The sequence below is a fragment of the Mytilus californianus genome, unplaced genomic scaffold (genome assembly GCF_021869535.1).
Source record: "Mytilus californianus isolate M0D057914Y unplaced genomic scaffold, xbMytCali1.0.p SCAF_10, whole genome shotgun sequence".
NCBI classification, from domain to species: domain Eukaryota; kingdom Metazoa; phylum Mollusca; class Bivalvia; order Mytilida; family Mytilidae; genus Mytilus; species Mytilus californianus.
In genome coordinates, this window is record NW_026262582.1 from 49,093,701 (window position 1) to 49,210,635 (window position 116,935).

The following is a 116,935-nucleotide window of genomic DNA, read 5'->3' on the forward strand; positions in this document are numbered from 1 at the left end:
ACCAACTCTTCAGAAAATCATTTCATTGGCAAACACTCCATACTTCTTATTTTCATGTTGAAAGAATAAAATATCCCATACACTCTGGCTTGAAGTTTTTTTTGTGCCAAGTGTCATGAAAAGCTACATAAATGTAGATATTATGAAACACTTATTTGTGTGCTTTGAAGCAAAAAAGTAACTCACCAAGCAAGTCCATAAAGTACAAGATATTAAGACATGTCAAATTCTTGATTCATGGAAAGACCAAAACAACAAGTAAAACAGTTTTACTTCCTCATGGATCCAATTGTAAAGTGGTGGGTTATGGTTAGTGGTATGTAAATGAGTATAGAGCAAATGCTTAGAAAGCACATAATGCTCAATTTAAAACATATTGTATCATTTGATTAAATTGCCATTTCCACAAAAAACCTGTCCTAGGAATTTTCTTTTAAAGTTTTTCTCACTAAATTTTCTCTTTTATTAGTATAAAATTGGTCTTGCATCATCCAAAAATGCAGGAAAATACGATTTTGATTAACAAATTTCTGGAAATATTAAATTTGCTATATATTTCTACTGATATAAGTTGCATACATTAAATAAAAATCCATGTAGTTCATCATATTTCATTTGCCAGGAAAATTGATAAAAATCAGTTAAATTGCTTGCTCATTTACATACCATTTAACATTTACACAGTAACAAAATAAAATATTTAAAAAAACTATGGTGACCTTACTTAAATTTTTATTTATAAAGTATATTTAATATGTTATAACTAATCACAATATACATTGAAAAACTAATTATCTGTTACAAATACACAGATGATAAAACTTTTTATTCCATTTTTTTCTTATCAATAATATTTTTGTTTCAAACAACTAAATTTCAAGTTCTTAGTATGCAAAAATATTATTCAACTTTATAACTGAAGTGAAAAAAAATTATAGGCAATTATTCTTCTTTCCTTGATCATCCTCAACCTCCAATTATATTCATCTTCTCAATGATTACCCGATATATTTTGTGGGTGGGGGTCAATCTACAAAAAAACAAAACCAAAAAACTTTTAATATCTTTAAGTCTTGCATACAACAAAAACAGTGGACTTAATTTTATTCTAAAAGGGGAACACCTGCGATCACCCCCCGTTTTTGATGTTGTGTTTTGTGTAATTTTGTTTGTCTGTTTGTCTTTTTCAGCCCTGATGTTGTCAGTTTATTTTTGACTTATGAGTTTGAATGTCCCTTAGGTATCTTTGGCCTCTTTTACCAATTCAATTAGATCTTTGAATATTGTTGTTATGGCATAAATATTAATTTTGTTATCAGTAAATTAAAACCTGACTAAATAGTATTGTTATACACATATCCACTTTCATGGTACCACAATATGTCGATACCTATATTTTGGCATTGCAGAAGGTCATGTTTTTCTCTGACTGTTAATGACGTCTTTACACTAAATCCATTGGATGTTGGATGTGTACTGATTGATATTTTAGTCTTAGATCTTAGATGTTGTTCATATATATGTTAATCATCTTTTTACCTGTATAAGAATGAGTTTTAGTGGATCAATTCAGTCAATCGAATGATTTACCCTTGTTTCACTTTCAATGTTGACATTCTTTTCCTTTTAATAACTGAACACACCTAATTCATGCCTAACCCATCTTTAGCTAAGGGGTTAAATTGAAGGTCACATGAATACGGATTCAATGAGGTTGAATGATGTTTCTTAGCTTATATTGACAAAATTGAAGCAAACTGGCTGCTTAAAGCAAATTATTACTTCACTATTTCACTTTCACATGTTTCATTAATGATTGAACAAAAAAAAATCAGATTTCATTTTTTTTTATATCTCGTAGCTAATGTGTTTAAGACATAAAAGTCTTATTTCATTTAATATATATACTTTCCAAACATTGGGCCATAATCATTATTTATCTGCACAGTTTCTATTTGTGTTTATTTTATTTTAATTTTAGGTTAACAAAATGTCTCTGACTCCAGTGAAAACTTTGAAACGTTGCATCTTCTGCCTCCAGTCATACCATAAATTATTCCCATTTTTTGGAAAAAAGATCGATGATAGCAAATTCATTCATGAATTGGTTAATGCAAATTGCTGTCTTCCAGGAAACTGGCAAGAGTCCTTGAAAGGCAAAAATGCAGCAATGTGTAAAAGTTGCTTCAACAAATTTGCAAACTTCTCAACTTTCATATCTGTTGCGAAAGAGAACTTATCAGAGATGTTAGTGCGTGATTTAGATGGAACAACTTTCAAGAGACTACATTCTGCACCTACCTCCCCATCTTCATTAGCTGATGATGATACAACAACACCTACATCACCAGTTCCATTAAAATGTGAAAATTTAGGAACAAAAAGTCTCAAAAGAAGGAAACTCATATTTAGTTCTCCAACAGCATCGGTTAATTTCTGTTCAACAGAACACAGCTATTCTACAATGCATAAACCAGGTAACCTGTACGGGTACATACTGAAATATAAAAGTGATAATTACATCTTTATCTTTAGCTTCATATATATTCTTACAGGAAGTATTGGATCTTTTTTATTTATAATTATTAATAAAAGGAGACGTGCGGTATACACCAATAAGACAGCAACCCAAAAATAAAAATTCATCAAAAGACAAATCATGTATATGTCAAAATGGATTGAAAGATTGAGTACATTAATAACAATAATCTTTCAATTGCTGTTTTTTCTCAGAAAGAGGGTGATGATATAAACAAACAAGATAATTAGTATGCCTTTTTGATAATTAGTTTTTCCTTTATTGCTATCAGTTCTCGTTGGTTCATATTTGTAGATCTTGTAATGATGATCATTTTTACTATGCCTAGCTACACTTAATGTGGACTTACTTGAAGATCTTATTTTTCCAACAAATGTTTATACATTTTCTATCTATCTGTAATGATTTCGGCAAAAAATTTAAAAGATTGGGCTTATAAATTGTAAATAAATTTGTCAATCTAGATGCATTTCATAGATATCAAAATGTAACCTCACATAAATTTCAAATCATATTTTACTTGAAGAATTACCTACAAAACCAGAAACCATGATTATCAACAAAACTGAAAGAAAAGAAAAAAATGATTGAAAAAATGGAAGAAGTCAGCAAAGACAAATCCATGCAAGGTCTCCTTGAACAACTAAAAGCAGTTAATCCAGACAGTATTTTATCAAAATCCAGACCTTTGAGTGAACTGCAACAACCAGACAAAGACCTCATGATGGACATGCTTGAAAAATTAGCAGAAAAGTATAAACAAAAGTGCACACGCTGAAATGTCTCGCCTTCTTTACTAATCATTGATATTATGTTGATAGTCCTAAATATAAAGCTTTCTTACAACTGTCACATAAACTTAACATTAACCAAGAAAAATAAACATTGACCAATGAACCATGAAAATGAGGTCAAGGTCAGATGAACCATGCCAGGCAGGCATATGCAGCTAACAATTCTTCCATACAACAAATATAGTTGACCTATTGCTTATAGTTTAAGAAAAACAGACCAACACACAAAAACTTAACACTGAGCAATGAACTGTGAAAATGAGGTCAAGGTCAAATAAAAACTGCACGACTGACATAAAGATCATAAAATATTTCCATACACCAAATATAGTTGACCTATTGCATATAGTATTAGAAAAAAAGACCAAAACTCAAAGTCTTAACTTTGACCACTGAACCATGAAAATGAGGTCAAGGTCAAATGACACCTACCAGCTAGACATGTACACCTTACAATCATTCCATACACCAAATATAGTTGACCTATTGCTTAAAATGTAAGAAAAACAGACCAAAACACAAAAACGTAACATAAGCAATGAACCATGAAAATAAGGTCAAATAAAACCTGCCAGACTGACTTGTACATCATTAAATATTTCCATACACCAAATATAGTTGACCTACTGCATACAGTATTAGGAAAACAGACCAAAACACAAAACTTAAAATTTAGCAACGAACCTTGAAAATGAGGTCAAGGTCAAATAAAACATGCCAGACTGACATGTTCATCGGAAAATATTTCCATACACCAAATATAGTTGACCTACTGCATACAGTATTAGAAAAACAAACCAAAACACAAAAACTTAACATTGAGCAATGAACTGTGAAAATGAGGTCAAGGTCAAATAAAACTTGCCAGACTGACATGAACATCGTACAATATTTCCATACACCAAATACAGTTGACCTATTGCATACAGTATAAGAAAAACAGACCAAAACACAAAAACTAAACTATGACCACTGAACCATGAAAATGAGGTCAAGGTCAGATGACACCTGCCAGTTGGACATGTACCCCTTACTATCATTACATACACCAAATATAGTAGACCTATTGCTTATAGTATCTCAGATATGGACTTGACCACGAAAACTTAACCTTGTTCACTAATCCATGAAATGAGGTCGAGGTCAAGTGAAAACTATCTGACGGGCATGAGGACCTTGCAAGGTACGCACATACCAAATATAGTGATCCTATTACTTATAATAAGAGAGAATTTAACATTCCAAAAAATCTGAACTTTTTTTTCAAGTAGTCGCTGAACCATGAAAATGAGGTCAAGGACATTGGACATGTGACTGACGGAAACTTCGTAACATGAGGCATCTATATACATAGTATGAAGCATCCAGGTCTTCCACCTTCTAAAATATAAAGCTTTTAAGAAATTAGCTAACGCCGCCGCCACCGCCGGATCACTATCCCTATGTCGAGCTTTCTGCGACAAAAGTCGCAGGGTCGACAAAAAAACTTCCATGTATTACAATTATACATAGCTTATATTTTTGATTATTTCATAGAAACAGTTCCTTATTACAGCTCTTATCTAAGCAGTTGCTGAAAATTGTTCTACAAAAATCCTGAGAACTTTTTAATTTCAAAGACATTACTTTTCAATGTCCACTTTTAGTATTGTGCACTTAGTTGTATATGTTATGATGGGCGTATGGGATATGTTATGGAAAGACAGTGGCAACCAAAACCAAATAAAATTTATGAAAAATAAATGGAGAATGTGTGGGACACATCTGATGCCCCAGCTTGCAGATTACGTTATAAATGGGCAAAAGAACAATTTTCAAGTAATTTGGTCAAAGGTCAAAGTCTGGTGTCAACTGGCCTATATTTTTTAAGCAGACATCTGATGCAAAGTAATGGCGCAATACACAAAAGCCCTGTGTACAATATGAACTACATGTAGCACATAACTTAAAGCAATACTTCATCTATTCACAGAGCACCGATTTTGTTTAAAGTACTAGTAGCTGCAACTGGAAAAATTTCGTCCTCAGTTTTAGCTCCAATATCTGCTGTATATGGTATATTGATGTTCCAAAGAAACCATATGTTGTCCGCATGGCAAAGATGCATTTCTGCTGTCTGCTTGAGAGGTCAGCTGGAAGATTCGGTAATAAATACAATTTAAAATAATTAAAACTTAGCATTTCTCTTCAGCCCAACAAGAAAGGTTACAATTGTATAAAGCAAGGACTAGATAAATATTTTTACCTTTTTAAACATTCTAATTGTGAATTCTTGTGTTAAATGTTACCATGCTTGTACTCTTGCTATTAAATGTGAAAATGCATCAAAGTGAATATAAATAGTAACACCTCTAATTCAGGTTTCATAAAGATTAGTAAGTTTCACATAAACCGATAAATTTTTCGGTTAAGATTACTTTTCACCTGCAACTCAAGAAATACAAGAAATCAACCCAATGCATCTTCCATTTGCCTGTAACATAGTATCTTTTGCTTTTTAGGCTTTAGCAAAAATTTCTCAATTTGGGCTTGCACTTTCTCCTACTTCAAAGCTGAGATTGCAGGACGAAGCAGCAACAGCAAGCACGAAATTAATTGTGAACATGCTGTCTTGTAATCCTTTGGCTAAAATAACAGGAGATAATTTAGATGTCTACATCAAAAGAGATATTATTACATCCACGACCAAGAACAAAGATCTACATCTGTTTGCCTCCAATATAATGTTACCAAGAATTGCAAACACTTCTATTTCCAATGAAAAACCAAGTAATCTACCACATATTTCTGCAAAAGATTTAGAAATAACTAGTCAACAAAGAGTTCACCTCGTAAACTCATATAAAGTAAGGGTTGTATTCTATTATGAAATTTTTGTTTACAGTGTCAAAATTTAAATAATTTAACTTCTTCTTTGATTTGTATTATTTTGAAACATAAATTCAACAATAAATGTGGATTGTGTCCATGCATGGACACAGATGATGCCCCCGCTTGCATATCATATAAAGATATAAAGGGACATAACTGAAGAACAGTAAAAGTGACTCTACCTAAATTTGTACTTGATCTGAGTTAATAAGCATTGTGTATAAGTCTCATAACATTCGGTTGAGGTAAACTAAACTTAGAGAACGGTAACAAATAATTCAGCAATTTTTATGTTTATAAAGGGGCATAACTCAAGAACAGTAAAAGTGACACCACCCATTTCTAACTAGATCTGTATTAAGTGGTTATTAGAATTGTGTATAAGTTTTATAACATTTGGTTGAGACAAACTAAAGTTAGAGAACGGAAACCAACTTTGGGACGTACGTACAGACGGACAAGGGTAAAACTTAATGCCCCCTCCGCTACAGCGGGGGCATAAAAAATAATGCTTTATAATTTTACCAGCTGGAATCAATAAATAAACGTGTACTACGTTACAGCAGTTGTATCCTGAACATTTATATACTAGTATACTTGCAACATTATCTTCATCTAAAGTTTTCTAAACTGAAATATGATATTCATAATAAAGTGTGGGATGTATTGAAATTTGGAGATCTCTAAACTGTTATATTATCTTCAATTGTTTTCAAGTATTGTGCAACAGCATTACCTTTCCTATATTCATTTTCTTCGGTTATTTACTATTCTCAACTTTTCAAAAACATTCCTTTTTTTTTCTTCTTGCAAAAGATCTTGCACAGGCACATTTATCATCACAAAACCCCGAGAGACAACAGCTGAACTATTTTATGGCAAACTGAAAATAAAACAAAATTAACATGGTCAACAGCTAATTCATGTAAATGTTTCAATTTTATTTGAAATAGATATTACTTTATGCTTGTTTCAAGCATATTATAAAAAAAAAAACTCTCTCCAATTTTAGGCAATCATTGCCAATATTTTTGCCAAAAATATTGATGGCTGTGGATGGATGAATGATGTTATGCAGATAAAACATAAATATCAAAACTACATGTCAAGAAAAAGCTAGACAGCTCAATTGCCTATCATAGATGCAAATGAATCCAAGCACGAAGACTGTCTAAAGATTATGGATCACTATGAAACAGTCCTCACACAACAGTACAGTGAGGCTCATGGTATTGACAATAATGTTACCATTAATATCCAAATATTCTAATAGTTTTCTTTCAATTTTTAAACAAAGCCATGTTCTTATTATAAATAAAACATTTGGTGCACATGCCCGAGGCCACAATTAAATTAATATGACCAATGGATTACAGTATCTGAGAATCAGAACAAAACACAATAAAATGCTCCTCTGAGCACAGCTTGATACGACCGCAGAGGTCGAACCCTGAACAGTTGGGGCAAGTATGGACAGAACATTCAAGCTTGATACAGCTCTGAATTTGGATGGTGATTAAATATTTGACACAGCATAGGTTTCTGACATAGAATGAATGTGGTCTAAGAACTTAAATTTTTTTAATTTACCTATTATGGTCCAATATCCAAAATCTAAATACATGGTTACATTCAGCATATCAAAGAATCCAAAGAATTCAATTTTTGATGAAATCAAACAAAGTTTAATTTTGGACCCTTTTGTCCTCAATGTGGACCAATTTGATAACAGAGCCCAAAAATCAAAAATCTAAATACATGGTTAGATTCAGCATACCGAAAGAACCCATTTGTTCAATTTTGGTTGAAATCAAACAGAGTTTAATTTGGACCCCAATTTGGACCAACATGAAAACTGGGCCCATAATCAAAAATCTAAATACATGTTTAGATTCAGCATATCAAAGAACCCCAAGAATTCAATTTTTGTTAAAATCAAACTAAGTTAAATTTTGGACCCTTTGGACCTTAATGAAACCAATTTAAAAAACGTGACCCAATATCAAAAATCTAAATACACGGTTAGATTTGGCATATCAAAGAACCCCAATAATTCAATTTTTAATGTAATCAAACAAAGTTTAATTTTTTACCCTTTTGAGCTCAATATGAACCAATTTGATAGCGTGGCCCACAAATAAAAAATCTAAATACATGGTTAGATTCAGCATATCAAAGAACCCCATATATTCAATTTTTGTTGAAATCAAACAAAGTTTAATTTTTGACCCCAATTTTGACCATCTTGAAAACTGGGCCCAAAATCAAAAATCTAAATACATGTTTAGATTCAGCAAAAAAAGAACCCCAAGAATTCAATTTTTGTTAAAATCAAACTACCGGTAAGTTTAATTTTGGACCGAAAAAAAATCCCCCCCCCCCCCAATTTTTAGAACCCCCTTATGATTCATCACCCCCAATCTCCATCCCAGCCTTCCCTTTGTGGTATGGTACCTTGCAGTACAATTTCAGAGAGATCCATACACTTGAACACAAGTTATTGTCTGGAAACTAGAAAAATGCTTGTTTTTTCCCCCTTTTTTGCCCCCAATTCCTAAAAACTTTAGGGCAATTACCCCCAAACTCAACCCCAGCTTTCCCGTTGTGATATGGAACCTTGTAGTACAATTTCAAAAAGATCCATAGACTTACACACAAGTTATTGTCCTGAAAAATGCTTGTTTTTTGCCCCTTTTTGGCCCCTAATTCCTAAAATTTTGTGGCAATTACACCTAAAATCAATCCCAGCCTTCCCTTTGTGGTATGGTACCTTGCAGTACAATTTCAGAGAGATCCATACACTTGAACACAAGTTAGTGTCTGGAAACTAAAAAAATGCTTATTTTTGGCCCCTTATTCCTAATCGTTTTGAGCAATTACCCCCAAACTCAATTCCAGCTTTCACTTTGTGATATGGAACCTTGTAGTACAATTTCAGAAAGATCCATACACTTACACACAAATTATTGTCATGAAACTAGAAAAAAGCTTGTTTTTTGCCCCTTTTTTGGCCCCTAATTCCTAAAATTTTGAGGCAATTACCCCCAAAATCAATCCCACTATTCCCTTTGTGATATGGAACCTTGTGGTACAATGTCAGAGAGATCCATACACTAACATACAAGTTATTGTCTGGAAGTTACAAAAAATGCTTATTTTTCGCCCCTTTTTCCTTAGCTGTTGGTACCATAACCCCAAAATCAATCCGAACCTTCCTTTTGTGGTATTGAACCTTATGGTAAAATTTCATAGAGATCCATTCACTTAAACTAAAGTTATTGTGCGAAAACCAATGTGACGACGACGACGCCAAACCAATAAATTTTTGCGGTCGTATAAAAACTTAATATTGACCGCGGAACCAAAAGGTAAAGGTCATACAAAACCTGCAATGACATTTACATGTTTCAATAAATTGACACAGTTGGTTGCTTGCATAATCCTATAGCTTCCAAAATTGAAAATTCTGGATTCCAATAATCGTACATGTTAAAAAAAAAAGTGAGTGCAGAGCTTTTAATACAGAAGGCATGTAAAAGTATCAGCTACCAAAAAATAAACCAATAAATTACTACTGCAGTGTTAAATGTCATTATCATGGTGATTGAATGAATTCTTTTACCCTGTATGACTAACTAGTTCTATTGCTAGTGTACAACTCCATACTTTGTGCTGTTTGAGACAGATGAATTCAATTAAATTTTTAAATAGCCAAAGAGTTGAAATCTTACCTTTATATGTCCAGTATGATGTCTTTACTTTTGTTTTATACATCTTCTGAAAATATACTAGTCTTATAAAAAAAGCTTTAATTCATATTATGTTAAATTCCCTTTGAATTTTTTTGTCATAAATTAGGCTGTTAGTTTTTTCAATTGAATTGTTTCATATTTTTTATGTCGGAGCCTTTCATAGCCACCTATACAGTATGGGTTTTCTCATTGTCAAAGGTTGTACTGTTGCCTATAATTGCTTGCCATCCACTTCATTTGAACTTCGATGGATAGTTGTTTCCTTGGCAATCATACCACATCTCTTGATTTTTATATATCAATGCCACATTGATGCTTTGTATGGGACATCATTGCTTTAAATTTTTGAGTATTCTGTCCTGTCCTGAATCTTCAGTATTAGTCAGTAGGATAACAAGGAAAATGCACAAGCTACCAATAAACTTTTCTTAAAATGAACAAAACAGAATTTTACATTACAAATTTTTGCAGGTTCAGATGAAAAGTTGAGACAGTTCAAGGTAGTAACAGGAGGAGATCAATTGACTAGGAGTCGGCTTAATGAGTCAAAAGCCTTAAGAAGCTTGTCTCCAAATTATAAGAAGCGCTTTGATGATGTTGATCCGATTGTTGTTGAACTCTGGCATGTAAAGCAAGATTTGCTTGAGGTATTATCCAGTAACCAAATAGAAAAAAAATATTATCAATACTACATGCAGCAATGCTAAAATTCAAATGCTACTTAAAACTTGGTCAAATCTTTTTAAATTTCAAGTCAGTAAATGCAATAGTAGAAACTAGATATCATTGAGATGGGAGCCATCTCTGAGGGCCCCGCTGTGAATAATGTGTGGTAAAAAATTTGTATCATTATCATTGGACATGGGGTTGTCAACTGAAACCAAAGTTTTTGACCTTGACCTTTGACATAGGAAGTTGTACATAAATTATGACACACCCTCTGGTGTTGGTTTATGTACATGTCAAGTATAAATTTTGAAATCATAACGGTTCTCAAGATATAGAGTGGACACAATCTTTACCATAGGACATGGGGTTGTCAACTAAAACCAAAGTTTTTGACCTAGGAAGTTGTACATACATTATGACACACCCTCTGGTGTTCGTTAATATACATGTCAAGTATAAACTTTGAAATCATAACGGTTCTCTAGATATCTAGAGAAGACACATTTTGTTATGGGCGGACGGACAGAGTGATCACTATACATGCTATAGGGCATCTGCCATTCAGCGGGGCCCTAATTAAAGTGGCATACTTAAACTCAAAGAACCTTGACTGAAGGTGCAGGGCCAAATAATTTCTGTGCAAATGAGAATAAACAATGCTTTATATACAACTACATACCAAATAAATGTGACTTACTATTAATGCACTTGGTCTTTTTAAGATTGTATTTTCAAAATCAATGAACTGTGATGAAGAGATGGGACTATATCATCTTAAGGAAATGTGCCATACAAATGCCATTACAACTGCATACTAAATATCAATGACCTACAAGTATGGGTTCCAATATCATTTATCCAATCACACATAAACTAAAGAAATGTTTCAAAGTCAATAGAACATGACTGAGTGGCCAGAGGCAAATAATTGCTATAAAAATGTGTTGTGCAAATGCTCATTAAACTGCATACCAAATATTTTTGACCTACCACAAGTGGTTACATTGAAAAAGTTAAAACTATCAAGGGAAGGCATTTGAAAAATAGGGTTATCATTTTTAAAGCCAATTCATGAATTTCTCTTTCATTTAACTCACTCGTTACTCAATATTCACCCATAAAATGAGTTCATTACAGACTTTCCTGGGTCCATGTTCATTATTATAGAACAGACCAAACAAAATAAAACTTTTATATTTTTCTTTTATTTAAACTTCAGAAATTCTACAAAGCCATGTTTGATACAGGAAATGTCAGAACAGCGGGCAGTTTAGCCTATTTCAAATCCAAACTGCAAAGAACAGATGTGTCAGGGAAAGTAAAATGTCACTTCAAATCCCACATGGCTTTTCTGTCATTAATTGGTGAAGCCGTTATCACAGAACAAGGCAGACAATTTTTGAGCGATTTAGAAGTTGAAGTAGAGGATAATGATGACAAATTTGAAGCTTTAAATGAAATTTTAGATTTGTTTGTTTCAAAATTTAATTATGTACCTTCTATTAATGATAATGCTTTGTTATGCCAAGAAAAAGATGAAATGTTTAACTATTTTAATAATTTGGCCCAGTGGTTTTTACACATAGAGGTACTGAACAAAACAGCTAAGGATGGTGACATAACCAGTATTATACCTAATTTGTTAATATCTTTGCCTTTTTTTTGATCATCATTCTACTTTAAGTAAATATCTGGTTGAATGTATTAATTACATTATTCATGTAGAGTATTCACTGTCACCACTCATGAAACTGTGTGTTCTTGAAGGATCTTTTGTGAATGTTAAAGGGGGAAGGTCAAACAATGTAGAAAGTGATCTACTTCAAGAACACGCAGTTAGAAATCAGAAGGCATTAATAAAACAGCTTGGTGCTAATAAGACACAAAAGGCAATAGAAAGAGCATCTGCAGCTGCTGGAGCCATTGCTGCTATCAATGACAACATTGCCATGTCTTTAGAAATTACACCAAAGTCATCAAGGCATACAAAAACAATTTCTCTAGGAGAAAGGCAGGTTGTGTTTGATGTCTTGGAAGACTTGAAACCTTTCAAGTTCACACCAGGAAGGAAGTTCGAAGGATTTGGAAAGCTTGGAGAAAATGTTTTTGCATGCATTGATGGCAATAAAATGAAAGTTGACCTTGACATTATTGTCAATCGGCTTCTTTCGGGCCATGTAAACATTGGCAATGATGACAATGACAGCAGCATTGACTCCGACAGTGATGATGATGAATTGCCTGACTTGTAATTGTTTTATATTTTTAACTATATTAATTCATACTCACTCTTTATCCCGAATCTTTTATGAACTTTTATCGTTTAATACCTGATAAAACTTAAGAATTCTTCATATAATATCAGTGATATATATATATTAACTTCCGGGTACATAGTGTTATCATATTATGCTAATTATGCCTTTTGTTGCCTAATTTTTCATCTCATCCGAACCATCTGTGCTTCATTCCTATTAAGCTTGGTAAAATTTGAGAGCATATTGAAATGGGAATATTCAGAGATTTGTAACAGGTTCTTGATGTCATCATTTTTTTCCAACTTTATCACATGTAGGTCTCCTAATCATCAATCCTGTTATGTTTCCAATCATTTAGCTGTGTGCCAGAAGTTTCAGAGAACATTTTAGAAATGTTACCACTCACAATTAAAATGACCCAAAAAGCTTAAAATGAATTGTATGGACACATTATCTATTGTTGAAAACTCCATGTGACATTTTCTTTTTTAAATAAGGAGATGTCATGTGGTATGATACCCAATGAGACACCTTTCAAAAAGAGTTCACATTATGTGGATCCAAACCATTAAATTAATTGGAAATGACTCATCAAATTGGCATGAAGCACAAAAAACAACTGACATATAAGACAAAGGACACAAAGGACCATGTAATATTTTAAGATTAAATAAGAAACACTTATCACAATATCCAGAGTTTATTTATGTGTCAATCCTTCAAACCTAATCACAAATTGTAGTAAGTAATATTGGCAAGTAAATATTCTAATTTGACTTGTATAATCTATTACCTTGTAAATAACAGTTTCTTTTTCAAAGTAAAAAACTGGCATTTATAAATCAAAATTTCTTTAATTACTATTTTTCAGCAGGTTAATTTTTGATTCAGACATTGTTATTAGGGGCACTGGACGTTTGCGCTTTTTTACATGTTACACGATAGGACATTTGCGCTTTAAATTTTGATACACGGGTATCAAGTTAACCGAACATTTGCACTTTTTACCTATAGTCGTCTTCCTGGAATTTTAATGAGTTGTAATCATTACGTAAATAAATTTAAATTATATTTGTGGTTAGTTAGTTCACATTGACACAGTCTTAAACATAAGAGCTATATAAAGTTATTGACTAGTAAAGGAAAAAAAATGCATATGTCACGATGGATTCTTATCATTGAACAACAGTTGGTTAATTACAGTAAAATTCGTTACATTGATGAACAGGGACCTAAATCAAGATTTGAGAAAGAGAAACTAGAATATTTTTTGGAAACGTGGGCTAAATACCAGTCAAGACAGATTACAAGAGCTATATTCATTCATACCCTAAGCTTCAGATTTCAAGCGAAAACTGACCTGTGATGACTATATGTGTCTTTATGTCTTTAGAATATTTACTTTTAACTATATATAACTATATTCAAATTGATGTGCTCTGAAATTACTTTTAAACAAGAATGTGCAATGAAATGACTATCAAATTTTAACCTTAATGAAAACTATGACTTTAACTGTGCCAGGTCAAACCTACCGGTCCTAAGCACGGATAAAATAGGAGGGATGTCATAAGCAAATATTGTAAAAGCGCAAATGTCCTATATAAAAACCTTAAATGTCCTATAAATTGAAGCGCAAACGTCCTGCACAGATTATTAGATATGAAATATGGAAAATCCAACCCAACATACTTTTTTTTTTTTTCAAATAAAGTTACTTTACATTTTTCCAATTCAAGCTTAGATGTACTGTCAAGGTTAAAATACACTTTTTAAACAATGTTACAGAATAAACTTAATTCTAGTACTGTAACAGGTAAAATCAGGTCATATTTTTCTCTTTGTTTTTACCTGTCCAACAACATCTCTATAATTATGAGTCTAGTGGACTGATTTAAAATTCAATTAAGTGCAAAATCCATGGAAAATGAAATTGTCATTTGTTGGTTCTATTCAAAATATGATCTTCAAGGGAAGGTCTTTTTTTTATTTAACATGTTTAACAATGTTTAAGTAGAGTTAATGTTAAAATTATCATGATGAATGAACATTTTTGGTTTTAACAAAATTCTTGATTTTTTTACTTCTGAAGAATTTAAAAATGTCAAAAATATTACTTTGATTGAAATTTGTACAAATGAAATGTGAAAAACAGCATATAAAATTTAATACCCATTTGCTGAGAGCTGTAGTAATGACTATGAATGTACTGATGAAAATATAAAAACACTTCAAAAATAAAAATAATCTACAATTATTTTCAAAGAAAGTTATGATAAATATTGATTGCAAGTTTTACTGAAATGTTCCTGTATTTTTTCGTTAAAATTGCAACTGATCCTTATTTTAATTCCTATTCTTTATATAAAAAAGACTTGAATAAGTTGCATCCCACTGTTGCAAGTATAATATAATATCATGTATGTCATTGAAAAATTTATACTGGTTATTTTCTCCAACAATATGCAAGGTCAAAAACATAAATACATGTATAATGATTATTGATACAAGACATTTTAAATTATTATAAATTTAAGCTTGCTATTTTACAAATCTCACAAGCACAGGTTTTCTTACAAAAGCTGCAACATGCACAACCCAGTAATGAATCAGACTTAAAATAACCAAATACAGATAGTAAATTTTCTATAAGACAAGACTCAGAATTGCAGTAAGAAATTATGTCATCTGAAATTCCAGGCAAATTTTTGGCAATATCTCTTTTATTGTAGTACAAGATAGCTTCAGAAGCCTGTCCTCGCCTTCCTGCTCTACCAATTTCTTGGAGATACTGGGAAAGAGATCTAGGGGGACTGGCATGAATCACTCTTGTAATACATGTAGGATCAAATCCCATCCCCTTAACAGAAGTGGTTAAAATTAACCTTATACGGGGATTTTCTGTATTTAGATCCTTTAATGTAGCCTGTATGACTTCATCATCCTGATTTGCAAAAATTGCAGAATAACAGGATTCAGTAATTTTGTTTTCTCCAAACAGTGACTTTAAAAAAAGAAGGGCACAACTCATGTAGAACATGGGGATAAAAAATAATGTAACAGGATAACTGGTGGGATTTTTCTGCAATTCTATACATTCTGTTTTAAAAATATTTTCATAAACACTTATAACATCCTTTGACACAATTTTTTCTTTTTTCTGAAGAAAAATGTTTTCTTTATCAGGAGAAATACATATAATGGTAGTGTTTTTAAATCCCAGTTTTTTAGGTAAGTTCTTTACCTGTATTTTGGTCATGGTTCCACTCATGCCAACAAACTTGGCCTTGGTAAAGATGGCTGGCAATTCTGACAGTTTCTTGTAATCTGGTCTAAATTCTGTATGCCTATAATTTAAGATGTGACAAGGTTAATAATAATTCATAGTGAAAAAAATCAACTAAATATTTAAGATATGATTTATGTCTTATTGGTTTCAATACACTATAAACATTTTATATTTATAACTTTCAAGACATGTCCTTTTATAATTATTATGTATAAATTTCATGACATATGTTCTTATCATCACTTCATATTTTTATGACATGTGTAATTATCATCAGTTTCTAATTTTGTGACATATGTAATTATCATATGTTAGTATTAAAGACACAATTTAGCAACAACACTTTGTTTTTTGCAACAAATTTAATTATGATTGTATTTCATGACACATTTTAGCATCATCAATTAGATCCTGATAAGATTCTTTTTTCTACAATGCATTATTTTGATTTGTATATTTTTTATTTTGTTTTGATTTGAATTATTACTACATGTACCTCTTGAACAGTTCTACCTCTAATCATGTTTGTAATAATACATTTAACTACTTGACTGTAAATTAACTATGTGTAAATATCTGTGTTTGATTGTATTGTAATTTGTATGTGAGTGCCTCAGGGAAGATTAGTTTGTTGTATAAACCAGCTATGTTTACCCTCTTTAAGGTGGTACCTAACACTACAGGGAGATAACTCTGTAAAAATCAGCTAAACGTTTTAATTACGTTGTATTGTTAAGGAAATATCAACTTCTCAATGATCAAAATTAGTGTTTGTCAAACTGCTATATAACCAACGAAATTTTTCTGATAAAGTGGTTGGTTCAAATTATTTGAAATTTTTATATTTTTGTCAAAGGGTCAAAGTAAACATTTTGTCAAAATTTTATGAAAATTAAACAAGCCAAATTAATATTAGTCAAGGTGTTGGGTACCACTTTAAATAAAGAATTTATTATAATTAGTAGTATTAGTAGTAGTATGTTTGTGACATATGTATTTAACATCAGTTTGTATTTCATGACATTTTTTGTGTCTCATCAGTTAGCATTTCATTGCAAAAATGGTTTTATTTACTGTTAAATATCACATGAAAATGGTATATATTTGAATTTACCCATGAATATAGATTAATTTACTTCCTTAAAAAATTGTCATTTGACCAACTATTAAACATTGAATTTTTTTTCTGTAAATCAATAGTATGATGGCTTAAGTTTACAAACAAGAATTGTTTAAAAATTACTGTGACAATAGATTTCTTTTTTTCTGTAACTTTTACTATGATAAATTGTTAGCAGAGCTCGAGAAGCAAGACAATCCAATCTTTTTTTCTATATCACATACATGTAGATACCAGAGTTACACTGGAGCACTGAAGAGTCCAATTTATGAAATGAAATGTGTAATTCTATAAAAAAAAAACAAAAACATGTGAAGTAAATCAAATGTATACCATGAAATTTGTATTGTTATATTGAAAAATCATTAGTAAATCAGAAAATAAATTTACCTTTTTTATTTAAAAAAAAACCAGATGAATGGGTAACAAAGCATTATCATTTTTTTTTGTGAATATAGAAATAGAATGTGAATGAATTTAACCATGACCAATTGTATGCATATTGTATTTGGTAAAGACCCTGTGTGATGAAGAAATGGACTACAAGTAATGTTTAAATGTGTTGTTTGTTGGGTTGCTGTCTCATTAAATATATCCATGTCTTTATATAAAGTTACAGTAAAATGTAAAATGGATTTAAGGCTCACCACATTTGGACTTTTGAATAAAAGAGTCAACAACCAGATCCTGCAGATATAATGCAAGAAGTAGTTACCTTGGATATTTTACTTCTAGTTTTTGATGTCAAGAGAAAAATTATAATTTGAAATGTTGTTGTAGCATTCATCTACTTGTTGCACCATTTACTGAACAAAGAAGAAATTAATGAAAACATTTTAGAACACTGAAAAATTGCAAAGTAATTTCTTCAATTATGCTATGATTTATGAGCATTATAAAATGTGTTCAGATTCAAAAGATAACATTAACTTTATTCATATTACTTCTTACATCTAATGAAGTCATTTTGAAATTAGAATACAAAGTGTGGTGAACCCTGTCCAAATGTACATCACTACATACATGTATATTCCATATACTGGTTATGTAAGTTATGAATATTTCTCAGTATTCATTTCAATAATATTAATGTTACCAATGATAAATATCTTAAGCTATGATTTAAGACTTATTCTTAAAAAAAATCTGTCATTTTTCACTTCCATGGGTCAGGAACATCTGCTTTTGGAATAACCAAAATATTTCTGAAAATAACTAAGAACATCTAATTAAAAAAAAACATGCCAATAGTTCAAATACATGTTTGTTATGTTGTTTTTTTTGGCATGTTTGAAACCACAAACACAGTACAATGTACATGTATTTATAAGAACTGTTCAACATAATTATTTGAATATTAACTTCAGTAGAAATTCTAGTGGTTACTTTAGATGAAATTCTCAAATAAACAGAACTTTTCAAAAGATATGCCATTCAATTTTAAAAGCATACCATAGTGAAAAGTAACAGTTCATAGAGGTCTTTTAACCATTCATTTAATACCGAAAAAAGAAACTGCTTTGACAACAAGTTATAGCAAATAATATGAAAATGAAGCTTTGAATGATACATGTACTGATTTTTTACAAAAGGAATATAGGTTATGAAGATATCATGTACATAAAAACCCCAACCATTCCTTTTTAGATATTGTAAAAGACCATAATTAGAAAAACATTTATATGAAACCCAAATCATACACTATCTTAACAAAAAACAAATATGTGTATAATGAATTTGTTATGAACTAAAATATTAAGTTTATTCTCCTTTTAAATAGGGTAAAATAAAAATCAAAGAATACAAAAAAGCAAACATTTTCATATTAATGTAACGAAACAACAAAACCTGTATACTGAAGTGCTCACCACTTATCAAAGACATGGCATTCATCAATAAATACTGCTTTGACAATCGACGTAAACTCAGATGAAAGTAACAGGGTTTGTCCAATACTGTTAGAAAACAATGATTCAGGATGGCAGAAGACAATTTTAAATGCACCATCAATGATCTGTTGTATTCCACAACTGCACTTGTCAGTAGCATGTGAATTTCAGGTGATGCTTCCAGTCATGCCTATTTTACAAGCAGGTATAGATCTAAAAAATAAACATAGAAAAAAAGAATGATACATTTATACATGTACATTGTACTGCAGTTCTTAGATCAACTGCCAGTCAGATTGGTCCAACTTTTAATGTAGAAATGATATAAACCATAATTTGGTTTCATCTTCCAATGTGCATGACATATTCTACTTCCAAGACAGTAAGATTTTTTAACAGGATAATCCACGTCATGCAACAGAAATATATTTTTACCTTTTTGCCTTTGTTCACATATACCTACACAAATGAAGGTTAAGTATAAGAATGAGCAAGTAATTGACTCAATACATTAAACATGTTACAAGGACCACAAAATGTAAATGTGCCTTGTCCAAGTCAGGAACCTAATCAGTGGTTTTCGTTTGTTTTATTTCAATACCTTCTTTAGTCCTCTATGAATGGTGACAACAATCTTTGACAGGCTTTGTTAAATTTACAATGATATTCAAAATTTTGTTAATCATTTACAGCTACATGTAGTCGACTGTAAAAGACCTGATATGCATGTTGACCTTTCAGTCAGGGGTACTACTTGTACAAGTAATCTTTATTTACTTGAAGAAGTAAAAAAATATACTTATATAAGTTAATTATAATGTCTGAATAATCTCCCCTTAATTTTCTTAAAAATTCACTTGTATGAGTAAATTTTTTTTACAATCCCACAAAAATTCTCAAGTTTTGAGATGTAAAAACATGCCTTTAATGATTTTTCCCAAGTTAGCTCATAATTTTGTATTAGAGTTCAATGTTTCATCTCATTAATTCAACAAAGAAACTGATTGCGCAAAGATCTTAAGTATTTGCGCAAGGCCTTCAAAAATTGCCCCTTGAGCAGTGTTCTGAAGATAACAGACAAATGAGATTTTCATTGTCCATGAAATTACACTAAATTAATAAGTAAAGACATCTGCAAAGGACAATGAAGGACAGACAATTTAAAATTCTATTAGAGAAAAGAAGTCCTAAGAATTCAAGAAAAGAAAATAAGATGACTTTTTTACTTATGTAAGTAAAAAAATCTGAATGTCTAAGGGACATAACTAAGCCAAAAAATTATTTACCTATACCAATAAATAAAATACACTTTTATAAGTATCCTACACATTTACTTATATAAGTATATTTATATTTACTTCTTCAAGTAAATAAAAATTACTTGTGCAAGTAGTACCCCTGACAAAAAAAAATGAAGAATTTCAAAACAAAGAAGTCTAGAGCATGACTTATAACTTGAATGACAATCATTGGGTAAATACAATAAGCACAATAAGTTAATTAGTTTTTATGAGTTTGCTGTCAACTTATTTCAAATATGTTTAGAACATAGATATCCTTTAGTTGTTAATTTCTGTGTCATTTGGTCTCTTGAGGAGAGTTGTCTCATTGGCAATCATACAACATCTTCTTATTTCTATATTATCATTCATAGAACATGACCTAATATAATACCATTGCCTAATCATTTTGTTTTTGTGGTCTCCACAAAGACTTTCATATAAATTGGTTGCATGATAATAGTTGTTTTTCACTTATTCTGTTGATTCGATTGATACCGTTTGATTTTGGACTTTTCTCCCTCTTTGAATTGACCTTGGTGTTGGTATTTTTGTTATACTTTTTTGCTTAATAAATGATAATCAGAATTTTTAACCTAGTGTCAGGACTAAATGAAGATAATAGGAACTTTTTACATCCAGTCCAAAATGGCATGTATATTAAAATTAATCTGTTTACGTTACACTATATTAAATGAAAAAACATATTTCGTGACAGTTCTGGCCTTTTTGATAATTTTATTGGAAATAATCCTTATCAAACCTTCTTTCTTCTGTTCTTAATAAAATAAAAACAAGATAAAAATTATACTAAGAAATGAGAAAAATGGCACAATATAAGGATGTGTGAATTTTACTTACTGATGTACATGAGCCAAAACTTTCTAATGCATCCCACGCTGCTGTGTCATTAAAAACTGAAAAATAGTAAATTGAAGTGGTACATAACACTACAGGGAGATAACTCTGTAAAAATCAGCTGAACGTTTTAAACATGTTCTATTGTTAAGGAAATATTAAGCTTCTCAATGATCAAAATTAGTGTTTGTCAAACTGCTATATATCCAATGAAATTTTTCCGATAAAGTGTGTGGTTCAAGTTTTTTGAAATTTTTATATTTTTGTCTAAGGGTCAAAGTAAATATTTTGTCCAAATTTTATGAAAATTAAACGAGCCAAATTAATTAATTAAATTTACAGCTGTTCACTTCTCAACATTTAAATCAAAATCTCTTTTTAAGATATTATGTTTTGGCAAAAAATGTCATATTAATTACACTTAATTGGTCATGACATAACAGTGAATTTCTCATGATTTCTTTTTTTGGGGGGAGTAAACAAGTTTTGGAGTCACTAATAGTACACCCTACCATCAGAAGCAGGTTTAAACTGGTCTTCATCAATACTAAGTCCCAGGTTTAGTAGTCCACTATCTTGTTTTCTGAAAAATAGGTATTATAGTAATTATTAAAAGTAAAAAGTTATCTGGTACCCTAAACCACTCTGTCACAGTAATGTGAGAAAAAAATAGACCAGATACCAGAATGAGTGACTAATCAATGTAATTTCAGAATTTATGAAGCTGTGCAAAGAACAATGTTTTATTCTTTACTAGTTGAATCTTAAAATTCATTTATTACCTTTGTTTATTATCAATTGCGAGAGTAACATATGAATTTATAAGTATCCAATACAATATTATATACAACTATATACTTCTACATGACTAAAATTGCAATGTCATATTTAAAATCCCTAAAAAGAATTCTGAGATTTTTTGAGAAATGTATTTTTCTTTTTACCTCTGATCATGAAATAGTAAGCAGATGAAAAATAAAGAAAACCACCACTTTGGCCTAACTCTTGAAAAAAACAAACCCTTATAAGATAATTATTGTCCTTTGCTATCATTAAGCTAAGGATCTGTCCAAAAAGAAGACTTTTAAAATTTACTTCTTAAGTATACGTATAAAACTTAAATTGCCTAAATATAACTCCCTTTACAAATTAAAAAAATATACACATACAATTGAAAGAAAAAGTTTAGATCTTTGAGCTTCTGTTGTGAGTTTAGATATCAAACTGATATTCTCTGCACTTTTAATAGTGGTATTAATTAGCCATAATAGAGTTTTGTTGGGATTAAATTGGTTTCTAACTTCTACAAGTAAATTTTATATAGTAAAAAGAAGTTACCAGAGATCAAATGAGGTACATGGAAGCAATTACAGGTCAGGCCTTCAACATTGAGAAAAATCCATACTGCATAACATGCTTTAACAGGCCCCAACATGACAAAATGTAAAAGACTTCAAACAAGAAAACCCATCACCTGATTTATGTACATGTACAAAACAAAAAACCAAAACCAAATGGTCCTTTTAAAAAATTCATAGGCCTGTTAAAACATATTCAACCAATTTGAATTGCTTAAATTCTGTTTCACAAAATTATTAATGTTCCTAACAAATATTTGTACATTTGATTTTTATATACTGTGGAATCATTACTGTTATTTTTTATGATACCAATTATTGTTGATTTCATGGGTATAGGTTAACAACAAATTTAAATATTCAAACAAAGTACAAATTTACTATAGGTTTATATGCAGATTTTGGGAAAAACAAGAAATCAAATTGCCACAAAACCACAGTTTTCTCTCAATCCACAAAAATAGGTATCCACAAAAAAATAAATGAATCCACAGTCTTCTTAAACACATATAATGAATCCACGTACAGTATTCTAAAACTCCTAGCTATTTTCTTACCCTGATGATTCTGTAGCACCTCTTTTTGAAGTGATGTTTACAGCTGGATATTGTGGCGAAAATGGATTATTGTTTGAAAAGGCATCTTCCCCAATTGTCTGTTTTATACTGTCCTGTATTTTGACCTCATCATTTTTTGGTGAACTGGGTACTTTAGATTGAGTTGCAAATGGGTCAATGTCATCTAGATTGTGTTTTGGTGAATTCACAATTTTAGATTTTACTGCAAATGGGTTCTCCTCTGAGCTTGTTGTAGGTGAATTAGGAACCTTTGACTTAGTTGCATATGGATCAATTTTTGAGCTTATAGCTGGTGAATTTGAAACTTTTAATTTTGTGGCAAATGGGTCCTCCTCTGTGCTAACTGTTGGTGAGTTAGGAACTTTAGATTTACTCGCAAATGGATTTTCTTCAAAGCTAATTGCTGTTGAATTTGGAACCATTGATTTACTTGTAAAAGGGTCATCGTCTGAATTTCTTAGTGGTGAATTTGAAACTGTTGCTTTTGTTACAAATGAATCTTCCTCTGTGCTTAGTGTTGGGGAGCTAGGAACTTTTGATTTTGTTGCAAATGGATCATCTTCTGAGCTTACTGCAGGTGAATTTGGAACCTTCGACTTAGTTGTAAATGGGTCATCTTCTGAGCTTATAACTGTTGGTGAATTTAAAACTGTTGTTTGTTTTTGTACCAAATGGATCTATCTCTGTGCTTACTTCCGGTGAATTTGGAACTTTTGTTTTTGTAGCAAATGGATCTTCCTCTGTTGTTACTGCTGGTGAATTTGGAACTTTTGTTTTTGTAGCAAATGCATCTTCCTCTGTGCTTACTGCTGGTGAATTTGGAACTTTTGATTTAGTTGAAAATGGGTCATCTTCTGAATTTTTAAGTGGTGAAGAAATTATAGTTGGTGAATTTGGAACCATTGATTTAGTTGCAAATGGATTTTCTTCAGAATCTATTGCTGGTGAACCTGGAACCTTAGATTTTGTTTCAAAAGGTTTTTCATCTGATTTGATTCCGGGTGAATTTGCAACCTTTGTTTTTGTAGCAAATGGATCCTGGGAACTTTGTGCTGGTGATTTGGGTACCTCAGATTTCATTTCAGATGTATTTTTTGAATCACCATCAGATTTTGGTGAGTTTGGGACCTTTGACGTTGTAGCCATGGGATCTTGTGTTCTATCCAATGTTGGTGAATTTGCTACTGTTGACCTTGTGGTAAAAGGATCAGCAGCCACAGCCGGTGAATTAGCTATTGTTGACCTTGTGGCAAAAGGATCAGCATCCACAGCCGGTGAATTTGCCACTGTTGACCTTGTGGCAAAAGGATCAGCATCCACAGCCGATGAATTTGCCATTGTTGATTTTGAGGCAAAAGGATCAGCACACACAGCTGGTGAATTTGCTACTGTTGACCTTGTGACAAAAGGATCAGCATCCACAGCTGGTGAATTTGCTACTGTTGACCTTGTGACAAAAGGATCAGCAGCCACAGCCCCTGAATTTGCTACTGTTGACTTTGTTGCAAAAGAATCAGCATCCACAGCTGGTGAATTTGCTACCTTAGTTTTGGTGGCAAATGGATTTATCTCTTCATCAATGGACGGTTGGTTTTCTGTACTTTTCAACAATGGAGTTTTTATGATTTTTGGTTCTGATAAAACGAGTCAGCTGGTAATTTTAAAGGTGAGTTGAGAAAATTAGAATTGGTAGTTGATTCAACTGATCCAATATCTGCTTTTAAAGCTGCAAATGGGTTTTCTTTCACAATTGTTGATTCAGAAGTAACGCTTGTTGTGTTCACCTGTGGTGAATTAGCTAATTGTTTTGTTGTCGCAAACGGATCTTTTATACTTTCAAGATCTATGTCATGGGATTGTTTATTTTCTATAATTTCTGGTGAAATATCATCAATTTCATTTTTGCACTTATTTTCAATCACCTTTAAATGTTTGTCCTCTGTCTGTTTGCTTTCATCAACAGTTACATCCCCTTCTCCCAAATGTTTATTTTCAATAACAGTTGTGTCCCCTTCTTCACATGGCACGTTTTCTGAGAGAGTGATATCAGCAATGTCTTCTAATTTTATATCAAGGAGTTCAATGTTTTCTAACAGCTTTTCACTATCACTCTCTGCCTTATTGTCCTCAGGAGCCACTTTTTCTATTTTTTGTGAAGAGGGAGAACTCGACAAGCCCCCTTTGGCTTTAAATGGATCAATAGTGTCCAAATTGTCCAAATCTACTGAATATCCCACAGACTTAGCTGGGATGATTGGAGAACTAGGGGTTTCCTTTTCAACTTTCTGCACATTTTCAAGACCTTGAGAAGATAAATTGTCAGCTTTTGTTTTACAGTCATTACCACTGTCCTGTGTCTCTTCTGAAACCATTGGTAATGAAGTTGCTGTGACTGATATTTCTTGACCATTATTGTCTTTCACAGGATCCTCCTCATTGCTGCCCCTGTTGCTGTAAAGAGATAACACTTTTTGTTGTATTTTAAATAACAACGTACAGAATATCGAAAAATAACACTGTCATTGGCCTACACAGTGCTTGTAAGTTTAAACTAATATGTATAAGGGCTATTCCATTAAAATATATGTGGGAGGGTAGGAAGGGACTTTCAAATCATCCCTACAACCAAGAACCATTTTTTTTAGATAATTTTGCATAAAGGTAATAGATGCATACTGAAAAAAGACCCATGACCCACATTCAATAATTAAACTTCCCTTCCTACCCTCCCACATACATTTTAATGATATAGGCCTAACCTACAATATATGTAGCACTGTAAATTGTATGTATCAATTCCTGAAATCACAATAATTAATCTTGCAAGTATGTGCATTTTTCCCAAATCACAATAATAAATGAATGCAAAATTTCTGAATTTATAGCATGTTATTCATTTTGTGTTGTTTTATAGCAATGCACTGCTCAATATGTATTTATAATCTTTACATTTCTTTCGTCTGTTTAAGGTTATCTTGATCACTTGATTATTATTCCTTAAATAAAGGGATGAAAGAGATTACAATGATATTTTCCAAATAATATACATTTCCAATGCACATAACTCCTGTTGATGGATCTACACTGATATTGGAACTTGTCAAAGACATTGCTGATATTAACAATTGATATAAATTTATTTATCCTGATTTAGAGTAATTTCTCGCAATTTGATTGGCTGATATTGTCCTAATAAATTTCAATGCATTTTTTTATTAATTCAATTCGAATTATCTCCCTTATACCATTGACTTAATAAAAAAAAATATCTTAATATTTTTCATTTTTCACAGTTTTAGATTAAATATCTATATATATTTGGTTGATATTGTCCAAATAATTAATATTTTAAATACTATTTTGATACTATTTTAAAAAAAATATCTGAATAAGTGGTTTGATAACAAAATCAGGATAAATTGGTTACACAGTGTGCAATTGTCCTAATACAGAATTTATCAGGTCAATAAAATTCATATCAGATTTTGGCTTCGCCTCACCCGATGCCGATATGAATTTTATTGACCCGATAAATTCACGTATTAGGACAATTGCGCACTGTGTAACTAATAGTATATGATTCCCATAATTTCAAGGAAAACTGATGTAAACTTTAAAGTATTGAAAGGGAAGAGATACTGATTCACATTCAGTGAATTTATCTAGATAAAGCAAATAAACAATGTATGTCTGAATCAAATTTCAAATAGTTTAAAAATCCATGCAATTAAGACATCAATGTTTTCAAATTAAAGATTCATAAAGTGCTTCATAAAAAAAATACCAAAATCTTGATCCCTTTCATTACATGCATAAATACCTACATGTTGTGATGTTACACTATTGTTTCAGATAAGGGTGAAGGTTTGGTATCATTAAAACGTTTAAACCCGCTACAATTGTTTGCACCTGTCCTAAGTCAGGAATCTGATGTTCAGTAGTTGTCGTTTGTTGATGTGGTTCATAAGTGTTTCTCGTTTTTTATGTAGAATAGACCGTTGGTTTTCCCGTTTGAATGGTTTTACACTAGTAATTTTTGGGGCCCTTTATAGCTTGCTGTTCGGTGTGAGCCAAGGCTCCATGTTGAAGACCGTACTTTGACCTATAATGGTTTACTTTTATAAATTTTGACTTGGATGGAGAGTTGTCTCATTGGCACTCATACCACATCTTCTTATATCTAATTACACACTTATTCAATTACCTATCTAAACACTGGTAAATAAGGTCATGTAAAATAGCTTGAGCATTCTTAGTATTTTCTTCATGATCACACTTTAATACAACTGTCGTTCTTTCTGCCCAATTTTCTTAATCATCTAATTCTTTAATTTGTTCGTACCTTGTTGGTGTCACTTTGTGTGCAGTCTGTGGGGTCTGAAATTTTACCTGAAAAGAAATAAGTATGAAAATTAAAACTTCAATTGAAAAACCCATGAAATGTACAAGAAATTCATTCCTTTTTAATTTATAGCTCTTCAACGTTTTTGGTCCTTATACATCCTTGGCATTCAAATATTTGGCTTTGAGCGTTCCTGATGAAGGTAAATCCAGGAAAGCGCTTCGGACGCATGAAATTTATAACGTGTTGTTTTCATTTTTTTCATAAATATATTAAAATTTTTCCCTATTTTTACACGACCTTTTAAACAACAGACTTACTTAAGTGATTGTGTCAAAATAAAATATAATATCGAACATAGTGTTGCTGGAGAAAAAATGTGCTACAATTATCTACAAATGTACCATATAAAGTTGCATCCCAGTCTTCAAAGTTATCCAGAGTTTCCGTACTTTTTTTTATTAATCCAGCATGATTCTGTGAAAGAATTCATTCCCATTTTAGAGTTAACATGGTTATTTCAAAATCATGTAAGATTCTTATAATCATCAACTTACCCTGGAACTAATTTTGATTTCAAATTTAAATGCAGGGTTCTTATGGGCCAATGATATTACTTTTTTGTCTGTTTTAAACTGAAAGCACCTTACATGTATTTACCCATTTACTAATCCCTTGAAAATCCCCATTTGTAATTTTTAAACCATAGCTCAGCTGTGAAGGTAATTACGCCTTGTGATCACAATAAAAGAAACTTTTCCATAGAAACTTCCCAAAAAATGAAAATGGGAATATAAGAATCATTGATTAAACCTGGCCAGCTACAGGGTCAAGTTGACTTTTGTTATTCATATAAATAAGAAGATGTGGTACGAGTGCCAATGAGACAACTCTCCACACCTTTACCTTGAGGTTTTTATGAACAGGTGTTGATACATGTAGTTGTATGAGATTATCTTTCGTGGAAGGTTTCAGTATTGAGTTCTTGACTACGGGAGTCTGTGCCAATGAAGGAATACTGAATTGATTCTCTTCATCATCCATCAGTGAAAATTCCATTAAATTACTGATATTCATTCTTCACTGAAAAAAGTCAAATTCATATTAGTATAACTATAAACTGCTCCTCTAGCTGTGTTGAAGATGAAATCCATTTTTTAACTTCATGTGAAAAATTTATCTCTGATAGAGATGCTCTCTTTGACTTTGTTTGCCATAAAATTCCAAACTTTTCTTAACTGGACGATCAGCAAAAATTCATATATTTAATAAGCTGTGAAGACAATCAGGTCCTTAATGCTGTTGGAAAATTTATTGAATTCAATATGAGTTAAATGTATTTATTTCTCATATGAATATATTACTATAAAACAAGGGTTTTTTTTACAGTCTAGTTGTATTGTAATTGTGTATTTAAATTCTATGTATCTATGCTAATCAATGTTCTTTTTCCTTATACATGTATTCTCTATATGCCCCTTGTGGGCCCTTAATTGGTAATAAAATATATCTTATCTTATAAACTTGTACTTATCTGGGATACATGAATTTACACCAATCATAAAAAATTAACACACTGCACTCGCACATTTTTTATACTTGGTCGCTGCAAATTTTGTGGTATAGGAGAGCAGCTGAGAGATTGACTACCCCCCTTGTCATATATTTTGAATAAACAAATACATATCCCATTATAATTTTCCACAATAAACATTGCTATAGCTATCATGCTTTTTCCTTTTTCATGGAGACATATATTTGTAACTAGATTTGACAAATATCTGTAGCATTTTCTTTAAGTCATACATTTCATTTTAATTGCTTGATCATATCATATTATATCATACATGTAGCTGTGGAACCGTAGCTACAACAGACAGGGGTACTACTTGTACAAGTTGTTTTTATTTACTTGAAGTAAATAATAGTATACTTAAATAAGTAAATTTGTTATGTTCATATTTTCTTATAAGGTTTAAATAATCTCCCCTTAATTTTCTCAAAATAATAATTTTCTCAAAATATTTACTTGTATAAGTAATGTTTTTTTACAATCCCTAAAATTCTAAAGTTTTGGGATGTAAAAACATGTCTTTAACAATTTTTCTCTGGTAAGCTCATAATTTTTTATTAGAGTTCAAAGTTTCATCTCATTAACTTAACAAAGAAACTAATTGGGCAAAGATCTGAAGTAAATTGAGCAAGGCCTTCAAAAATTGCCCCTTGTAAATGAGCAGTGTTTTGAAGATAACAGACAAATGAGATTTCCGAATACTTGTCCATAAAGTTACACTTAAATGATAAGTAAAGACATCTGCAAAGGACAGACGATTAAAAATTCTATTAGAGCAAAGAAACATGAAGAAGTCCTGAGAAATTTAAGAAAAGAAGATAGTATGACTTTTTTACTTGTATTAGTAAAAAAATCTGAATGTCTAAGGGACATAACTAAGCCATTAAAATAATTTACCTATACAAGTAAATAAATTATACTTGTATAAGTATCTTACAAATTTACTTATATAAGTATATTGCTATTTACTTATATAAGTATATTGATATTTACTTCTTTAAGTAAATAAAAATAACTTGTACAAGTACATGTAGTACCCCTGACTGTAAAAGTTAGAAGTAAATATAAAATTATATTTTTGACAATTTGCAGACGATCCCAACTAGTCAAAATATATCATAAGGACCATAAGAGCTACAGTCATGACAGTTCCGTAGCTAATTATATCATGCAGCTTGAAAAATATTCCAAGTCCCTGTTGTACATTGTGATCTGGAAGTTTCTGTAAAACACATTATCAGCCAACTTTATCCTCATGTGATATGTTTTTTTCGTACTATAACTAATAACAATTTTCACTGCTAACTGTTGAGTTTATATTTACATTTGTTGGGCTTAGATTTATTTGTCAGAGCTTACTGCGTATTTTTAAAATTTCCATTTACTTTGCGATTTTCAGTCATAAAAATGCATATGTGTCATATGTTTTCATATGAAATAAAAATGGGATCAATATGTGGACAGGAAATGGCTAACAAATCTTGAAATGAATGTTTTCCAAAATTGTAGTTCTTGTGATTGCATACCAGGTGGTAAACTTTTATTTAATATTTTCCAGTACTAATAAATATTTGCACAGAACTCGGTAAAATTTGAGGGACCCGAATTTCTGAATAATATAAATCGAAAGTTCCAGAAATTCGGGTCTGCAAAAGTAACTGAGTTCGGTGCAACAATTTATATAATACTCTCTGAAAGTAAACGAACTTGGGAAATTAGGGAAAACTTGTTGAAAAAAACCAGTAGGTCATCGATACCTCAGATGGAATTGTAACTTAATATATCAGTACTTTTAAAATTTCTGGAAAAATTTAGCATCAACAAGCATACAAACAGTCAGGGGACTTACTTAAATGAGTGATTTTCTAAATCACTGATTCAAGTAACATTGTAACCATAATGGTTGGAAGTAAGAGTTGTCTTTCTTTAATAATCACCTATTTAAGTAGTACAAATTAATCACTAGACTAAGTGATTTAATTTTATTGTAGCTTTAAATATAGAATACTAATGATCCAGGGACTAATTATGTTGCTAAAATTATCAGAACCAACATCTGGATGACCGGGTCATGTCAGGTGATGACCTTGTACTAAATCTAGGATAATGACATAAAAATCACTTAAGTATCATTCCTCAATTTCCTTCCAAAAAATCACTTCTTTAAGTGTCATTATTTTGATAACCCCCACTAATTTCAACACCCCCGAACAGTGAAATTTTGATCGCGAACAGTAGAATTTTATTACATAATCTCTAAGATGAAACCTTGAATTTTACAGGAAAAATCTGTTAAGAAAGTATCAGTTCATTATGTAAAGCCATTTTTATAGCATTTTTTCAACTAAAATAGAATTTGCAGCTAAATGATTGCATCAAAGGCATAAACCTTGCTGCTTAAAAGAAGCCAAAAGTACATTTTTTTCAATTTTACTAATGAAAAGATACTATCTAAACCTATGTCTTTAAAATTTTGGTAAAACTACAAAATCACAATTTGTGACAAAACTTCGAATTTGCTACTTAAATAAGTGATTTAAAAATCACTTATTTCAATTAGTCCCCTGACTGACAAAAGGGGCGAATTTATACATGTATATATATATGCAAAAATTGCTAGCAGTCAGTGAAGATTTCATGGCAATATAGGGTCTCAAAGTTGAGAATAAAATTCTCTCTCAAAGTCCATCAGAAAAAAAAATGGCTTTGACGTCACAGGAAGGTGCACAGCAAAAATTAAAATAGCCTTTCAAGACCTTATAATTATTAACCATGATAACTTCAACTCGAAGACTTTTGACAGAAATGATCAACAACCACATAATAGTCATGTGACTTGAAGATCTGTTATCCAAGAGGCAGTTGACATAGCTATAACTCTTGCAACCTCCCAGAATTTCTCTCAACAGCTTTTCTAGTGATGCATATTTTTGACATGAAAAAAATGGCTTTTATGTCTTTAAAAGCGACTTCGACTTCAACAATGTAACCATTGCGTCAATGGCGGTTACAAAACAAGATAACTTAATTATTGACATTGTGCACATAATTTTGTGCCATATGATGGCATATCTAACATGTCTAAGCGACTGTGAACATGGTGGTAATGTTTGATATTTATCAGATGTAGTGTTGATGCCGTTCCTAATTTAGAAACAGGAAGACATGTCACAAAGTATAGAGGGAAATATGGACGACATGAAAACATATGAATGGCAATATATTGGGTAAAATCTGGATCTGCCAAACCAGAACTTGTTTCATGCAAATAGGGTAAGTAAAGAAGGGAGGAGGACTTTCCTATAATGGCGATTGCATGAACAAGTGCACGTGGAAGAAAAGAGGGAGGAACCTTTACTATCTAATCTAATCTAATCTAACTTATCTTTAAACCCCCTTTGTAGAGGAACCATATTTTCATATGTAGAACAGGTGCTCTCTTTATATACAGTGCTGCTTCTCCTTCCACCATTGGACATCTAACCATATGTTCATGCTCAGCTCGGGTGCAATCTATATACAGTGCTGTTACTCCCTCCACCATTCGATATCTGATGTGCGCATATTTACACTGAAGTCCTACCCCCACACAATTTGCGTAAAATCCTTTATTTTACAGTTTAGTTCACTTGATTCCAGAAATTTGTGTGGTTCCCCCAACCACGCCCTTATAGATGTTGAGATAACGGAATCGCTTATTTTATTGTCACCTCGCACTAGATTTATTACTATCCGCATACCATCTTGTAACGGGCTATATGAAGTTGATATAGCAGGCGTCGAGTGAGGCGTTTTATTTGTACTACACTGACTGGAGAGAGTTTCTTTGCTTTCGCTACCGGCGTTAAATCCAGAATATGTTGTAGTTTTTCGTTCGTTGATAGTTCATCAAATTGAATTCCCATTGCGTTCAGCGTTGTGGTTATTTCGTGAAGTATGGTGTTCCTCACTATTCTCAAGCTTTCACATTTCAAGATAAAGTGTTCTATATTTTCTTCTTCCTTTGCACATAACAGACATTTCGGATCAGTCTCATCTTTGTACATTCTGATCCTTTTGCTCTGAAGGATATACGAGCCTGTAAGCAGCTTTAATTTTACTGGCAATCTTGCTGTATCAATAGTAGAGTGGCAGTTGATTTTGAGTAGAGGGTGTATATTTCCGGTTCTCAAATTTTCAGTTTTTAAGAAATTGAGCCCTTTATATAATGGCTGTAACTGAACTATTGATCTATTCCAGTGATTGTATATTGTCTTCTTGACAGTTGAGGTCCATACGGTCTTCTTAACTGGGTTGTTCAAATACCAGCTTGCCTCCTGCAGGTCATACTTTCGTAGCATATGCTTAATAACAATGAACCAGCTAGAACTTCCATCGTTTTTTATAAGAAGTTGGCGTTTGCAAGTGATTTTTCTACACTGTCGTCAGGCTGGTTGCAGATGTTGTTAAATAGGCCTAATGCTCGGATGTGTACTTGTGCCTCAATAGGTAGTATTCCTGTTAGGATGTTAACAGTTATGTCTGCTACACAGGTTGGTAGAGAAAGTATTTGCTTTAGGAGTTTCTTCTGGAAGTTTTCAAGAAGTGTTAGTGAGCTTGTTGTTGGTAGTATTAGCTCTAATCCATATAGTAGTACTGGAGAGATGTAAATTTTGTACAGGTGCACCATTGTCTCTACGTCAAGACCGTTGTGGCCATGGAATCCTCCCACAAGCAGGCTATAAGCACTTCGTCTTGCTTTTTTAATATTTTCTTCCACATTTGCTATCATGTTGCCCTTGAGTGATGTAGTTCTAATGATTCCTAGATGTGTGGCTTTCTCAATTGATGGCATATCGTTTTGTCCCATTTTAAAGGTCTGGTTGTTAGACTCCTGTTTTCGCTGTTTATGGGAGATGTTCAGGACTACACTTTTTGTTGGTTGTAGTTCGTAGCCTTCCATATATGCATAGTCATAAGCCATATTAATGAGTATTTGTGCTTGATCAGGGTCTTGACTGATAAGCGCGATATCGTCTGCACATGCTGTACTATTTACACTAATATTTCCTATTATATAGCCAGCTCCAGTTGTTTCGTACATATTAAGAAGTTGATTGATGTAGAGTTTATACAGGTTAGTGCTGAGTATACCTCCTTGTCTGACTCCTTGGTTAACTTTAAATGGTTGAGAGATATTTCCTTCCCATTTGACTACACTTTTTGCGTTTTCGTGCAGGTCTTTAATCAGTCCCCAATGTCCATCATCAATTCCTGCCAAGAATACCCTTCGAAGCATGTGGCTATGTATTACTGTGTCAAACGCTGCTTTTGCATCTAGGAGTACAAGGTAGAGAGTTATATTGTTGTCTTTTGATTCTCTGTAGCTTTCTTCTATTGGTAAGGCTGAATTCAGTGGCGATGACCCTGCTGTTAAACCTCTTTGCTTTTTGTTTTGTGTTTCTAGGACACGGTCATTTGTACGTTCTTTGATGATAGTTTCGATAATCTTTCCTATGACTGGCAACACAGTAATCCCTCTGTAGTTGATAGCTTGCTGCCTTGTTCCCTTGTTTTTGAATACTGGTGTTAAAAGGCCTATCTTGAGTGTTTCTGATATGATCCCATGTTTGAATATGCATTGTACCAGCGGAACAAGAAGTTTCTCTGTATCAGATCCTGCGTGGATGATATGCTCTATTGTTATACCATGGTAGTCTGCCGATTTTCCTTTGTTTATAGAACGGATAGCTTTTGTTATCTCTTCAGATGTTACGTTTTTGATGTTATTTTGTTGTACAAGCTTGTTTATTGATTGAATATCGTGTTCAACTAAATTATGATAAAGGCTGTCTAAACGTGTTTTCTCATTGAATGTTGCCAGACTGCTAAAATGTTCTTGAAATCCATTGATAATATTATCGTTCTCAACATATTGGAGACTGTCAATATGTGTATCAATGTGGGCAGAGTACCATTCTTTGTCAACCTTATCCCAGTTGACCTTCTTTTTTATCCTGCTGTTGTTTTGCTTATGATTAACTTCTGCATTTTTGTACTTGAATTTGATGCTCATACGGATAGGATGGTGGTCTGACGTATTTTCTATCAGTTCGTTCAGGACTTGTTTTGCTTGAAAGTCTTGATCTGCTAGGTTATGCAAAAAGTAATCAATTTCTGAGGATTCTTGTCCTATTGAATTAACAAAAGTTTTTGCCTTGTCGTATTTTAAGCCGCATTCATTTATAAAGTCTCGCAGGTATAGATTACGTTTTGTGCCTGTTTGTTCATTCAGATCCTCATTTGTATCTCCTCCTATGATAATTTTATGGGTTTCAGTGTATTTTTGGTAGAGCTCATATAATTGATCAATTACGTCTTGGTATTCTGATAGATGGTTTTTACTCCCTTTTGCTGGTATGTATACTGATGTTAAGAGTATATTGGAGTTGGAGTTTTCCTTGATTTCTATACACTGTATTCTTTCTGAACCAAGGTCTATTGGTTTTATCATGTGATCAATTTTTTTCTTCCATAGTATGGCTACTCCTCCGTATCCTCGAGGCATACATATTGGTAATAGCGGCTCATTCATATCAACCCCCTTGCCTATATAGTTTATATGTTCATTAAGTTCACCGAGTAGATGTAGCTGTGTTTGGAACAGCCAATGCTCCTGAATGAGAATTATATCATTACTTTGTAAAAGTTTATGTACTATTGGTCCACACGTTTTTATGTTTTTACAGTTGAATGAGACAAGTTGTAGTTGAGAACTCTCTGATTTTTTGACGCCTGTTTCTTCTGTTACATACGGTTCAGGTTGAGGCTTTGTAGTGCTAAAAAAGACTGTTGTGCTGAAGTTGGTATAATATTTCTGTTGCCACTAAGCTCTTGTTTATTTTGCGTTGCAGGGTATGACGCATTCTTTGGCCAAAGATGTTGATGGTGAGCAGTATGATAGTCTATATTTGGCTTATTGTCTGCATATGTCGGTATTTGCATTGGCGGTGGGATATTGTAATGCATATCTCTCTGTTTTGGCAAATTCTGGTCTGCTGATTTTTTGTAGCTCAGTGGTTGCCCAGTAAGGTGTTGTACTGTGGTTTGTGTTATTGGAGCTATATTTTCTTTCTGCGTATGATTTACAGTTTTTTTCAGTTTGCCTACTACTGTCTGTCTTTGGTGATTCTGTAGCTGCTTGCTGATTGCCATCAAAGAGCTTAATCTTGTCGAGCTGTCTATCCATTTCGTCTAGTACGATGTTTGATAATTTTGTATGGAGATTTGCTAGTTTTTGATCAAGCTCTTGTTTCATCTTATGATAGACGTCCTGACTACTGGTTGGGGCTTCACATGTGTTGGGTGAAGCAGGCATAGCTAGGTGGCTGTCAGATTCAATTCTTCTGTTGAGTAGTTTAACAGTTTGTTCTAATTCGAAATTCCTGGCTTCTAGCTGTTGACATCTTGATTCTAGCAATATTTTCTCATTTCGTATCTCAATTAGTGATTTTTCCTTAATTTTAAGTTGCTCTTCTACTTTTTTAACTTTAATTTCTCTTGCTCTTAGTTCACCTAGTTTAGGTAGTGTTGGATCATCCAGGTTTTGTTGTTTCACTTTGGGTTTTCTGGGTTTAGGTATTGGCTTTGTGGTAGCTAGTGGTGTTGACTCTTCATTGAGCACAGTTGTTTCTTGGCTTTCCCTCCCAATATTCATGTGGGGGGTTACAATAGCTAGATCTTTGTTGATGTTTTCTTGTAGCTTGAGTTCTTCTTGAAGTATAATACAGGGTATGCATATGTATGTTTCGTTTATTTCGGTCATACATTTGATGTGGCATTTGTTGTTGCAATCTTCGCATATGTCCCAGGCTGGATCTGTAAGCATAGTGTCACATACTGCGCAATTCGCCTCTGGTTGGCGGGTTGTTGATGTTTCATCTTTGTTGCAAACTTTCAATAATTCGGTTTCTTCTTCAAGTAGTTGCTGGGCATGGGTGTTACTCTGTGCGCACCTCTTCAATGCTAGGAGGCTAGATTTTGCTTCACAGCATAGCTTGCATTCATAGTACTCCTCGCCGTTTGAGTTTTCTGCTACTTGTATCTCTTGTTGTGTTAGTTTCTGGCATTTATAGTGTACCCAGTGATTTCCAGTATCACAGTAAGTGCTTCTAGTTCTGCACTTTTTGTTACATTTGGTACAAGTTTCATTGCCATCTGTATTTAGTTGTTCATTCATCCTACTTCCTTTGGCAAGGTCGTTGTTGCCCAAGAGATTTTGTAGTTGGTTGCCTAGTTGCCTGTTTAACTCTTCAGTGTTCAATCCTTTAACACCTTGTTCTTGCAGGCCCTTGAGGACAATCTCATGTATGTTGTTGATATCGTTGGCTAAAAATTGGTTAGCATCAGTTCCATTTATTAGAAGACGACTAGTTGTGTTATATATGTTAATTGTGTAGCTATTGCTGCTCAGGGCAACTTTGATTATATGCTGCACTATTGTAGTTTGCGATTTATCAGTTATCTTCCTTATATTTGCTTGTCCTTTGATCTCAGGAAGGTTTTCAAAGTAGTTTAGAGTTGCCAGTCGAAGTAATTAAAATGTTACTGCATCTGCTGTTAATACAATTCCACCCTTTGTATGTTTATATTCTACATTAAGATTTCTTTTAGTCGCTTCAAGCTTTTTGTATAATGCTTTTGTGATATTCAGTGTATAGTTTTTCACATGGGTCTCTTCATTGACCTCGGTTCTAGATCTCGCACGGGATTTATTTGTTGGTACTAGGGAAGACATGGCTATAAATGTTACTGTTAGGTTCACTTCTGTCTGTTGACAATGTTCAGATAGATTTAGTGTTTCAACAGCGTGGCTTGGTCATCCCATGCCTTCTGATCCACACCAAATTTTCTCTGGTTGTTTAGTGCCAACAGTCTACCCGGATTTGAGTTGATAGTTCTGCTAACCAAGCTTTGGCCAAAATTGGTTTAGGGTGTATACCGTCTAAGTAGAGCTGGTAATTGATATACTGTTTACGTGGTTTGTTCTTTCCCCTTTTTACTTGTTTGCTTGCTTTGAGATGTAGGTTGAGCAAGGGAGATCGTTCATGAAGAGAAGAGTTTAATTCCTGTATTTGTGAATTTAAATTGATAATTTGTTGGTGTAGCTTTTGGTCCTGGTTGATTCGGTCTTCGGATGGTGACTTCTTGTTATGATTGTTCCATTTAGTTATAGAATAGTGAGGAATTTCGATAAAAGTTATTTTAGAATTAGGATATGGCTGTAGCAGTAGTTTGAATTTCTTTAAATTTTCAAATAAATTTTTTGAAGTATCTGGGTGTTGACTGGCTAAGGATATTGTGCGGTCTTTATTCTTGGTTGTAAGGTCACAGGTTCCGAGCCAAATATAGAGATGAATATTTCCTAATTCGTTTATTTTGCTTTTGATGTTTTTCTCCAGCCAGTGTAGGGAGTTTTGTATATTGGTTCCTCTTTTGTTCCACCAGATAATTTGACGGTCCTCTGGATGACGGACTTGGTCTTTAAGGTAGACCCCTTTGCTGTCGGATAGTATGACAGGTCTCAAGTACCTTTCCCCTACTGTTACAGATCTTGGGGTTTGCAAATAATCTCGTATTTTCTTTTCAGACATGTACACAATAGTTGTTAATTACGTTGGGGCTGGGGTTGGGGGATGACGATAAATGTTCTTTATAAGTTTTAAAGATATTGTAATATTCTATATGTTGTCGATTGAATTAATATTGTTCCAGTAGAAAAGAAATATTTACTTGGATTGGCCTTTTTTCCAAGATGGCGGCGGACCGCCTCGGTGGTCAATCTGTTGACGATCGCTGAATACACTAATTAAAGTTTTGTGTGGAGGTAATTTTTGCAAATAAAACAAGGACAGTGTTCTAGTGCTTTTAACCACTACTTATTGGACGATAAAGTCCCCTTTCACCACAATAAACTTTGACTTTTTTTTTACAGAGCTCCAAAACCAACTTCCACCATTGAATCCTTATCGGCGGAGTATCGCATGATGATGAAAGTGCCTGCGAGCTATCAGCTTTAAGAACTCCCCCTTTTTCAAAATTTGCATGTACAATCTTTCCTTTCTAAGAAACCTATATTACATTTCAACATTGAGTGTTTGTGGGTTTTACCTGAATGGATGTGTCAATAGTTTAGAAAATATTCTATCGGTCTAGAAATACTCATTCATTTCATTATTTACATTCACTCATTTTTCAAAGTGACGGAAATTCAAATTGCGCGCTTTTTAGTGACTGCGCATGCGTTCATAGAAATGTCTGAATACCAGCAATCGCCCAATTTATGAACAACAAAGGACCAATCAAGTCGACGTATTGCCCTTTAGGACACAAATGATTACTTGTTGTTTGGGCATGCAACATTCAATTTCTTCCTTGCCCATCAATCCACAGGTGCTTAGGGAAATGAAACTCCCTTTTCTATATAAATATATATTTGTTTGTGTTTTATTTTTTTAGCCTGAATAATCCTTACCGCTTTACTATACTTATCTTCTCTTAATTAATATGTTCTTGTCCTAATTATCCATACGATTTTACAATACAATTATGATAAAAATATAAAAGGAACATGCTTTAAAAAAAAATAAAACACAAACAAATATATAGAGAAAAGGGGGTTTCCCCTATCGCCTGTGCATCAACCCCCAATCTATTATGATAAGTTTGAAAATATTTGATTTTGTGACATGAATCAAGGAATCTAATTAAGATCGACTTATAGGGTATTGCACTTTTTATAGGACTTGGTAGTTAATACGTCAATTTTTCCGTAATTGTTCCAACAAAATAATCTCATGATTTGCAATACCCGCTTTAGACCACTGATCACCACCGTTGAAGACCCTAGCTAGCTCTTAAATCAACCTTGAATGATGTCATGATTATATCTTTTGAACACACGAATAAATATGACTGGTGGATAGTTATGGTCCTATTGGAAATCATACCACATCTCATGTTTTGATATAATAACATTAAAAGATACCAATATAAAAATAAGGAGATGTGGTATGATTGCCAATAAGACAACTATCCACCAAAGTTCAAATGAAGTGGATGTAAGCCGTACGGCCTTCAGCAATGAGAAAAACCCATACCGTATGGTCGGCTATAAAAGGCCCCGACATGAAAAATATGAAACAATTCAATTGAGAAAACTATAACGGCCTAATTTATAACAAAACAATTTACGAAAAATAAATAATTATGGCAGACATGAACTAACAACAACCACAGAACTACAGGCTCCTGACTTGGGACAGGCACAAAAAGAATGTGGCGGGGTAAAACATGTTTGTGAGCGCTCAATCCTCCCCTAACCTAAGACAGTGGCGTAACCATGATAACAATACAACAGAAGTACAGACTATAAAAATCAGTTGAAAAAGTCTTAACTAATTGTTGAAAGCCGTACTTTGACCTATAATTGATTACTTTTTACACATTGTGACTAAGATGGAGAGTTGTCTCATTGGCACTCATACCACATCTTCTTATTTCTATTAACTCAAGTAAAACTGCACCAGAGGCTATAAAATCCATATATTCAAAGGGTGTCAAAGGGCACATGTTATTTAAAAAAAAGAAGTAAGGTGATTGATAACCACATGTATAAAATTTTTAATTTGTACTCAGTTCTTTTTTTTTTTTTTTTTTTTTTAGATCGCAGCATATGTTGCCCTATATATATCGTCTAGGGTTATTAAGAATGTCATTGTAAATAATGAAAGTGCATGTAATCCACGTAATATCTTTTCAACTATAACAATGTATAAATCAATTGCTTTATCTTCAAACAAACAAAAAACACACTATTCATCAGCATACAGGGTCATTGGTGACAATTAAGGTCAGAATACATTATAGGCTAAGGGTTGTAAATTTTGATATATAAACGTATCTCTTCTACGGAATATCTCTAAGTTTTTGTAATATTGAATTGGTATTGCATCTCCTAAAAGGTAAGTTTTTAAATCAGACTGTATGTTCAGTGGCGGATCCAAAGGGGTGGGGGTGAGGGTTCCGGGAGTTGGAACCCCCCCCTTTTTTTTACGATCAATGCTTTTGAATGGGGACATATGGTTGGAACCACCCCACCCGCACTTTATCCTGGGTTGGAACCCCCCCCCCCCCCCCCCTTTATAAATGGCTGGATCCGCCCCTGATGTTTTCTCTTATGAAGTGCTTCACACTTTGTCATGCCGGGGCCTTTTATATCTTACTTTTGCTCATGTATACTTCCTCATCTTTAGTCACTGCGTGAGTCTCGTGGATAGTTGTCTATCGGTAATATGCAATTATACCATTTATATTATTATAACATTTGATTTCGGAAAAAATATGTCGGTGTATTGATAATATAATTATTCATGTTTTTTTTGTCGTATTGTGCTTTGCTAAATTTGTTTTAAATTACTTGATTTATTTTTTGTTAAAGTCGGTCTTCATCAAGCATTAGAGTATTCATCCATTTTGGATTGGAAATCATCAGTAAAAAAATTTTCTGAAATTATCAAATTGAAGTACAGAAATGCAATTTATGTGCGGAAATTTTCATTTTAATGAAGACATTCATACTATTTTAAATTATTGTAATAACATTTTGGAAGAACTTAAAATTTTAAGAAATGTTTTGATTTATAACAGGAGATGACAAAAATAATTTATCATTTTTTTTTGTTATATACATTTATAATAATTAACTATTGATATCTTTCGATATCTTTTTTTTATAGAGGAAGAGACATTCTTTTTATTAAAACATATTTTATAACACCACCTCATATTTTTATCTTAAAATTATATTAACTGGTTTGCTTTGTAGTCTCATAATAAAGCCATCGCCTTGTAGAATCATTACATAAGTGAAAATTTCGCCAAGCTGGAGAAATCATATGAAAGGCATACCAAAAAGACAGATCAAAAGTTCCGAGTATTTGTTGAATTCTTTATAGTAATAGAGTAAAATCATGAAAGCGCCCAGTGCACAACATTTTGTCGGTAAATTTTGTGCTTACCAGGGTATCACCAGCCCAGTAGAAAGAACTTCTTTGTTCAAATGAATATCATTGATACGGTCATTTTCTGTGAATATACTGTTTTTAAAAGGTTAACTTCATTCGATATTATTAGGTTTTCGTGCCACAGGCAAAGCTGCCTGAGGAAGATTTGGTCCAACCTTTTTAGAATTCTGGGTTTATACTCTGCAACTTCGTAATTGTTTCTGTTTTCCAAGCTCTCCAAGTGATCTGAATCGATCGCCACTGACGAGGCTTATTCGGACGAAATCCGTATCCGCGAATACTAAATTATAAATATGAAAATAAATAGATGTGGTATGATTAGCAACTATCCACCAGAGACCAAAGGATGAAGATGTAAACAACTACAGGTCAAATGGCGGCCTTCGACAACTACTGTATTACAGACTCCTTATATATACTTGGGAAAGGCACATACAGAATGTGGGGGAGTTACACATGTCTGTGAGTGATCAACGCCGTCTAACATGGTACGGTGGGGAAACATCACAAAATAAGAAAAATACTTTTAAAAATCAGTTTGGAAAGTCTTGACTGATCAGATTGGTATTAAGCACAACAACAACAAAAAACAAAAAAACAAAACAAAACAGAAAAACAAAGTATAGTGCATTATAAACCTTAAATTCTTAAAAGTTGTGCTAAATACGGTTCGACAGTCTTTATCTGGGGATAAAAGAGTACTCAGAGTTACTGTAAGCTAGTTCAAAGACCAATTTCAAATTTGTGAATAAATCATGTTTTCCCAGAAAAAATTGAAACCAGACTACCTCCTACGGATTCAGTGTGAAGACGTCATAAGCAGTTTAGAAACTGAGGAAAACCTGAGCTTATGCCATGCCAAAATATAATAATGGACAAACAGCAGTACCATAAGTATTCATACATTGATAATATTGAATACACGTTTTAGTTATGTATTAAACTATATAAATAAAGTCAATGTTAAAATCAGTATCGATAAAGACAATATTCAACGATCTTACTACAGTGTTAGATTGATAACCTTTAGCCTTTGGTCTTGGTATCTTTGAAATATTTCTACCACTTACCTACTTAATATGTACCTGTATTTATCTCTTTGTAACTTTTCAAACGTTTGTTTCATTTTGTAAGTTGACTACTGCAAAGTTCTGTGTTTCAGTCCGAAGGACAATGCCAATACATATACCCGGACTAATTGGCATTATTGTCTTCTACATCCTTATCCTTGTTATTGGACTTATCGCTGGCAGAAAGAAGAACAAGACAGGCGATACAGATGAATTGCTTTTGGCTGGACGAAATCTGGGATTTTTTGTTGCGGTCATGACGTATACAGGTGATATATATGTTTAGAAGAATATTTTTGATGTATTGACACAAATGATTTTTTTTGTAGGCTGAAGACAACAGCTTTTTCTTTCGATGATGTACAATACTAAAACATTCTAGCTGCTTCTAACCAAATATTCCTTTCTCTTTCCATATAAGTGATAATTTCATGATGTATTTCAATAATTAAAGCAAGTTGCTTTCTTTAAAAAAAGAAAAGCAATACGTGAACCCGAGACCGCTGACTGACCCAGTAGCAAAAAAAATGTTGCTGAATTTTTTTTTGGCTTTAGATTTGAAATAATTGACTGATAAGAATAATATACCGATGATGTTAAAACACCTTTATTGAAAATATGTAATTGTGTGTAGATTCTTACACAACTCAATTAAAAGCGATGTTGTACTTTAGTTGGAAATAGAGAAATGTATACACCTACTATATGAATTTACCTTTTAAGGCTTGACTATTTTATTTATTACTTGGGAGTGTACATCAGTTTTTCTTCGTGTCTAATATACATACAAAGTCCCAATCCTATTGCAATTCTTAGTTTCTGCAAACCGAATGTCTAATGCAAATTGCACAGACCAATCGCAATATAAATTTAAGCACTCAGTTTGATAAAATAAATCTGGATGCATTTATTTCGTCTGTCATATCTTCATTTTTTGTTTCCTTGATGGCTTCAAATATTTCTTATACTCAGTATTGAAGCTGTCGTCTGTACTCACGGTAGATGTTGTATAGAGAAATTGGACGTCCAATTTCCATGTGAAGTGTAACTCTGTGGCATGCAACTTATAACAATGTTTCGTATTTTAGTTTTGAGAGTAACACACCAGCTACATTGGGACCTCTTATAAACTGAAAATTATTTCGGTCTATAAAAACATCTCAAATTTTAAGAATTTCCTGAAGTTACATTAATCAATCCAAATATTCTATGGGAAAAACTTAGTTCTAAAGAAGATTTATAAATACCTGAATATGCTCTCAAAAGAACCAATTGATATTAAAAAAAAGATATGTATCCTATGTAGATATATAAAAATGTATAGATACCAGGATAAATATGTTGTGCGCCAGACTCGCATTTTGTCTACAAATTAAGACTCATCAGTGACGCTTGAATAAAAAAATGTTAAAAAGGCCGAATAAAGTACAAAGTTGAAGAGCATTGAAGACCCAAAATTTCGAAACAAAGGTTTTGCCAAATACATCAAAGGTAATCTATTTACTCCTTGCGAATTTAATCCTAAGTATTTTGAAAATTTCAAAGTTTATAACAGGACAGTCATTCAAAGAAAAAGAAAAAGAAAAGAGAAACAGCTAGAGGTCAGAATACCTTAACTTATGATGACCATGATTCAACGTCACATTTCCAGCTCTAACTGCCGTGTCCTGAATTTAGATAAGAAATGCGAAAATTCACAGTCCTCGAGTGAAATTAATATATATGCATGCATGTGGTTTTCTTGCGCAGCGCAAGAAATAGTAAGTGGAAAGCATACGCACTGATACTCTGGATTACAATACGCATTTGTGTCATCACGTATATTCATTCTAGGCTCAAATCTGATGCTAGTTGAATTCGGATGTAAAACTAAATACCTCAAGTGTTTTGACTCCGGATTTATGGCCATTTAATCCGAAATTTGTGTAAACGCAAACCGATGATGTGTCGTATGAACAGGGTGTACTATAATGAAAATAAATCAAGACGGGTGTATGATTGCTGGTCAACACAATTAATACTAGAGGGGGAACGAGCCATTTTTAAAAGGGAGTTCCAATATGTCCCATTCAAAAGCATTGATCGTCAAAAAAAGGGAATACACAATTTTCGAAATCGCACCATATTAAAAAGATTAAGATGTTATGAGTTTAAGCTATTAAAAACAAAACAAAAAGAATTGAAATTTAATTAACATACATTCCTGTTAATGAACCATTTCCGAAAATTTAAAAATATAATATCAATAAAAACAAACATCAAGTATTTACTGATGGACAATTTATTTATTAAACCAATCTCTTCTTGACTTCAAGTCTGACTTTCCATTATATGAATATATTGCTATACAAAATATAAGCAGACACTTATGAAACCATATATACTAAAAAGAAATTAAATGATTATTGTAAAATATTAAATACGTCAGTTATTGTGAGATGCATGGATTCAAAATCGTTGTGAAGTATTTTTTTCATTCACTATGTTGCATGTGATTTTCATAAATGTATTCACTGTTCAGACATGTCGGACATAATAATATTCTATCAGAAGTCCATTAACTAGTCTAGTAATGGATTTCTGATTCTATTAATGACAAATTTAGTTTCAGTTTAAACTTAATAATGTTAATGAATATTTTCTTGGTCTGTTGGTGCATTTTAATGAAGTTAAATATTTTGACAGAAATATTGTTTTGTTTAATTATAATTATGCTTTCCGACCTGAGCATATATCGTTTTGTTAATTTTCTTCTTGCTTTCCGACATTTGCCCAGGCTGTGATTGAAGTAAATATAATGTAATGTGGTAAACGTTAAGAAATAATCAGTTTATTATGAAACATAACATATTAGTATACTATTCCCAGATTTATTGTCACAATGCACAATAGCACGTTGTATTAAATACTACACACAGAACGCACACAGAGGCCGTCTCAAAGCATGAATTATATAATTGCGTTATCATTATACTTGATATTTAATAAACATTCTGATTATGTCGCATTATTAAAACGCATATGTTCTACCAAAAGGCAAGTAGGTGCCAATATATAAATGATTTTTTATTGCAATCGAGTCTTTATTTTTTTAAATTTTCCTATCTACAAATGAACTTTGATTGTTGAACTATACAATGTCATGTGGTAGCCTATCCATAGAGGGACCGTATCATCAAAGACATAAACAACTTCATGTATAAATGTTCGAAACTTTTCGAGACGTTCCGAGAATCTTGTTTCCGAGGATATCGAATGGTCCATATAGACGCTTCCAAAACTCGCCAATATATAAGCGTGAACCCCTCAGGGTATAGCCAGTATAGTCACCTTGATGGAAGCCAAGTTAATTAAAGCGTAGACAAAAAGATATTGATCTAAGATTTAATATAACCACTAGAAAAAACCTGCGCGAGCGCGTCTTGAAGCCCACTTGAAATGTTTATGGTGATACACAGCTTGGGTTCGTGTTTCTCAAACTGTTTTTATGCACTGATGCATTATGTTGATAGTTTTTATTAGTTTGTCAGTTCTTCTTCCATAGGAGTTTGAATGTCCAATTAGTAGCTTCTGTCTCGGTGTTACACAGGTGCTCCTAAAACGGAGGAAATAACTCAGAGAAGAAGAGGACAACCTAGAACACTGATGATTAAAACATTTCTCAGTGGTGCTAGTTTCTAGTATTTTTTTTTCGAAAGGTGCGAGTCAAGTTCTGTCTCTGTGTGATACGGGTGCTCCAAGAACGGAGGAAATAACTCAGAGAAGAAGACAATCTAGAACTCTCTGATGATTTAAAACAATTCTTCAGTGGTGCGAGTTTGTATTTTTTTCGAGTTGTGCGAGTTCTGTCTCTGTGTGACACGGGTGCTCCGAGAAAGGAGGAATTTACTAAGAGAAAAAGAAAACAATCTAATGATTAAACACATTTCTTCGAGTTTGTTATATTTCTTTTTTTTTTGAGTGGTGCGAGTTTGATAACGTGATGCAAGTTTTAATAATTAGTGAGAGTGTTTGAGTGGTGCGAGTTGGCCGTGGGCCGAGTTGTCGGGCAGTACGTCTTCTGAGCATGCGCGAAAGCGTATAAGACACGGATCTATAACGGTCTCCGACTTTTGGATATTTTCTCAAAAATTGGCGTTTTCTGTGGAAAAAAGATTGTTTCAAAGACTAATTTAGGAACTACAAAACACTACATTTCTACGTCACAAATATTTACGACTTTGTATGGTTTCAGAGGAGTTGCGGCTCAGTGAAATCGGTCTCTTCCTTTAGTAGTATAGATATACAAATATTTCGAAAAGATCTTTTCACTACGCTTGTAAAAGAAATAGGATGATGATGACAAAACAACTTTTTTGGTAATAAAAATAATAAGCCATACTTGTTTTTAATTATTTACTATTTACAGCGACACTGGTTGGAGGTGCCTACATTAACGGAACAGCGGAAGTTATGGGTAGAGACGGATTAATTTGGTGTGTTGCACCTGTTGGTTTTACCATAGGAATCATTATTGGTAGGAGAGTGAAAAAAGTGTTTTTTTAATGTTATGTTATTTTGTTGATGAACGTGTTAAAATTATTTTTTTTTACTCACCGGGAACTAAAAGTCCATAAATTTAAGGACTCCTTGCCTTCTTTTTTCTACATTAACAATTCAGCTATGTAGTTTAATTTAAAAAAGGGATTAAACATGTTCTTGACAAGTCAAATTAAGAATTCATTCTTGCCGTCAAGTTTTCTCCATAATGAAACTGATTTTAAATTTTTTTAATTGGCAGTATGCGAAATGATCTTAGATTTGTAGAGTTTCAATGATTTTCCTAAATCTAACCTAATACAGTTGTTCTGGCAATTTCAAAAGATAAAAAGTAAACCATTTGTTGCAAATCCCATTATTTTTATACATGTTTGGACTTGTTAGCTAATGAACAGAAGGTGTTACAAGGACAAGTTATCAATACGGAATTCAAAAACTTTGATAATAAAAATAGATATAGAACACAGAAAGACTAAAGGTCAAGTAGATAGACGTTGATGCCATATATGTATCGATACCCAGAAATGATTTTTTTTCCCTTTCAACAGCATTATATATCTCAAGATCTACAATCCTCGCACCGCGTCACAACATCGACATATATATCTTTACTTCTTGTCTATTTTAAGCTGCATTGGTTTATGTTCCTAAAGCAAGAGAAAAGAAGTATACAACACTATTCGACATATTACAAGACAAATATGGAAAGAGAATTGGTGGACTACTTTTTTTCAACGAGTTATTGGCGGATGTATTTTGGGAATCTGCAATATTATCTGCTTTAGGTATAGGTATACTCATAAAATCACACAAGTATTTAGATCTATGAACGAAATGTTGTTAATATAAATCTTCGGAAAACACGGATCTTCTCTTTTTTTGAATACACGAACAAGTTAAGGAAATCGCAAAAATAAATCGCCACAATATCGGTTAGAATGAACTAAACGCGAAAAAGTATCTGAGAAAAATTACTTAGTTTACAGTGTGTTAATTTCAAGTTTTCTATTCACATGTGTCCCTTGATATACTAGTACTGAAATTGTGAAAAGAGCCAAATAGAAAATAAAAAAGTTCAGATGACACTTGCACCTTAGTAGCAATAAACCAACTTCACCTGCATATGGGATATATATACATTTCCCAACTCATTCGGTATTCAGGAGCTTGCAGCTGCTACTCAGACTTTATAAAACGTCACCAGTCTCTGAGCAGAAGGTTGATAAACCAGGGTTATTTCAAAGAATTTCTCGTCCTTTTTCTTAAAAAGTTCGTCGGAAGATACCATGCAAGGCCTTGTTGATAAATATTCCGTATCAACTTCAAAAATAATAAATGATGGTCTTAAAGTATAGATTCTAGGTACTGACGTTGTTTATCATCTTAGTTACGTGTTATAGTGTTCTTTTATTTGTCTTTGTAATTTATCAACCTTCACTGTTTAGTCCATTTTTGGTATATCCTTTAATTTGGCGTGGCTCGGTACTTATGCATCCCACCATTGTGTTGTTGTGCTGTGGTCATTTTTTGTATTCTTGTCATTAATTTTTGCGTATGTGCTTTAAAAATGGTCTATATGCCAGAGTGAGAGGTTTAGCTATAAAACCAGGTTTAATCCACCATTTTCTACATGAGGAAATGCCTGTACCAAGTCAGGAATATGACAGTTTTCCATTCGTTTGATGTGTTTGAGCTTTTGATTTTGCCATTTGATAAGGGAATTTCCGATTTGAATTTTCCTTGGAGTTCGGTATTTTTGTTATTTTACTTTTTACATTTAAATCATGCTTTGTTGGCTTCCAAACTTTTAAGTTTCTAGCATTTCTGAATAATGTATTTATGCAAATAAGAATCGGCGAATTGATGGCTGTAGTAGTGTCTGCCTGTGTGGCAGTGTTTTATTTCTGTATCTTTTTTTTATTGACAGGTACGACTTTACATATAATACTTGGTATATATATATCGACGGCTGTAGTAGTGTCTGCCGGTGTGGCAGTGTTTTATACATCATTTCTGTATCTTTTTTGTATTGACAGGTACGACGTTAGTTATATAATACTTGGTATAGATATGTCAACGGCTGTAGTAGTGTCTGCCTGTGCGACAGTGTTTTATACATCATTTCTGTATCTTTTTTTATTGACAGGTACGACGTTACATATAATACTTGGTATAGACATGTCGACGGCTGTAGTAGTGTCTGCCTGCGTGGCAGTGTTTTATACATTTTTTGGAGGATTATATTCTGTAGCGTATACAGATATAGCACAATTTTTTCTTATGTCACTTGGATTGGTATGTATAGCTCACTGTGTAAAAATCACTTTTATACATTCATTATAGCCTATTCGTGACATCTATATACTTATCTCTGTAAGTTGAATGTGTGTAAGTTCATTCATTAAGAAATGTATCAAATTGATGACAAGCCTTCAGCATGATGTCCACGAGACAACAAACCCATCAGTGTAGGGCAGTATTATTTCATTTCAGAAGTTAAGTACCTCAGAAACTACGAGTATTCTTTCTTATCGTATAATTTGTTAATTGCTTTATATTTATTTAAATTTGTGAAAGAATCATGCTATACATTCATGTATGTTCACCTGTACATATAAAAAAGAAGATGTGGTATGATTGCAAATGAGACAACTCTTCACAAGAGACCAACGGACACAGAAATTAACAATTATATATAGGTCACTGTACCATGTGTACGGCTTTTAACAATACACAAAACCCATACCGCAAAGTCAGTTATAAAAGAACCCGAAATGACAAATGTAAAACAATTCAAACGAGAAAACTAACGGCCTAATTTGTGTACAAAAAAAATGAACGAAAAACAAATAAGATACACAGAAATAAACGCCTGTCTGAAAGGAAAGGTATGGGGTGCATGCTGTCTTTTTGACAATATACGAATAATGTTTTATAAATTTAATCTATACAAATACTTCCAGATTTTAATAATACCATTTGCTTGGACGAATCCTGCTGTTGATATGAGCAGAATAAAAGACAAATGGAAAGGATCGTTGGAGCCACGGCTAATAGGTGTATATATAGATTTGTGGTTACTGACAATTGGGGGATGTTTCACTTGGCAGGTAAGAAGTGCATCATTCTAAAAGACAAATGTAATGGAAAACTAAAAGACAAGGTATACTGGCATTACATTCATTACAATTTTATCAGTACTCAGGAGTGCAAACATCCTGCTCGAAACACCAAATCCAGTATTTTACCGGTAAGGCTTGATAAATTTTCATAGATAAAGCCATTAAATGTTGTAGAATGAAATTGACATTTTATATGTTTGGTCCGTCTAAAGACCTTTTCTGGGTTAAGTTTTATTTTGAACGGTAAAACCAAATAATTGAAAGCCGAGGATGCATAAAAAACTTCAAGAGATTTGTGACCAAACGTTCCCAATAAAACGTGAATTGTGTAATTGAAGAATGGTGTATCGTGCGTCCAATTGGGAATGGTGTATGCTGCAATGCGTAATGGTGTATGCTGCAATGCGTAATGGTGAATGCTACAATGCGAAATGGTGTATGCTGTAATGCGTAATGATGTATGCTGGAATGCGTAATGATGTATGCTGCAATGCGTCATGGTATATGCTGCAATGCGTAACAATGTATGCTGCAATGCGTAATGGTGTATGCTGCAATAGGTCATGGTATATGCTACAATGCGTAATGGTGTATGCTGGAATGCGTAAAGGTGTATGCTGTAATGCGCAATGGTAAATGCTGCAATGCGTCATGGTATATGCTGCAATGCGTAACAGTTTATGCTGCAATGCGTAATGGTGTATGATGTTATTATGCCGAATAGTGTATCATGTGTTGTTAATGACGTTATTTATTCGTTAAAAAAGATATTGAAATGTATACGACTTCTATGTAATTACATTACATTATTTGAAATTTTGAATAGCATAATGTTGTGTATGATTCAAAGAGGAAGGAAAATGGTAACTGGTGCAATTAGAAAATATCTTAATTGGATAATTAATACTGATCAACGATAATACAATTTAACAAATTATTAGGAATCTTTATGAAAAAAATGTAACTTCTTTATTATATTTCAATACTTCAGGGATTCTATCAGCGTGTACATGCATGTAAAACCACTAGAATTGCAAGAGATTCAGTATTAGTCAGCGCTGTCTTAGCTTTATTGATGGGTGTTCCGCCAGCTATTGCCGGTGTAATTGGAGCAGCTACAGGTTTGTTTTATGTACTTTTGACCAAGATAACATACTTTACTGACATTAACTAAGGCGCCTGTAGTTTACTGATATTAAAATCTCGCAAATTGATTAGGAAGAGACAAATTAAGGTAACAAAGAAAACCCCGAGGGAATCGAATCAAATTCAAAATAAGCGAGACCAGGTGCTGTGTCAAGACCAGGTGCTGTGTCAAGGTACGTAAGCGCCTTCTGCTATGCATGCATTGAAGACCGTACTTTGACCTATGATGGTTTACTTTTATAAATTGTAACTTGGATGGAGAGTTGTCTCATTGGCACTTATACCACATCTTCCTATATCCAATTACCTGCTATCCGAATTCACACTCAGTCAAAATGTCATAATTAGTAATAGAAAACAATCGGTAAAGTTACATATCAGACTACTTTACTAATGTCGTAACCACAATCCGTCCCCCTTTTCCCGAATGTGACCAACCGAATTAGGCTTATTACTGGGTTTGTACTAACATGAGCAACACGACGGGTGCCACATGTGGAGCAGGATCTGCTTACCATTCCTGAGCACCTGCGATCACCCCCGGTTTTTGGTGGGGTTCGTGTTGATCAGTCTTTAATTTTCTATGTTGTGTTTTGTGTACTTTTGTTTGTTTGTTTGTTTGTCTTTTTCTTTTTTAACCACGGCGTTGTCAGTTTATTTTCGATTTTGAGTTTGAATGTCCCTCTGGTTTCTTTAGCATCTCTTTTACTGGTATTTCAAGATCTAAGACCGCGATAGCATGTCGATAGTGAGTTGAGACACCGAAAAATCGTATCGGTCAACCAATTCGAGATGGTGACCGTAAAACTTGTATAGTGTCAATCTCAGTCGTTCTTCTTCATAACTCTGTTGGATGAGCACAAGTAATAAACAATTTATTAAAGACGTCTATTAACCAGCTTTACAGAGGTTTATCTGTATTATTTAATTTTGATGTACGATGGTATTGTATCTAAAATATTTTGGGATGTAATTTAGCGCCGTAAAGAAAGAGAGAAATGGGATATCCAGCAATAAAAATATTATGTTTCTTAATACTGAACCCCCATTTTTTAATTGTAATTGAATGTGTACAACTTCAAAAACGTTATATCGAAATTGCAAGAAAAAAATCAACGATAGACATTTTTTTCTGTATGCAGTTTTCTAGCAAGAAAATTGTTTACATCTTTATTTTACAAATAAATCTATGATTTCACAAAAAGGTGTCACATGCAGTCTTTATATATCAAGGAAATACTCAAAGGCCTATACACTTAGGTCCACTTTGCAAAACAAAATCTGGTGAAAATATCTCTTTTACGTTTTGTTTCGGAAAAACATTCGGAAAGGTATCGAAATATGGAATTATGTACTACTATTTTAAAAATGGATAAATGGATTGGATTGTAGTTTGCGAAAAGCCCAGTGACAAATATTCACACAATTCAGCACGATGTACTGAAAAGATGAACTGCATTGGTTTGAAAGCTCAAAATACGTTTCCACCATTTTCTATATAAGGAAATGCCTGTTCTAAGTCACGAATATGACAATTGTTTACCGTTAAGTGATGTGTATGAGCTTTTAATTTTGCCATATGATAAGGGACCATCGTTTGATGTGTTTGAGCTTTTGATTTTGCCATATGATAAAGGACAATCCGTTTTCAATTTTCCGTTTTGTTAATTTACTTTTAACGTAGGTCTATGTTTTAACTTATTGTCAGCAAATCGTGGAAGTAAACATACATTTTCTCCTCAAGTATTTATTTACTGTGCAGTTATAACAAAGCGGAGAGCATAGGGTGCGACCGAAAAAACATGCAACGAAGAAAAAAAAGTGACCAAAAGAAAAATACGAATAGACAAACCGTAGTCAACGAAAACAGTACAAAGATAGCCAAATACTAGGTAACATTAGTCCCATTTAAATACTGAGGAACATTAGTCCCATCAAAATACTGGGGAAAATTAGTCCCATCAAATTACCGAGGAACATTAGTCCCATCAAAACACTGGGGAACATTAGTCCCATCAAAATACTGGGGAACATTAGTCCCACCAAAATAATAGGGAACGTTAGTCCCACCAAAATACTGCGGAACATTAATCCCATCAAAATACTGGGAACATTAGTCCCATTAAAATACTGGGGAACATTAGTCAATCAAAATACTGGGGAGCATTAGTCCCATCTTTCACTAGTAGCACCCGTTGTTTTGCTCATAAAAAGCGAAACGCCTGTAAAAATTAGCATTTGATCATGCAAAAAAAAAGAGGTGTAATGGCTACAAGTATATGTATCGATGATTACGTGACACAAATATTCCAAAAAGAAACGGCCATATGTTGATGACACATGTTAACCGTCGTAGAGATTACCCTAACGCTACCATTTAACATCCTTGTATCAATAGCTTTATTGTAAGCAGCAACTATCTATCACTTAAAAAGTGAAAGCAAATTGTGACCACTTATTGAGTCAATCTGGAGTAAAATACGATTCAAGAAGACGGAACGTCGCTATATAAAAATGTGAAATGAAAAATCATTATCCGTAATCGTCAGTTGCTATGTAACCGGGTAGCATCGTTTATAAAACAAAATCACTTTGTTTCCTTCGGGATTCGTACCGAGGATCACTGTGTTACAAGGCAGCACTCTCACCTATCGAGCTAAAGAAATACTTTCCTCGCTAAACTGCTCAGGACTGGCTAAGTATCTACTCATGTACTAAGGGAAATCAATCCCGTCACAGCTAAACGTAAGTCCACATAAATTGCAAACCATGATGTATCTGTGATATTCTTTATTTAAAATTTAATTGGACAGATTTCATCACCACAGTGACCAAACATTGAAATATTCAGTGAGAAAACATCATCTGATTAGTAGCTTTATGTTAATTGACAGTTGGTGCTTTATGGATTATTCAACAGCTAGAATACCGATAGTCTGCTATCAATATGCACTGTAAAACACATTACGAATACGCTGTTTGTTTGTTATTACATGAGGGTCTGGATGGGATCCTTCATTTCTGTATTCTTGAATTTTAGAGGCCATTTTTCACTATTCTTTATAAATTGTGCCTGTTATTCTCTATTCTTTATATTTTAGCACCCTATTATTCTCTATTAGTTATCCATTTACCCTATTTTTCTCTATTCTTTATGTTTTCGATACTTTATTCTGCACTTTTTGCATAATATTCACTATTATGTAGGGGACCTCGGTGGCTGAGTGGTCTACGTAGTTACTACTGTAATCACTAGCCACTCAACACTGAGGTTGTGAGTTCGAACCCCGCTCGTGCGGGTACACTCGACTCCAATCTTAATTGACAAGGATTGTCAGTTTTCCTGTCGAAGGTCGGTGGTTTTCTCCGGGCACTCCGGCTTCCTCCACCAATAAAAACTGGCCGCCACGAAATAGCCCAAAAAGCGGTGCTTAAAAGTGGCTTTTAAACACCAAAAATCAAAATCAAATCAATCACTATTATGTAAACTCCATCCACACCCTCTTACATTGTAGACTGGAATCAAACTATGTACAGTGGAAACCCAGAATTGTCACAAGAAGAATGGAGTTATGTTTTACCTATGGTGCTTGCATATCTTTGTCCAATGGTTGTATCAGTTTTTGGATTAGGGGCGGTTAGTGCTGCTGTAATGTCATCAGCAGATTCTATTGTACTGGCAGCTGGATCTGTCATCAGCCACAATTTATATAAAAACTGTTTCAGACCAAAGGTAAACGGAACGACATTTCAAAATTTCGTTCAAAGAAAGAAAAAAGACAACAACAGGGGGACTCCAAATTCATGAGTCAAATAAGAGGCAACAGTATTTACAGATGTTAATAAATGTTGAATATAAAGAAATAGATAAAAAAAAAAAAGAGCATTATAGGGTAAGTGTTTCTCGCTATAAAAATCATCCGCAAAGCAAATCCAGACTTAGTCGCAATATCCTGTCAGCTGGATAGATCAACAACGTCTTGAGACAAAAACGGGGGCACAAAAATAGTTTTCAAACAATAACAAAAAGCTACAGTAGCCGCATCAGAAAGGCAGGTGAGCTCAACGGCTCCAGAAACTATGTTGTTCGGCTGCGCATGAAAGGTACATTTCTATTAAAAGATCATATGTCATTACATCTAATGAAAGAGGAAATGATGCCATAAAACAGCTGCGACAAATGAAACATGGCCCTTCAGACATTTATTTGTTGAGTATTTCTGTATTCTAACAAAAACGAAATGACGTAATTTCTGACGATATAACAAACATTCAAAAAACACTGTTAACTTAACCTTATGACCTCTATTAAATATAGTTAAAGATTAAGCAATACTAAGTTGTTAGCTTAGACTATCTGAGTTACATACTACTTTCACTAAAATTGTTAATAAACGATCGTTATGACAACAAAATACCATAGGCGACTTCTTTTAAACGGAACTTAACTGTATATGTCAGTTTGTAGGCTGTCTTATTTTACGCAAAAACATTTTTAAGTTTATTGAAGAAAAAATTGGTTTTCATTTGCAAATGACATGTAAATATATTCTTATTTTAGGCATCTCAGCGGGAATTAACTTGGGTTCTCAGAATCAGCATTTTATTGACTGGATTATTGGGAGCAGTTATCGCTATTGCTGTAAAAAGTGTATATGGGTTGTTTATTTTATGTGTGGACGCAATGTATGTGATCCAGATGCCGGAATTAACATGTGCATTATGGTTTGAAAAGGCGAACGGTTATGGTTCCTTAGTAGGATTCGTTGTTGGTCTGCTCTTACGCATACTTGGTGGGGAACCAGTTTTATCACTTCCAGCAGTTATTAAATATCCTTGGTACGATCCGTTAGCGGGTCAGCTATTTCCGCATAAAACATTTGCAATGATGTGTTGTTTTATTACAATTATAGCAGTTTCTTTTCTCACAGATTACGTTTTCACAAATGAAAAAGTTGATAAGAAATTTGATATTTTCAACTGCTTTCAACAAAACAAGATTGAACAAAAAGACAAACATCAAAACAATGCTTTTCAATCAAAAACAGATGACATTTTTGATGACAAACAGGAAGAACTTGATGCTTTCCTTAAAACTTAGTTTTTGTAGATCCACAAAAATATAGGTGCGGATTTTCATATTTAACATTCACTTTTGCGCGATACACATGTATAATAGAAATGACGTCTGAAAAAAGTAACAGTGGTTATTTGATTTGCTGTAGGATAAAGAACAATTTATGATAAAAGAACAACATAAATTATAATTATTTAAATATAGAAAAATGTACCTATTGTAGTCTTTACAGTTATCGGTCGGCGGCAAAAGGGGAATAATTATATTTAAGAATTTTTCGTTACCAGTGACGGACAAATTCCGGATTTTTCGCGCTTTCTCAGCACTAGATCCTTTGAGTACGAACATACAGTTGTGAAGAATAAGAATTGAAAAAAAAGTTATATTTAAAGCCAATAAAATGTATTAATACATATCATCGAGTAAAGCTTTGCCTCTCAAATTCATCTTTCAAGTTGACATGCATTTACTATGGACATTAAACAAAATCTTGATTTTTTACACACACGAAAATTCTTGTGAAAAGATTGGAATTTTCTTAAATTTGCCTTTTGTACATTCCCGTGCGAAAGTTTTATTCTTTAAAATCAATGCTTTTCCTATGTCTAATAAAAATAATTGAATTCAAATATCAACACCACATCACCCTAAGGGTCAAAAACATATATATGTATACAGAAAACAACCACTAACAAAGTTCAGGAATTAGTTAGGCACATACATATATGGCAGCTTAAACTACTTTTTGGTCTAAACCTTCCCAGTATGAAATTGATCAGATTTATATAGCATTAATGCATATACCTTATATCTTTATCAGCAATCGTTGCGACCTGGTTCCCATTCAACTTTCCAAATTTTGTACACAGTCTCAAACAAAGTTGTTTAGGGAAGATGCCTGTAATAAATTCTGCTATTCATTTGACAGGGTATGGATATTTTCCTTCATTTCATTTGTTAGATCTATCTAGGACATTGGATGGATCTTGTTAGCTCAAAGACAGCAGAAGTATCCATCTTGTTGGAAATTAGAAATCCGTCTTCTTTACTGAACGTTTCACCGGTACCTTTAAACTAAATACCACACTACGCATATATTTAAAAGAACGTAAACACCCTTCAAAATGTAGTATGCCTCTTTATTTGTAATATCTACCCACCTGAACCAATAAGCCGGTGTCCTTAGTTAAGATTTCCAATTAATATTTTCTGTTTTGTTTTAACTTGGTTTTAACGATTGTTTGCTTACTCCGTGAAACCTTTTTTTAACAAATGCAATGTCTTTCAATTTGTCCACTAAACGATTTTCGTACGTGTTGAACATTGTGGGTTCGGAGGCTATTATAATTTCTTTTTGAAATCAAATTGCTTTTAAATTTTTCATTTAAACGTTTTTAAATGTCTAAGCAATTTAATGTTTCTATAATTGTTTGTTTGTATTTCTTAGATGATTTTGAAATAAAACCTCATCGGCAGTTCTAAGATTTGAGAACGAAACAAAATGAAATTATCTCTAAGTTATATGCAAATGACTGAAACGAAGATGTATGTTGACTGTTTTATAGATGAACGTATCTGAATATATATGATAAATTACGATTGATAAATAAGAAACATAATTATTTTACAACTTAAAACCCGTGTACCAGAATTTTAAAAAAGCCATTTATATCCATACACTCCGATAGGAATCGTCTAGTACGAGACATATCGTGTTATATTTGTGTTAAATGTTTCAATAAACTCATCACATATATACAAGGATTAACATTTTGTGCGCCAGACGCGCGTTTTGTCTACGAAAGACTCATCAGTGACGCTCGAATCCAAAAAGTTATAAAAGCCAAATAAAGTACGAATTACAAAGCACGGAGTGATCATCGATTGTGTGAAAACGCCATTTATTAGACATACAAAAACATTAAAATACTCCAAACTGTAGGCTACTCAAATTCTGATATAAATGAACCCATATGCGGTATTAACGATGATCTTATCGAAAACAATGTTGAAAAAGACATGGTGGTTACGATTAAAGCATAAAGTATTATACCAACAATATAGTACTTTAAAGTAAATTCAAAAAGTCCTTAAAACGGTCAAAATCAAGCGTTAGGATTTTACAATAAAACTATGAATTAAAACCAAACTATGAATAATACCTTTTAAAAGTAGAGCAATAATGTAAACAATCGAACACAGTATTAATATATTAAATGCGCAGTTCGGTCACAGAGTTTCGAAAGTTGGCAAAGGGCTCTATCATGATCGGATTAAGAAATGCTTTTTTCGAAATTAATCGGTGTGTATTGCAATTTGTTATTCTGCTGTAAAGCGTTTCTTACATGTAAGTGCGGATCTTGAAAGAGGCAACACAACTGTGTTAAGTCTGTAAGATCATATTAGGTGAATACAGTTATGTTTTTCCACAATTCATATATTTCAAAATTTAATTTGCCAATTATTAAAATTTGTGAAATATTGATTATTTTATCGTGTACTAGTACAACTATATTCACTTGTAACCAAATCGGTAGTAACAACCGAGTGCCACTTCCTTATTTACGGAAATAAGTGGGAAATCATTAAATTTACTACATGTCATACCCTATCATTGTACACACGCACCTAGAAGTATCAATGTTGGCCACAATGTTGCCGATTGAGACGCAATGCCGTGCATTACGCCAGAGAGTCTTGAACAAGATTTCGGCATTTGTTTTTTTCTTATCATGCTTATAGTACCATACCGTCTTAACCCTCTTATTCATGCAAGACTTAGATTATCAGCAGAAGATGACGTCTGAAATAGCAGAGCTTTTTCTTCTCATCGATACGAGTTTTTATTTTCGACTTATCAGTTTGAATGTCCCATTGGTATTTTTCGCCTCTTTTACCGGGTTACTCCTGCAATATTGATTCCGAGCAAGTCGTATACTCTGTATTCATACTCAGGGGTTAAAAGGCAACATAAAACACATCAGATTTGTGAGCATTGTTACCTGGATAGCTCAACAGTTCAAATGGATGCAAGAACGGACGTCAACTTGATTTCCAGAAAACCTTGTCATATTCACGGATAAAGAATACGCTAACCATTAATACAAAATTACGCCTTACAAACGATATCAAATAATGATTTTATTTTGCATCATAAAACATAAAGAGCACAATGATTAGTCGTCGTAATGGGGAATGTGGCAAAAAGTAAAATAACAAAAATTCCGAACGCCAAGGAAAATTCAAAACGGAACGTCCATTAACAATTGTCAAAATCAAAACATCAATTACATCAAACGAATGGAAAACAACTGACTTGGAACAGGTATTTCGTTCTGGAGAAAATGGTGAATTAAACCAGGTTGTATTGTAAGTACTGGTATGACCGTCGCATAAAAGGTTCTTGTTACATTTAAGTTGATATAAATCAGAAAGTTGACCTTTTTGCTTGTTTGGTAGAAAGGGTGACAGAATTTAACTAACGATAATAAAATCCAAAGATTATCTTGTTTCATTAATTTAACACAATGCATAAAAGTTACAATAGAAAAAAACAAATACTTCTTTTGACAATATACCTTTCAAGAAATGTTTATCTTCCATCAATTTTTGACTGTAGTTTGTTAAAGAAATGTCTAATATTAATCATTACTACAAAACATGTTAAAAGATAAAACCAATCAACTGTTACTGTCATATTTTTTTCGGAAGAAATTCAAAAAAAGATTTTGGTTAAAGTCAAAAAGAAATGTTTGTCCCAAAAAACCCTCCTCCCAAAAAAGAAATAAATTAAAAAAAAAGTAATAAAAAAAACCCCAGAAGATTTCTAAGGATACTATCATAAATTGTCTGTACACATACTTGCGTTCTTTTTATGACGTCACAATGACAACTAATTTTGATTTTTCACCAAGTTTAGTAAAAACTCACAAATTTCCATTGATTTGTTTGGACAAGAAAAGTTACTTGAATAGTTATAGTTAGTTTATAAAAAGCCTTCGCTATTTGTTTCCTAGGGCTGAATATGTTTGAAATGCAGACGATGTTGTCAAATTTTACAAAAATCTCTATTTTTTTAAGTAATAAGTCTTTTATGTCTTTTCCTCAACTTGAAACATCTTTTTTTTAACTTGAAACAATGGACTTAATATTCGATGCCAAGTATAGTCCTTACCGAATGTACTCCTTTGGGAGTACATTTGTAATTGACTGATGTGTATAATGATTGCTTTGCGTCTAATTTGAGGTTAATAGTCCTTTAACGGTATCAAGTAAAATTTTGAGTTGGGACAAATATCTCTGTATTTAACACTTTACCGATGATTTTTTAACTTATTCAATACACGTAGATATTCATAATATAATTCAAGTTCTGAATATCTCGTTGTATGTACCCTTAACATAAAGATGGCCTACACTGGCTATGGACTGCATGCAACTTGATTTTGATATTGATTTTTTTACAATGGGAAAATAGAACAGTTGCGTTAACGTGTTGAGAATACCAACTGCATATAGAATTTATCTCAATGTAAACACAGGCATGATCATACTAGCTCAGGTTTGTGGATTCTTTTATATTTACCTGTCAAAGAGAGGGATTGATTTGATTTTTTGTCTATTATTATTAATTTGTGTATAATAAGTTAGAATGACATTTAATGGCAATGCATATCTTGATATTATACGTATATGTATTTACTGGCAGTTGGGATAATAAAAACGTGAAAAACAGGTAAGAGTTTATTCAATGGAATTATAAACAAATATATCCGCACCTAAATATCCAATTGATTACTACAATGACGAATATAAATTCATATTTCAGAATATTATTTACAGGTTATTTAGTCATGTTAGTTGAACCTCTTTTGAAATATTAATATCGATCACTTCTTTAATTGAGTGACTTTCTTTATTTTGCAATACAATATAACAAATATATTACCCGATGGTATTTTAAACGTTAAAAAATGATTTCGTCTCAATAACAATCAATGTTATACGTATCGAAAATAATTTATTATTAGCATTCTTATTAGTTACAAAGATATTTATGTTTCAAGTGGTCCTTTTAAGATATTGTTCAATTTAATATCTAAAGTAAGCGTGCGTGTTTTTTAAGATAATTGTATAATAGAAGTGTGCATTTATTGTCCGGGTGACAAAGCGATTTTGCATTTAAACACCCTTTTGTTTTTCGTGTCAATACACTTTGACATCGAATTCTATGAACAAAATAAATTTATAGATTTGTTTACTTTTGTATTCAATATATGTGTAAGAAAGAGATTACAAAAGAAAAAATGAAAATTAAACACATGTTTCTATGGTACTTTTCCAGGAATTTGGAGTTACAATGAAACAGAATTTCTCAGTAAGTTTCTGACACTGTTATGTGTTTAGAACTTAACAAGTAACTAAATAGGTTTTACCTTTTAGCTCCTGTTAATGATAAATTTTATCAAGATATTCAAAATAACTACCGAAATAAAAGAATGAATTTTCAACCCTTACTGGTATTTTAAGATTCTTTTATATGTTAGTTTAACATTAATTTTGTATGAATTGGCTCAAATTATTTTTTTTACAAATTAGCACCGGAAGATTTGGAAAGGGGGGGGGGGGGGGGGGGGGGGTCATTTTTGTATTCTTTAATCTTTGGGGTCATTTTTATTTATCTTTAAAAATAAATCTTATTCTGTGAAATTCTCAAGAAAATGATTTTACTATTAAATTTATTTGCTATTATAGGATTTCTTTATTATGTACATGGTTCATTTCTGTAATTCGTACTTTATTTCCTTTTTTTTTAAATCACAGTTATTCATTATTCTTTTGTACCCCATTATTATCGATTCCTCATATCTTGTCTAACTTTTCTCTATTCATATTTTTTTTGGCAATAATTCTCTATTCCATAATTCATCCAGACTCTCATACCGTAGAAATATACAGGGAAATATTTTTCAAACGCGTTTGTTATATCCACCCTAACACTTCAATAGTAATGATAAAAATTCACTAAAATAAAACTCAATAATGTAGATCTTAATGTTTGTAATTACTGTTCAGTTACATTAAATTTAAACTATAAAATTGAGAATGGAAATGAGGAATATGTCAAAGAGACAACAACCCGGTCAAAGAGCATATAACAGCCGAAGGCCACCAATAGGTCTTCAACGCAGCGCGAAAATCCCGCACCCGGAGGTGGTCCTCAGCTGGCCCCTAAATAAAAATGTGTACTAGTTCAGTGAAACTGAATGTATAATAAATAAACCCTTGAAGACAAATGTAAGAAAAATACTAGTAGTTAGCATTTTATTAACAGTTGAATAATGATCTTACGCAGTTCGTGATTTTATGCATTCAAGCACATTTAATTGAAACTTGATATCATCCGTGTTGTTTCGTCAAAAGACACACCTTTTGTTCTGAATGGAAATAACTTCGTAAACTTATATGAATTTTAGTGAACATTAAATCTACAGAAGATTGCTTTATATCAATTATTCATCATGGAACGTTATCAATGTCTCAATCATTCATACAATGTCTAGGTACGTTGAAGCTAAATTGAGTTTGAATGTCACTTTGGTATCTTTCGCCTCTCTTTTATCTTGCTTCAACTAAATGTTCTTCAACTTATACACAATGCTTATTACCTTCAAACAGAGATCAAGTTCGAATGTTAGTAGCGTCACTTTTAATGTTCTCTAGTTGTGCCCCTTTGTAAATGGAAAAAATGCAGAATTTGCAATTTTCGCACACTGTATTTACTTTGTCTCAACCAAATGTAATGGAAGTTATACACAATACTTATGACCCTCAATCACAGATCAAGTTCAAATTTGGGTAGCGTCATTTTAGCCTTTCTCGAGTTATATTCTTTTAAAAATGAAAAATAAAACTGCTGAATTTGCCATTTCGGCACTCTTACTTTACTCTACCACACCAAATATTCTGAAACTTACGTTCTGTTTATCCCTGGTACAGATTACTTTAGCTGCATTTAATAAACCCTTTCGGCATTTGTATCCTATGCTCTTCAAATTTGTACTTTATTTCGCCGTATGAGCTTTTTAATTTGAGCGTCTGGCGTAAATTATAAGCCTGGTATCCATTTTTGTATATACACAATGTTTATTACCACCAAACACAGATCAGGTTCATATTTGGGAAGCATCTCTATCACCGTTTTCTAGTTATGTAAGTTTATACATGAATAATTTGCGAATTTGCTGTTTCTGCACTCGAACTGTACTTTGCCTAAATCAAATGTTATAAACCTCATAAATAATGCTCATTAACACAAAACACAAATAAAGTTCGAAATTGTGTAGTGTCACATTCACCGTTCTTGTGTTATGTCTATTTATAAATGGAAACATGTTTTTTGTCCTCACTCTTACTGTTGTATGAACTGCCCGAACGTGTCATTTCCAAGCTCAAAAGTTTGAATAAGTACATTGCCTGTTGCATATTTACAAGTGGGGACATTTTTGTGCCATGGGCACATTGTTCTGTTGTTTTCTAAAGCTTTCGTCTTCGTGAAAATGGTATGTATTATTCATCCATAAAGACTGTTTTGATTCAGTGTTCTCTTTTTTTTTATATATTTTTCTGAACATCTATCATGTTGGTACATAACATAATAAATTCAGTAAACAACACTATTTACATATTTTGACAACCCGTTCGGTATTTTCCGTTAGTTTATTCATATCCAAAGACATTATTTGGGTCAATGGATATGCAGTAAACGGATCATGCACAAGGTGACAATACTTACTGCCATGGATAAAACATAATTAGGCAAAAGATAATGGACAATATTTGAAACAACAGTGAGTTATTTTTTCTTAATATAGTTAATTAAACCATGGAATGATTAAATAAAATAGGCATTGTTTAACTTTGTGTTTTCCTTGAGAGCCAAATTCAGTATCGGATATATTTATTTTGGAAAGGTAAACATATTCATAAATTTAATACTCAGGAAGTATTTTGACAAATATTTGGTATCAAAGTAGACATTTTTAAATTGACTTCCTTGTCAAGGATTTCCATTGACGTTGACACTAAAAATAGTATTCCTTTCAAATTGTGAAAAAAATGTGAATAAATTGGGTTATATAATTTTGAAGTAAATAAGTCAAAATATCAGGATCACTTTATCACAGATAAAATATAATTCCTGGCTCATTTAAAAGAAATGGAATAATAATACAGAGACATATATGGGTTTTTACTATTACGATAATGATATATTAAAGCAGTAGTACATATGTATCTAATCCAATCCTCTTTTCCCCGAATATGACCTTCCGAATAAGACTTATTCTTAGGTTTGTTCTTACACGAGCAACACGACGGGTGCCACATATGGAGCAGAAACTGTTAAACTTTCCGTACCACCCGAGATCACCTCGATTTAGTTTTTTATGTTGTGTTTTGTGTACTGTTGCTTGTATTTTCGTCGTTTTTCTTATTTTGCCATGGCATTGTCAGTTTGTTTTCGGCTTATGAGGTTGAATTTCCCTTTGGTATCTTTTACCTCTCTTTTCTAATTCTGAAATCATATATTATTTGGATTACAAGTCATTAAAATACAAATTAAACATGACAATACCCCTACAAAAGACATCTTGAGGATAATTTACGGTCCTCATGGTCACGATTGTCGTGTTTGAAATCGTCTAGAATCTATATTAATTGAACATACCATTAAGTAGAAGCGAGGGTAGCCAAAAATATAATTGAAATATAATGAATAACTAATATAGAAGGGATTCATCCTGTCGGTGAGGGCTAAACATTGATGATGTATATCGTTTCCGCTTTGCTTGTCCAAAATATACTATTTGTAGAGAAACCTTATTAAAAAAGCATACACAAACTATGTTTCTAGAACAAAGCTATTAACATTTTTTATTTTATTCTTGAACATAAATAAAACTGATGCTGATACTGTCACTTACCACAATGATCGTCGTCCTCATCAACAACACATATGTCCTAATTAAAACAAATATCTTTTATTCATTTCTTATTTTGTTCAATCTTTTTTTTTCTGTTAGTGTTTTGTTTTGTATTGTTATTCGTCGTTTGTTATTTTGGCTACGATTTTGTCGGTTTTATTTTATTTAAAACATGTTATATACCCATTGGTTTTTGCTATCTTTTTCTATTGCTATCAAACTTCATGCAAGGCAATCATTCTATTTTGGTGTTATGACCTGTGAGCATAATTTTAAAGCTATCTTATCATGACTATGTTTGAAACGTTATTATGCATTTATTGGTCTTATATTGTCATGAAGAAAAAGAAACTTGGTGCTACATTACTAAGAACCACTTTACATCAACTAATAAAAAGCAATCTTATTGGATGTAGATAATTGTATGATATCTTGTTTCTTGAGAAACGAAACTTAAGTGATATTCGTATGCTTGTCCAATTTCTTTAGCACTATAAACCAATCACATTTGCTTTCATCTTTTAGTAAAAATTGCTGGCTGAATGATGATATTTTCATCCAAAATATTCCATTATTTCAAAAATAATATTTTAGTGAGATGACACAAAGGAATGCATTTTTTTAATATTGAGTCAGTTGGCTCAATATCACTATTGCGCCTTAAAAAGAAAATAACACTTTATCAATGTATGCGTTCCAAGCGCTTTTCTGGATTAACCTTCATCTGGAACGTTCAAAGCCAAATGTTTGAAAGCCGGATGGATAAATACCGCTAATTGAGAGCTATACGACTCAAGGGACCTAAACACAAATATAGTACGCAAACAAAACATTTCTGATAAGTGATATTGGACAAGTGACTGAGCTTAACAATCTGTGCTGATTTGAAGAGCAGAGGACAATAAAATAAAGTTGTAAAAACTATTGAGTTATGAAATAAATGCAAAGCACTAAATTTTTAAAGAACTTATTTTGCGAAAAAAGGTATTTTGTTTACCTCGAGAAGCCCCATCACAAAGGGCTTTTCGTGGAATGCTAAATAACGAAGAAAATGAATCTCACTTTTAACACTAAAAATTTAACCACAAATGTGAAAATGTCTTAGATTCGAAACATCAAACATATCGAAATATACAATATGGGCAGATGGCTTTCGAAAAGGCTACAATAGCCGCCGTTCTCAACTGAATTGTGCATATCGAACCAATTGTTGGTGACACTGCAATCGTTAAGTTTTATTATTTGGTATCAGATTGACCGATTGGTATATTCACATTAGAATTTGGCCTTAAACCTGATTCTGGCAAAATATAATCTACTATGTCAATTTCATCTGGCAAAATACCTCCGTCTGTGTGTGAATGTATCACTGTTTTTCTTACAGTCTATAAACAAATCAAAGATGTCAAATGCTATTGCAAAGAAAATCTGCTTATTACTCTTTTGCTGTTTGGCAAAAGGTAAGTAAATACAATGATAAACATTTACTTTTATTGCTTTCATATTTAATCAATTCAACATTATTACTAAGATTTGAGTTTCCTTGCAGCTGACGAAGAATGTTAACTGCAATACGCAAAACATTTTGGAATATCAATACCATGTTGCTTTGTTTTCCCTCAATAAAAATCAAACAAAACATCTTATTCAGATATTACACAATCATAGCTTCGACAATATGAAATTTCACCTGTTATAGATATTTTACAAGTGAAAAGCTATAAATGTATTCCTTTTTATAGCTCATTAATATTGATATGTAGGAATACATTTTGATATTTTCAGGAGATGAATTCTACAATGTTTATATAAAGGATGTAGAATGTTACGAAAATGTTACCATAAGGATGATATGCAATGTAAATAATTCCAGAAATGGGATCACAATATTTAAAAATGATTTGGAAATGGCACATTGTAGAACATACCCTCGAGAACCATATACCCATTGCACATTAGGAACACTAACAAAATAATTAAGAAATCACTTGTTGTTTAAAAATTTGAGAGGCATATAGTTTACATCCGTTATTGGTTAATTTCCTTTGTTGCACTGCTGAAGTATTCGAAACGATTCCTTGAAATTAGTAAAAAAAACAGTTACGTGAAATTTTACATCGTTTAAGGCTTTTATGAATTGCTTTTGCTACTCTTCTTTAAATGCAATCTAAAACATTCTTTTCTGCAAGTTATTAGGGCAATATCCTTTATTTCGAATCTGTGACCTTTAAACTTTACCGCTACCTCAAAAATCAGCCTGTACAAGTCATCTCTAATACCTAAAACACACTTGGTGAAATTGACAAGAACAATTCTCAACAAAATATGTTCGCCAAGGGGCCAACTACCAGGAGAAAAAAATCCATTTACTAAATTCACATCTTAAAAATAACAAGGGATTCAAGCAATTGTTATGCTTGACCTTCAGTAAAACCTGAAACATAGATTAAAGCGACAGTAGTTTACCAATTATCAATTAAGTTTGAACCTTTGATATATCAACATGCCGTCTCTACATATTATCAATTTATTCATTTATACAGTAAACTGTAAATATATCTATTTTAACATATTATCCTTGAAAAACTCTTTCTAGAACAAATGAACAAATATTTGTTTTCTTGAAATGAAAATTCTCGTATGTTTAAAATAAATCCAAACACGTTTAAGTGCATGTTTCTTTATCTATTTATTTCAAATAATCATTATTTAATGATAAAGATTGGAAATCAAAGTTTTTTCCGTGAAACAGTACATGTAAAAGAAACTTCTGCGCTTTCCCCAGAAAATCAAATGTTCATAAATTTACTTATGGTGTTTGATGTAGACAACACACCTGCCAGGCTGGACTCTAAGGTCCATAAATAATTGGTGATGTAGACAACACACCTGAACCATAAGTTCTGTAAATAATTTGTCAAAACATTTATCACAAGTATACCATGACTCATGAGCTATGGTTATAAATACAGATTTAGGGGTCTCACGGTTTTTTTTCACAAATTTAGCTGAAAATCATTTGCGTTAATTTGACGCTTTCAAATGATTTTATGGTCGTAAATAACTTTTGTGGTCGGATCATTAGCAGACGATATAAAATACTTAAATTACAGTATATTCCTTTTGTTTACAAATTATTACATACATTTTACGCATTTTTCCTGGACCTTTTCTGGTGTAAAACAAGTGTGAAACTGCTTCATAAACTACCAAAATGAAGAACGTGATCTATTATTCATGAAAAGCAGCCCACGTGTTCGATTATTATGAATTATATTGTCTTAGTCTCCTCACCGGCAAGAACATGCCATTTTTTTTCTTCCCAAAACGGAAGTGCATTTGCAACAATGAAAATTGCAATAATAAATTTTATAAAAATTAAAAATTACAGTTTTCAATTACAACACTCTTTGGTAATATGTTCAAAATAAAATAGATTATTTATAATAATGAAAATTAATTGTTTCTGCAAAATATGACAATCGGCATGACTTCCGATATCATTGCGCAACATCCTGCGCAGTAGGCGCGAAAATTTAAACCCGCGAGCCCCCGTAAGGCAGTGAGGAGGTCGTTGAAACAAAAAAAGATAAGAAACTAAAATTGTATAAAAACACTGTAATAGTTTCACTTCCAAACAAAATTTGTAATTGTTCCAACAGATAAAGTCACTAAGGAAATCGTTTTTTTTTTAGTAAATCACATTGTATTTTTAAAATGCATAAATAAGGAATAAGATATTGATACATCACTAAGCCCACTTTATACTCCCACAACTATTACGGAAGACGAAATCTTGATCAGTCAAGTGCAAGATGAAAAAAAAAACATGATCTTCTTTCTATCTTCTTGATACTAAAAAAATGTAAGCATCCTTAAAAACATCTCCATATTGCATTAGGAAAACTCTTTTAAAGCTATCACATTTTTTCAATCAGCAAACAATACTGGGCTTCAGAGTTTATATAAAACTACCTTATTGGAGGCATTTGTTAATAAAAAAAAGAATCATCTTTTAGAGATCTTACAATCAAATATACAAATATCTTGATTAAGTAACGGACAAGCCATACTCTGCAAATGCTTATCAAGAAAAATAAAAGAATCTGGCAAAAAAAAAACCCGTTAAAACTTGGTATCTTTGCTTAATGTAGCTATTCAGTGGACACGGACAAATGATACCATGGATACGTTAAGTCTGCTTCAAATATTGAATTACATTGGAAAAATGACAATAAGGGTTTGTTGAAAACTAAATTTTACATAATATGCGACATCAATTTTCTTATCGCGAACTTTTTATTTATGTGCAGCAAAATTCATGCAGTGCATACCTATGAAATATATATTTCACGGTGGGTACTATACTACTGGGTTTCTGTTTCCTATCATGCCGTACTTGAAAGAGGGTTGATATAAGAAGCTTCTATACCTAGCTTGAGGTTTCAAATCGTAAAGTTTAAGTCATCCTTCAACGAACGCCTTCATGATTAGATTAGACAGTAAGGGATATATGGGTCAATGAAGACCACGAAAATATTAGTTTGGTTTCCTTTTTCTTGGTTTGACTTGACTTTTGGTTAATCAGCTCGTTAATGTTTGTATTAAGTTTTAGATTTTCAAATACATTTTTCTGGAGCATCAATGAAGAGACATTATTAGTTCAATACGTATCTCGTGCATTAAAACAGGTGCCGTAAATGTTACTAAATTTTTGCCATTTGATTAGGAACTTTCCGTTTTGAATTTTCCTAAGAATTCGGTATTTTTGTTACTTTACTACAATATTGCATTCTTTTCGTCAATTGTGACATTACTGAATGCTACTTATTGTCGTATGTTTGATTGCAATAAGTAAAACGTGGAGAGGAACAGTTGTTTTATGGGGTTTGTCTTACTAAAAAGCGTTTTGTTTGGTTCCTTTATTGTTGTCTGTCTTGTGTTTTCCTCCAATTTTGAGCATGTCTGATTTATTTTATGTCTGATGGTGTTTTCTTATTGCATTGAATTCCCGGTGAGCATTTCTGTTTACTAAATTGTATGTTTGTAGTAAGAGGAATTAATCACAACCGAACAAAAAAACAAGAACAACAATTAAATAATACAATGTGGTAACTATTGTAACTTTTAGAAAAGTATAGTAGAAATAAATGTTTAAGAGTGTAAATTGCTAACATATGTGTATATTGCTGAATGGTTTTCAAGATCATTGAAATACATTTTTTTTACTTTTCTCTTTTTGATTGAAGGTCAACCAAAAAGTAATTGTGCTGATGGCAAGTTTATTATTTTAAATGATTTCACGTGGAATTAGCATAACGTGAACAGTGTAATTGGCACATCAATGTTAACTTACAGAAAAAATAAAGTAAAAAAATTAAAAAAAAACGAATCAGTAAAAAAAAGTCACAATAGAAAAAGGACAGATCAGACTACTATACTGATACTGATATCTAAAGAGATAAGACCGTCGAAGCATGTTGCTTGTGACTTAAGTCACCAAAGCCTTCAACAATGAAAAAAACCCATACCGTATAGTCGGCTATAAAAGGCCCCGACATGAAAAATATGAAGCAATTCAATTGAGAAAACTAACGGCCTATTCCATAAAAAACAATTGCTTATTACTTATTCGATATATGTTTCACAATTGATATTGATATTAAAAAGTTAGTGTTTAGAAGTTTAAAATTAAATTATAAACTACGTCAAAGTTCTCAATTAGAGGCAACAGTACTGAACAGATGTATAAAATTCATAAATCCATTACAATCGAAACTAAGACACAAAACTTGAGGGAATTGTATGAATGCTAAAAGGGAACACACAACCTGCTGTGTCAAAAGTATAAGCTTCTATTGCTTGCAGGCACCATCCGCATGTATAAGATTTAATAAAAATACAAAAAATGAAACTAAACAAGGAGGAAAGAACATAAAAAAAACCAAAAAGAAACAAAAGAGAAAAATGTACCTGTAAACAAGATGTGATAATATTGATTTGTTTTGTAGACATGATGGAAAAGAAATGTGATGTTGCGATGGACATAATTTTGATGCTGGCACCTCTGATTGCTTCTGCTATTTTAACACGCATATTACTACTGAATGATAGTCAGAAAGGTAGATTGAACACGAATGATACTTAAATCTAACCATATGATCAGATTAGTACCAACATTCAGTTTTGCTTGTTTTAAATCCACGTTGTATGTAAACATTATCCTTTTTCTTTACGTTCCGCTATATAGGTTATATCCTCTAATAAATCAATTTTGATAATGCTTTAAATAAATATAATTTGTTCACGATAGAATAAAACCTTTTTTTTTATTTTTCATTATTTCAGTGATTCGTTGGCTTTGTCTGATTGGTGGATTTATATACTTGGTAATTTCTAGTTTAACTATTGCAGGTGACCTGAATAAAGGTTTGTTTTTGATAATATGTTTCATATTTCTTTATTAACTCATTTATTTATATCTATATATTGAATATGATTCTACACTATATATGATGACGATATTATTATGAAATGTGGAGATGTGGTATAATTGCCAATGAAACAACTATACTCCAGAGCTAAAATGAAGTGGTAATACGCAATTATTCGTGATACAGGTAACTGCACGACCTTTAATGACGAGAAAAAAAAATCGCATATCGTATAGTAGGCTATAAAACGCATTCAATTTTGTTTTTAGATGTAAAGATTGGCTTAACAGTTTTGTGTTGGATAATAGGCGCTATTCTACCTCTATTCATTGTTATTCCTGTGATAAGGAAAAAGGAACAAAGGGTACGTATATATAATAAGAAGCAGTGATAATAAATGAGTGAGGAAATGATAATAAAGCAAAATGAAGTACTATACCATGCGATCTGTATTCTACCAAAAAATATTTAAACAGTTTATATTTACATGAATTGTATTTGTTTATGTTCAAATTAAATACCTTTTAACCCAATTTGGATCATCTTCCCATTCTTTGTGGTTTGAACTTAACGTTATGTGCAAATTACATGCGCGATTACACAAATGTGATTGGTGTGTGTATTGGGGATACTTGTGTATCTTTATTTGTGTTCAATAAGCACACTGTCTGAAATCAACTCTTTAATTTTCTTGAATAACTTGATGTTATTGATGTTCATTATACAATTTGCAATTTGCAGGATGTTCCAACTAAAGGAAGTTGATGAACAAAACAGTAGGTATGTTCCATTCTAAATTTTACTTCTGTTTCATATGGATTTTAATATGATGCCTTTAATCTGTTATATACCTTCTATAACATACGGTTAGGTAACAACGCACACAACTGAATTACCAATGAAATATTTAACAAACGAGCATAATTTCCATTTATTTCAGCTGTTTTTTTTCAACATTTATTTATTCCTTTTGTCATTTTTGTATTGGCTCCTTAGTTGCACCTTTGTTTGTTGTATGAGGTTTTACGAATTCTTTAAATCGAAACAGCATTCATTAACGTCTCAAACTCGTAGTTTCATGAGTGCAGTTGACGGTGCACTCATTTTCGTTATTGATTTCAGAATAGTTTCCCGCCCAAGATTTTATACTGAAATTAACTGGACGGTTGACTGAGTGTATATTCGCATGGCGGGTGATGTATGGAAAGCTGGAAATGCTAACCCTGTCGTCGCACCCATTTTTGCTCCTTTTGGAGTTCATGATAGTCCCCTAATTATTGTTTTTTACCTTGACTAGTCTCTTTCTAATCGATGTTGCAGATATAAATAAAGGTAAAATACTTTCCCCTTATGTAATACTAGTATACATCTTTGGTGTAAGAATGTGAAAATTGTATTACTTGGTTTTTGTTTATCTTCAAGCTAATGCAATGTTTCCATTATGTTTGTCACCCCTTGACACGTTTAAGAGCCATATCAATTCCTCTTTGATCTTGAATAACGCGCCCATAAACGACACATATTTTGTTCCAGGGCAGTTAAGAAATGTCCTTCCATCATCTCATCTTAACCTAGTTCTTGTTTTATTGTTTATTATATTTTTGTTTCGACCTACCGTACTTATCACAGGGTTTGTACTTACATGAGCAACATGACGGGTGCCACATGTGGAGCAGGATCTGGTCACCCTTCCGGAGCACCTTAGATCACCCCCAGTTTTGGTAGGGTTTGTGTTGGTCAGTCTTTCATTAGTTTTTCTATGTTTTGTTTTGTGTACTGTTGTTTGTTTGTTGGTCTTTTTCTTTTTTAGCCATTGCGTTGTCAGTTTATTTTAAACTTGTGAGTTTGAATGTCACTTTAATGTTTTTCGCCTCTCTTTTATCGCAACTACTACCCTTTTTTTTTATCTCGGGTACTTTAACATACATATAAGTTATTTAAGTTTCTAGTTGATACAAACTTTTAAAGCAGTAGTTGAGAGCGTTATTGTCGAAATGTTTTTATGCAAATCGTTAGAAAGTTAAGTGTACAGCTGATCCAATAATTGTAATCATTTATTATTAATGCAACTATTCCTCTTTATGAATATAAAACAAGTATTGACCAAACAAAAGCGTTGAACACATTGTTTTGGCGTGAAAAAGAATACAGCTATTTCCCCTTTTTAAGATTCCTGCACCTCTACATCAGTCTTTTATATCAGTATATCTTTTTACATCTTAATTAAGTCTCCGCTCTCGCTTATTTTTTTATTCTTGGTCAATGTGCTCAAGCAGCAACCAAGACTAAAAAAATTGGCGAGTGCGAAAATTTAATTTTAATTAGATTGTATTTACACGTAATATAAAGCAATTTACATAATATACAGTTGATCAAACATGTGTTATCATGTATGCAGCTAGTCAATATTTTGACTTTTATTCAAATGTTTTACATACGTTTTTATGATATAAAAAACAGCTGTCTTTTCTCTATGCTCTATTATATAGTTTAGTGTATAAGGAAATATGTTTCCTATTAATTCAGAATTATTTGATATTCATCTATAATATGTGCTGCTGCTGAAGTATTTGTGATCATGAATAATATGCGCAAAAGTTTTTTCTCTTTTTTTTTATTGTAAATCATTTCAGTAGTATTTGTACCTGGGGTTGGATTGTTTTACATTAATGCAAACAATTCAATGTATCATATATAATGCAATTGTATGCAACTATCATACAACTGATAGGTTTAACTAGCTATACATCCAGGTTTAATCCATCATTTTCCACATAAAGAAATGCCTGTACCAAGTCAGCAATATGACAGTTGTTGTCCATTCGCTTGATACTTTGATTTAGCCATTTTGTTATTTTATTTTTTAATATAAAGTTTATGTCTTTTTGTTGATGTTAAGAAACAAGTACTAATATATTTCTTCTTTAAATTGAACATCATGTACATCTATAGGATGTATTAATTAGTATCGTGCTACCTAATGAGGGATGACTTAAAAAGAATGTTAAGACTTTATCAATTGATTATGTCTTGTCAGAATTAAAGCGAAGTAAAAAATATTTCCTCAATCTCTTGGAAGTAGTGTTTTTTGTAGTGGACTCCAGCAGTATTGATTTCTAGTGATATTGTATTGTTTGTTTCTTTCCAGGACATATGTACTTGTGTATTATTGTATGATTCCTCAACACATGTACCTTTGTACCATTGTATATTTCCTGAACATATGTATCTTTGTATTATTGTATAATGTTTATGTTCTTCTGCGTACCTTTGTCTTTCTGGCGGTTTATCAGAATAAGTTTATGTAGTATTGGAGTATTAGAAATATTTTTTCTAAAATGAATATGAACAATGTTTTTTTTAACTTTCCTTTTCTTTGTAGCTTCATTCCAACAACGTCTGCATATTGCAATCGTCCCGTTGACACGGTTTGCAATGGCTGGCATTGTTCGCATGATTCTGTTGCCGACTGGTATGGCTTTTAAACAACTATTGATGGTTAAATTCATTCCGTGAGAAAACACCATGTCAATCTGATCGTACATAATATGATTTTAATCAGCAGATATATTCTTCTTTATTTGGGCTTTTCAAAGAATTTGCCCAAAAAGTGTCATTAGTTTTGATACAGCAATGTTTGTCAATTCACTGAGTTGGAAGTAAACACATTTTCCTAATGCAAAGTTTAATTGTTTCATTGTACTAAATGATGTATCGGCTGACTGTACTATGTTCGAATATTGCACCAATGATTCCAATAGGAATTTAAAGTCATCTCGTCGTTCCGACGGTCACAACAGTTATAAATTCCGCCGTCAATAACATAAGGAATATAAAGAATATAAATAAGTACTGTTTTATGGAATTTTCTTTGCTTTTTTGTCGTTTTTCTTTTGGTCATGGTGTTACAAATGTATATGTTTTTTCGGGCTTATGAATATTTTGTTTATAGTTTCCTGACATTTGCATCCTGTTTTAGTGTTGTATGCGTTAATTAAGAGTCAAATTTGATTTTTTTATTAAAAATAAGTATTTCTTACCTATATTCAGAAAGTTCGTCAACCTTAGGTAGGATTACACTATAGTTGTAAATTCAAGAGTCTATCCTAAATTGAGGTAAATCATATGGCCTTCCAAATACCGTTTCGATTCCTAACATCACTGAAGAGACATTAATTGTCGAAATCAGGATATGGTGTACTAATTTTTGCACCTTTTGTTTGCGGTATACCATCTTTTCCGCAGGTTTATTGTTTTCTGTTTGGTATTAAATTAATAGTTAAGATCCATTTTGTTACATCTGGTGATCCGTTTATTTGACAATCGCCAATGGCAGTCAGCAGGGTTTAACAACATCAGTTGTTCGACCTGCTAGTCAAATGCGTTTTGTTAAAATATACTTTTTCACTTTTTTGGTCTTTTGGAAAATGTTGTTTGTGCTGTATTTAGACCCCTCTACCAAGAAATTTGTTTGCATGCACACGTATAAAAATTGCGGTTTTTATCCAACGCAATCATAGGTTTGAACGTTGTTTTCAATTTAGACTTGTTTATGTATATATATATATATATATATATATATATATATATATATATATATATAGATAATGATGGAAACACTATCGATATATATATATATATATATATATTATATGGATTTCCATATAAACATTGCGGTTTTTATCCAACGCAATCATAGGTTTGAACGTAGTTTTCAATTTAGACTTGTTTATATATATATATATATATATATATATATATATATATGAGTCTAAAAGATTGTGTAACAATACCGATAAATAGATGGAAAACAAAACACTAAAAAGTGTTGAATATCATCGCACAAAGATGGAAAAACTGAACAGATGATATAAATTATACAATAATTGCAAATATTTCGGCTCAACAAATGGCCTTCCTCAGTGTTAAAAGTTTCAACAATACTGATATATAATGTATAAGGTGTAAACATAGATCAGTAATAATACAGTAAGTTTTGGTCGATTTATTTTAATCCAAAATCCTGAATATCATAATATAAACATTAGACTGTAAATTTAATTATTTCTTTCTATTGATTCCATCTGGATGGAGGACACCCTTTGTTTTTATCCAAAACTTCTATATATAATATAATTATATATATAATTCTTCTAAACAACAGCCCAACAATGTTAGATCTGTAAATTTGCGGAATATATATATATATATATATATATATATATATATACATGTATAAGTACGTCTGAACCAGTGACAACTCTACGACAGATTTTATCCATGGGATCACCAGTGATGGTGATACAAGGCTGAGAACACATTCTGTATATATAATTCGTCTAAACAACAGCCCAACAATATTAGATCTGTACATTTGTGGAAGCAAATTTTTGTTCTTCCATGGCCGGGATTCGAACTCATTCTACTAAGGTATCGTGGAACCAAATCGCCTTGCACTATGCCCTGCGCGTTAGACCACTCGACCACCTAGGATCGATAAAAATCATGCTTTCGGTGGCCGGGTGTTACCTTTCCTCGTCAGTTTTTATCTAGCGTCGTAACACAGTACATGATATATAAGGCATGAAGATGGAATATTACAGATCAGCTAAATTATCTATCATAGAGGATTTTACAAATTAATGTAGGATACAGTCACAGAAATAATTAGGTCTTTCCACTTTTCTGTGGAAAGACCTATTGGTTTTCTTCTGATTATTATTATTTTTATTATTTTTTTCTTCTTCTGCCACTTTTTTCTGACGGTGCTTTTTTGTTTCGCAAGATGTCGCTTAGATTTTTTGTGTATGATATCGAACAGTTATTGCGATTTTGAAACTGACCCTGTTTAGCCGAATACTTTTTATTGTAAGAGTAATCTCCCCAAACACTGTCTTTCTTGAGTACGCATCTCCTTCGCAACCGTAAAAGATTATGACAAATTTATGTCTCCAATTTGTTTGTTATATCCTCAGGATCTTAAGAATAATTTTGACCGAAGCGGTCCAGAAACTCCATATGAGAGTTATTTCCCCTTCTGTATTTAAAATAAGTAAAATGTAATTGTAAATGTTAAACCATAAGTGATAGGGACCTAGGGTTTTTTGATTTGAGGTCCTTGGTCTAAAAAAAAAAAAAATAGGGTCAAGGTCAAAGGTCAAGGTCATTTTTAAATTTGGATTTTGGCTTATTTTCACCTTTTTTCAAACACGATATAAGATATCGACAACATATTTTTACTTAATTGTTAGTTGCGACATGTCGTAACACATACATATCGGTTTAAAGGGTACGCTTACATCAAATTAGAGTTTTCTCCCCTCTTTTATTTAAAAATATGCATATGGTGATATAACTCATGAAACAAATATAATTAAGTTCTAGGGTCTTTTGATTTGAGGTCCTTGGTTGATGACCTTAAAATTGAGCTCAAGGTCATATGTTAAATTGACGTTCTAGATTTTGACCTTTGCTTTTACCTCATATGTATACATGATAAATCCATGGGACTTTTTGCATTAGGTTTCAAGCCATTTAACCTTAGAAAAGCCAATCGGAAGTGACCTTGTGTAAACCGGAAGAAGCTTTTTTTTGTACTTAACTAATGAAAAAGTTTATAGAACCAAATATTTTTGGTATCAGTGTCAATTAAACGTTTGAATAATACCGGAAGTAACATTTTTCAAACCGGAAGTAACAAATTATCTCCCTTATTTAAAAAATATTGTATAGAAACCATATATTTTTGGAATCAGCGTACAATAAGCTATCATTTGAAGCTGGAAACGACATTTTAAAACGAATTTTTCTATTTTCATATAAAAATACATGTTTTTTGTGGAAAGACCTTCTATTGTTCTTTGAACAATTGGTTTTTAATTATATTATAAGTACGTCTGAAACAGTGAGAACTCTACGACAGATTTTATCCATTGGATCACCAGTGATGGTGATACAAGGCTGAGAACACATTCTGTATATATAATTCGTCTAAAAAATAGCCCAACAATGTTAGATCTGTAAATTTGCGGAAGCAAATTTTTGTTCTTCCATGGCCGGTATTCGAACTCATGCTACTGAGTGTACTATATATATAAACGCCTAAAAAGTGTACAAAACAACACCAATAATAAAAAAGGTAACATTAAATGTAATTATCTATAAATAATTCGGATAACAGATATCCTTCATCAGTATGATTTTGATGTTAAATGAATCATATCAGTCTATTCTGATTTAACTATAACAATCTTGAATGTTATACATTAAAACCGAACACTAAAACGCTTGTACATTTCTAAAATACCAACAATGACGTAGGTTATATAGGTATTTACAAGAGAGAATGCATAGATATGCTTATAATAAAGATAGTAATGTGCGATATGAATTGGTACATTTCGAAAATTTCAAAAGTGACGACAGTTAAGATGTTACAACAAAGCCTGCATGGAAATACATTCCAAATGAACAGCACTGACCGATCTTAGCTGGTATAATATTTCAAATGTGACAACGGTAAAGTAATTACAACAGAGGCTATATATAAAACATCGAACCTTCTTTTTAACACTTTTTTAAACTGAAACAAGAAGTCATCAACGTGCACTTAGGTAGAATGAAAACTGAACACAGATTCTACTTTATTTTAAATTAGAGGTTGCAATTAAATATGATAAATAAAGGCAGCAGTAGTATAACGCTGTTCAATAGTCATAATTCGATTAAGCAACAATAAATCCGGATTACAAACTTAAACCGAGGGAAGCACATCAACTATAAGAGGAAAACAACGGAACAACAGAAACAAAAGCAAACGCCAACATACATTGAAACGGACTGTAAATAACAACTGACATATTCCTGACTTGGTACAGGACATTTTAAGAAAAATGGTGGGTTGAACTTGGTTTTATGGCTAGCCAAACCTCCCGCTTATATGGAAATGGTAAGAAATACCGCTAATATGACAACGCTACGTGACAGGAATACAGTACAAACACATGAAAATTAACAATTGAGTTTTTCATTTGCAAAACCCAACGAACAAAGAAAAGGCTGAAAATATTTATTTGTATCAAATTACTAAGAAACGATGGTGCCAACTCCCTCAGGGAAAGTGTGCATTACATGAAATTGTTTACCTGAAATTGGCTATTCCTTGTTGGTCCCTTTTGTTCATATAGCTTTTAATGTTGCCACGTAGTTATATACCCATGGCTTTTAAATGGATGGGCTTGAGCATTCCTGATTGAGGTAAATCCACAAAAGGGCTTCAGACGCATGAGATGTATAAAGTGTTATTTTCGATTATTAAAATAATAAGGGTAATCTAAGCATTTTCTGAACTTAAATGTATCTTGTTCTATCTACATCTAATACATGTTCGGCTTACATACTTTAGTTGTTCGTCAGTTTTGAATATCCATATTCGTGCAAAAAATATGTGTCAAACGTTTACGTAATTTCACTAATGATGCCGTCTAAATGGATATGACCAAGAAGGGATATATAAGGCATGTATGGATGATGAGCATAATCCATGACAAATGTGTTATTGTTCCCCCAGATAAAGATAAGAGATCGTTTTTGTGTGAAAAGCACATTTTATAATTTCTTATAAATTTTGTAAGGTATTGAAGGTTCACTTGGTAACTCAATATCAACCCCAACGACACAAACATGAGAAGAAAATCTGAATAATCATATATCCGGTCTACATTCCTTTGAAATTTCAACTTAACATGCAGTTAAGTCACTAAAAAACTTTATACTGTGAATCTGACAAGTGTTCTACCAAACCTATTTCCAAACTATAAACATCAATTTAATCAGTAATTAAAGCCAAAATGCACACTTATTGGCAATCTACCTACCCTGGAGTGAATCAGATATAGTCCAGCAGATCAGTCCAATGTTTTGGCAAAATTGATCACTTTATGGTAAAAGCATGAAACATTGCACAGCGATAGTTATGATGCTTATGAATATTTTTGGATATGGAGCCACCTAAAAAAAATCAACAATGGCCGCCAATAGTCAAGATGCTAAGTCCTGTATATTGGTTTAATTAATTTTATTATAGAAAAAGCAATAGTCAAGAGGCTAAGTCCAATGTATATATTGGTATAACTGACCATTTTATAGTAAAGCACGAGACTTCGCACAGTATTAGTTAGGATGCTAATGAACATTTTTGAACACGAAGCCATCTAAAAAAACCCGTAATGGCCGCTCAATTCAGAATGGCTGGCAATAGTCAAAAGGCTAAGTCCAATTTATGTATTGGTTTAGTTGATCATTTTATAGTAAAAGCAGGAGACTTTGCACAGTATAAGTTATAATGATAATGAACATTTTTGAACATGAAGTCATCTTAAGTAATCCGTAATGGCCGCTAAATTTAAAATGGCCGCAAACAGTCAAGAGGCTAAGTCCAATATATTGATATAATTGACAACTTTATAGTAAAAGCATGAAACTTTTTCATAGTGGTAGAAAATAGTGCTAATGAACATTTTGTAATATGAAGCCATCTATCTAAATCCGTGAGAAGCTTCTGTATTGCTTTCTTAGTGCAATAAGATTCAGAATGGACCTAACATTCAGGATTATTCATATTCTCAGTCGAAATTAACAATGATACACCTTCTGATGTATGAAAGAAACAATCCAACCGTAATATGAAAGATCATGAACCCCCACTTTGTGCTTATTTTGGAAACATGATCCATTGTAGGGCTAGAAAACGTTATCTAGTAGACACTTTCTTAAAACTTGGACTATCTGTTTCCTACGACAAAGTGTTAGAAATTTCTACTTCAATTGCAATTGATGCTTATCGTCGTAATATCCAGGAATGTATTGTTTGCCCTACCCAACTACTGCAAACTGTTTTCACTTTGTCTGCTGTAGTCAACATAGACCTCAATCCAAGCAGCATATCATCAAAAGAGTTTTAATGGTACCGGTATATCTTTATTCCGACATATTTTGAAGAATGTTCAAGAAGTTTTGCAAATATTTTACCAATCTGAATCTATCTTAAAATGCCGTCAGTGACTGTCTCCTTTTTACCAGAAATTATTCGAATCTTTTCCAGCAGCTGTTTTCAGATTCTGTGAACCAGAGAGATATCAATTTACATGTCTTCATTCCCAGTTGTACTAAAAGGGGAAGTCAAATAGCTCAAATATGAAGCGGAAAATTCAAGTGTTAAGGCTGAGGTTTAACCAACCTTTTATGGTCCGTCTATCATGCTTCATCGTTACCAGATGGGAATAATCTACCAGCAATGTCTGCCCTATCTACTTCTGCTTCACGAACAAGCTAGATCCGTTCCGATGATACGACATTCATGGAACTTGCTGTAAGAAAGCTCAATCCAGATTGTAACTTTTGACCAACCACTTTTTACATTAGTATAACTAATAAAATGGAACTCGCCTCGGATGTATGATGAGGAAAACTTTGTCATGATGTTCGGCGGCTTACACATAGAAATGGCTGCGTTCAAAGACCTTAGTAGTTGGCTTGACGATAGTGGATTGAATAGTGTTTAGTAAATGCCCAGGTAGACCACCCAGATTCATTCATTAAGGCGTCTCATGTTACAAAAACACGCAGGGCACACCAAGTTACATTATGTACACTCTACAACTTATTGTCAAACGCTAACCGCCAGTACACAGATTCTTTGAATGATGATAAGGTAATCCTAGAATTTGAAAAGTGGAGTTTTGAAAGTTCAAAAGAATCTTTTTTTTTTTTAAAAGTCTGGCATTTTACCCTGCAATTTGAATGGAAAGTATTGATATTTGTAAGGTCTATACTTGAGGCTAACGCCTTGTCGATCGAACAACGTCTGTCTTTAACCAAATCAGGAGGAACAAGTAACCATTTTTTCACACACCACCTCCTTCAAAGAAAACTTTTACGATAGATCAAAAGCTACTGTATTTTAAATGTAATTGTACTTTATATTCTGGACTGCATACTGCTTGCTTAATGTAGATGCTAACAATTTCAAAGATCTGTTAAAGTACATAAATCTAACATTTGACTTGTTTACCCTTTAAACAAGTATCGACATGCAAAACTTCACAACAGATTGAAAGAATTTACAGACCCTGCGTTTTTCTATCCTGGTTTTCTTGATAGAGGGTTGATGTTTACAAGGATTCAAACTGATAAAGTTGATGTTTTCTCTTTGAAAATTTTACAAAGCCATCACGTTTGTCGTTGTTTTGAAATATTTGTTTAATACGTCTAATGTTATCATTTTAAAAGACGCGTTATCTTACCTCTTTGCATGGTATTTAGCAAAAAAACACATAAAATATACCCGAATGATAGTTTTGTACACCAGTTTCCCGTTCAAAATGCCTTTGGTGGTAAAACAGTAGGCATGCTTGATAAACTTGGGATTATCAAGTTTAAGTTTATCAGCTACTTCTGTTAAAATGTCGAGTAATTCGTCTGAGGTCCCCGACCGGCAGTTGAAAATGTATCGCACGTAATATAGGCATTTGAAAAATTTTATGATTCAGAGCTGTACAAGAACAAACAAATATAAAGCCTGTTTCATGTGAGTGAGTATTTCTTGTTAGACGTAATGCATTTTCATTTTTATGAATACATACAGATCAAAATAGATCAAAAGTCTATTCAATATGCTTAAACCTTAACCAAAAATCTTCCCCAATGGTTTAAATAAAAATCATTAGGATTTTGCAATGACATCCACACATCAACTGCTTAATTTCATAAGAAAATGCTTTTTTTTTTACACAAATGCGATTCTAAGATACAAATGTCGTTTTTTTTTAATAAATTTTTAAACAAATACACCAAAAATAATATCATGAATAACTTGCAGTGTTTTATTGACCACGTATCTGTCGAGCTTTGTTGGTTGATTAAATTATAAACTCAATATTTCCATCGATACTCATTCTGCACCATTACTATCGATTTCTTTTTGTATTTGAATAATGCATCATATATGCAGACTTTCAAAAAAAAAAAGAGAAAAGAAAGCATATGCATCTTGCTTAGGTACTCAATTTGACTTTCAGATATCTGCATGGTCATGTTGTGAAATGATAAACATTTTAGTGATTGCTTGCATGTTGTGAAATTGGCTGAACTGGTAATATTCTGTGTGTTGTCTAGATTTTTCCTGTTAAACCGACAGATAGACATCTGAAATATATGTTATATTACATACGGGGCGAAAATATTTGTGGTATGTCGAATGCATATAACAATTACTACGTAATGCGCGTGTTACTTCACATTTTATGAACTTCATTAATATGTGAATAATTCTGAAACAACAATTCCTCAGGAAGCTTACGAGGAAGTCATTTCACTGGCAATTTAGTTGTTTCTTAGTATGTTTGATAAAATGAAGATCAATTGTCATTTGTTCAACCTCTTCAAAATACCCTTTACATGTAGCACGACATATCCAATTTCGTGTACTTCTGCTTAAGGAGCAATTACCGAACGTTACCATTTACCGTCACCTGCTATTGTATTCAATAACGGAAGCGTTGCGTAAAATCAAAATATTGGTGATATCTTCAGACACACATTATTAACTCTTTTGTAAAAACTCCATTTTGTTTGATCCGAAGAATATAAGGAAACGCTGAATTTTCTGCAAATAAAACACGTCCTGGGAATATACCCGTGAGCGGACACGACGCCGTCGCTTCATGACCTCGATTTTGGAAAATCTATTGTTTAATCTAACGTTTCTTTTAAGTAAACAACTACTTTCAAAATAATCTATGACATATTCAGAGCAGGAAGGAGATTTTGCCAATTAATGGTCAGTTTGACATTAATGTTAAATGCTACTATAATTTAATGGTAAGATTTTAAATTGACGCTAACTGGTATCTTTACACATTTTAGCAAAAAAAAAAGCACACTAGTAATCCGTTTTGATTACAAAAGGAATTAAAATCAGAGTTTATGGTGCTAAACCTTATTTTTGGTTATTCTGTTAAGTTTTAGAAAATACTTTCCTATAGCATACCTATTTAACTTTGAGAAAAATGCATATTCCTGACACTATCAGATACTCAATAAGTACTGTTTTTTATTTATAGCTTTATACATGGATCACTTATCCATTGACCTGAATATAGTTCGTTTTTATTGTTAAGTATGTGTGAACCTAAAATGGGAGGAAATGCAAATGGTTATATTCAGTGATAATACCAATTATACTTATTAAAAATCGTGACAGGAAAGAATGATTTCAATAAAACAATTGCTTTATTCACCAGGAAACATGATTTTTGAAAAGTGAATTAAACATTATTATAAAAAGTTTAAATACATGTGAACTATAAAAAATGGAAACATTCTTCTCTTTATTGCATTGCATTCTTCTCTTTATTGCATTGCTGTCATGTAAGTATAGTTTACATCTAACAAACATATGATTAGTTTTCAATGAAAACCAAGCCATACTAGAATGAGTAATTAAAAAATTGCATTTACGTGGTACCGAAAATGGAAGGACAACAACACACACATTCGTTTTGAATACAATACATGCAAAATACATTAGATCATATATATACATATCAAATAATAAATATTTGATCATACCCGTTTTATTTAAATTACAATAAAAGTAATATGTGTCTAGTCTTTCACATCAAACATTACATTACTATCAGTTCAATAGAGAACGACAACCACACACACACACAACAACAATCAACAAAACACTTTATTGAATATTAACTATAAAGCACCAAAAACCAACAAAACAACGGGACTCATTAGCATATTCGTGACGTGAAAAAAGTTCTTACAATCTAACTTCCTTACAATTTGATCTTATGTTGTGCTGTTACATCACTGTCCCGGAGTAGGTGTGGTGGAGAGTGGGGGTTAAGCGCTCACATACATGTTTAACTCTTCCACATTCTGTATGTGCCTGTCCCAAATCAGGAACCTGTAGTTTAGTGGGTGTCATTGGTTCAAGTCTGTCATATTTGTTTTTCGTAAAACAAATTGTTATAAATTAGGCTTTTAGTTTTCTCGTTCGAATTGTTTCACATTTTTTCATGTCGGGTCCTTTATAGCCGACTATACGTTATGGATTTATCTCATTGTTGAAGGCCTTAAGGTTGTCTAACCTTGCTTATATCTACTTCATTTGAACTCTGGTGGACAGTTATCTCATTGGCAATCATACACCATCTCCTTATTTCTATATATATTCATATACATACCGGTATATATATACGCCTAAAAAGTGTACACAACAATTTTGAAAAAAGAAAACATTAAATGTAAGTATCTATAAATATTTCGGATAAAAGATATTCTTCATCAGTATGATTATGATGTAAAATGAATCATATTAATCTATTCTGATTCAACTATAACCATCTTTTATAGATTTTTATAGTAAAATCAGAATAGATTGATATGTTGTTTCAACCATGAGACAAAACTTGTGACGGAATTATAAGGCTTGACTTTAGGAATTCAAATTTCGACAACAATGACAAAACATGCATGCAAATTTCTATCAATGTTGGAGTAAAAAAGCAAATCACATGATAATAAAAATGACTTAACAAATTCTAAGATAAAAACCATGTCCTACTTCTTTTTAACACACATTGTATTATCATAACAAATACCCCTAATGCAATAAAGGCAAACAATTCAATACTTATGTAGAGGACGACAAAGAGAACGTGGTCACTGAATTCAATAATTAAAATACGGCAAACACGATTGTTTGTAATACATTTTATCGTTTCCAATATATTTATGTGCATTTATCAGTATGTTTTTTTTTTTGGTTTAAGGTTATACAGCACACGCTTTTGTTACACTCTCAGGGAAACAGCATGTAAAGCGTTTTGGTATTGTAAGACTAAACTGTTCATCAAACAACACACCTATTGGAAATACAGCAAGTATTCAAATAGACGGAAAAGCGTATACTACAATTGCATTGCTGCGTGACGGCTGTTTGTCTAGCGTTTTATCAACAAAATGCACTCCCGATGAATGCGTATGCTCAAACCAAGGTTTATGGTACAGTCATACATACAAAGTCGTTCAACCTGTTGGTGTGGTGAACTTTACATGTTTAATGGCATTCAAGGCATATGGATCCTTTTCAGACAGTATTATCGTAAAAATTATCGGTAAGTAAAGGATTGTATCTATACGATACGAGAAGGGTGAAAAAAAGTAATAAACTTACAAAGAAAAGTATATTTCAAATGAATAGTCGTTGGACAGAAATTGCATTGAAAAAAGCATACAGCAAAACCAAACATTTTTCATCTAAAAGTATCATTTCATTGCTTTATATTAACTTCTCAGATTATTAATAGAACATGAATCCAATACCAGCGATTCACGTAGCTGTAGCTGTATGATCTTTAACTTCGTACTTTATTTGGCCTTTTTAACTTTTTAGATTTGAACGTCACTGATGAGTCTACGGAAGACGAAACACGCGTCTGGCGTATACAATTTTAATTCTGTTATCTGTGATTAGTGTATCTGATGACAATATTACCGGTATAGAGTTGTGTTATATTCCTTTTAGATCCAGGTACACAGTTATCCTTCTTTGAGTTCTGTTGTCTACACAACGAATCCCTAGTTGCGACAGATTGTAACTTCCAAATTTTTTTCATACATCTTCCAGATTTATTTCTGCATAATTTTAGATATTAAAGATAGTATGTAGGGGGATGAAATTACATGCTTAAAAAAATTGAGACATGATTTTTAGGTATTGTAGTAATTTGGTCTTGTTTCAAAAGGTTAAAAAGTAGTATGTCTGAAGCTGTCAGACTGAATTATAGACCCCTTCAACATAAAATTGTCCATATTTTGAGATAGAGTCAATTGACTTTTCTATAATTTCGATATAATTTGTCTCAAAAGTTGTACACTTCACTATAAAAATCTTTTTTTTTTTGTGATAGAGCAGGTGCAATTTTTTTATTTGCGTTTTTTGTCTTAAAGAAATTCACTACAAAAAAAAATGTGTTCTCGGACCATTTTGTCTTTTAATTAACACCTACATTATCTTTTATTCACTTGTATTGCCTAATGTAACACATTACTCGACCTACAGCAGTTATCACTGCAAATGATTAACTGGATAACCAGGAAAATTACCTAGTTAATTAAATGATATACATGCATGTAGTTAGTTTTATAAATCATTAATACAATAGTTTTAGTAATACAGAAAGTAATACGATTGCGGAATGTGTACTGTGTTTTCTGCTATTGTTTTAAGTTAAAGTTTTGATCATTGTCATTAACGTATTAAAGAACCGTGTTCAGGTTATCATATTACACGTGTTATTGACTGTTATGTATCCAAGAAAAGAAATTATTCCTCAAAAAAACGATAATTGATACGAACGAATATTAATGAAATCACAGCATAGTATTTATTTCAACTTTTGTGTTGTACAGTTGTTTTATATTTTACTTTAAAAATTAAGAGGTCTACCTGTGATGATTTTTATCATTCAAGTACCGTTAGTTAATACACTAGTGGACATCGCCATCAATAGTTTAATCTAGCTGTACACTCATATGACTGTCACAAATGAGGAACTCCGTCAATGATATTTTTATTACACTTATCGCAATGTTTTATTACATACTTAATAGATATTTGTTATGTAATCTTGTTTACAATTCAATACTACATATACTACATTCTGACATGTAGATATCTTTTAGGTAATTATGTTTCAAGGTTGCTGTCTCATTGAAAAATACCTCATAGGTCTCTTCATTCATCTTTGGATAAGTATATTCGGTCGTCTTCATAATCGTTTTAAGAAGTAATATATAATTTCTTTACAATTAAATTAATTGGAAACATGCAAAGCCTAAGAGCAAAAAGCATGGATAATGATACAATCGTCTGTAGTTAAAGCTTTTATATCCAGGGTTAAAAACAACCAAAATTTAACAAAGGTGAGATAATAAAACCAAATAAGAAGAAGTCATATTCAACAATTGTTTTTCATTTCTATTCCGTTCTTGTAGGATTCAATATAACAGATAATGTAAAAACAATAAAAAAAATAGATAACGGACAACTTGAAAAACGGAGGCAGTATATCCATGTCAGGTAGAAATAGAACTAAACCCTATGAGATGTAATTGTTTCAAATATCTTAGGATTATCAAACAAAGATTGACTGATGGGCGTGTTTGAATTTTTAAAAAAACTAACCGAAATCATCATTCATGTCGTTACACTAAGTTAATTTGAACTGAATCGTAAAAGCCATGTGTATGCCTTTAAAAGAAGCATACAGGTCTTTGTGAAAGGTCATGTGTGAACGCTGACCTGTCATTATGACAGAAACTCAGCAGATATTTTTTTCTTATAAAGAATTTAGATTTCAATTCTTACATCCATGTTTTTTTTAAATTATTGGTCCAATACATTAACAAGGATGATACAAACAAGTTTTTATGATCATGTTCGTAGTGGATATGTCACGTTTTTCGCTGCCATTCTTGTAAAAAGTAAAACAACAAAAATACCGAGCTCCAGGAAAAATTTAAACGGAAAGTCCCTTAACCAATGGCAACATCAAAAGCTCTAACAAATCAAACGAATGGAAAACAACTGTCTTATTCCTGACTAAGTAGAGGCTTTTCCTAATGTAGAAAATATTATTTAAACCTGGGTTTATTGTTGGTTATAACAATAGCTTTCACAATAACACTAATAGTTGCATTTAAACAGGATGAATATTACATATTGTCTTGCGAGGCATAATTAACTGTAAATTTTTCACAAATGTCGAACATTTTAGTACATAGGTCACCCTTGAAACCAAATAAAATGATAATATAAGAGGGGTGCCAATTTTGAATAAAATTCAAAATACAAGAGGACAAGACGAGATTAATCTGAAAAACAGGTTATAGGCCTCGTTGAGGTGACCGTTATATTTGAAGTAATTCAACTTGTAAATGTGAAAAAATGAAATGAGGTCTTATTATTATTTTTCCCTTTTAATGAATTGACAAATAAGTTTTTTTAAGCATTATTGCTTTCATTCGACATGTTTGATAAAACTGAATTTTAACATTACATATTAATTCATATAACAAACACAGGAAATAGGAAATAAAGAAATCTGAAAAATAAATCCTGTTTGTGACAAAATCACCACAAGAGCAAACAAACAGTTAATGAAGAAGAGGCAGACATTTAAACAAATATGCATAAATTGTTTCATACTTTTTCAAACGAAATCGAATCGTTCACTCCAAGCGCGTTTCTATCTCTGAGTATGTATTCTATGCACATAGACATCCAGCATGGCGACAAAAGGGAAGTTACTTGTGCCAATCGAATCCTAACTTATTCGTCCACGTACTGAGATATTGACATCCAATATGACGTCATTGCATAACTTGTAAAGTTGAACTTTTTATAGCAATACTAGGATATGCATGTATTTATTTTTTATTAAAGTTACACAATATCTTTTAAGACTTCAAAGGTCCTACAATTACTACAGAACCTGTGTTACCATTTCGATCTGGCAGCAATGTTGTATTTACCTGCATTGTGGAAACTTTGTCGACGAAAATTAAATTTGAATGGGAATGTCTTGGCAAGGTAGAACCTAAAAGTAGAAAAGTTTCAATATTTAATTCGACAAAATATTATTCGGTTATTATGCGCAATATACATGTGGTTCATGATGGCAAAACCTGTAGATGTTGTACAAATGTAGATGGAATTTCGGGACATTTTGAAATTTCACTTGTCATAAGTAGTGAGTATATATCAATAAATAAAGATGTTATTTGTACCACGTTTTAAAAACATTCGTTATGTATGCTCACCAATAGATACTGGTTCTAATGATAATCTTCGCATATTGAGGGAAAACAGTAGTTCATGATATTACACCAAAATCAAATGTTATAGCCATATTTAAAGATGCGAACACGAAATCAGTATACAATATAAATGATATAATTATACAATATCAATGAAATATATATACTATTTCAAAGAAAGATATATACATGTTCTATAAAAAATGAAATACGCATATACAACATATACAATGTAACGATGGTTGATTAAAAAAAAACATCAGAAAAGCCTTCAATAAAACAAAATCTGTTGGATGAACTAAAATACCTTGGACATATATATATTCTACCACTGTATCGAATAAAATACGATATTTATCCACTCGAGACAGTTACATTTTCAAATTTAAAACGTTAGGCTCGCCGAGCGTTTTAGATATTTCAAATTTAACTGTCGATAGTGGATAAATATCGTACTGCACAAGATTTGGTGGTATAATCTGTTTCCCTAATAAATTTTAAACGATATGCAAATTTAACCCTCCTTTCGTATGATCTGCAAAAAGATGTGTTCTTTCTATGTGACGTCATCAGGCATGGTCACCTTTTTCATGACGTCACAATGGGAATTTCAGAAGAAAGCACGAAAAATTTACGTCATAATTGAATTTTGACCTGAGATCAAACGAACCACACGTTGATTAAATAAAGATAATCAAAAGGTCAGGAAAAGGATAAATCGTGTAAGCATTAGAGACATATGTTAGCAAGAATTAAATTGCTAATCGTAAATGTAAAATAACAAGATACAGTAAACCATTTGTATTAATAGCTTAAGTAGTCTGTAAAACATAACAATCATAAAATGGGTTTATTCCAATATGGTCTGCACTGTCAGACTTTTATTCTACTCTCTTTTCTTAACATGTAGAAGTAATTTTCAAGATTCTTGTCGTTGGATGGGAACAACGGCCATTTTTTAAGACCATTTCCAGGCCTCCAGTTTATATTGAACCTTATAGTTAAAATGTTACATAATAGGTTTAGAAGGCGACCTCTATAATATTTTTGCTTATGTAAGTGTCACTATCACTTATAACTAGTAAACATATCTGCAATCATTACTTACAAAATGGTAAAGTGAAAATGATATATTCATATTCTAATTTATTGTAATAAAACGAGGCGAAATATAAAACAAAGTACGTCTTGGACATACAATATGACCATGTTGAGGTGAATAATAAGTGTTAGTTGTACGTAAAGTCTCTACTGATCTTTATTAATACCAAACAAATAATGTGTTGTGAAAATAAAATCTTGATATTTGCAATTTGAAGGAAAACCAATCATTGACATTAGCAAGGCAGTAACATGTAAAAGCTCCTCTGCAATTACTTTGTATTGCATAATCAACACCGGATTTCCTTTATTTGGGTTTTACAATTGGATGCATTCCAGACATGGCACAATAATTCGATATTTAAAAGGGGAAAAGATGCATACAAAGTCACTGTTGAAATTTAATTCATGCAGTCATAATGATACTGGCGATTATACATGTGAAGCGTATAATGAATATGGTGGCAACATAACCTTTGCAAATAAAACTGTTTCGTTGATTGTTTATGGTACGTACTGATAAACATATTTTGAAGTTGTATAAAGTTATTTTGTCATATGAATTGTATGAATTTTATGATCACATTATAGTCTCAATTGCTATTGTTCTAACAAAAAACAAAACCATAGCCAAGAAAAAAAACCCCGAAAATGCAAACACTATTCTTCAGAAAACTAAACAGAAAACCAAAGTTTTAGGAACACATGCCACATCGTGTTGCTGGTGTTTGGTATGCATTCAGTGAGATGTCGCAATAAATGCTAAGTTGTTTTTATTCATTAAGATTGACTATAGGATAGTTTCCCCAAATACAATGATACAATAATTTGAAATAAACACAGGGAAAGCTTCATAACAAGTGTACTGCAGATCAGTTTGATGTGTTCAAAATGATTTGATTTGGTATTCAGGTAATGTTTTGTTTATCAAAGACAAAAACTGATATTATACATTGATATCATATATAACTTGTTTGTGTTCTTTCGTCATTCGTTTATCATATATTGTGTTTCTGCAATAGTAGTAATATTTCTCTATTTTTACTGTTATTTTGACTATGATAAAAGACATTTGACTTATTCTGTGTATTTAATTTCTTTAACACTTTGATGATGTAATGTACCAGGGATGAAAAATAATGCATACCTTTAATTTTACAAGTATTAATGTATATTTCATACCATGCATAATTATCTACCTTTCTCTATCTCTGAACATAATACTTGGCGAATGCTGTTTAAGATGTATGTAAAATATATGTGTTCATCTACAAAGTATTTAAGCAGTCAGGTATTTCAATATTCTTTCTAATCAAGAAGTCTTTTACAGGTCCACCGATCATAAAGTCTGAAGAAACAGTTACATGCAACAATGCATCGGTTACATTGTCGTGTACTATTAAAACAGTACTCCCTGTTTACGGGTTTAACCCATGGATACACTATTTTAATGGGGCATATATTCGCAGATTAAATGGATCCGTGCTAGAAAGGAAGTCGATTTTAGAGGTTGAAACGTGTAGTTACCAGAATGCCGGAGAATACATATGTACTGCATGGAACAAATATGGAGATACAACTCTAGTTGCAAATAAAACTATTGATCTTGTTGTTAATGGTAGGTCTGCGATATTGTTAGATTTTGTACGCTCTTTTATTACATTTAGGTGCAACGTACTACAATGTATCAAACCTGGACGTGTGAAGTATCGGACGGATGAAACCTTTTTTGACCAACTGTTATCATCTATTTCACCCGAAAACCCAAACCTTGTTTCGGGTAAGCATATAAACAGAGCCACGTATGAAAAAACCGAAGGTGGAAATGGTCATGAATACTGCTTTCAATTATATTTTGATGGAGACAATTTCTCCAGTCAATGCTTCAAGGCGAATGCTCTCCGGTTAAGGACAATGTTAAAAATCAAAGGCATTCACCATGACTTTTTAATAAAGGACCTTTTTTTACATGTATATAATACCTTGAAAAATACTGAAAAGCGTTTGGTGGAAAGCCTCTGTTATGGAGACAATCTTCATTTAAAATTCATTCCATAAATACCGACAATAATGCAAAACTCTTACTCAAATGGAGCTATGGTCAAAGGAATTATTAAAAGTATGTATGTGATGAACATTTTAACAACTTGGCTTACACACGTATTAAATAGCGATCAATTTGCATCTGTTTCATTGTAACTAAATAATATACATTTGTTTTGCTTTTCTTTCATTTGAGCTTCCCCAGTGATAATCTCGTCGGACGTTATTCGGGAACAACAAACAACCCTTTCTGCGACATTTTACTCTTCTTCAGAGATGGTTCTTACTTGGGAGCAATCCAACCAGACACTGACCAAATCGACAGATTGGTTGCAAACGCTAGATAGAAACAAGATTGAACTTATTCTTTATAATAAAAGTATTGAATGTGATGGGTATACTGCTAATTTGTCAATCAGATCGTCTTTAGTTGGGGAATACGTTTTACTTCTCCAAAATACATTTGGTGAAACAAGACTCTTTTTTGAAGTGAATAAATTAAGTACACAAGGTAAGATATGTCGTATTATCCAAATAAGACGTTTGGTGCGTATAAATGTTTGAAATCGAATCCATGTTGTGTAGAATTATATTCTAAGCATACATGTTGCAGTTGAAGGCAAAGTCAATTCAATGAAATACTGATTAAATTATAGGATTCCCTCATTGAAGAAGTCAAAATCGCACAATAAATCGGCGATGACACATATAAATAGATTCTCAATAAATTCCAACTATTTGCACGCTTTTTGTCCATATACACGATATCATACATCCTATGTATACTAAGTTCGCGAAATAAGTATGCGATAAATCAGTCATATAATGTCATGTACTTATAAAAATACACATATTAAATTATTCATTAAACTTTGCATAATAAACTGAATCTATTATTTTAAACCTACTCGACTATGGAGTTTAATCCTTTAAAAACACAAAATGTAATTCATATATCTGTCATGCTGCTCCTGAATCAGCTTTGTTAGACCAAATATTTTTGATCTAAGATCTAATTGAGATAAATGATTGTTGTTGAATGGTTCTATTCTACCGAATATACGATATATATAATTTGTCAAATTTCCATTTATATGTTTTATTTATTTTTGTTGATTTTATTATCATTATTATGATCCTTTGTTTAGCTTTGACAGCTTCTTTCGATTTACGTACAGTGGTGTTTTGCATTATTGCCATTGGAATATTTCTTTTGAGTACAGCTGGAACAGTAATCATGTCGAAAGGGATGCGACGTAAAAGTATGTCTGTTATACTATTTATATTTTTTAGATAGACTGCCACATTATACTGTACTTTGAATCAGTAGCCAGTAGTCAGTACAGATATGATTTAAAACATAGTCTTCTTAAACTCCCTATTGATTAAGAAATTACTCAAAAACTCATGCAGGCAATGTTGACTATTCTTGTTAGATTCCCTCTTGTTATTTTGCTCTCAATATTTCTACATAGTTATTCAGTGTTAATGACATACAAAAAAAAGCGATGAAGTATTACAAAATTTATCAAATAGTATTTAAATTTACTATCATTGGTTCGATACCACTGCTGGTGGACTGTTATTGTAATATAGCAGTTTTTGCTAAACAATAAACGTATAATATGAATTTGCTTACGTACGTCAAGGGTTATTTCAAATATCATTTGGTACACTTGAGTTCTAACTTTTCGTAATCCAACAATTAAGTGTTACATTTGAGAGCATAATCGATGTTTCAAACAATATAGGAAATTTTCTTATGCAACTGTTATCTGGATAAAAGTCATCTGCTTACAATATAATACCACCGTCCGTCCATCTTTACGGAGATTAAACGTTAGCCAAACATACCTGTACTATGTGATGTTTCATTGCCGCATGTATTTCTTGTTGATACATTTAAAACGTCAAAATTGCATAAATGTACATATCATAGCTTGTCTAATTTAATGTTGTTTTATCTATAATGTTGAATTTCTGAAAGAGGTATTTAAATGTAAATGCTATGAAAACAGTCATCAGTCAATTAATACAATACAAAAGATTGATGCGATGCTTTATTATTTAAAAGGTTTTTTTTATCAATTTTTGTGTGTTCACATGTGTTTTAAATCAATGAAATATCATGCAAAAGTTTTTTCTTTTAAATGGTCTTCAGTATACATGTAACTGTGTTTGTCATATTGCAGACGTAATACATATAATTGGTCCACATGAAAGATGTCCTACCATTCCAATGTGAGTAATGATTATCATTTTTATTTTCATTATAAAGATGAATTTGTCTATTTTGTTTCATGTAATTGTAATTGTCATAATAATATCACTTGCAAATCTCGCATTACTTTGACAAAATATTTAGTGTAATTTAGCTGGAAGCTAAACATAACTAGCCACACTTCATTCTGGAAGTGCCTGTCCCAAGACAAGAGCATGTTATTCAGTGGTTGTCGTTTGTTATTGTATATCATAATTATATTTTTGTTATATGTGTGCATAAATTAAGCCGACAGTATTTGATCAATGTTCAGATCTCAATCATCGATAATGAAAAACAGACGAAAAACAAATATAGGTAAACAAGAACAAAAACTGAGATACATGCATGATTTCAAAAACGTAACAATACCGGTTCCGTCGACATTGTAAGCATCTAATGTTATGATGGCATCTCCCGCCATGCGACTTCATGTAATGTAATATTCGGAAATTGGACGAAATCGGTAAAATCTACATGTCTCACGATTATACTGGTATCTAAACAATTGATATGATTCTGTTTGTGATAAATTCTACATTGCAGTCGTTCGAATTTGTCAATACCGAACGAAAGATCAAGCTTTGAAGCGATTTCCTTCCTAATTTTGGTAGTTTTCACTGGGAGATGTTTTCACTTATTGAAATCTCGGTTATTGAGTGATAGCATATAATCTATGTATCAGGTCATTTACTTTCTAGTTGGAACTGTTTTTACAGGTTGTCATGTTACTTCATTTTATAACTTGTTATGTCGTATGGGTTTTTTTTGTCATTGAAAAATTAATAAGGATGTTCCCCCTTTCAAGGCTAATTTCCCTATTATAAACTTTTTTAAAGATTGTCAAGGGAAGTAATCTCTCTCTCTCTCTCTCTCTCTCTCTCTCTCTCTCTCTCTCTCTCTCAATGAACATATATATCATTAAAATACATGTAAGTGATGACATATAGACGTATTAGCAATCGACATGACAACGCCTCAGACTTGAATCTAGTTGATGGTCAAATTTTGGATAATTCTAAATCGTGTTGTCTGAGAAAAAGGTGACAAAAATTGTAATAAAGGGTTATTGTTTGTAATTATATAAGTAAATATTCGACGCACCGAAATTTGAGGAGCGGTTGGTGTGTTGAAACAGTTCGTACTTCCTTACAATTATGCGACAAAAAATAGAATATATTATTATGACGAAAGGATGACTAGAAGTAAACCTAATTACCCATTCTTCAGAGTAAAGTTATAAAAATACCCTGTTTGGTAAATGACCTATTAAACTTTATTAAAACAAAACTTCAATTTTGAAAAGGGCTTTTTTCAAGCAAAATCCGTCTCTTTACTATACTTTTGAGATAAAAATGTGCAAACGAAAAGAGTCTTTTTTAAATAAACATGATGAAACAATGGTTCGATACACTTCAAACAGTTTAGATTATATTCTGGTCAGAACGACCTTAACCTGCTTTTACAGCTCTTGAATTGTTCATTCTATTTTATTGATGATATCTGACAGTAATGATTTTCATATTACACATTTGACTGTGTTTCTTGATCATTTTCATTATATTTCTGTTTTACGAACCAAAAATGTAATACATTGCAGATATCATACTGCTCCAGCTTTGAATAATACGCAGAATGTATATGCCATCCCAGAAACAGGATAATTGTTTAAAGCCGACCAGTGACCTATTGCTGCTAACTTTCAATTTGACTGGGATCTGGAAGATAACTGTCTCATAGGCACTAGTTTTTCATGTACTTACTTTTATAGTTTGAAACGTATGATTTTGTGTAAAAGCATAATATATAAAGATATACAATTGAATGTGGACTCTGTTTGAACTAAAGTATCATACAATGTTATAGCTTAAAAGTATAAGAAACATTTTTTTTTGTTAACAGATTGTTGTCAATATAATGGAATTTTATGCGACTGTCAAACAAGTGAGAGGTTTAGCTAGCTATAAAACCAGGTTTAATCCACCATTTTCAACATAAGGTAGTGCCTGTACCAAGTCATGAATATGATAGTTGTTTTCCATTCGTTTGATGTATTAAAAGTTTTTGATTTTACCATTTAATAAGGCATTTATCGTTTTGAATTTTCCTTGGAGTTCAGTATATTTGTTATATTACTGTTTATGTTTACTTTCTTGTTATATTTCAGTTTATCTCTCGATGTCTTTCGAGAAGTATATTTAATTTCTTAAGTTAAAAACAGCCTCATTATGAATGTAATGGCATTGATCGTGATAAGGAAGTATCTCGGTGTCCCTGTTTTGCTTAAAGTGTAATGAAAAGCTATATATAAACAGGGTCTCATTAAAAATGCATATCAAATTGAGATTATAATTGTTCAATGTCGCTTTCAAAATCTAATGCATTTTCAATTTGGGAAAGTGAGCGAAAAGGATAAACAAATTGCATCTTGATATATATGTTGTATTGATAAATGAAGTTAACAAAGACCTTTTTAAATTCAAACTTCTGATAATAACTTACATTCGTTGAAAGATGTCAGTATATATAAATGATTGTTTTCTTTACTGGAACTGTCGGCGCTAGACCTTCTTGGTTTCCAATGAGCTTGAATTTTAGAAAACGCTTGTTAAAAATAAGCATCCCTAACAGCTCGTTCCATAACAAATCTTCCAAAACCTACTTGCTCCAACTTTCAACCAACGTCGTCCGACTTTAAACAAGCGTGCCCCATTTTCAACAAACTCGACCCGCTCAGGTAAACCAACTTGCACAAATAATTTATTAAGATCAAAAGTATCACATGTCAATGTATCAGACTTGGACTTCTTTTGAACTGAGTTATACTGTGTGTATTGTTATGTATTTGTTTATTCCAGATTGGTAACAGGTATACGGGAGGTGTTGAAATCTCAAAAAAATATATTTAACAACACTTCATATTTGCGCGTGTTCCAACTAAGGAACCTCTAGACTTTGTTAGTATTGCGTTTTTTTTTTAATAATTTTGGTTTATTTGTTTGGTTCGGAAATCATAGTGTGGTGTCCATTTCACTGAGCTTGTATAGATTTTATTTTGGGGCCAGCTGTAGCCAGCCTGCGGTGTTTTCTCGTTTCTTTTCAGACCCTTTGTGGCCCGGAGTTGTTTTCTACTCTTTGGTCAGGTTGTTGTCTCCTTGATATATATTTCCCTCTTTCCATTCTCTTTTCTATACTTTGAGGTTCCAACAGTATTGTAGTTTATTTTTAAATGGATCACATTATTATAAACGCCTGATGGTAGACAATAATCGAAATTTTTCAGATCAATGGAATCGAGGAATTTTAACTCTGATATATACAAAAGGTAAACTGAATGATTTGTAAAACTATAGACCTACAGACCTATGTCTTCGTTGAGTGTAGTATCAGATGTATATTGAACACTGTGTATATTAACACGTTTACAATAATTTAAAAATCAATAGCATTATAACTAAATATTAGTAAGTCTTTAATATGGGTCGTTCTGTAGTAAATTAATTAGTTTTTATTTCATTTTTTTTTGGAAAAACAGTAGATAATAGTTCAGAAAAAAGGGTAGTAGTTTGTAAAATAAGTTAAGCTTTAGATAGTGTTTGCCATAATTGACTGCTACTCAAACTCTAACAAACGATTGGTTTCTATATTCAATTGGTTTGACAATGAAATGAAAAAAATAGCCTAAAAGGATGGTAGTCAACAGTTCATGTTTCGATAGTTTTCTGTAAATGCAGGAGTCAGCTCAAGGGTCATTTTGTATAGAAATACAGAGAAAAGTATCATAAAGTGAATAGAATGTAAACTAAAAGATAGCATTTTAAAATAAAATATGAGAAGTTAGTTTTTATAATGTATCATCAGAATACCAATAGAAAATGGTGTGTCCGTACGTTTCTTTCGGCTATAACATTTAATAGAAAACTTCCTTGTAGATTCCTTAATGAATTGTCAAATTTCTAAGTAACCTCCCTTTAATAACTCCAGTTGAAAAATTCAATCAAGCATTAATATTGTACATTTTAAATCATATTAGTAATTATAAGATTAATTCGCATAAATGTGTTCATTGAAATGAAAATTATTTTTAGTAAATTAGATTTGTGTATCAAATTTGTTGACCTCTTTTAAAAATTATCCCTATTGTGTTCTGTTTCTTTACAATCCAAGATGGTGGAAGAAACCCATACCACCTTGACATCAGAAAATGTGAATCTTTATTAATGATTATTAAACAATTTCGCAACACAATAATAAAATCCCGAATTATTATTATAAAGATTATATTTACATGTTTGAGCTTCGCTTAAGAATTGGCTCGAATTCGTTTGATTTTAACTTTTTCCCTCTCAATTTAGTAGTCTCCACAAACTGTCGTTGTGATCACCGGGAAACAAATTATCACGTGCTGCTACCATTTGAAATACACTCTAATTTGGGACATGAATTGTTAGCTTTTGTTTCAGTCCATCTTGACTAATTGGTCGCCAATCTTTTGCGGTTCAGACGAGCAGCATAGCTTTATGATTTACCCTTGGTATTAATGTTCGATCATCCAGAGGATCTCAAAACATTTTACACTTTATTAATGACAAATGATTTCATGCTCATGCTTTATTTTCTATTATATGTTATAGTCAGAAGCCTGTTGTTCAGTGGTTGTCGTTTATTGGTGGGGTTCATAAGTGTTTCTCGTTTCTCGTTTTTTATCTAGATTAGACTGTTGGATTTCCTGTTTGATTATTTACACTTAGTCTAATCATTTTGGGGTTGTCTTATTGGCACCCATACCAAATCTTCGTTTTTATATTTACTTTTTTAAAATTTTTATATATCTATTTCGTAGCATGCCAATATTTATGTTTTTCCCAATTATCATGTGCATTATGTATATACTGTAACGTTTATGGGTCATCGTAAATTCCCCTTTTCCTATTTTTAGATACATTTATAACTTGTTTGTCCGTTCACTTTTCGCTGGGATCGTTTTTCTCGTGCTTGAGACTCAATGTCCAGACTTGGATATTTAAATATTTCTTTAGATTGGGGAAACATTTCGTACTGGTAAGTCGTACTTTAAATTTCATTTTATTCGTATTTCAATGTTTGACTTAAATATTTCTTACTTTACATTTGATATATTTCTTTTCAGTTTTAGAGTCAAAACATTTCTAAATTATTAATTTACGTTTCCGTTCCAAAATAAATAAAAGGAATTGTACACTAGCTAGATATTTTATGATTTCAGGTTTATAAAGAGATGGGGTTCATTTTTATTGCGATATTTAGAAAGATGGTTTATCCGAGGGATATTTTAGAGTAACGGTCGTCAATCTTCGGAATTGTTCGTGCCTTACTCTGAAACGGAATTTTGATTGTCGCATGTTTTATTTAAGGTCTTGAACTGGTCAATGATATTGAAAAATGTGTTTCAGACATTGCTCTGGTTGGAACGAAAATTAAACGGGAATAGATTGAATGCGATGTTTTTTTTTTTACTGAATTGATTTTGTTGCCTAGTCCATGGAATTACGAGGTTTATGTTCTAGTCTAACAAAGTCGGTGGGAACCGGTGGGTATATTTATTTTATCTCGGAAGGTGGGACGTCACGAACTTGATTGATTGAATTTAGTATATTGTTAAAGACGACTACTCTAGTGTACAGCTCTCGTTATTTTAATTAAACGGACACCTCTAAAATCCTAGTATCTTATCATTTTATTCAATTAGATAGCACTTAGGCCAAACCCTTCCTAGAAATGGTTAATTGTTTATTAGTATTTTTCACCGCAAATGCATCGTTTATCCTAAAAAGGGAAGTTCGAAAATGTATTGAAATTCTAAAGAATTTAAAATTTCACATGGAGATACCGCGATATTTATGTATTTATTGTCTAGTCTATTAAATATGAAACTGTTTTATGAATCTTGGTTACTTGTTATATGAGCAAATGCTTTGCTTGGCAAACTCGTCATCTCTGGTCCTTTCTAGGTTTCTTATACCTTTCATTTATTGCATTTATTGTTTCTTTGTATTGTCAGTATGCTGTTTGAAGTCCTGGAGCGAAAGCACATGCCGAACCCTTTCTACCAGTAACGTAAACGGCTGAGCTAGCGGGGTATAATGTCATGAGACAAATTATGAAAGGAAAATCCGTTTACACACGAAAACCCGTTTACATTGCAATACTAGGTGACAGTTATATTTTACCTATGGAACTAGCATATCTATGTCCAACAATTGTATCAATTTTTGGATCAGGGGTGGTGTAAATATCTATGACTTTATTTAATAGTTTTTCAACACTGTTTCATTTTGTTACAATCTTTTTCTCAAATCCATATGTCGTATTCTGTATGAAGTTTAATAAGTAAAATAGAACTTAAATAGTCAAGGTCATTTTGATATGAAGGATTAAACTGAGTATTTGTGAATAGTTCATAATTGAGACCTAAGATCAGATGTCAAATTCATATTAATGAGTGTCATTTAATAATCGAACAATTGAAAATCTGTTATGGAAAAAGACTTTTCTAAAGTGTAGGCATTGAGGATTTTTGAACGATAGCTACGATACGGACTCCGTATCACTAGAATGAAGGACTTTCCAGCTGACTGTACATGTGACGTTGTTATTGTTTACGGAATTTATGGAATTTGTTTCATGTAATTTTGTAGATTTATTTTAGATTCAACAATAGAACATTTAAAGTACAACCTGTGTATTGCTTTCTTATTCACATCTACAGCTAGTTTCCCCGTGTTGTAAATTACTACACGTCAATTGGTGCGAGGATCCTGAGCATTCTGTTGATCCTGAAATATCAATTCACAGTGTGTGTTGCATAATCCTGTGCACTATCTATAATATGAACATTTACGAAAGTCCAATCGTTTGCGACAGAAATCAACCACGACAATAAAACAATGTGTATCGACAAATATGATTCAAAACAGTTGCATGTGATGAAAAAAAACCCCAAACATTTACACGGTCTGAAACATGTTCGACTTTCGTTCCTTATGTGAACTTAAAGTGCTTTTGGTGTGGGAAATTTTGACATTTTAAAGTAAACAAGATTTTGTTACCACATATAACTTTAAACCTTTACTAAATTTTCGCATAGATATAAATATTTGGTTTGGAAGTTTGCTTATACCTGTGGAAAACTTATTTTTAACGGGATAGCACATCCAAATTTTAACGAAGGTGTTGTTTACCGAGCCCGGAAATTTAGATACGATCCAAGTAAACTAATCGATCCTTTAAATTAACTTATTATAAGAGGGTTAACAATTCAAAACTATAATTAGATCTTTGAATATTGTTTTTATTGGTATTAATATTTATTTTTTTATCAGTAAATTAAAATCAAACTACATATGCCCATTCGTGGCTCTACAAATTGTCGATAACTGTATCTTGGCATTACACAAGGTCATGTTTTTCTCTTACTCTTAATGACGTCTTTACACTAAATCCATTAGATGTTGGATGTGTACTGATTGATATTTTAGTCTTTGATGCATGATTGTTTTATTAGTTGTTATCGGCTTTGAACTAGCTGTCAGTAACTGCGAGTACTCTTAGATCTTTGCCTAATTTCTTTTGTTGTGGGGCTGTATAATTACCCTGACACGTCCACTCTGTGTTTTTGTTGGATGTATTTTTTCTTTGTATTGATCTAATGAATTAAGCCGTTTTCAACTGATTTTTGTAGTTTGTTCTTATGGTGTACTGTTGCACCACTGCACCAGGTTAGGGGGAGGGTTGGGCGCCTTCAAACTAATTTAACTCTGCCACATTTTGTATGTACCTATCCCGAGTCAGGAGCCTGTAATTTATTGGTTGTCGTTGGTTGCTGTATATCATATTTGTTTTTCTTTTATTATTTTGTACATAAATCAGGCCGTTAGTTTTCTCGTTTGAATAGATTTACATTTGTCATTTCGGAGCCTTTTATAGCTGACTATGCGGTATGGGTTTTACTCATTGAAGGCCGTACGGTGACCAATATTTGTTACTTTCTATGGCATTTCGTCACTTGTGGAGAGTTGTCTCATTGGCAATCATACCACATTGTCTTATTTTTATATGTACATCGTTCAAGAAGATAGCATAGTCAGCGAAAAGGAAAGAAAGGGACTCAATAAGACTTTGTCTGTTACTTTCGAAGAAAATGAGCAATTTACATGTAGCATTTTCAAATTGAGACAAATAAAGATTTTCAAATTGGTGTGACTAAAACCAATCACAAGGTTAAACGAAAAAGGACCGTTTAAAAATAAATAATCCAAATCTCATGAACGAAATATCCGAGCTTGAAAATCAGCATTTTATTGACAGGAAATTGGGAACGGTTATCGCTATTGCCGTTAAACGTGTATATGGGTTACTTATATTATGTGTGGACGCAATGTAAGTGATCCGATTTCCAGGGTTAACATGCGCATTATGTTTCGAAAAATCAAACGGCCATGGTTCCCTTATAGGATTCATTTTTGATTTGCTCTTTTGCATAGTTGGTGGGGAACCAGTTTGATCACTTCGAATTGTTGTTAAATATCCTTGGTATGATCCTTTAGTTGGACAAATATTTCCGCATAAGACAATTGCAATGATGTGTTGTTTTATGACAATCATAGCTGTTTCTCTTCTCACTGAGTACATTTTCACAAATAATAAGGTTGACATATTCAACTGCTTTCAACAAAACAAGATTGAACATTACTGCATCAAAAACAGATGACGGTTTAAATGAAAAAAACAGGAAGAATCTGATGCTTTCCTTTAAACTTATTTTTTGAATATCCATAAAGAATAAATAGTCACCTGAAAAAGCGGATGTGGTTTTCACTATCCAACATTCACAATTACAGGATGGAAAATAGACAATTATAGTATCTTTACTCGCCACAAGATTCCATAAAGACTAAAAGAACCATTGACTTTAAAACAATTTAAATATTGCGCATCAATGTATCAGTTTTGAATTTACTAATGTATCCAACGTGGTAGTTGTTTCACCAAAAGAAGAACTTAGAAAGTCAAGTAATATCTGAATTTTGTAACAACGTCATCTGACATGATCAATTAGTGTTCACCTAAGTCCGATTTGTCAATGTGACGATATGCCTTAATCTATCAGAATTAAAAGATACCCAAGATGCATTTCATTTTTCTTAGTAAAATTAAATTACTGCAAGTTTTATATGGACACATAATGTCCTTAGCGTGGTTTAAACACTCTAAACATATATGTTCTTATTGAGGTAAAACGGTTAACTATATCTTCCCCAAATATATTTTTAGAGCAGATTTTTTTTATCAAATCCCATAGTTTTCTCAAAATAGAAATCGTTTTGCCAATGTGCAACAGAAAATTCCAGGATTCGACCATTATTGTTGCTTCATAAGTTATTAAGGGCAATAATCGGTTGAATCGCTATCAAGTTAATTTGTAACTTGGCATATACATGATATAGTTAATCTTCTAACATTTGCACAAACAACCAGCTAAGGAACATAAGGAACTCCTTATCGTGGAGTTAAAAGCATGTTTACTGTTGATCTGCATGTAGTTTTTACAAATCATTGCCGGTTTTTAATGAGTTACGTGTAATTGAGAGTTCATGAGTTTCTGTCAACACATGTTATTTTTTTACTCTGTACATACTATACTGTAATCCTATCTAATAATGTTTCCAACATGAATGTTATGACATGGTCTTTTTTAATATTTATTCGACTATGATGATAGGTGTTACAGCAATACAATCTAATCTACCCGACTTGCTTCATGTTAAGTATAATCCTTGCATATTACTTAAAAAATCTGCTCTAAAAGTACAGAACCAAATTCAACAAAACTGATCTAAATAATCCTTAGTGTATCAAATATAAGTTTCCCCGTACATATTGCTTTGAGGGCTAAAAATAAATCACAAAATTTCAAAGTAAAATCGAAGGCATTAATCCAACATTTTGAAAACCCTAATAGACAAAATAACATTAACGGTGCCAATTTAATGCATCAGATTCAAATTGCGACAATGAATGTCTCAAGGCCAAAATTCAAAAAAATTCAAAACCTTATTGAAATGTTGAAAGAGCTGATCAAAACAAAAACGACCTAAAAGGAAAGCCAAATTCGGACAAGGAACCAGAGCTAGGCATGAGGGAGATATATTCATTGATCTAAAATGATTTATAAATAAAGTTACGACATCAAATTTTAATCTAACATTTTCCGTATTTTCATGCCAGGACTGGCTACTGGGCTGCTGATTCCCTCGAGTACAAACAGTTTAGGTATCGACAGTAGTAACAGTAACGGTACAAATTGGTATGCGCCAGATGCGCATTTCGACAATTAATGTCTCTGCAGCGATGATATAGGCCGTTAATTATAATCCAAAACTTTATAAAGCGTTAGAAGAGCTGATCAAATGAAAAAAGGAACGATTATTCCCAGGTTAAAAGTTTTAGAAAGTCAAGATCGATAGCTGTGATAACATGAATAACTTTCTTATTTTATCAAACAAATGTTTATGGAACAATTTTGTACTAAGAATGCCTTTTATTGAATACTTTTAGCAAGTGACCTTTTATCATGAAGACTATAATAGATAAACAGAAACGAACATTTTTCTATTTTTACTGATTATATCGTCCTTAAGTGACAAATTGTCAAATGATAAGAAGATTAGTATGATTGCAAATGAAATAATTATCCACCAAAGACACAATGTTGTGGAAGAAAGCCACCAGAGTTTGTGTTACAGACTTAAACAATTAGAAAAATCTAAACTACAGAGTAAATTATATAAATACGATAAAACAACATGGTCATGATCAAACGCAGTCTTACAAACTACGACGTGTAGAAATATAAGGAGAGTTTCAAGCAATAAAAGAATCGGTATGAGAACTATGAATTAAGAAAGACAAAACCATGGTAAGAAATTCCGAAAAGACATACAACAGTCCTCAATAGTCATCGAAACTAAACACAAACTCACACAAGCACTAACAAAATAAAAATGTGAATACAGTTTCTTTGAAAAATTAGTACTTACTTCACCTTCAGTAGTAGCACTCAATGCAAGGGGTTACTATTTGAAGTTCAGATTCTTGTGATCCACTGCAGTTCCTACCCAAATTGATAGTTATCCTTCATGACCATATACAAAAGGATAAATCGAGTAAATGTCTGTGATACATCAATCCAACGAGAAAAAAACAAATGTCACTCAGAGGTCAAGAATATGAATACATCTATACATGTTTTTTTTTACTCCAAATTTTGCAATAGTGACACTATAAAAAGGAGATTATCAACAATCTGCAAAACAAATCGAATCAACTAAAAATAAAAAGAAATACGTATAACTACATACAATATCTGAAAGTGCAACACTCTATGTGTTTTATTACTATTTAATTGGTTACTGGCTTATCACCTTGTAAATTTCCCGTTTTATTTATGTTCTCAATTATAATAAAAGGTAAAGGTAACGCGACTTTTGAACCCCTAAAATTTGTAAATTAAAACGATATCACATATTTGCAATTTACGCAGCTCTACAAAAGATTTATTTTGCAGTTTTATCATAAAGATTTAGGTTTAAGAAAAAATAATGAGAACAAATCTTTGCTACAAAATAAATGTCGTAAACATAAATATCAATATTGTGTACATATTAGTCTTAACTATGTCAAAAAAAAAAAAAAATAAATAAAAAAATTAAAAAAAAATGATGCGATAGTTCATGTAAAAACTATTAAAAAAATACGGCTAGGTCATGGAAGTCAATTTCGACATTTTTATGGCATCATAAAGACATCCTAACTGGGATTTCTGCCCTTAATTTTCAAGATTAAATCATCTTAAGTTATTCTTTTATAAAAAAAATATGAGTTTGAAAGAATTAAAGAACTTTACTATATCTCGTAATGTCAGGTGTTATATATTTCCATACACCATCTTATTTCACAAAAAGTATATTAGTGAAGAATATCAGAAGAATGATGACTCAAAACAAATATGCTTTTTATTAACTAGTAAACATAGCTTAAATTAAAATACATCAAATTGTAATTAGTAGGTTGATATTCAATCCTTCCTTATTCTATAACAGTGTCACTGTAAACAAGACATATATTTTTGTAAATGTAGGTATTTAAAACAATTTTCAAAATAATTTTTTTTTTCTTTCATTGATCCATTCATTCGATTTCTTCATATTCCCCTGAGACTGTTAAATGGCATGTCATCTTCATCCTCCGTATTATCTATCTCAGAATAATCATTTAATTCATAGGCATTGTCTATAATCTCAAGATATCCCGTGTCTGTAGTATCATAAAGATGAGGTGCTTGGGGAAATGCAGGAGCGGAATGGTAACTAAAATGTACAAACAATAGTATGTGATACACTTTATAACTGAAAATAACACAAGAAAAGGTAGTTTAATTAATAGAAAATTGTCTGAAAACGCATTAGAAAAACCCCAAACATTATATTTCGATTAAACAGGAATAACTGTAAACATATTTTATTAAAGAAATCGATATAATATATAGCTACAAGGGTAAAGACATAAATACGAAATATACAAGAGATTCAATAATTGGGATTAGGAAACAAGAGTAGTGCTCTTTTATAAATCCGTCTCCCTAAATTCGAAAATAAGATTACAATCTATGAAAACATGCTGAATAGCAAACGAATAAATATGTAACAAAATACAGTCGATGATTACAATAACAAAAGGAAAATTCATAAGAAAAAAAATATATAGCAAAGGAAGGGGGTGAAAGGCGTTTTTAGAAAAATGAGAGTGTTATTAAAGAATTAAACAATATCTTTTATATAGGGGAGGAGTGATTATTTAGAATTATTTGAATGTGGATGTGAATCGATTGCTACTTATAATAAAGTTTTGCACAGCTTTGAATATCAGTATGTTTTGTTCTACTGCGAGTCTATCGGAGCCAAAAAGTAAGACATTAGTAGAAATTTTGATTGGAATCTGTAGGTTGTGAATGTGTCTTTGGCGAGGTACATTGAATATTTTGCATTTTAATAAATAGTGTTCAGTTGTTTCAGGGTCTCCACAAACACACTTCGGGGATTGTATCAAGTTTCTGTCATAGAGGTGTTTGTTGAGTCCACTACAGTTCATTCTTATTCTCGCATGATATATTTGACCGGATCTGGAACCACAATAATAAAATACAGGCTTAATTTCACGGTTACTTTAAAAATTATTTTTGAAGGCCAGAAGGGACGGACTATTTTGTAGTTCAATTGTCTGCGAGTTCCAGGATTTTACTGTTGATGAGAGAAAATAGTAAGAGTATAATGTTGTTCTAGCTGCAATAGGTTGCAAATCATTCGCATTACGCGTATTATATTCATGTATATTACGGAACCGTTCAGGTAAGATATTATTAAGATAAGATGGAGTAATATTGTTAGACATTTTGTACAAATATGTAAGTCTGTGGGCCTCTCGTCTATCCTTTAGTTTTCCCATCCCGTTTCCTTATAAAGTAAATTAATAGATGTTAACCGTGTTCTTCCAGTCACAATCCTTGCAGCCTCTATTTGGACGCTTTCTATTTTATGAACTAAAATCAATGTAGATGTATCCCAAACTACATCAGCATATTCAAGAACCGGCCTCATATAAGAAAAATAAAGTTGTTCTAAAGTTTTTCTGTTTAAAATTAATTTAAATTTTCTAAGCATATTTAAGCGGGAAAAAGCTTTTTTAACCATCATATCGATATGCTTGTGCCAATTACCGTCGTTTGACAGTATCACACCAAGATGCTTGTGTTCATTTACAGAGTTTAAAGGAAAATTATTCATGAAAAGCTGTGGATGAAATGGTTTTTAAGTTTCTGGGATATGGTCATGCTCTCAGTTTTATTTGCATTAAAATTAAATTTGAAGTTCAGATTCTTGTGATCCACTGAAGTTCCTACCCAAATTGATAGTTATCCTTCATGACCATATACAAAAGGATAAATCGAGTAAATGTCTGTGATACATCAATCCAACGAGAAAAAAACAAATGTCACTCAGAGGTCAAGAATATGAATACATCTATACATGTTTTTTTTTACTCCAAATTTTGCAATAGTGACACTACAAAAAGGAGATTATCAACAATCTGCAAAACAAATCGAATCAACTAAAAATAAAAAGAAATACGTATAACTACATACAATATCTGAAAGTGCAACACTCTATGTGTTTTATTACTATTTAATTGGTTACTGGCTTATCACCTTGTAAATTTCCCGTTTTATTTATGTTCTCAATTATAATAAAAGGTAAAGGTAACGCGACTTTTGAACCCCTAAAATTTGTAAATTAAAACGATATCACATATTTGCAATTTACGCAGCTCTACAAAAGATTTATTTTGCAGTTTTATCATAAAGATTTAGGTTTAAGAAAAAATAATGAGAACAAATCTTTGCTACAAAATAAATGTCGTAAACATAAATATCAATATTGTGTACATATTAGTCTTAACTATGTCAAAAAAAAAAAAAATAAATAAAAAAATAAAAAAAAAATGATGCGATAGTTCATGTAAAAACTATTAAAAAAATACGGCTAGGTCATGGAAGTCAATTTCGACATTTTTATGGCATCATAAAGACATCCTAACTGGGATTTCTGCCCTTAATTTTCAAGATTAAATCATCTTAAGTTATTCTTTTATAAAAAAAATATGAGTTTGAAAGAATTAAAGAACTTTACTATATCTCGTAATGTCAGGTGTTATATATTTCCATACACCATCTTATTTCACAAAAAGTATATTAGTGAAGAATATCAGAAGAATGATGACTCAAAACAAATATGCTTTTTATTAACTAGTAAACATAGCTTAAATTAAAATACATCAAATTGTAATTAGTAGGTTGATATTCAATCCTTCCTTATTCTATAACAGTGTCACTGTAAACAAGACATATATTTTTGTAAATGTAGGTATTTAAAACAATTTTCAAAATAAATTTTTTTTTCTTTCATTGATCCATTCATTCGATTTCTTCATATTCCCCTGAGACTGTTAAATGGCATGTCATCTTCATCCTCCGTATTATCTATCTCAGAATAATCATTTAATTCATAGGCATTGTCTATAATCTCAAGATATCCCGTGTCTGTAGTATCATAAAGATGAGGTGCTTGGGGAAATGCAGGAGCGGAATGGTAACTAAAATGTACAAACAATAGTATGTGATACACTTTATAACTGAAAATAACACAAGAAAAGGTAGTTTAATTAATAGAAAATTGTCTGAAAACGCATTAGAAAAACCCCAAACATTATATTTCGATTAAACAGGAATAACTGTAAACATATTTTATTAAAGAAATCGATATAATATATAGCTACAAGGGTAAAGACATAAATACGAAATATACAAGAGATTCAATAATTGGGATTAGGAAACAAGAGTAGTGCTCTTTTATAAATCCGTCTCCCTAAATTCGAAAATAAGATTACAATCTATGAAAACATGCTGAATAGCAAACGAATAAATATGTAACAAAATACAGTCGATGATTACAATAACAAAAGGAAAATTCATAAGAAAAAAAATATATAGCAAAGGAAGGGGGTGAAAGGCGTTTTTAGAAAAATGAGAGTGTTATTAAAGAATTAAACAATATCTTTTATATAGGGGAGGAGTGATTATTTAGAATTATTTGAATGTGGATGTGAATCGATTGCTACTTATAATAAAGTTTTGCACAGCTTTGAATATCAGTATGTTTTGTTCTACTGCGAGTCTATCGGAGCCAAAAAGTAAGACATTAGTAGAAATTTTGATTGGAATCTGTAGGTTGTGAATGTGTCTTTGGCGAGGTACATTGAATATTTTGCATTTTAATAAATAGTGTTCAGTTGTTTCAGGGTCTCCACAAACACACTTCGGGGATTGTATCAAGTTTCTGTCATAGAGGTGTTTGTTGAGTCCACTACAGTTCATTCTTATTCTCGCATGATATATTTGACCGGATCTGGAACCACAATAATAAAATACAGGCTTAATTTCACGGTTACTTTAAAAATTATTTTTGAAGGCCAGAAGGGACGGACTATTTTGTAGTTCAATTGTCTGCGAGTTCCAGGATTTTACTGTTGATGAGAGAAAATAGTAAGAGTATAATGTTGTTCTAGCTGCAATAGGTTGCAAATCATTCGCATTACGCGTATTATATTCATGTATATTACGGAACCGTTCAGGTAAGATATTATTAAGATAAGATGGAGTAATATTGTTAGACATTTTGTACAAATATGTAAGTCTGTGGGCCTCTCGTCTATCCTTTAGTTTTCCCATCCCGTTTCCTTATAAAGTAAATTAATAGATGTTAACCGTGTTCTTCCAGTCACAATCCTTGCAGCCTCTATTTGGACGCTTTCTATTTTATGAACTAAAATCAATGTAGATGTATCCCAAACTACATCAGCATATTCAAGAACCGGCCTCATATAAGAAAAATAAAGTTGTTCTAAAGTTTTTCTGTTTAAAATTAATTTAAATTTTCTAAGCATATTTAAGCGGGAAAAAGCTTTTTTAACCATCATATCGATATGCTTGTGCCAATTACCGTCGTTTGACAGTATCACACCAAGATGCTTGTGTTCATTTACAGAGTTTAAAGGAAAATTATTCATGAAAAGCTGTGGATGAAATGGTTTTTAAGTTTCTGGGATATGGTCATGCTCTCAGTTTTATTTGCATTAAAATTAACCAATCACTTCTCAGACCAGTAGTGAATTTTCTTTAAATCTTCATTTAACTTTATTGCATCATTTACTGGATTGTCCACTATAAGATACAGACTTGTGTCATCTGCAAAAAGTTTTATTTCTGGCTGAATTTCAGCTACAATATCATTAAGAAATATTTAAAAGAAGAGAGGACTAAGGATTGATCCCTGAGGAACACCGGCATTAATGTCTCGCCATCCTGACGTTTTATTGTTAATAACCACTCGTTGCTTCCTGCCTCTTAAGTAGTCTTTGACCCAGTGAAGCAACTGACCTGATATACCAATTGCTTCTAATTTACGAATCAACCCCTTATGCCAAACTCTATCAAAAGCTTTACTTATATCACAAAATATAACCCGAATTTCCTTACCCTCATCTAAAGCCCTCCCAAATTTGTTTGTCAAATATAATAATTGATTGATAGCCGAGTCACCAGATGTAAATCCTGACTGGTTGTCCGTCAAAATATTATTTTCAAGTAAGTAATTGTAAATATGCATGTATACACATCTTTCCATAACTTTACCGAGAACACTTATCAGGGAAATCGGTCTATAATTTGATACTTCCGTAGAAGAATTTTTTTTGAAAACAGGAATAACATTGGCAAGTTTCCAGTCACTGGGAAACCTACCAACAGAAATAGACATGTTATATAATTTACAAAAAGAACGTTAAACAATATTACTCGCTTCTTTAAATAACCGAGGACTTACACAATCAGGCCCAACAGCTTTCGACGTGTCTAAATTTAACAATATGTCCTCAACATCTTTTCCTGTAATTTCTATTGTGGATAATTCTGAAGTAAACTTTTCTAAATCTGGCAGTTGGACGTTAGAATCATCGATGTTCGACTGATCACTAAAGTACATGTATACATTAAAAATATCAGCCATTTTTTCACGATCATCTATTATTTCGTCATTTACTTTCAGTAAAGGAATTTCTTTATGTTGCCTTCCAAATAATGATTTGACCATTTTAGACCAGTTTTTACAATTAACGGGTTCGTTCATAATTTTATTAGATAATCTCTTATAGTAATCTGTTTTGGCGTTTTAAACAGCAGTATTACATTTATTTCTAACCTTTCTAAATTTCTCCCACTGATAGGGTGTGTTCGATCGTTTGGCTTTCTTATGGGATCTATTCTTTTTCTTTATAATTTTTTTCAGCATTGTAGTTACCCATGGGGGGTCGCCTTTTTTACATTTATAAATCGGTTGGGATAACTTGCTTTGCGATTTCGAGAATAACTTTAGTTATGTTTATGGAAGTATTTTCCACATCATCTGCGACGAACAAAGAGTCCCAATTTATGTCCAAAAGGCGTTGTCTGTATGATTTATAGTCACCACGGTCGTACAGGTAAATTTTTCGCCTAATGGGATGATCATTCTTTTTAATATAATTAATAATACCTATAACTGGCAAATGATAACGCGTTTGTTCAAGTAGAGGTGGACCGACATCGGTGTAAAGAATACTATTTGGATTGCTTACAATGACTAAATCTAAATTCGACGAACTGTATTCAGTAAGATAAGTGTTTTCTTCAATTAATTGATTGAGATTATATTGAGCAATTAAGTTTGTAATTTTGTCATTGGGATTTTTATTATTTTGGTTTATATCAAAATCGCCTGTAAGGATTATGTCTTTATTAGCAGAAATAGCAAGGTCAACTGAATGATAAAAATTGTCCCATGTTTGTTGTGAACTATTTGGGGATATGTAAAATGTTCCATATAAATAGGATTTGTTTTTTGAGTTTAATTCTAACCAGACGCATTCTAAACTACCTATCTTCAAGTCGGGTCTATGGACGCAGTTAAAATTTTACCACGCCACCGCCGACGCGATTAGTTCTATCATTACGAAACAGTTTATATGATGGAATTGAAATGTCGGTATCATTTACAGATGGATTAAGCCAGCTCTCAGTAAATGACATCAAATCATATTCAGTATATTCTATTGATAATCATTTTAGCTTAGGGACTAAGCTTTGGACGTTTAAATGAATAAAGGATATGTTATTTTCTAAGAGTGAGGTGAGATCAAACGAGTTTCCACTAACGGTACTATCAGAATTTTCGTCTAAGTGGTAAGGTCCGGGATTTAGTTCAACACCTCCGATAATCAATAATAAATTAATAAGTAGGCACGTTAAAACTAATATACATACTGACCTAGTCGTTGCTTTTTCGGATCCAAAAGAAAATTCGAATTTATCGTGAACCGTTTTGCCGTTTTGGTCGTTTTTCTCCGTCAAACAAAAACATACAAACACAATGACAGGGAATATTTTCAATCCATGCGTTTTAAGTAGACAAACACATATTAAATCATTTTTTGACATCCAATACTTTCTATTGGAAAAGCGTGCGAGAGGGTAAAATAAACCTGTTTTCTCTCTGAACTGTGTACAATCAATACCCATTATGTAATGCCAGTTTCTTGAATGAATAGGTCAAAAGAGAGTACAGGCTTACATGTATCATGTGAAGAAAAGTCAGCAACCGAAGCCACAACTATAGAAATGATGTGATGTGTTTTTGGACAAAGGTGCAGTAAGGAAGCATATTAAGTGCTAATTGGGGTAAAGATGGGGGATGAGTGGTGCACAAATAAACAAGCAGTCAAGTAGACTGCATTAATGACAATTCGAAGGAGGATTGGAGTTTTGAAGATTAATAAATTGTTCATGTTAATTTATAAAGTAAATTTCATACATATCATTCAAAATAAAAAAGATATATGTTGATGTATATTTTTTGTTTCCATTGGACTTACATGTAATTAAAAATTACTAATTTTGTATACTATATAAATATATCTAACAATGCAAAGAAAGAAAAAAAAATAAAAATAAAAATAACCCACTTGTTTTGTTTATCGTGAAGCATATTTATACAAGTTTTTGACCCATATTTTTTAAACTGAATACTTATTATACATTAACAACTATATAGTACGCACATTCATTCAGACATGTCACTATCCAAATTGTCACCAAATTTAAAAAAAAGAAATTCCGAAAAGATAGAGAAAGAAAAATAATTGCGTTGTCGATTGTTGTTGTTTATAAATAATTCATTTTGATTGGTTACTACAACGTTTCTCACTGATTTTTTCTCATGGTCTGCGCATGTGCAAATATTTCGTTTACCATAATTAGGTCATAGTACAAGTTTTATGGCA

The 116,935-nt window shown here is 32.2% G+C and overlaps 2 protein-coding genes, 1 long non-coding RNA gene and 1 pseudogene across 5 annotated transcripts; 2 read left to right on the forward strand and 2 right to left on the reverse strand.

The window, feature by feature from the left end:
- Positions 1-715: 715 nt before the first annotated feature.
- On the reverse strand, positions 716-11,096 carry LOC127718293 (uncharacterized). The gene is made up of 4 exons (XR_007989708.1): positions 9,936-11,096; positions 6,941-7,087; positions 2,302-2,497; positions 716-1,030 (listed from the first exon to the last, which is right to left on the reverse strand). It is a non-coding gene; the product is annotated as an uncharacterized LOC127718293 (long non-coding RNA).
- A 9,967-nt stretch (positions 11,097-21,063) lies between these two features.
- Positions 21,064-27,581, reverse strand: LOC127718767 (mucin-17-like; annotated as a pseudogene).
- Positions 27,582-43,407: 15,826 nt separating this feature from the next.
- On the forward strand, positions 43,408-57,212 carry LOC127718768 (high-affinity choline transporter 1-like). Its single transcript, XM_052224819.1, has 8 exons — positions 43,408-43,573; positions 47,713-47,820; positions 48,473-48,628; positions 49,990-50,138; positions 50,807-50,953; positions 51,957-52,086; positions 55,627-55,844; positions 56,673-57,212. The coding sequence occupies exons 1-8, from the start codon at positions 43,408-43,410 to the stop codon at positions 57,210-57,212; spliced, it is 1,614 nt and encodes a 537-aa protein (XP_052080779.1).
- A 7,706-nt stretch (positions 57,213-64,918) lies between these two features.
- Positions 64,919-99,146, forward strand: LOC127718285 (sialoadhesin-like). Of its 3 annotated transcripts, XM_052224285.1 has the most exons (14): positions 64,919-65,038; positions 67,557-67,632; positions 71,422-72,294; positions 72,521-72,601; positions 72,876-72,970; positions 73,348-73,386; positions 87,456-87,800; positions 91,152-91,439; positions 92,826-93,116; positions 93,938-94,225; positions 94,847-95,161; positions 95,799-95,912; positions 96,843-96,891; positions 98,511-99,146. In XM_052224285.1, the coding sequence occupies exons 6-14, from the start codon at positions 73,371-73,373 to the stop codon at positions 98,572-98,574; spliced, it is 1,770 nt and encodes a 589-aa protein (XP_052080245.1). In that variant the 5' UTR covers positions 64,919-65,038; positions 67,557-67,632; positions 71,422-72,294; positions 72,521-72,601; positions 72,876-72,970; positions 73,348-73,370; the 3' UTR covers positions 98,575-99,146. The 3 variants fall into 3 exon arrangements, with proteins under 3 accessions (XP_052080245.1, XP_052080246.1, XP_052080247.1); XM_052224286.1 differs by lacking the exons at positions 64,919-65,038; positions 67,557-67,632; positions 71,422-72,294; ... (2 more) ...; positions 73,348-73,386; positions 87,456-87,800 and having other exon boundaries at positions 89,500-91,439; XM_052224287.1 differs by lacking the exons at positions 64,919-65,038; positions 67,557-67,632; positions 71,422-72,294; ... (3 more) ...; positions 87,456-87,800; positions 91,152-91,439 and having other exon boundaries at positions 91,953-93,116.
- Positions 99,147-116,935: the final 17,789 nt, after the last annotated feature.

Excerpts from the sequence above, each read along its gene's own strand:
- LOC127718285 (XM_052224285.1), top strand. Across the intron at positions 91,440-92,825 it reads AATTTCACTTGTCATAAGTA|GAAAACCAATCATTGACATT; the intron begins GTGAGTATATAT and ends TGCAATTTGAAG. Across the intron at positions 93,117-93,937 it reads TGTTTCGTTGATTGTTTATG|GTCCACCGATCATAAAGTCT; the intron begins GTACGTACTGAT and ends AGTCTTTTACAG.
- LOC127718768 (XM_052224819.1), top strand. The coding sequence starts at position 43,408 with ATGCCAATACATATACCCGGACTAATTGGCATTATTGTCTTCTACATC. Across the intron at positions 50,139-50,806 it reads TTCTTATGTCACTTGGATTG|ATTTTAATAATACCATTTGC; the intron begins GTATGTATAGCT and ends AAATACTTCCAG. Across the intron at positions 55,845-56,672 it reads AAAACTGTTTCAGACCAAAG|GCATCTCAGCGGGAATTAAC; the intron begins GTAAACGGAACG and ends TTCTTATTTTAG.